This window comes from Notolepis coatsorum (genome assembly GCF_963971535.1).
Source record: "Notolepis coatsorum genome assembly, chromosome: 12".
Classification (NCBI taxonomy): domain Eukaryota; kingdom Metazoa; phylum Chordata; class Actinopteri; order Aulopiformes; family Paralepididae; genus Notolepis; species Notolepis coatsorum.
The window spans coordinates 50,703,033-50,847,211 of NC_140176.1; the positions used below are offsets into that span (position 1 = coordinate 50,703,033).

Sequence of the window (144,179 nt, forward strand, 5' to 3'; positions counted from 1 at the left end):
AGTCCCCCACTGTTGCTTGCTCCACCGAGTTCCCCCCCTGCTGTAGTCCAGCATGAGGACAGTGTTGTGTCCACACAACCAGGGCGTACTCCTGAGCTAATGAGTGTCAGTGTGCCTGGTCAGAGCCAGGGTCCACAGACCACTGAACACTACACGTCCAGGTTCGGTAGGGTCATCAAGCCAGTCTTTCGGCTGATAGAGACAATGGTCCAACTTGAGAGTATGATGGGCTTCGAGCCACAAGCCTCTATCAAACGTGTGTGAGGTTAGCTGCAGTGTTGTGTGTAGCGCTTACAGCCTGATACAGTGTCCTTTGTGGTGATAAGGAGTAACCGTTTTATTTATGTGTATGTGCCCTCGTCATGGTATGGTCAAGTGTAGCTGGATGGTGTATAAGGCACCGTCGTTATCCCTGGAGGTATGGTGGGAGTTGGCCACTCCTGGTGCCCTCCTGGCCTTTTATTAGGTGACAGGTATCGTTGGATTGTTCCGCAGTGTGTGGTTCTCATAGTAAGCTTGTGACTAGTGTGACACGAGGTAGGCACAGTTTTATTTTATTCGATGTAGGTGTAATTCTGTGGGGTGAATGTAACAAGTGCCTTGTTGCCTTGTATAGATAATTACACCCCATCACAAAATACACTTTAATACATAACACTAATACTCCTAAACGTTTTATTTTATTGATTTGAGTTGATTTCATTCCTTTCGTTTTGTTTTATTGCACTTTTGGGAGTTAAGGCTTTTATTTTGAAATCGACACCCTTACATTTCCGGTCCTCCGGGACACGCATCTTGCCTGCTTTCCGGTGGTGAGTTAGTTCCACCTGGAGGTCCGTGGAGTGAGTACTACTCCTTATGTTCAGTGAAAGACTTCGGTCTAAAAGTTGTTAAATATTGTATGTTACATTCCTAAAACTGTGAAACGAGTTTGTAATGTAACTACTGTTGTTAATATGTACCTGTGCAGTTGTTTTGTGGGAGGTTTGACTGGGTAAAATGCACTTTAATAGCATGTAGGAAGTTTGCACACACGTGCGCTGGTGACATGGTAGTTAATGGAATCACGTCTTTTCCCAATTGTAGCTCACGTGCTGCAGTGCAGATGACTATTCCTAATGCTGGTGCATTGTGTTGCATTGTAACCTAACAGGTATGTGTGTACAGTAGCTCCCATGTGTCCGTTTTGTATTCAATTGTGTATATTTTTCCAATGTAACTATGTATTAAAATGTGTCATTCTGGTGAGCCAGTTCCACCTGGAGGTCCGTGGACTCACGTGCTGCAGTGCAGATGACTAATCCTAATGCTGGTGCATTGTGTTGCATTGTAACCTAACAGGAGGGAAATAAAGTCCGTCAACAGTCATCCATGTCTGTCGTCCTTAACACAACGCCGTCAGAGAGTACACCCTACTACACCGGTCACATGGGCAACTGGGACACATTGTGGATAACTGTTTTCGTTTACACCCCGAGAAGCGCCCAAATGTTAGGCCGCCCAAACCAGTGTTGTTGATAGTGAGACCTGTTGCTCTGTCTCCACTAGGGGTCTCTGATGCAGTGGTTCATGACCTTTACACGCCCTTCAAGAGTAAGGGGTTTGTATCTCTGACAGAGGGAGGTCCTAAGGTGCCTGTGACTATTCTCCGTGATACTGGTGCGTCACAATCTTTTATCCGGAGTGGTGTCCTGCCCTTTACGAGCAGCTCTGAGTTGGATGCTGGGATTGTAGTTAAGGCTTTTGGAATGCACACAATGAGTGTCCCTCTGCATAATTTGTTTCTTGAATGTGCCCTTGTGTCAGGCCCGGTGACTATCGGGGTGGCGGCTGACAAGATCCCTATGGAAGGGGTAACGCTGCTCCTTGGTAACGACCTGGCTGGAGGGAAGGTGCTTGTGAGGCCCGAGGTGACATGTGTGCCAGATACACAAGTGGCAGGCGATGATCTGGTGAGGCAGTATCCTGGGGTTTTCACAACCTGTGCGGTAACTCGAGCTATGGCTATGAGAGAGTTGGATGAGGAGAATGTTGATTGTGATGTTAACCTGTGCGACACCATTCTTAATGGGGGGCAGGAGGTATCCAGGGTGGATCAGCATAGTGATGCTGTGTATTCTTCTGTGAGTGAGAATTGTGCTTTGCCTGAGCTGGTGATACCGGGGAAGGAGGGGGTTGACTCTGCGACGGTGCCAGGGAACACGGGCGTTCTTAGCTTCCCTGTTGGGTATCCTTCGGAGCGCAAGGTTCTTATCTCATGTCAACAGGAGGATTCCAGTTTGCAGCCTCTTATTAACAAATCTGTGTCTGTGGAAGAAAGCGTTGACCTGAAACAATGTTTTTTGATGCGTGATGATTTGTTGTTGCGTAAATGGAGTCCTAGGTCATACACATCGGCGGATGATGAGTGGGGTGTGATTGAGCAGGTAGTAGTCCCTAGGAAATACCGTCAAGATATTTTGGTTCTTGCACATGACATGTCGGGTCACTTGGGTATCTGCAAGACTCATGAGAGGGTTTTGCGGGATTTCTTTTGGCCGGGATTGAAAGGGGATGTGAAGAGTCACTGCCAGTCTTGTTCTGTGTGCCAGGTGGTGGGGAAACCGAATCAGGTGATTCCGCCGGCTCCACTCCATCCGATACCAGCGGTAGGAGAACCTTTCGAGAGGGTCATAGTCGACTGTGTAGGTCCGTTCCCGAGGACTAAGAAAGGTAACACAGGGCTGGTCACCATTATGTGTACTAACACACGTTTCCCAGAGGCGATACCTGTTGGGAACACGAAGGCCGAAACGGTGACTGAGGTTCTTTCAAATTTTTTTTCGTTGTTTGGTTTGCCCAGGGTCATACAGACTGACCAGGGTACCAATTTCACTTCGACTGTTTTTAAGCAGTGGTGCAACCATTGGAATATCACACACAGTCTGTCTTCTGCTTACCATGCTGAGTCACAAGGGGCCTTGGAGAGATTCCACTCCACTCTTAAGACTATGTTGAGGTGTTTCTGTGAAGAGACGGGACAGGAGTGGGATAGAGGGGTCCATTTGTTGTTGTTTGCAGCGAGAGGGGTAGTACAGGAGTCCACTGGTTTTAGCCCTGCGGAGTTAGTCTTTGCACACACTGTACGGGGGCCGCTCAAGCTCCTGCGGGAGGGGTGGCTGGGTGCTAGTGAGCCAAGAAACTTACTGGATTATATCTGCGGTGTCAGGGAGCGGTTGCACCGGGCGTGTGAAACAGCCCGGTCTAATCTAGAGGAGACACAAGGTAGAATGAAGGTGTGGTACGACCGTAGAGCACGGGATAGAGTGTTTACTCCAGGAGAGAAGGTGTTCATTCTATTGCCGGTACCGGGCCCGAGTCTGCATGCAAAGTTTAGTGGTCCCTACACTGTACTGCGGAAAGTCGGTGACCTGGATTATGTAATCAGTACGCCAGATCGTGGTAGGAAGACCAGGTTGTGCCATGTGAACATGATTAAGCCATGTCATGCCAGGGGGCCTTCAGAGCTCAAAGTGGCCGGCCCCAAAATTGTTCCAATTTTGAACCTGTCCCTGCCGGGTCAGTCTCGACCTGTGCAGTTGTGCAGACTGTTGGTGACGGTTTTTCCTGTCTTTCAGGGGATGAGTTGGAGCGGGAGGATGATGTCATCGTCCTGTCTAAGGAAGTGGTGGGAGGGCGCTTGAAGAACTCTGTGCTGCTGGGTGACCTGGATGCACATCTGGTTCACTTGCCTGCGGATCAGAGGGGTGATATAATTTGTTTGATTAGGGAGTGTTGTGACATTTTTGAGGATGTCCCTTCACGCACGACTGTGTTGCAGCACGATATCGATGTGGGTGATGCAGAGCCTATTAAACAGCATTTTTATCGGGTTAACCCTGCAAAGCGTGATCGGTTGCGTAAGGAGGTGGAGTATATGCTTTCGAATGACATCGCTGAGGACAGCAGTAGTTCGTGGAGCTCTCCGTGTCTACTGGTAGATAAGTCTGATGGTACAGATCGTTTTTGCACGGACTTCAGGAAAGTTAACAATGTAACCAAGCCAGACTGTTTTCCTTTGCCGAGGATGGAGGATTGTGTGGATCGGGTGGGTGGCGCTACCTTTGTTACCAAGTTGGACCTTTTGAAAGGCTATTGGCAGGTGCCTCTTACTGAGAGGGCAAAGCTCATCTCTGCTTTTGTGACGCCTGAGAGGTTCCTCCAGTATAAGGTCATGCCGTTTGGTATGAGGAATGCCCCTGCAACCTTTCAGAGGCTGGTCAATAAGGTTTTGGCTGGGGTTGTTGACTGTGAGGCTTACCTGGATGACCTGGTCGTCTATTCGGATTCGTGGGTACAGCATATGGTTAGTTTAAGGCTGGTGTTCAGCAGGCTTAAGCTTGCGAACCTCACGGTGAACCTGGCTAAGTGCGAGTTTGGGAGGGCTACGGTGACTTATCTGGGGAAGATAGTGGGGCGGGGTCAGGTTCGGCCTGTGGGCTCGAAGGTGGAAGCTATTGTGGCTTTTAAGCAGCCGGCTACTTGGCGTGACCTCCGTTGCTTCTTAGGTATGGCTGGGTACTACAGGGGATTCTGTAGGAACTTTTCGGCAGTTGCCGCACCTCTGACAGACCTGTTGAGCCCGAAGGTTCCCTTCGAGTGGGATGCCTGGTGCGCCTTTGCTTTTGGCCAGGTGAAGTCCATATTGATCAATGCCCCAGTTTTGGCTGCGCCCGTGTTTTCGAAGCCGTTTATGTTGGCGGTCGACGCCAGTGATCTCGGTGCGGGGGCTGTGTTGCTTCAGGAGGATGACATGGGTATTGAACACCCCATCTCGTACTTCTCGAAGAAATTTAATCGGCACCAACTGGTGTACTCGACGATTGAGAAGGAGTCATTGGCCATGATTTGGGCTCTCTCTCACTTCGAGGTGTACATTGGGTCGTCTAACATGCCTCTTAAGGTGTACACGGATCACAATCCGTTGGTCTTCATTAACAACATGCGGAACAAGAACCAACGTCTAATGCGCTGGAGTTTGTTCCTGCAGGCTTTTAATATTGAGATTTTTCATATTAAGGGTAAGGATAATGTGCTGGCTGACGCGTTATCCCGGCTGTGGTAGTGGCTCGCTTTGTGGGTCACAGTAATTTTTGGTGTACAGTTGAGTGTGACTCTTGACCGGGGCTCACACTCAACACAGTACAGGCGCTGCACATGTTAGAGTGTGTGGTTGCAATTTTTTTTGGTAAGGTTGGTAAGTATCCCCTTATTTATTTATGTTCGTTCTCTTGGTGTTGGTTTCTTTGGGCTATAGTTGGGAGAAGAACATAAATCTTCGGTGTGGGGGTGTTACGTATTACTTTCACATGGTGGAGGGATACTGTCTGTGGTGCATATTCACATTGTGGTTAAGTGTGCTGTCACTAATTGGTGGTTTAATTGACACACTGTTTCTTCCTGTTTTGCTTGTGTTTAAAATGGCCGTTTTTTAATTGATCACAGGTGTGGTGATGAGGCACCACGCCCTACAAATGCAGAGTGCAGGCAGGAGTCAAGTCTCCCCCACTTCACAGGAGATGTCTCAGCTCTCCAGCGTCTCACCTGCTCTCATTGTTTTGTTGTACATTCGGCTTGTTCTTTCTTTTTGCCTATAGTTTTGTTATTTAACTTTGGAGTCTGGAACACCCAGCTCCCACTATTTCTGTCCATTTAGTTAGTTGTAAATAAATAGTTATTTTTGATAAACTTTTGTCCAGTGTCCTGTGTCCACCACGTCGCATTCAAGGCCTTGACGAGCCATATGTTAGGCTTGAATGTAACAGCTGTAAAGGAATGTGAATCCCTGCCCACATTCAAAACCGCTCTTAAAGAGCACCTACGGGAGGCTGCAATTCGAAACTGGCCACCGTAAATGCCCAAAACCCCCACCACCTCCTAATAGACAGTCTCCTCCCCACCGCATGTATATATTCCCTCCCCGCCGTATGTATATTTCTCTCCCACCCACCCACCCCCTCCTAATGTACAGTCCCCTCCCCATCATATGTATATACTCTGTCAGGATCTAGGGGTAACAGTACTGTATATTTGAATACCGTTTATGTCACAAATGTATCAGTACTAAATACCTATATGTCCCTATGCCATAAATGTCATGTATGTTGTGTATGTCATAAATGTCTATATGAATTGAAAATGGGGGACCCTGATGGAAACAAGACAAACGTCTTTCTCAGGTCTGCATCCCCTTAACAATTGTATGTATTGAGCCGTACTGTATTGTACCCATTCTGCAATCTGTTAAATAAAGTTTTCATTAATTCATTCACTCATTTATCAATAATGCGTACACAGGTTGTGATGGATCACGGTTTATGTGGGTTTTATTTTAGTTGATTCTAGTGTGCTATGGCGGTATTTTGGGTTTTCTCTGGTGAGCTGTCAATCACCAGACACCAGTTAATGGACCTATCTCAAACCCTGCCCTCTTTTCTTGATCCTCCAATCACAACTGTCGCTTACCTCGGACAAACAAAGCTTGTCCGAGGTAAGTGACAGTTGTGATTGGAGGATCAAGAAAAGAGGGCAGGGTTTGAGATAGCCATGCGGCATGGCAGATGTATGGGCTTGATTGCCACCTGATTGCCTTTAATAGGCTTGGTTGACTGTGTTCGGATGCTTGTCCATTTCATGTTTTCCCTCAATAGTAGCGGAGTGTCTCAAGCTCGTGTTTTCTCTGTCTCTAGTGCTGTTTTTGTTGTTGTTGTTTTCAACTGCTATTTTATACTGGTGTTTTGTGTTTCCTACAGCTTTTATTTTTTATTTATTTTATTCTTGTGTTTCCCCCACCCTCTCATCGCTCAGCGATTCCAGGGGTAACTTTAAGATTCACCTTTTTGTGTGTGTCTGCATGTGTGTCCTACTCCTACACCACCCCCAATCCTGAGAGAATGGACAAGCCATCACAGGACACAGTAGATGCCCTTGCACTTGGTTCCCAAATATCAGCACAGGGACGTGCTATTAATGCACAGGGAACAATGTTAGGCGCTCATGTGCATATTCTTCGCACTATCACAGAACAACAGAACACACATGCTGAGATGTTGAAACAAATACTCAACCATATCCAGAATCCGCCAATAGTACAAACTCCTACTCTTACGGTTCCACAAGCACCTCTGGTCCCACTCCATAGTCCTAGTACCGAGCCGAGATGTTATGATGGGCATCCAGGGAGATGTAGGGGGTTTATCACCCAGTGCAGTCTGGTTTTTTAATTACAACCCTCTATATTCAGCACAGAGAGAGCCAGAGTAGCCTATATCATTTCTCGTCTCTAATGAAGCCCTCTCATGGGCTACAGCCATGTGGGATAAGCAGACTCTGGCCTGTGCCGATGCAAATAATTTCATAGCGGAGATGAAGACAGTTTTGGACCATGATAGTCAAGTCAAGTCAAGAGTTTTGATGATGTAAGCGGCCACGATGCGGCTAAGCGTCTGATGGGGGGTTACGTCAGGGTTCAGTCAGTGTGGCAGGAACGTCGAGTGCCGTTCCTTAGGGAGGGGGTCCTGTGATGGATCACGGTTTATGTGTGTTGACAGAATCTGGCTATGGGGCGACAATAATGTGGTCAAGAGGCATGTTTTCTATCTTTAGCCTTTGGCGTGGTTTATTAAACAGCAGCAGTACTAGAGTTCTCCTCTCTCTGAGAGGCAGGTGGGAAAGAGGTAGAGGGGGGGGAGACATCTCTTTATATACTCGCCACCTGGTGGTATCATGAGTGGCTCCGCCTAGAGCGCCCTCTAGTGGAAACAGTTATATATGCAGTTAGACAGTTACTTGCAATCCTACATAGAACCTCTAACTTTAACAATGTGGGTTTTATTTTAGTTTATTCTAGTGTGCTATGGAGGTATTTGGGGTTTTCTCTGGTGAGCTGTCAATCACCAGACACCAGTTAAGTGCCATGCGGCATGGCAGGTGTGTGGGCTTGATTGCCACCTTATTGGTGTCAGGTGTGCAGTGCCTTTAAGTAGTGCTAGGCAGTGGTGGTTACTTTGGGTGACTAGAGGGGTCCGACGGGGATGGCTGTCACAGCGGTGTGTATCAGACAACCAGGAAGCGGCAGGAGGCTTGTGGAGGGGGACACGAGTGGGAATCATGTTGCCTTGTGGCTTTTGGGGGGAGTCTGGTCCTGGTGTGCCGGAGCGGGGTTATCGAAAGCGAGAGAGACGTAAATTGACCAGTCGAGAGAACTGTTTACTGGGATACAGAGACATGAAGGCGGCACTAGCGTGGTGTAAGGGGGTGATAGTTGGGATACCGGTCGAGGTTAGCGTAGAGCAGCTGGTGGGAGATTTAAGGAGAAACATGCGTAATAGGAAAGTTAAGAGTGCAGAAAGGATGAAGAGAGGAGCTGATAAAGACGGAGACAGTAGTGATTCAGTTTGAGGGTGAGGTTGTTCCTAGTGAGGTGTTTATAGGGTTTATGGTGTTTAGGGTGTTATAGGTGTCAGGAGTTTGGGCATATAGCCTTTGCATGTAGGAAGAAACAGAGGTGTGCTAAGTGTGGCGGGGAACATGACGGGAAGTGTGGAGAGGGGGTGAAGCTGAAGTGTTGTAGTTGTGGTGGGGAGCATAGTTTAGGGGTTGTGAGGTGATGAAGAGGGAGGTTGAGGTTCAGAGAGTGAGAAGGGAGGGTAAGTTATCGTATGCAGAGGCGGCTAGGGTGGTAGGACGGGGGAGTCAAGATAGGGTGCAGGGGTTTAGAGAAGGGCATTTGGCAGAAAGGGTAGGACAGGAGGATAGAGAGAGGGTGTGGGAGGAGAAATTTAGTATTGTGGCCTTTGTGGCAGGGGTAGTTAATGCTACAGCAATGGTTAAGGGCAAAACAAAGAGGATAAAGACGATTGTTAGGGTAGCGGTTCAACATTTGGGCATGGAAGGTCTGAAATGGGAGGAGATGGTTAGGGAATATTCAGGAAGTCCAGAGTCAACCCTTAGGTGGCAAGGAGTGTGTCACAGAGGGGGGCTTAAGGCCCTCCCATAGTCGAGCAGACTGTACGCGGACTGGACTCAGCGGAGGTCCACTGGACTCTTTGAGCTTTCATAGTCAAGCGGACCTCCACGGACCAATTTCCTACATGTCACGCGCCAGTTTACACAATTGTCCCCACGCTGTTCAACTTCTGTCATGTCGTCGTCATCCGATGTCAAAATAAAGAGTATGTTATCCCCGTTTCCAATATTTCGATAATAAAACGGGCAGTTTTACGCACTTGAATAACAGGTATATAGGCTTGAGGTGGACAGCGCGTGGTGCTGAAATGACAAACACGCATTGCATGAAATAATAGCACCAGTTTTATTTCAAAATATTGGAAACGGAGATAACATTCTATGTTATCTCCGTTTCCAATATTTCGAAATAAAACTGGCAATTTTACACACATTTAGAAAAGCCATTCAAACATCTCTCTTGGCACGGAGCGAGTGGTCAGAGTAAAATGCAGATCGGTGTCACATTAAATGCAGTTCGATGTCAACCAAAACGCCGAGCAGCGTTTTGTGTGACACCAAGTCAGCGGATGTCCGCGCGTCAGAAAATAGGAGCTTCGCACTTGGACTCTGCTGTGGGTCTGCTGTCCGCTGAGATCAAAGCACAAAGAGTCCGCGCGGACCTCCGCGGAGTCTGCTCTGTGTACAGTCTGCTCGACTATGGGAGGGCCTTTAGTCAGAGATGAGCAGCATTAGTTGCACTTCGTGATGGGGGAGGGAAAATGGATACTGTAGGGCAGTGGTTCCCAAACTGTGGTGCGCGCACCCCTTGTGGTGTGCAAGCGCCCTCTAGGTGGTGCGTGACATGAAAAGGCTAATGGTGGTAAAAAAATAATATATATATATATATATATATATATATATATATATATATATATATATATATATATATATATATATATATATATATATATATATATATATATTTTTTTTTTTACATTAAAATTTCATACAAATCTTAGTCAAACCTTTAGTATTATGGATATTAAACATGCTGGCAGAGTACATGCATCCATGTTGTCGTGAACATTTTAATTAAATAAGGAAGAGATCAAATAAAAAAATAAAATCTGTGCACGGAGACCAGCAACAATTTTTTCTAACAGAAACCCATTGGGGGGTGCGTCAGCTAGGTCGGGAGGTGACAGGGGGTGCACGGCCAAAAAAGTATGGGAACCGCTGCTGTAGGGGATTAGGGATACCAGGAGATGGTGGTAATGCCCCAAACTTAGAGTCGGGGTTAGGGAGGGGAGACTGGTGACTGGCCCGATCCCCGGGTCGGTAGGTGGCGGTAAATGCCCCAATCATGGTGGCCGTCCGCCATAAAACTCCAATAATAAGAAGAAGAAGGTTACTTTGGGGTTTTTCCCCCAGTTATTTTATACTGGTGTTTTGTGTTTCCTACAGCTTTTATTTTCATTTATTTTATTCTTGTGTTTTCCCCCAACCTCTCTCATCGCTCAGCGATTCCAGTGGGTAACTTTAAGATTCCCCTTTTTGTGTGTGTCTGCGTGTGTGTCCTACACCTAAGCTTTGATTGTACAGCACTTTGGTTGGCTCTTGTGCTTTTAAACGTGCTATATAAATAAATTACTTGACTTGACTTGACACCACCCCCAATCCTGACACAGGTCTTATGCACACATGCTGTTGATGAATACCAATTGTTCTTACCGTCTATGCTTGTGCATGATTCTAAGTATTTGCATACAGAACTGCCCCTAATCAACCATATATGGTAATTAAACACCCCTATGGGAACATGCCTGTTTGTGGAATGTGGCTAAGCAAACGAAAATGAGAAACTTCACTGAGAGTGAGATTGATCACGGAGGTAATTTAACCAACAAATTGAAGGTATAAAGCATTTTCCGTTGTGATCAATCTTATTTGGAAACATGACACACAAAGTAATAGTATTTAGCTTTTAATTTTAAACAATATTTAAGCGTAGGATTATAGATGAATAAATCCAATGAAGGTGTCAATTTCACAGACAACTCTGCTCAGGAGGAGGGAGCGTCCAGACTATCTTCGGTTCGCCGGGAGTAGGGTGACCAGATCCCAATAAACCAAATGTGGGACAAAGGGTATGTTTGTGAGGGACAATGTGGGACCCCCCCCAGTGCAGCCCCCTCCCCATTTTTTGGTGGACTGTCCCTGTCCCTGTCGCCTCCTTCAAGGCGCATCCGCCACTGTCCTCATTAAAATGACCACAAGCCTAATATGTTTTGCCCTTATTCATTTTTATTTTCCTTTTGTCTCTAATGGGTGTTAAGTACTCAAAATAAATAAAATTACCACCCAGACTTACAATCACTTATGATTATAGGTCTGGACCCCCAGTCTTATCACACACACACACACACACACACACACACACACACACACACACACACACACACACACACACACACACACACACACACACACACACACACACACACACACACACACACACACACACACACACACACACACACACACACACACACACACACACACACACACACACACACACACACACACACACACACACACACACACACACACACACACACACACACCTCTCCCCATCTCTCTTCTGCCCCCCACAGACTCTGGACTAACCACTGACACACAAAGTAAAGTGGCAGTGTGTGTCTGTGTCACACACACAGACCTACACACTGCCACTTTAATTTGCTGCCATTAATTAGTTTATTTATTTAGTGTACATCATATTAGTTTACTGCCATATCCATCATCTCACTGCCACTTTACTGCCATTATTGTATTTTACTGCCATTATTTATTATTCATAATTACTATGTACCACTGCTGCTAAAAGTGTTGCACTAAGTTATATTTCGTATTGCATCGCGTCCCGCTCTGAGCCTTACGAGATACTCCTATCTCCTGTGATACCTAATGTATCTCCCACGAACAAAAACACATGCACCCCACCTGTATGGGGCCCCGCCCCTTATGGTGGCACCGCCCATATAACCATGACCCTGGTCATGAAACACCCTTCCTCTATTTTCGTCCCAGCGTATTGGATGCGTGCACCATACGAGCTAGCGGAATGAAAAGATTAAGGAAGATTAATAATGTTGGAAGCTTACCGGAGGTTGCTGGCCCCTGGCATCTTCGACGCATGTTTTCGGCGACACGACGGGCCTGTGATGTTCCTCGTTTGATGACTGCACATCGAGGTTCAGCTGTACTCAGGTAGGCCCTGTGTCTTCAGGCATGGGTATTAGTGTTAGTAATGCTGGTTTGTGTTGTTAACACAACCTTGTTGTGTGTTGGCGCCAGGGGCAAGATGGTTTGGTGAACGTTCTCTGCAGGGAACGGTTTCCAAGCTGTCTTGGGCGTGCTGCTAAAACATCTAAAGCTATGCTAACATGCTATCGCTACTGCCGCATGCTATCACTACTGCTAATTGCTATGCTGTTTTAATGTCTCCGCCGTGAGATGTTGTCACTCTCCCGCCTCTTGCCCGGTTCATCAATGAAGGTCAGTCGGTAGCTGTTGTGGGGTTTTGAGTTCTATTTACCTTTTTTGGGTAAATGGGTTGACAACGGGGTAGGTCGTGGCTAGGTTCTAGCCAGGTATTACCTTGTGTTCCGGCGGGGTTTGTTGAACGGTGTTCCCATCTGGGTTGGCGTCGGGTAGTGGGGCTATGGGTCCAGCCGACATGGTAAACATGTTGCGTGTCTGTGCACAGGCAATTGTTGTCTTGGGTTCCACATTGCCTGGCGTTAGGCTGCAGTAGTATAAGGGCAGGGCCGCTTGGGAGAAATGTGAGGCCCTGTGCGTTTTTAGACGCGAGGCCCCCCATCTCCTGGGGCGGCCCTGTGTAGGGGGCTATTGTTTCATTTGGTCACTCTGCTATGAGAAGGTCTGTCTTGCTACAGCTTTCTCTCCTCTCAAACCATTCATACTGACGGTCAATCGGTATACTGGGGGAGTAGTGCGGGGGGGGGGCTTTGTTTACCTTTTTTGGTAAATGGGCTAAACTAGGGCTGGTGTTCTGTTGTGAATATTTTGAATGAAGACGGGTCTGGTCCGTCTCCCCTTAAACTTTGTGTGTATGGGTTTGCTCATTCTACAGTTTTTGTGGTTTAGCTCTTTTATTCATTTAACCTTTTCATGGTCCACACCACAGTGGAGGGTGCTGTTTGCAATCACCACTGGTGCTCCATGTTAACGTCAGTCCTTTGTTTTTGATATATTGAAACAATGCCCCGCCCGGCCGACATCATGGGTCGGCCTGGCGAGTGGCTGGTGGGCTGTTAAGGCTTGTACCGCCACGGTATGGAATTGGCAACGATTAGAACTGTGTTCGAATTGGTGTTTTTTCTATTAAAGAAATGGTGTCTGGTGGAGGGGCCTTGAGGCCCGGCCGACGTCGACACATCGCGCAAGGTTGTTGACGTTATTAGCTTTGACCCAGCCGCAAGCTATAACCGCTCAGGGTTCCCCTCTCCGCAGGGGATTTTGGTCTTCTGCTGGAGCGCGGGCGGTATTGTCCTAGGCCCTACACCGCCTCACACCGCGCAGCCAGAAGAAGAGAGAGCACGGCCTTGTCAGCGGCGATGACGGGGCCCTCGACAGGCGGCCATGTTTCCCCCGCCAGTGGTGCCCTGGTTGGAGAATCGACAGGGTATCGCGAGGCCGACAGTCTTGGCGGCCGAGGGATCGGCCATTTTGGGTGATTTCGGTGTTGGTAAACCACTCCGTCGTCATTTTGCCGCGAGCAGCCCGCTCCCCGCTCAGTCCGCTTTCTGTTACCCTCAGAAGCGGGGCTCTGGGTGTGTTCCTTTGGCTGCGGGCCGCGAACCTTCTTGAAGCGTATGCGGCCCCATTCTTCGCTTCTCATGGAGACAGGGGCTGACACCCAGTTGATGGCTGAGCCTGGGTCTGTCCGTGAGAATGTTGTGCTGTCAAGCGGCTCCCACACCTTGAACTGTGTTGGTTGAGCCTGGTGTTACGTCTGTCAACTTAAGTGTTGTCAGCAGGGGGGCTCGAAACCTTTTGAGGCACACAGTGCGGGCTTCCCCGGCCTCGCCTTCGCCAGGCCAGGTATCATGTTGGTGCTCCCACTCCTGGAATATTGGCAAGTGGTCGCAGCTCACATGGTTTGGGGTGGTAGTGATATCACTGCAGGGCTACGGTGTGTAGGAACCCATGGGGGCCTTACACCTTGCATGTCCGGCTGCAGAACAACTCCTTCAGCATGTTCTGGAGGGGTGTTCAGTGGGGGGGCTTTTTTGATCGGAAGCCCCCCGTATCAGACAGGCCCTTTTCTGTCGGGGTTCCCCCTTGGGTGCGATTGCCTCGTGGGTGGTGTCAGGGTCAGGTGTTCCGACACGGAACGCGCTCCTCGCACGATTCCAGGGTTGTCTTCGCACAGCGGGGGGGACCGGGCCAACTATCTACAGTTCCTGGCGGACCTGCGCCACGTGACGGCGGGTGCGTTGGGAGTGTCGTCACATATGACTACGGCAGTACCATATGTCGAGGTAGATGGAGAGAATGGTGAGGCAGGGACTTGTGTTTACACAACCCCACCCGTTTTCTCCTCCATAGACCTGTAGGATGCGTATGCGCATCCCCGATCTTCCATCCTAGGGCTTACCTACGCTTCCTTTGCAGGGTTAGCGTATGAGTACCAGAGGCTGCCGTTCGGTTTTCTCTGGCTCCCCGCATCTTCACCAAGTGCGTGGAGGCCGCACTGGGGCCTCTGCGTCATCCGGGGTTACGGAGTGTTCTGCCCTGATGACGTTCTGGTCCTTCGCGGTCAAGGTGGATCGTCAGGTCTCGTACCAGGCAGGTCTCTACCAGCCTGGGGTTGCTGTAGACTGGATGTAGAGTATTCCTCTTCCCAGTCAACGGTTGGAGGGCTATGGGCATCCATCTCAGAGCGTGTTGTCAACACGCTCGGGAGGTTCCGTCCTAGGACGGTTACGGCGCTGTCTCACGTCGCGTTTTCACCGACGCCTCCCTCGCTGGTGATGCGTCGGGCCAACGCAGTAGGGGGCAGCTGGCAAACCATGCTGCCCGGTCTGCGCTACGTTCAATGTGTTGGTGTTGAAAGCGGTCCTTCTGGTCCACAAATGGTGTTGATCAGGACGGACGATACGACGTCAGTGTCGTGTATCGACAGACAGGGAGGAGTACGCTCCCCCTGTCTGCACCAGGCGGCGGGCGGCTGGCTATGGGCGTCCTCCATCTGCGCGGCCTAAGGGCTCCCCACATCCCCGGCAGGGAGAATGTGGGTGCAGGTGTACTGTCGCGGGGCGGCCCTCATCCTGACGGGTGAGGATTGCGTCTGGACATGGCCAGGCAGGTCTGGGACCGATGCCGTGCCGCCAGGGATTCTTCCCCATACATCTGTTAGGTCAGTTGTTGGGACGGGTACGTTGAGGGGCGCAGGTTCTTGATCCTGATGGTGTTACCATCTGGAATGCGCATGCTCCCTCCACTGTCGCGCTTACGCGGGCAGATGACGTATGTTCCAAGTGTGGTGTAAGGCGGGGGGCCAGGACTCAGTCTCCTGCCCCCTGGTTGCTGTCCTTAGTTACCTCCAGTCTCTCCTTGATAGACTGTCGGCTTCGACGGTGAGGGTATATGCAGCAGCTATATCCTCCTATCATGAGGGGTTTGAGGGGATGTCTTGTTCAGCCACCCTCTTGTGAAGCGTTTCCTGCTTGGCGCTCGACGCGTTAAGCCGGTGCAACGCTCCTTGGCTCCGACTTGGGATCTTCAATTGGTCCTCGGTCGGTTGTCCTTGGCCCCGTTTGAGCCGCTCGAGCGGGCGCCGTTGGGACAGCTGTCCTTCAGGACCGCGTTCCTTCTGGCTGTCACTTCCGCTAAACGCGTAGGTGAGCTCTGTGCTCTCTCGGTACATCCAGAGTGCCTGTCTTTTCGGACCGATTGCGGTGCCACTCTGCGACCTAATCCTGCTTTCGTGCCTAAGAATATCCGGAGTTCCTTCCGCTCCCGGGATATTGTGGTTCAGGCGTTTCGTCCTCCTCCTCACACTGGTGAGTTAGATGCGGGCCTTCACCTGTCATGTCCAGTCCGTGCTTGGGGATTTACCTCAGCCGTACTCAGGATTTCAGGGTTACCGACCAGCTTTTTGTCTGTTACGGTGGGGCTCGTGCTGGTAAGGCACTGTCGGAGCAGCGCCTGTCCCATTGGTTGTGCGAGGGTGTTACCCTCTGCTACACGCTGGCTGGGCAGGATCCCCCTGGGGGCGTCAGGGCGCACTCCACTCGTGGGGTGGCTGCCTCTGCCGCTCTCCTGGGTGGGGCCTCGGTGGAGGCCATCTGTGCTGCAGCTTCATGGTCCTCCCCGGGCTCCTTTGTAAGGTTTTTCCTCATGGACATGACCGGGGGTTCTGTCTCCCAGGCGGTTCTGGGGTCTGTGGCCTTTCCTGCTTCCCGTCCTTTGGTCGGGTAGCAGGAGTGTATGGGTATGGGCCGCAGTGTGTTGAGTCACACGTGGTTCCGCCTGTACGGTGTGTTCAAGGGGTTCTGGCTCCCTCTTGTTCGCATTCAGGTGGAGTTGACTGCGCCCCCCCTTCGTTAGGAAGGATGGGGTGACAGGGCTCCCCGCACCCCTTGATGTGGGCTTACGGGTCCTCAGGGGGTACATCTGTCGGGTCTCACGCCCGCTCTTCCCCATTATCTCGTAAGGCTCAGAGCGGGACGCGATGCAATACGAAATATAACGATAGGTTATGTAGATAACCTAGTTATATTAGTATTGGCTAAGCGTCCCGCTCTGCGCGCCCTGAGTTCCCTCTTGAGGGATCTTTTCCTGGGACGGGTTTTGGCGAGGAAGGGTGTTTCATGACCAGGGTCATTGTTATATGGGCGGTGCCACCATAAGGGGCGGGGCCCCATACAGGTGGGGTGCATGTGTTTTTGTTCGTGGGAGATACATTAGGTATCACAGGAGATAGGAGTATCTCGTAAGGCTCAGAGCGGGACGCTTAGCCAATACTAATATAACTAGGTTATCTACATAACCTATCGTTCTCGTTGACCTCTATTTACATTCACTCATACATTCACTTTTTTTTAGCTACTGTCTACATTGTATATAGTCCTGTATACTGTCCATATGTTACTTTATGTTTATAGTGTACTGTGTTACTTTATGTTTATAGTGTACTATATGTTACTTTATGTTTATATTAGATCTTGTTCTTTATATACACTGTGGGAAGGGGGAAATGCAATTTAATTTCTCTGTATGTCTTGCACATTATACGAGAGCTGACAATAAAGCTGACTTTGACTTTTGACTAACAAGTAACTCACCAAAACAACTCACAAGTCCAGGGATTCACACTGGCACTGCAGTGATGAGAGCAGGAACAGTAATGGCACAATAATAAAGTACAGAATACAATTATCTTCCACCTGCACTGATTTGTGCGGGGGGTGGTTACCTTACCGGTTACATGAACGGCTACTCGCATCTTATTTATTGTTATCATTAGTTTTCAATCTAAACCCTTTGGGATTGCTTTCCCCTTTTCAAACTTGTACCAAGCAGCGGAGAACTGTAACTGTAACAGCAGCGTGTGGAACTGATCTGATCCGTAGCGCGCGTGTAACGCCTGGGTTCGTTGCGCCAGGCTCGTGAAACGGATCCTCTGCGCACAACAGCGTTGGGACTTGTTGTCATGTCGCCTGGATGTCCAGGATGCGGTGTCACTCGCGGTCAGATACTGTACTAGTAACGTTACGCGACGCATAGAGGTTCTTCACATTCTAGGCGTGTTCGAGATGGATTTCGGTTCGCCTCGAGTCGTACTTGTATTGAAAAAATTATTTTATATGTCTGAGGAGAAGACTGGTACTCATCATCTTCGTCTCCACAAAAAGAAAAATGACATGTGAAGTATGTTGTGTGCCAGGTTCAAACAGTGCTGTATATGTACAGTTTATTCCTACTCCTATCCAAGCTCCGGGAGGGTCATCAAAGAGAAGTCGTCTGTGGAGGTGGCGTCTGTGTGTATATACACAAGGATACCAAATACATCAACCGTACTGACCTTAACCATGATGAAATTGAAACTGTTTGGATTGAAATCTTATTAGACAGGGCGAAACCAGTACTAGTAGGCACAATCTATAGACCACCAGAACAGAGTGGCTTTTATGACACACTTGATGGGTGTTTAGCTGGGGTGGAGGGGGTAGAAAAAATTCTTATTGGGGACTGGAACACGGATATGCTGCGTAAATCAGCACCCGTCTTCAAGGCCTTCAGTAGATTTTCTGATCTGCACGGTTTCAGCCAGCTAATCACCCAACCCACAAGGGTATGCGATTCGACACAAACCACCATTGACCTCATTTTGACCTCTGACAAGTCAATGATCTCCAGTAAAGGGGTGATAGCATGCGGGTTAAGTGATCATTATATGATTTTCTGTACCCGCAAAAAGCTAAAACAGAAGGCCGGCTGTCACAAAACAGTCACATCTAGAGACCTCAAAACTTACTCTAGAGAGGCCTTTAACCTAGAACTGGGGAGCTTGGACTGGTCAGATGAACTCAGTGGTACACAGGTTGAAGAAACATGGCTTGGATTCAAAACCAAATTCACAGCAATACTCAACAACATGGCACCCATAAGAACCACCAGGGTTAAAAATCGCGCTGAGGCATGGATGCACACTGAAATACTGACCGCTATGAAAACCAGAGACAAAAAATGCTCTGAACTTCATAAAAGTCAGACAAAGCTTTCCAAAAGCTCAAACAGTGAACTCCAAGCCCACGTGGTTGAACTAAAAATCCAAAGAAACAGACTAAGAAATGACGTAAACACCATGATCAGAACCGCAAAAAGAAATTTCATCAACGACAAAACGGAGGAAAACAAAAACAAACCCCGCGAACTTTGGAAATTACTCAATAATCAACTAGGCTGCAGTAAAAAACTTAAAACCAGATTCTCAAACATAAACATAAAGACGGACAACACGCTCATCACAGACAAGCTGGATGTAGCCAATTACTTAAACATCTTCTTCACAAACATAGCCACAACACTGGTAAACAAACTACCCTCCCACTCAGGGCATTATGGGGTAGAACACATAGTAGCATACTACAAAAACCTAGGGGTCCACAAAGACGACTTCAAACTCGAAATGGTAACTACAGATGAGGTACTCAAAAAATTGAGCGCCCTCCAACCTAACAAGGCCACTGGCCATGACAACATCCCCTCCAAATTCCTCAGAGACGCAGCAGCCGCCATCACCCCAGTCATCACACACATAATAAACCTCTCTATAAGACAGGGGCACGTCCCCAAGGACTTCAAAATTGCGAGAGTGACCCCTCTACACAAAAAGGGCAGCAAATTAGACCCAGGCAACTACCGCCCTGTTTCTATTCTTACCTCCATCTCGAAAGTCATGGAGAAAATAGTCTACGAACAGGTCGAAAAGTACCTGGCGGAAAAAAACCTAATCTACGAATTCTAATCTGGCTTCAGAACATCCCACTCCACTGACACATGCCTCCTCTATTTGAACGACCACATCAAACAAGAGGTGGACGCTGGCAAATACTGCGGCATGGTCATGCTGGACCTACAAAAGGCCTTCGACACTGTCAATCACTCCATTCTAATGGACAAGCTAAAAGCAATTGGTTTTGATAGCCTATCAGTGAGCTGGATGCAATCCTACCTGGAGGGGAGAGAACAGATGGTAGAGGTAAACGGTACTCTATCCCCCCCCCTCACAGTGAGCTGTGGTGTTCCACAAGGAAGCATACTAGGACCGCTACTCTTCCTAATTTATGCAAATGACATGTCGTCAGCCTGTGACTGCAACTTGTTCCTGTTTGCGGACGACTCAGCCCTGCTGGTCTCTGACAAGAACAAATTGCAGGTTGAAAAAACCCTCAGCACGGAACTAGGCAAAATCTGCATATGGCTCGCTGATAACAAACTATCATTACACATGGGCAAAACAGAGTCCATTCTCTTCGGTTCAAATAACAAACTCAGCAAGACCGACGGATTCTCAGTTACAGTGGGTGACAATATTGTCACAAGGAAAGACGAAATTACCTACCTGGGTTCCATCCTAGAGGCAAATCTTTCCTGTGACAAAATGGCATCCAATGTAATAAAAAAAGTCAACCAACGAACTAGATTCTTGTACCGGATCTCCTCTCTGGTAAACAAGAATACCCTGAAGACTCTGGCAGGAGCACTCATTCAAGGGTACTATGACTATGCGTGCACCTCATGGTACCAAAGCACCTCAAAGGCGCTTAAAACAAAATTACAAACATCACAAAACAAACTGGTCAGACTACTACTTGACCTGAACCCCAGAACCCACCTCACCCCTGCCCACTTTGCCAACCTAGGATGGCTTAGAGTAGACGACAGAGTACAGCAACTTGCAATGGGCCTGGTCTACAAGATACACTATACGACCGGGGTGCCCATGTACATGTCAAAATACTTCCCAAAGGTCAGTGAATACCACAACCACTACACCAGAGGAAGCTCAACAAATCATGTTAAACCCAGATTCGGCTCAAACAAGGGACTAAACACGTTTCGCAATTATGCCACAACAATGTGGAACGCCCTACCCAAAGCTGTAAAGGAATGTGAATCCCTGCCCACATTCAAAACCGCCCTTAAAGAGCACCTACGGGAGGCTGCAATTCGAAACTGGCCACCGTAAATGCCCAAAACCCCCACCACCTCCTAATAGACAGTCTCCTCCCCACCGCATGTATATATTCCCTCCCCGCCGTATGTATATTTCCCTCCCACCCACCCACCCCCTCCTAATGTACAGTCCCCTCCCCATCATATGTATATACTCTGTCAGGATCTAGGGGTAACAGTACTGTATATTTGAATACCGCCTATGTCACAAATGTATCAGTACTAAATACCTATATGTCCCTATGCCATAAATGTCATGTATGTTGTGTATGTCATAAATGTCTATATGAATTGAAAATGGGGGACCCTGATGGAAACAAGACAAACGTCTTTCTCAGGTCTGCATCCCCTTAACAATTGTATGTATTGAGCCGTACTGTATTGTACCCATTCTGCAATCTGTTAAATAAAGTTTTCATTCATTCATTCATTCATTCAAGTCGCCTATTCTCAGTCCTTGCCCCACAATGGTGGAATGAACTACCCACCCCAGTTAGGACAGCCGAAACCCGTCCAATCTTTCGCCGTCGACTAAAGACGCACTTCTTCAACCATTATCTGAATAAAAAAATAGAAAAAAAAAAATCTAACCCTAACTAACCTTACTGTCATGCACTTGTCCTAATAAACTAACCTACACTGTAGCACTCAACACTTTATGAACATTGTTACTCAGCTGATAGAGTTGTGCCCTTCCTGATGACTTGTCGTACAGAACTTGTAAGTCGCTTTGGATAAAAGCGTCAGCTAAATGACTAAATGTAAATGTATTCCCCCTCAAATGTATATACTCTATTATTACTATATTTTTGTATCACAAACAGTGCTGTATATTTGTAGATCTGGTATGTCATAAATGTCTAGATGTAACATTACTGTCTATGTAAACGAGACGAAAGTTAAGTTGAAATGGGGGACCCTGATGTAAACGAGACGAAAGTTAAGTTGTGTATTGTGTGTCGTAAACGAGAGAGGGAGCGAGCGAGAGAGCCCCCCCCCCCCCCTCATCCGTATGCGCAGTAGTGCAAATACTTGTCCAGGCCACTAATACTTGTCTACGCCACGAAGCCCCGCCTCAAACCCGTCCACGCCTCAATAGGGGGTATCTGCAGAGCCGCAGAGCCAGGCGTGGACGGGTTTGAGGCGGGGCTTCGTGGCGTAGACAAGTATTAGTGGCCTGGACAAGTATTTGCACTACTGCAGGGATGAGGGGGGGGGGGGGGGGGGGGCTCAGCTGATAGAATTGTGCCCTTCCTGATGGCTTGTCGTACAGAACTTGTAAGTCGCTTTGGATAAAAGCGTCAGCTAAATGACTAGATGTAAATGTATTCCCCCTCAAATGTATATACTCTATTATTACTAGATCTGGTATGTCATAAATGTCTAGATGTAACATTACTGTCTATGTACCTATAAGTCGCTTTGGATAAAAGCGTCAGCTAAATGACTAAATGTAAATGTATTCCCCCTCAAATGTATATACTCTATTATTACTAGATCTGGTATGTTATAAATATCTAGATGCAACATTACTGTCTATGTACCTATAAGTCGCTTTGGATAAAAGCGTCAGCTAAATGACTAAATGTAAATGTATTCCCCCTCAAATGTATATACTCTATTATTACTAGATCTGGTATGTCATAAATGTCTAGATGTAACATTACTGTCTATGTACCTATGTAAACAAGACGAAAGTTAAGTTGAAAATGGGGGGATCTATGTAAACGAGACGAAAGTGAAGTTGAAAATGGGGGACCCTGTGTCATAATCACAGCACGGGCCTACTTCACTCCCCCTCCTTTTCCCCTCACGTCCTCCACACGCTCTTCTTCATCCCCCTCTCTATCCACTGCGCACTCCTCATCATCCTCTCTTTCTTCAGTCACCCCTTCCTTCACCCTCATTCACCCAGCTGTATTCCATCCCCCTAATTCACACACAGGCAAACACCCCACTGTCCCCAGCTGCACCCTATCCTCCCCTGATGAGGGGACTATATCTGCACCTCGACGCTGACCAGAAGCTGTCGTGGTATTAATTACCACTGTCCAGGTACGACGTCTCTGCCGAAAGCTCTACTGCTAGACACCCTCCGTGTATTGGCTTACTCTAACCCGTTTCTCTCCTGTGCCCCAAAGGACCGCCGTCCCTGTCTGGACGTCACCTGTTCCCGAAGAGGAACACCTAATCTCCCGCTGCCACCCAGCAGCTCCAGCGTCCCTGTCTGGATGTCACCTGTTCCCGAAGAGGAACACCTAATCTCCCGCTGCCACCCAGCAGCTCCAGCGTCCCTGTCTGGACGTCACCTGTTCCCGAAGAGGAACACCTATTCACCCGCTGCCACCCAGCAGCTCCCCCGACAAGCACCAGGACCGCTTGCTCGCTCACTGCCGCCGTGGCAGCCACAGGACAGAACATTAACCCCGTTCTATTTCCCCCCAATTCCTGTGTTGCTCAATTTCCATTAAACACCCTTGAAACCGCTCCTTTCTCTTCTCGTGTATTCAGCAATTGGGCTGTGCTCCAGACTCCAGTTATCACAGTATACCACGACCAAGATGTCAGCACCAGCTGTACTCGAGACCGAGGAGGAGGATACACCTCCATCACGTAAGAGGACGTTTCAAGGGGAGCCTGTGAGTATTACCGACGACCAGAATGCTCGGGTAGACCAACTCGCTCACTCGTTGGATGACATCATTGCTCAGCTTACCGCTCTCGCACACGGCTCTGCGGAGCGAGAAACACAATATCGCCGTATTGAGGCACACCTGGCACAGCAGGCCCTACCAGCCGCTTCCCCCGCTGCACCAAGCCCCCCGCATACAGAACCCCCTGTCCCCGCACCAGAGCGTTACGATGGAAGCGTCTCCAAATGCCGTGCGTTTTTATTCCAGTGCTCGTTAGTGTTCGAACAACAACCCCACACGTTTCACAGCGATAGGTCTAAAGTAGCTTACCTGTCGGCGCTGCTCACAGGCGCGGCGTTGAGATGGGCCACCGCTCTCCACTTTAATAATTCCATCCTCTGTACTTCGTACTCCGAGTACGTCGACGACATGCGTAAAGTGTTTGACCACCCTCCAGATGGCTCAGAGGGGGCCTCCGGCCTGTTTTCAATCCGCCAGGGAAGCCGCAGCGTAAGCGAATACGCTATCGATTTCCACATCCTCGCCGCCAGCTCCGACTGGGGGGACACACCGCTGCGAGGCGCATTCCGCCAGGGCTTGAACGACGCTATTAAAGACGAGCTTGCGTCCAAAGAAAGACCCACCTCCCTGAGCGAGCTAATCCATTTGGCCAGGGAACTGGACCTGCGTCTTCGGGAACGTCGTCGAGATAAGGCTAGCACCGCTCGTTCGCCTATACCCGATCCGCCTCGTCGCGCCGCCCGCGCTGAAGAAAATAGTTCCTCCGAGCCCATGGATCTCGACCGCTCACGTCTTCACGCTGTGTCTGAATAACCAAACACTCCCGTTATCTGCCCTGGTGACTCAGGGGCCGACGAGAACCTCATCGACGCCAGAGTAGTCTCCCGTTACAACATCGCTACTGACGCCCTGCCGATACCCCGCGACGCCCGGGGGTTAAATGGGGAAACTACTTACGCGGATTACTCGCCACACCGTACCCCTTCGCCTTCTGCTATCCGGGAATCACAGCGAGAGTATTCGGTTTCACGTTACCAACTCTCCCCACAATCCCATTGTCCTTGGCATGCCTTGGCTCAAGTTACACAATCCCGTTATCAATTGGCCTACCGGCCTGGTGACCAGCTGGAGCGCCCACTGTCACGTCGCTTGTCTACAGTCGGCTCGGCCGCCACTAGAGGGCGCCGGTTCGTACCCCCCCAAAGAGAACATAGATCTGTCTGCTATTCCGCCGGCCTACCACGATTTGAAGGCAGTTTTCAGCAAACAACAGGCTCTCTCCCTGCCTCCCCATCGCCAATACGACTGCGCCATTGATTTACTCCCCGGGGCGCCACTCCCCGCTAGTCGCCTGTTCAACCTCTCGCGCCCAGAGAGAGAATCAATGGAGAAGTACGTTCACGAATCCCTGGCCTCGGGCATAATCACCCCCTCTTCCTCTCCTGTCGGCGCAGGATTCTTCTTCGTTTCCAAGAAGGATCGTTCCCTTCGCCCCTGTATCGATTACCGGGGTCTCAACAACACCACGGTAAAGAACAAATACCCCCTACCTTTAATTGACTCTGCTTTTGAGCCCCTGCAAGGTGCCACCATCTTCACAAAACTGGACCTCAGGAACGCCTACCACCTTGTCCACATGCGGGAAGAAGACGAGTGGAAGACGGCCTTCAAGACACCACTCGGCCACTTTGAGTACAAGGTAATGCCTTTCGGTCTGACCAACGCCCCTGCTGTCTTCCAGGCCCTCGTCAATGACGTTCTCCGTGACGTACTCCACCGCTCCGTATTCGTCTACCTAGATGACATCCTGATCTTCTCCCGCTCCATGGAGGAGCATGTCCAGCACGTCCGCCGGGTCCTCCAGCGTCTTCTAGAGAACAAGCTGTTTGTCAAGGCGGAGAAGTGTGAGTTCCACGTCTCCTCCATCGACTTCCTTGGCTACATCATAGAGGGCGGCAAGATCCGGGCGGACCCCGAGAAGATCAGAGCGGTGTCCGACTGGCCCCGTCCCACCAACGTTAAACAGCTCCAACGCTTCCTGGGATTCGCCAACATTTATCGGCGCTTCATCAGGGACTACAGCCTGGTCGCGGCGCCTCTCACCTAACTCACCTCGCCTTCGGTGCCCTTCGTCTGGTCCGACGCAGTGGACTCCGCCTTCGCCGAGCTGCGCCGGCGCTTCACCACTGCTCCCATCCTCGTCCAGCCGGACACGTCCCGCCAGTTCGTGGTGGAGGTGGACGCCTCCTGCACCGGAGTAGGGGCGGTTCTTTCCCAGCGCTCTGCCACCGACCAGAAGCTGCACCCCTGCGCCTTTTTCTCACGCCGCCTAACCCCAGCCGAGGTCAACTACGACATCGGGAACCTGGAGCTCCTGGCGGTCAAGCTAGCCCTGGAGGAATGGAGGCACTGGCTGGAGGGATCGGAGGTTCCCTTCCTGGTTTGGACGGACCACAAGAACCTCGCCTACGTCTCAACGGCCAAGCGCCTGAACTCCCGCCAGGCTCGCTGGGCGCTGTTCTTTGCTAGGTTTAACTTCACCCTGACCTACCGGCCTGGTTCCAAGAACACCAAGCCAGACGCCCTCTCCCGGCAGTTCGTCCCTGAGGAGGGGTCCACACACCCCGACACCATCCTCTCTACCTCATGTCTGGTGGCCACCGCCACCTGGGAGATCCAGTCCGTCGTCAGGGAGGCACAGCGTGCCCAGCCGGACCCAGGTAACGGTCCACCTAACCGGCTTTTTGTCCCTGACCTCGTCCGCTCCCAGGTGCTCGAGTGGGTTCACGCTTCCCGGTTTGCGTGCCACCCGGGGATCGACCGGACACTATCTCTGCTGAAGAGGCACTTCTGGTGGGTCACCATGAGAGAGGACACCCGCGCTTTCGTCCTGGCGTGCACCGTGTGTGCTCGTGCGAAGGCCTCCCACCGACCGCCCGCCGGACTCCTTCGTCCACTCCCAGTCCCCGGTCGGCCCTGGTCGCACGTCGCCCTGGACTTCGTCACCGGCCTTCCCCTCTCACACGGTAACACTGCCATCCTCACCATTGTTGACCGTTTCTCAAAGGCTGTGCACTTCGTTGCTCTCCCCAAACTGCCCTCTGCTGCAGAGACTGCTGACCTGATGGTACTCCACGTCTTCCGGCTCCATGGGATCCCAGCTGACATCGTCTCCGACAGAGGCCCTCAGTTCATATCCCAGGTCTGGAGGGCTTTCTGTCGGGCTCTGGGGGCCACGGTCAGCCTCTCCTCCGGGTTCCACCCTCAGACCAACGGCCAGTCGGAGCGGGCCAACCAGGACCTGGGATCCGCACTCCGCTGCGTGACAGCCCGGGACCCCTCCGGCTGGAGCGCCTTCCTGCCGTGGGTGGAATACGCCCACAATTCCCTCTCTTCGGCGGCCACAGGTCAGTCCCCCTTTGAGTCATCTTTGGGCTACCAACCCCCGCTGTTCCCTGCCCAGGAAGAGGAGATCGCCGTGCCGTCGGTGCAGGACCATCTCCATCGCTGCAGGACGATCTGGGAGGAGACGAGGGCTGCGCTGCTCCGGACTGCGGACCAGAACCGGCGCTTCGCCGACCGTCACCGGACCCTGGCTCCCGCCTATGTACCAGGTCAGATGGTATGGCTCTCGTCTCGGGACCTGCCACTCAAATCCGTCTCACGAAAGCTAACCCCCCGTTTCGTGGGGCCCTACAAGATCCTGTCCCTCATTAATCCCTCTGTTGTCAAGCTCCAGCTCCCTCCCCATATGCGCATTCACCCTTCCTTCCATGTCTCCCAGCTCAAACCGGTGGTCTCCAGCCCCCTGTCTCCCCCTGCTCCAGAGCCCCCTCCTCCGCTGGTGATAGACGACCACCCGGCCTACGTGGTCCGGGAGTTGCTGGACGTGCGGCGACGCGACCGCGGCTTCCAGTACCTGGTCGACTGGGAGGGCTACGGCCCGGAGGAGCGGAGCTGGATCTCCCGGCCAATGATCCTGGACCCAACTCTCGTCCAGGACTTTCATCGGGCTCACCCTGACAAGCCTGGGCCGCCGGGAGGCGCCCGTCGAGGGGGGGGTCCTGTCATAATCACAGCACGGGCCTACTTCACTCCCCCTCCTTTTCCCCTCACGTCCTCCACACGCTCTTCTTCATCCCCCTCTCTATCCACTGCGCACTCCTCATCATCCTCTCTTTCTTCAGTCACCCCTTCCTTCACCCTCATTCACCCAGCTGTATTCCATCCCCCTAATTCACACACGGGCAAACACCCCACTCTCCCCAGCTGCACCCTATCCTCCCCTGATGAGGGGACTATATCTGCACCTCGACGCTGACCAGAAGCTGTCGTGGTATTAATTACCACTGTCCAGGTACGACGTCTCTGCCGAAAGCTCTACTGCTAGACACCCTCCGTGTATTGGCTTACTCTAACCCGTTTCTCTCCTGTGCCCCAAAAGACCGCCGTCCCTGTCTGGACGTCACCTGTTCCCGAAGAGGAACACCTAATCTCCCGCTGCCACCCAGCAGCTCCAGCGTCCCTGTCTGGACGTCACCTGTTCCCGAAGAGGAACACCTATTCACCCGCTGCCACCCAGCAGCTCCCCCGACAAGCACCAGGACCGCTTGCTCGCTCACTGCCGCCGTGGCAGCCACAGGACAGAACATTAACCCCGTTCTATTTCCCCCCAATTCCTGTGTTGCTCAATTTCCATTAAACACCCTTGAAACCGCTCCTTTCTCTTCTCGTGTATTCAGCAATTGGGCTGTGCTCCAGACTCCAGTTCTCACACCCTGATGTAAACGAGACGAAAGTTAAGTTGTGTATGTGTGAGGTTTTCGCTCGGTTCCTTTAAGCCTGTTGCTCACCTACTCGCTCTGTTCCTTTAAGCCTACTGTTAATCATTGCATTCTCCTCACCTCACTAGCCCCCACCCTCGCGTTCGTTACTCTCGTTTGCTCTCAGCAGCTTCACCCTTGGACTACCTGTCATTATGTGTTTGATTGGTCTTGTGCCGAACACACACTCCTAGTTTCAAGTATCAATTACCTTCACGCACCTGAGGTGCATTCTAATTAGTTCCCCTGTGGGCTTTAAGTACCTCGCTCTCCCCTCAGTTCCTGTCGGGTCGTGCCGTAACATGCCGTATCATTCCGTATCATATTCTCTATCACCAAGACTCCTTCGGGAGGTCCACTGTCTGTTTATGCTGTTTTCATCTCCGGCGTGAGATGTGCTCCAGCCTTCGCCTCCTGTCGCCGTTGCCTGAGGGAGACACTGGACTGCGCTCTCTAAGACTTCCACGGGAGGTATCCCAGTGATCCACTTCAGACCTCCGCGCAGCAGACGTCCTGACGCACATCCAGACCTCCGCGCAGCAGACGCCCAGACGCACCATCCAGACCTCCGAGCCTGGCGCGCTCTTCCGCGCAGACGCACTCCAGATGCGTCCTCCGTACCGGCGCGCACTCCAAGCAGTCGCGCACCACTCAGACCTCCGTGCCAGATGCGCCCTCCGTACCGGCGCGTACTCTAAGCAAGTCGCGCACCACTCAGACCTCCGCTAGGACAACCCTTTCCCCGTGGCGACGCGCTCGCTCCGTTCTGTTCCAACGCTCTTTACGCACAGCGCCTGGGTGAGTTTTTATGACTGTCTTTGATCCTATCCGTTTTTCGTGTGTTTATTTAACACTGAAGATATCCAGCTTTTTATCAGACAGTCACTCACCCAGCGTTTAGCCCTTTTTGGATTGTTTCATTGGGATAATATTTTGGCCTATCATCGCCCACTGTGTGTTTACACACCGAAGATATTATCACCTGGATTTGTATTTTGGGACTTCGCTCACAGTGTTTATTATACACCGAAGATTCAGTCACTTGGATAACTCTGTTTTTGGTTACAAGTCACCTCTCCTGTCACCTGCTCTGTTCCAACTGCACTCTGAGCTAACCCACTCCCTCTCTCCCTCTCGGTTCCGTTTACCCACCTCGGAGATCTGCCGAGAGAAGTCTGCAGAGCGGCTCTGATGTTCCCACCTGCTTCCCCAGACTACCATCCCGGGAGAAGCTGCAGAGCAGCAACATCATTAATGCTTTTTCCAAGGCCTTACCCTGTTTTCTCTGTCCCAGTATGCAGCTCCAGCCCTCGCCCTGTTCCAAGGCCTTACCCTGTTTTTCCCTAGTCCTCCTAGTTCTCCCCTCTCTAGTTCCTCCTAGTCCTCCCTGTCCAGTCCTCCTAGTCCTCCCTGTTCCTGCCTTCCCTTGCCCCGGCCCTGTTTCCTTTAGCCTTCCCTTTGCCTTCCCCTTAGCCAGCTCGCCTCTTAAAGGCACTGGGCCTTTTCCCTTTCTTGTTTATCCAGTATTGGTGTTCTCCCTTAAAGGGACAGTGCCGTTTTTCCTAGTGTTTTCAATAAATGCCCGTTCTTGGCTTACTCTCATACCTGTCTTGTGTTGTGCGATTGGGGTCGGTTACAAACCATAACAGTACGACCCGACCAATCGACGACCCCAGCCAGCACAGACGGTGTGGTTGAGTTTGCCTTTTTTTTTGTTCCCTCTAGTTCCCCTTTTAGCTCCCCTGTTAGCCTGTTGACTCCCCTGTTTGCTTCCCTGTTAGCCTCGTTAGCTCCCCTGCAGCTTGTTAGGCCTCTACTACCAGCATGGCCCCTGTCTGCTAGCTTAGCCCCGGCTGCTAGCACAGCCTCTATGTTGATGCAGCCCTTGCTGCTGGCATAGGCCCTGTAGCTAGCCATGCCCTGGCAGCTAACCCAGTCCCTCTGCATGGCCCCAGTCTGCTAGCTTAGCCCCGGCTGTTAGCACAGCCTCTATGTTAATGCAGCCCTTGCAGCTGGCATAGGCCCTGTAGCTAGCCATGCCCAGGCAGCTAACCCGGTCTCTCTGCATGGCCTCCACTTTTTGTGTAGCTTTCCCACTGCTAGGACTGCCCTTTTAGCTAGCAAGGTCAGTTTTTCTCACACTGCTAGGACTGCCGCTTCAGCTAGCAGGGTCAGTTTTCCCACTGCTAGGACTGCCCTTTCGGCTAGCAAGGTCAGTTTCCCCACTGCTAGGACTGCCCTTTCAGCTAGCAAGGTCAATTTTCTCACACTGCTAGGACTGCCCTTTCAGCTAGCAAGGTCAGTTTCCCACTGCTAGGACTGCCCTTTCAGCTAGCAAGGTCAGTTTATCTCACACTGCTAGGACTGCCGCTTCAGCTAGCAAGGTCAGTTTCCCCACTGCTAGGACTGCCCTTTCAGCTAGCAAGGTCAGGTTTCTCCCACTGCTAGGACTGTCCTTCCAGCTAGCTTGTTCTCTCATGCTGGTCCAGCCCTGTCTGCCAGTCTAGCTCCGGCAGCTAGCGCAGCCTCTATGTTGATGTAGCAGTACAGCTAGCATAGGCCCTGTAGCTTTCAGTGCCCTTGGCTGTTACCCCTCAGCTACCATGGTTACCCCTCAGCTCCTCTGGTTGCCCCTCAGCTCCTCTGGTTACCCCTCAGCTCCTCCAGTTGCCCCTCAGCTACCATGGTTACCCCTCAGCTACCCTAGTTACCCCTCGGCTACCCTGTTCTTTTGCTAGCCCCACTTTTGTTGTGGTTTCCCTGCTGGCTTGGCCCAGTACTTTTTGTTTTGTTGCCTTGTTTTGTCCCCTGCCACTCTGTCTTTATTTTTGGGTCGCCGGGTGGCTCCCGTGGAGGGGGGGGTACTGTGAGGTTTTCGCTCGGTTCCTTTAAGCCTGTTGCTCACCTACTCGCTCTGTTCCTTTAAGCCTACTGTTAATCATTGCATTCTCCTCACCTCACTAGCCCCCACCCTCGCGTTCGTTACTCTCGTTTGCTCTCAGCAGCTTCACCCTTGGACTACCTGTCATTATGTGTTTGATTGGTCTTGTGCCGAACACACACTCCTAGTTTCAAGTATCAATTACCTTCACGCACCTGAGGTGCATTCTAATTAGTTCCCCTGTGGGCTTTAAGTACCTTGCTCTCCCCTCAGTTCCTGTCGGGTCGTGCCGTAACATGCCGTATCATTCCGTATCATATTCTCTATCACCAAGACTCCTTCGGGAGGTCCACTGTCTGTTTATGCTGTTTTCATCTCCGGCGTGAGATGTGCTCCAGCCTTCGCCTCCTGTCGCCGTTGCCTGAGGGAGACACTGGACTGCGCTCTCTAAGACTTCCACGGGAGGTATCCCAGTGATCCACTTCAGACCTCCGCGCAGCAGACGTCCTGACGCACATCCAGACCTCCGCGCAGCAGACGCCCAGACGCACCATCCAGACCTCCGAGCCTGGCGCGCTCTTCCGCGCAGACGCACTCCAGATGCATCCTCCGTACCGGCGCGCACTCCAAGCAGTCGCGCACCACTCAGACCTCCGCGCCAGATGCGCCCTCCGTACCGGCGCGTACTCTAAGCAAGTCGCGCACCACTCAGACCTCCGCTAGGACAACCCTTTCCCCGTGGCGACGCGCTCGCTCCGTTCTGTTCCAACGCTCTTTACGCACAGCGCCTGGGTGAGTTTTTATGACTGTCTTTGATCCTATCCGTTTTTCGTGTGTTTATTTAACACTGAAGATATCCAGCTTTTTATCAGACAGTCACTCACCCAGCGTTTAGCCCTTTTTGGATTGTTTCATTGGGATAATATTTTGGCCTATCATCGCCCACTGTGTGTTTACACACCGAAGATATTATCACCTGGATTTGTATTTTGGGACTTCGCTCACAGTGTTTATTATACACCGAAGATTCAGTCACTTGGATAACTCTGTTTTTGGTTACAAGTCACCTCTCCTGTCACCTGCTCTGTTCCAACTGCACTCTGAGCTAACCCACTCCCTCTCTCCCTCTCGGTTCCGTTTACCCACCTCGGAGATCTGCCGAGAGAAGTCTGCAGAGCGGCTCTGATGTTCCCACCTGCTTCCCCAGACTACCATCCCGGGAGAAGCTGCAGAGCAGCAACATCATTAATGCTTTTTCCAAGGCCTTACCCTGTTTTCTCTGTCCCAGTATGCAGATCCAGCCCTCGCCCTGTTCCAAGGCCTTACCCTGTTTTTCCCTAGTCCTCCTAGTTCTCCCCTCTCTAGTTCCTCCTAGTCCTCCCTGTCCAGTCCTCCTAGTCCTCCCTGTTCCTGCCTTCCCTTGCCCCGGCCCTGTTTCCTTTAGCCTTCCCTTTGCCTTCCCCTTAGCCAGCTCGCCTCTTAAAGGCACTGGGCCTTTTCCCTTTCTTGTTTATCCAGTATTGGTGTTCTCCCTTAAAGGGACAGTGCCGTTTTTCCTAGTGTTTTCAATAAATGCCCGTTCTTGGCTTACTCTCATACCTGTCTTGTGTTGTGCGATTGGGGTCGGTTACAAACCATAACAGTATGTGTCGTAAACGAGAGAGGGAGCGAGCGAGAGAGCCCCCCCCCCCCCCCCCCTCATCTGCGCAGTAGTGCAAATACTTGTCCAGGCCACTAATACTTGTCTACGCCATGAAGCCCCGCCTCAAACCCGTCCACGCCTGGCTCTGCGGCTCTGCAGATACCCCCTACTCCCACGCCTGGGCTCTGTGGCTCTGCAGATATCCCCTATTGGGCCCCTTGCGCTGCTCTGATCTCACTATGTGCGGAAGAGGGCTGGTTCTTCAGCAGTCAGCGGTGTGGTCTTCAGAATGTACCGGGAGAAACGTTTACTGTACCCCGCGGATAGAATAAGCAATAAGCAGTGCTTACTAACGTTATTAGTTACGCTATTTCTGACCGAATTAGTCATTCATTTGTAAATATAAAGACAGATTCTTTTTCACACAGACTTGGTGCACGCTGTAATATAGGGTTGAAAACGTGTATAAATATGAAATAAATGCAGATTTCTGCAGGGTTTTTTTTGTCAAAAGGGATTTACGATCAAACAAACGGGAAGATAAGTGGTTAAAATTCGGAAATAGTTGTAATCTTTTACAGATATATTGAGGTTATGCTCCTAGTGTTAAAAATTTGGAATTATATGGCCTTGTACTTGATGCAACACTTTCCTGCTTAGCATTATAACTCTGCTAACTCGTTAAGGGGGCATAAGTTAGATTAAAAGAGCCTTTGGGTTATGAATGTAGAAAAACAAAGCCAAATTAAGTGTGTTCTCCATGGATGCGGCGGGCCAGCTGGATGTCTTTGGGCATGATAAGTCACCCTCTTGGCGTGGATCGCGCATATGTTGGTGTCCTCAAACAGGCCGACCAGATAAGCCTCACTGGCCTCCTGAAGAGCCATGACAGCAGAGCTTTGGAAGCGCAGGTCGGTCTTGAAGTCCTGGGCGATTTCTCTGACCAGGCAACTTGCGGATCAGCAACTCGGTGGACTTCAGTGCAGCCAACAGGCTCTTGCAGCTTCGGCCTATCATGTTTATCCCGTTAGCTAAATCTATTTATACGGTGACCTGATGTTGGCTATCTTGTTAAGATCCATTTATAATACTATGGTGTATTGAACATATTATCTTTGATAGGCCTACGTGCGAATCTGTTGCACCATCTATCTACACCCTCACACAACTCTGTCGCTTTTTCGGGAGTAGCGGGGAACATAGGACCCTTTTTTAGTCGTGACGTGTATGTTTGAAAACACTACCGTAACGACAGAGAATGAAGCACAGCTGACATGGTCGGCCCTCACACAACTCTGTCGCTTTTTCTGGAGTGGGTAGCGGCAGCGGGGAACATAGAACCCGGGGAACATAGACATGTTCCCGTCCAAATGATGATGCAATGTGTGTTTCTTTGAGTGAGAATTCACTGAGTCCCAGAGAAGGTGATGACAGACCTGAGGCAGTACATCCTACACTGGAGAATCATGATTCACTGTCTCCTGAACTGGTGATACCAGGAAAGGAGGAGGTAAACTCTGATGGTACCAGGAAAGTTTTTTGCTTTTTGTTTTCCTGTTGGCTATCCTTCTGAGCGCAATGAGCTTATCTCTTGTCAAAAGAGTGATTCCAGTTTACTGCCTCTTTTAACAAATTTGTATCGGTAGACCTGAAGCAATGTTTTTTTAATATGGGATGAGTTGTTGATGCGTAAATGGAGTCCTAGGTCTTACGCGTCAGTGGAGGATACTGTGGCATGGTCATGCTGGACCTACAAAAGGCCTTCGACACTGTCAATCACACCATTCTGATTGACAAGCTAAAAGCAATTGGTTTTGATAGTTTATCAGTGAGCTGGATACAATCCTACCTGGAGGGGAGGGAACAGATGGTGGAGGTAAACGGTACCCTATCCCCCCCCCTCACAGTGAGCTGTGGTGTTCCACAAGGAAGCATACTAGGACCGCTACTATTCCTAATTTATGCAAATGACATGTCGTCAGCTTGTGACTGCAACTTGTTCCTGTTTGCGGACGACTCAGCCCTGCTGGTCTCTGACAAGAACAAGTTACAGGTTGAAAAAGCCCTCAGCTCGGAACTAGGCAAAATCTGCATATGGCTCGCCGACAACAAACTATCATTACACATGGGCAAAACAGAGTCCATTCTCTTCGGTTCAAATAACAAACTCAGCAAGACCGACGGCTTCTCGGTTACAGTGGGTGACAATATTATCACAAGGAAAGATGAAATTACCTACCTGGGTTCCATCCTAGAGGCTAATCTTTCCTGTGACAAAATGGCATCCAATGTAATAAAAAAAGTCAACCAACGAACGCGATTCTTGTACCGGATCTCCTCTCTGGTAAACAAGAATACCCTGAAGACTCTAGCAGGAGCACTCATTCAAGGGTACTACGACTATGCTTGCACCTCATGGTACCAAAGCACCTCAAAGGCACTAAAAAACAAATTACAAACATCTCAAAACAAGCTAGTCAGACTACTGCTTGACCTGACTCCTAGAACCCACCTCACCCCTGCCCACTTTGACAACCTAGGATGGCTTAGAGTAGACGACAGAGTACAGCAACTTGCAATGGGCCTGGTCTACAAGATACACTACGCGACCAAGGTACCCATGTACATGTCAAAATACTTCCCAAAGGTCAGTGAATACCACGATCACAACACCAGAGAGAGCTCCACAAATCATGTAAAACCCAGATTCGGCTCAAACAAGGGACTAAACACGTTTCGCAATTATGCCACATCAATGTGGAACGCCCTACCTAAAGCTGTAAAGGAATGTGAATCACTACCCACTTTCAAAAACACTCTCAAAAAACACCTACGTGAGACTGCAATTCGAAACTGGCCCCTACAAATGTCCTAACCTAGTTGTACAGTAAATGACCAAGTAAGGCTTTGTCAGTATTCCAATGTACAGTGTAAAATGTGTGTGTGTCCCCTACCCAACCCCCCCCCCCCCCCCCCCCACCTCCATTGTACAGCCCTCACCCACCCACCCAACCCCACCCCACCCACCCAACCTCCTCCAATGTACAGTTTCTACGCCAAATGTATATACACTCTTTTTCTGGACACTTTTGTATCACAAACAGTACTGTATTTGCAAATCTGATATGTCATAAATGTATAGATGTAGCAGTACTGTCTATCTGTATGTCATGTATGTCATATATGTTATGATGAATTGAAAATGGGGGACCCTGATGTAAACAAGACGAAAGTCTTTCTCTGGTCTGCATCCCCTTAACAATTGTATGTATTGAGCTGTACTGTACTGTACCCATTCTGCAATCTGTTAATAAACTTTTCAATCAATCAATCAATCAATCAATCAGGATGAGTGGGGTGTGATTGAACAGGTATAGCACAGTACATTTAGCAGAGTAAATTTTACTCAAACTGAGTCCATTTGAGCCCAAGTGAGTAAAATTGTACTCAGTTTGAGTAAAATGTACTCAGTTTGAGTAAAATGAACACAGCGGAATGTACTGTAGTAGTCCCTACAAAATACCGTCAGGACATTGCACATGACATGTCGGGTCACTTGGGTACTGTCCGCAAAACCTATGACAGGGTTTTGCGCGATTTCTTTTGGCCAGGGTTGAAGAGGGATGTGAAGTATCACTGTAGGTCTTGTCCTGTTTGCCAGGTGGTGGGGAAACCAAATCAGGTGATTCCGCCAGCTCCACTCCCTCCGATTCCAGCGGTAGGAGAACCTTTTGAGAGGGTCATAGTCGACTGTGTAGGTCCATTTCCAAGGACTAAGAAAGATAACACAGGGCTAGTCACCATCATGTGTACTAACACACGTTTCCCAGAGGCAATACCTATTAAGAACACCAAGGCTGAGACGGTGACGGAGGTTCTTTCTAATTTCTTTTCGATATTTGGATTGTCATACAGACTGACCAGGGTACCAATTTTACTTCGACTGTTTTTAAACAATGGTGCAAACATTGGAATATCACACACAGTCTGTCTTCTGCTTACCATGCTGAGTCACAAGGGGCCTTGGAGAGGTTCCATTCCACTCTTAAAACCATGTTAACACATTGAGTGCCAACGACGAGATATCTCGTTGTTGGCTGCCATGCGTTGAGTGCCAACAACGAGAAATCTCGTTATTTAATCGTTATTTCTTTTATTAGCGATATCCATTCGTTTTTTATCAATCCAGCCTCACGTTATCATTGAGACATTGCATTCATTGAGGGGACTGGAAGCAGCGTGGATTATGTGTTTCGAGGTTGGATCGTTGGAACAATAAACGCGATTGATATTTGGAATGGCGATCAGGAATTGGAATAATCTTTTTGCAGAACATCTGATGTGAGGTAAGGACTTTATTTTACCAGTCTCGGGGTAATCAGATGTTATTTTCACATATTTCACAACGTGTGTGTGGCTGTGTGTGCGTGTATGACGTTAGTGCTGACCAGGTCATGGATAATCGATTTTTCAGCCCGCTTCTCTAGCGTGCATAAGTACACATATACTATCGATAATCTAGCGTTTATTTGAAAACGATTCATAAATAGGCCAAAAAATTCCGTGTTTTGTGTATTCCAGTAAATGACTATTTCCGCAGATTTGTCTGGAATCACTAGAAATCTTCAAAACTATACTCATATCCAAAACGGTATAAAACGGAAATGTACTGATGAAAAAACTATCAGTTTCGTACATGTTGACTGCAAGCAAGTCATTGATAAGCGACGGGCGTATTAGACACAGCCATAATTTAAGATATAGTTTATGCGTTCGCAAATGTGCTCGCCCTCTCATTGACTAAAGCGCTGGCACTCAAGCGATAAATAGCGCATCCCATGCTGGCAATCAAAGTTTTAAGATGTTTCTGTGAGGGGACAGGAACGGGATAGAGGGGTCCATTTGTTGTTGTTTGCAGCAAGAGGTGTAGTGCAGGAGTCGACTGGTTTTAGCCCTGCAGAGTTAGTCTTTGCACACACTGTACAGGGTCCGCTCAAGCTCTTGCGAGAGGGGTGGCTGGGTGCTAGTGAGCAGAGAAACCTGCTAGATTATGTCTGTGGTGTCAGGGACCAGTTGCACCGGGCGTGTGAAACGGCCAGCCGTAATCTAGAGGAGACTCAGGGTCAAATGAAAGTGTGGTACGACCGTAAAGCATGGGAGTGTTTATTCTGTTACCGGTACCAGGCCCAAGTCTGCACGCTAAATTCAGTGGTCCCTATACGGTGCTCAGTAAAGTTGGTGACTTAGATTATGTAATCAGCACACTGGATCGTGGAAGGAAGACCAGGATGTCATGTGAACATGATTAAGCCTTATGACAGAAAGTCTTCAGAGCTCAAGTAGCCAGCTCCACTGTGGAAGAGGTTGTCTCCCTTGTTCCAATCTTGAACCTGTCCCTGCCAGGTCTGTCTCAATCTGTGCAGTTGCACAAACTGGTGGTGACAACTTTTCCTGTCTTTCAGAGGATGAGTCAGAGCGAGAGGATGACATTGTCATCCCGTCTAAGGAAGTGGTGGGAGGGCTCTTGAAAAATTCAGAGCTGCTGAGCAACCTGGATGCGCATCTGGTTCACTTGCACGCAGATCAGAGGAATGATATTTGTTTGATTAAACATTGTGATATATTCCAGGATGTCCCTTCACGCACAAGTGTTGCAGCATGATATTGATGTGGGCGATGCAGAGCCTAAGCAACATTTTTATCATGTTAACCCTGAAAAACGTTTGCGTAAGGAGGTGGAGTATATGCTTTTAAATGACATCGCTGAGGACAGCAGTAGTTCATGGAGCTCTCCGTGTCTACTTGTAGATAAGTCTGATGGTACAGATAGTTTTTGAAGGAGCATTTGGCAAGCTTGGAGATAGTGTTCAATAGGCTTAGCCATGCAAACCTCACAGTAAACCTGACCAAGTGTGAGTTTGGCAGGGCAACGGTAACGTATCTGGGTAAAATAGTGGGACGGATCAGGTTCGGCCTGTGGGCTTGAAAGTAGAAGCTATTGTAGCTTTTAAGCAGCCTGCTACTCGTCGTGACCTCCGCTGCTTCCTGGGTATGGCCGGGTAATACAGAGGCTTCTGTAGGAACTTTTCAGCAGTTGCCGCGCCTCTGACAGACCTGTTGAATCCGAAAGTTCCCTTTTGAGTGGAATGCCAGGTGCAACTATGCTTTTAACCAGGTTAAGTCCATACTGGTCGATGCCCCAGTTTTGACTGTGCCTGTGTATTCCAAACCTTTTAAGTTGGCGGTCGACGCGAGCAATCTCGGTGCGGGTGCCGTGTTGCTTCAGGCGGATGACGTAGCCCCCCACCATCCAATGTACAGCCCCCCCCCCCCCAATGTACAGTTTCTTCCCCCTCAAATGTATATACTTATTTTTAGACATTTTTGTATCACAAACAGTACTGTATTAGATCTGGTATGTCATGTCTAGATGTAGCAGTACTGTATCTGTATGTCATGTACAATTGTGTGTATTGAGGTGTACTGTATTGTACCCATTCTGCAATCTGTTAATAAAATGTTCAATCAATCAGGTATTGAACACCCCATTTCATACTTCTCATGTAAATTTAATAGACATCACATTGTCTATTCTACAATTGAGAAGGAGTCATTGGCCCCGATTTGGGCTTTCTCACTTCAAAGTGCACATTGGGTCTTCTAACATACCTCTCAAGGTATACACAGATCACAATAATCTTCATACCCAGTCTAATCACCTGTAGGCCTACATTGTATATTACTATTGCACTTTACGGTTAATCTGCATTCTGGTTGGATGCCAAACTTATTTTTGTTGTACTGTGCTTGTGCTGTATGATGACAATCAATTTTAATCTAATGTTATTCCTGTGATTCATAGCTTTTTTTTTGTCAACAGGTCTTCTAAAGCTAGAATCTTTAGACAATCCTCCACTTTGAGAATATCACCTGGATGTCAAATCTGGGGCTGCTTCAGACAGTGAATGTGTTGACTTCGCACACCCAGTTGAGATTCATATTCTATTATCGGATAACGGGTCTGGACTAGAATTTAAACTATCACCTAGGTAAGAGCTCACCCATACATTCTATAAACCCCCCAGGCAGGTCATTGTCTATGGAGCATATTTCACATTCTGGTCGCGTCACATATTGAAAGGTTCTCCCTCGTATTTCTAGCTCTAGGAAGGACTGACTGACTCTTGTTCACAAATATTGACTTACCTGTCCCTGTGCACAGGAATAATATATGTGAATTCTGTGGCAGGTGCATTCCCCCGGTAAGTGAACATTATTTGGCAGGGCAACAAATTGACAGGGCAACAAATTGACAACATAGGAACCTCTTTATTAACAATTTATGATACAAATTTTTACAGAAAGATGATCAGAAATTACTTCAGAGGCTGCTAGAGTTGGTCTAAGCATTGCAAGATGGGTATTAAACTGTGGGTATTAAGCAAGAAAGACTGTCAGGCTTTAAAACTGTAAGACCCAGGCCTAGAACCGCGCCCTGAGAGGGAACTGCACCCTGAGAGGGAGGTTCGAAGGGTCAAAGTGGGTGTCAGACAAGAGGGAAGACTGTCAGGTTTTAAACTGTGGATACCAGGTTTTAAACTGTGGATACAAAACAGAAGGTAAAGACGACTTTGAACTGTACAGTAACAGTAATCCAGAACTATTTTATTGCACTGTAAAGAAACAGATTTTATAGTATGTCTGCACTTATGTGCTCAATTCATCATTAATGTCTTTCACATTCTACTCAAACTGAATCAAACCATAAACAAGGTGGGATGTTAGATCCTAATGTAAAAAACTGTGATTTTATATGTCTGCTCATTTTACCATTGCTATTATTTTTACCTTTATCTTTACACCCCACTATCCGCTGGGTGCATACTATAACCTTTATCATGTTTTGTAACAGATTACAGAAATTCAAGAAGCCTATTGGAACGTGAGGTTCTGATATGATTTGATTAATATATCTGCATTATTTTGTCCCACTTTATGCTTTGCTCTTGCTGCTTGTTTTACACTGATTTGATGTCTTTCTTACTGATGTAAAGCACTTTGAACTGCAATCCCCTGTATGAAAGGTGCTGACACACCAGCCTCTGCAAATACTGTAGTTACTACATTTCAGTGGCACAACCCCCCCCCCCCCCCCCTAGAGGCGGAATCTATTGCTTACACTTACAGCGAATCATAGATCAAATAATGACAAACGGGGAATAAAAAGTGTAATATTTACAAGTCCTTAGCAAAGGTGTGCTGCAGAGATCAATCTTTGCATTAAGAAAAGTTGCCAATTTACATCAGTGATATTATTCTGCTAATTACATTACACATTGGAGCAATACAATAATACAGTCAGAATCCAGCTAAATCATTTATTCAAAATATATTTTTTAAATACACAATAATAAACAAAAACGCCATGGGGCGACAAATACACATCACCATCATTCTGCACATTCAGCTACCACTCTCGTGAAGTACAGTACTGCAGGCTCACGGTTCATGTTTTGGATGCTGTAGGCGTGTCCTGTGTGAACAGAGCAATACAATGAGGAACAGAACAGCATGGAATAAAGAGCCACATTTGTTTTCACTGCGATATGATATTTTGTACGGATCCATTGCTTATGCATCCAGTGTTTCCCCTACCATTGCCTTGAAGGCGCGGCCCGCCCCTCCTGAAAGCTTAAAATGTATATAAAAAAATAATTTAAAAAAGTATATAATTTAAATTTTTTTTTTTGTATTTTATTTTTTTATTATTTTTTAAACAAACATATAAACAAACATGACAACACACGATAAGATATACAAGCATAAAAATGTGCCGGAAAGTTTGGTTTCCTACATATCTCGATTTATCAAGAAATATCTACAGCAAGAATTCTGGGTCTCAATGAATCCAAAATGACAATGTGGTTAGAAGTGGTGGAGAGAATAAAAGCTAGCTTATAATGGTAGTGTCTGGTTAGGAGCGAGGGATAATGGAGGTACTATCCAAAGAGGGGTCCGGGAGGGGGGGGTTCGAGCTGGAGCATATGTGTGTAGGTTTTTAGATAACAGGTATTAGGGGTATATCCTGTATAAGACATTGGTATAAATGGTAATTTCGTTGGATATACACTGTGTATTAATGCTTGTGTATCTTATCGTGTGTTGTCATGTTTGTTTATATGTGTTTAAAAAATAATAAAAAAATAAAATACAAAAAAAAGATATACAAGCATTAATTAATGCTAGCTTTTATTCTCTCCACCACTTCTAACCACATTGTCATTTTGGATTCATTGAGACCCAAAATTCTTGCTGTAGATATTTCTTGATAAATCACATCGAGATATGTAAGAATCCAGACCTTCCGGCACATTCCCTCCGGTTGAAACCATCGTGATGCTATCAGCTTTTTAGCCACTGTGATACCAGATAAAACCAATCTCTTTAGCTGTGGATGTACTGCACACTCAAAGACATCATTCAGCAGTAATACAGAGGGGTGTACAGGTATATTCAGTTAAGAGATTTGATAATTGTTGAGTCACTTCTTTCCAGAACATCTTAACTGGTGGGCAATCCCAGTACATGTGCATAAATGTCCCCTCGTCCCCATTTGTACATAAGGAGCATTTGGGGTCTTGTTTAAGACCCATTTTGTTCAGTCTTATAGGAGTTAAGTATGTCCTGTGAATATAGTTAAGATTGATTTGTTGATGGTCCGGGTTCCTTGATGCAAGTCGAACATTTGCCCAGGCTTCTTGCCAGTCAAAATCTATTTAGTTTTATAAATTTTTTGCTTTGCTTTGTGCTTTAACACATTGGACGCCAACAACGTGATAACACGTTATTGTCCACCATGCGCAGGGATTAAAGCAAAAAAAAATCTCCTGACTGAACTTTTTTTCTGGCCAAGTCATATTCTTATTTTAACCTCTACTGTATTTTTTTTTTAATAGCGTTAGCGTTTTAAGGGAGCCTACTTGTAGAGCGAGCCTACTGTCATGACTGTGACTATAGAGACCCTACTGTTGTGTGCTGGAGAGCGTGAATGCAAGTCTTGTGGCTAGCTTCTGATTGATGGCGAGCTAGCACCCCTCCCCACTTTGAACCATGAACTAAATGGCTTGTTATCATACAAACAAGGGACTAAACACGTTTCGCAATTATGCCACAACAACAATGGACAGTCTCCTCCCCACCGTTTGTATATATTTATTTACCACCCACTCACTCACCCCCTCCTAATGTACAGTCTCCTCCTCATCATATGTATATATTTACTGTTAGGATCTCTGGGTAACAGTACTGTATATTTGCATATCGTATATGTGACAAATGTAACAGTACTATTACTATATACCTGTAAGGCATGTATGTCCCTATGTCATAAATGTCATGATGTCATGTGTATGTTGTGTATGTCATAAATGTCACTATTAATTGAAAATGGGGGACCCTGATGATGTAAACAAGACAAACGCCTTTCTCTGGTCTACATCCCCTTAACAATTGTGTGTATTGCTACTGGATTTACAAGATCCAGAGTGAATGAATGAATGAAAACTTTATTTAATACACGAGACCCTCTTCTTGGGACCAAGTAAGGTTTTGTCGATAATCCAATGTATAGTTACAACCCCCCCCCCATCCCACCCAACCACCTCCAATGTACAGTTTCTTCGTCAAATGTATATACTCTTTTTAGACTATTTTTGTATCACAAACAAACAATAGGCTACTGTATTTGTAAATCTGGTATGTCATAAATGTATAGATGTAGCAGTATTGTCTATCTGTATGTCATGTGTGTCATATATGTTATGATGAACTGAAAATGGGGGACCCTGATGTAAACAAGACGAAAGTCTTTCTCTGGTCTGCATCCCCTTAACAATTGTGTGTATTGAGCTGTACTGTACCCATTCTGCAATCTGTTAATAACAATCAATCAATATTTAACAGATTGCAGAATGGGTACAATACAGTACAGCTCAATACACACAATTGTTAAGGGGATGCAGACCAGAGAAAGACGTTCGTCTTGTTTACATCAGGGTCCCCCGTTTTCAATTCATAGTGACATACATGACATACAGGTATATAGTAATGTTACATTTGTGACATATATGATATGCAAATATACAGTACTGTTACCCAGAGATCTCCCGGACAAATGGGAGAAAGACGTTTATTGAGCTTAAAAACAATTGATACCGCAAATAACGTTCTGATTAACAAAGTCATTCGTTTTGTGGCATTAACGTTATCTAGATTTATCAACATTCATACATTTATCAGAAAGCGAGCGGCGCAAGCACACACACGAAACACCACCAACAACAACAACAACGACAACAACACACTGCTTGTCGCGTAAATAACGTTCTGATTAACAAAAGGCATTCGTTTTGTGGCATTCACGTTACCTAGATTTATCAATAGCAATAGTAATATATATGTTTCTTTAGACTAGAATAAGTCAAATGAACTTACGGTCTCGTAAAAAGTTGCCGCATGGTGTTGATGAGTCAAGTTTACTCGCGAGTAGAGCTAGACGCTAGAGAGTCTCAAAATGGGCGCTTCCCATTGGTGCTGAGCACAGCGGAGGCGGGTGAAAGGGCTGTAAACTCAGAACAATCTCGCCTTCTGGTTGGTTGCATTTGCCTGAGAATTTGCCGATGGCTCGCAAATGACTGTTTGGTGCGGCCGCGGTAGGGGAAAAAAGGATATTTGACGCCTCTGATTGGCTCAGGTTAAAATCCGTCACGACTCCAAATCAAATGACGGAATCTCCAAATCAAATGGACGGATATCCGTCCCAAGACGGAACGCTTTAATGCCTGCATGCGTTGTGCGCCAACAACATGTTAACACGTTTTTGGGATCAATATTTCATTTTTTCGCCATGGCATTCATAATTCATCCAGCCTCCCTCCGGATCGCAGCTGGACCTTGTTCTGATATTGCAACGCCTCAATACCGCCACCTGGTGGATGTCGGGCGAGTTACACTCCACGCCAAACCGGAAGTGGCAATCAGTGCATCGAGGAAATTCCTCCGCCAGAGATATATTGTAACGTGGATCAATATACACACTCGAGTGCATTTGGATCGCTTTCGAAACGCAATAATCAATATGATTTTGGCGTTTATTGCGCCCCAGCCCCACTCAACCCCATCACCATGTGTGACTCGTGGACACTGGAGTCCTTCCGCTTCCTGGGAACCATCATCTCCCATGACCTCAAGTGGGAGCTGAACATCAGCTCCCTCATCAAGAAAGCACATCAGAGGATGTACTCCCTTCCTGCGGCAGCTGAAGAAATTCAACCTGCCAAAGACGATGATGGTGCACTTTTACTGCCATCATTGAGTCCATCCTCACCTCCTCCATCACAGAATGGCATGATGCAGCCACGGCCAAGGACAAAGGCAGGCTGCAGCGTGTCAGGATCTTTGCTGATAAGGTGATCAGCTGCAATCTGCCATCCCTCCAGGACCTGTACGCTTCCAGAACCCTGAAGCATGCAGGTAAGATTGTGGCCGACCCCTACCACCCCGGTCACAACCTGTTTGAGACACTCTCCTCTGGCAGGCGGCTGCGGTCCATCAGGGCCAAAACCTCACGCCACAAGAACAGTTTCTTCCCCTCTGCAGTGAGCCTCATCGGGACCCTCGCTGACCCCCCCCCCCCTGGCCTATATAGCCCTGGCCTATATTTTATTTCATAATTATATTATTCTATTGTGCTTAACTTGGCTCATATTTTATTTTACTCCACCTCTTTATTGTATTATGTCTGTTAATGTCACACAGATAACATCCAAAGCAAATTCCTTGTATGTGAAAACTACTTGGCAAATAAAGACCTTTCTGATTCTTACCACATGGAGCCAAGAAGCACTGTCCCGGGTTGTAAAAGGACTTGTTGCAGTTGATGATCACACGCACATTGCCCGTCAGAATGTTGAAAACCTTTGAGATGGGGAAAAAACCTCTAGTTAATTAAGGGCTTGTTTACACCAATACGTTTTCATTATAAACCGCAGAAGATTTGCGCCTAGCATCCACACTGCTTCCAGAAACAAACAACGGTGTGTGCAGCACATGGAGAGGAAATATTGTTGAAGAATAATTCATTGACGTCCACTTGTATAAAAAAAAAAAAAAAAAGTATCCTCTTTTTCTCCGCCTGATTTTCTATTTTTCTCCCCATCCCAATTTAGTCGTTATGCCAATTCCCTCCCTCCCCTACCTGGTTGTTGTGCGCATGTTCATCCTACTGGTCGGTACAAGGGAACCCTGAAGTCTACCACACGCTTCCTCCGACACATGTTGTTACGGACGGTGTCCTTATGTATGTATATAGAGGGAGTAATGTATGTTATCTGTTGTGTGTGGGTATATAGGCATGTTTTGGTTGTTCTGTTTTTGTCTCCCTCCTGTGTAACATATCCCATTCTCAGGTGTCTCACAGTTGCAGCACCAGCAGCCAGCTGGTCAATCAGCAACTCACCCCAGTGCAATGGCAGGTGAAGCTGATTCTGCAATCAACATCCACTCTCCCTTCATATACCCATTTTGTGTGCAGTGTTAGTTAGCTCTTTTGGCTCAGTGTGGTGGTGGGTGTCTCTCTGTGTTTGGTGATAATTCTGTGTGTGCCTGCGTGGACCAAACCCTGTGTGGGGTATATATACTGTTGGCCCTGTTTTGCCATTTGCCACTGTATGTGGGGGGTATGTATATTTGAGCTAGTTAATGCTCTATTTGCTCATGTTTGGTGTGTGAGCTAGTTAATGCTCTATTGCTCTCATGTTTGGTGTGTGAGCTAGTTAATGCTCTATTGCTCTCATTGTTTTGTGTGAGCTAGTTAATGCTCTATTGCTCTCATGTTTGTGTGTAAAGATGTACAGGTAGAGATGTCCAGGTAGAGATGTCCAGGTAGAGATGTCCAGGTAGAGGTACATTTGGTAGAGCTGGCGAAAGCTCTGGTTCACTCCATTGTGTTTGTGTTTAGTTTGTTGTGTAGTGGGTGCTATGGACATAATTCACCATTAGATTGTTTTGATGTATTGATGGGGCACTGTCACTTTAATGGGGTTGGGCTTAGAGAAGACGCGCTGGTGGAATGTCATTCATAAAAGGTTTTGGTGACGAGGAGCTGTCAGAGTTTAGCACGGCATAGATCTGACAGCTGTCACTTGTGCTAAGAAGATAATAAATGACACACTACTTGGTGTTGTCGCAAGATAGAAATTGTGCGTCTCTCCTTTCCGACGATTTCTACAGTTGTACATTTCTGTTTACCCATAACCTGTTTGTGTATTTGTTTATTCCTTGTGTCACCCAGCCTATGGTGATTGCTTTGCTTTGTATTAACCTTTTGTTTCGCACACAGGGACATTGAGGGCAGGAAGATACCCTGGGTCTACATTTTGCATCACGTAGGTGACCTACTGTTAAAGACACCAGCTTTAGAGTGAGCACCACCACCTGTACTTTGGGGCGTCCGCGCCTGTAAGGGGGGGTGGGTTTTTATTTCTTTTTGATATTTAATTTGGTGCTCACTGGTAAGTCCTCCGTGCTCTCTGTGTTGCTGATCTTGACTTTGTAAAATAAATATTATTTTGCAAATTGTCTCATGCGTTTTAGTGTCACTGCACCCTCACCTACCCTGTCTGTGGCCTTGTGTTGCGTCTCCCCACAGGGGTACATAACATAAATGGGGGCTCGTTAGTGGGCAACAGACGGTTGGTGTTGGTGTGCAGTGGGCACGTTAGATAGGCTGGTGTTTGGTATGGTTGCGCTGGTTGCTCTTTAGTTATGCCATGTTTTGAGGTTTTTTAACGCCCGGCTATTTTTCAATGTAGTGTGTTGGCTCCAATGCTCCCTGAGGTGTTACGTCTTTGTGCAGTCTCCCGTGCTCAAGCACGTAGTTTGGGTGAGGTAGGGCACCTGTCAGAGGCCGTGATAAAGTTGTCTGACACGCCTGCTTCCCCACCAGTGTCTACTCAGCCTACTGTTGAGACGGGTGACCAAATGACACTTCAGCAGAGTACGCTTGCCTCTGAGGCGACGCAGCTACCCATGACTCGTGGTGAGCTGGTTCTTGCCCAGAATAAAGACGCTGGTCCCCAGTTCTGGCTTGGCCACATGCTTTGGTCCTGCCTTTGCTCCAGAGGAGACTGGAAGCAACAGGTGGTATGTTCTGTTGGACATAGGGTTCGCTCAATGAAAGGCTCTTTGAGGCTGTTAAGGAGGCAGCTGATGGGGGAGGCTCTTCACAACAAACCTCAGGTGTGAGGTGTGTTGTCTGTTGTGTGCAGGCTTAACAAGCGGCTGCATGGGACTGGTAAGTCCTCTTTGCTCTCTGTGTTGCCAAGTTTTGTGTTTGTAAAATAAATATTATTATTTTGCAAATTGTCTCATGCGTTTTAGTGTCACTGCACCCTCACCTACCCTGTCTGTGGCCTTGTGTTGCGTCTCCCTACGGGGGTACGTAACATAAATGGGAAGCGGCTGCATGGGGCTGATAGTGTCTCTATGGGGAGTCTCTCTGCTGCTCACCGTGTTGTGAAACGGCAGTTTGTACGGTGCTGTACAGACTTCAGGAGGTATTTTGTGTTCTTCTTTGTGAAAGAGAAAAGAGCTGCAATCTGATCATTGTGCATTTTTACCATGAACCGTCCCTCTGTTTTTTTTTGTGAGGTGCCTTTTCAGACAGATCCGTCTTAAAACAGGACATTGATGTTGGGAATGCTGTACCCCTAGACATGTAGTGTCAACGGCGCCCCTTGTCATGTCCATGCCAGTGGCTCTCTTTTCACCTGGCAGTGAGGACTCTCATTGGTGAAGCGTAACGCGTGGGAGGTCACGCTGCCTTCACCATTTCCTGTCTTTCGCTGAGCAGGCGCCCAGACCTGACCTGTAGGCGTCGCTGTCCACAACGCCAGATTGCCACCCTCGACTACCCTCCCCCTAAACCAGCCAAACGAGTTAGTATGACGATCGACCCAAGCCGCAGGTAATGCTGACTCTGGGAGTCGAGACCGCAGCCTCTTGCATTGGTGACGAGCGCAATCTCCGCTACGCCATCCGACCGGCAACTTGTAAACATTCTAAAACTGGGCCGAATAGCTTTCTACTGAATGGACAGAGGAAATTGATATCCATCTTCTTGTCCGACTCTAAGCGCATTTCCCATAATGTTGGCGTGTTCCTTTAATACACGGAAGAGAGAGAGAGGACGGGCCACAGTCTACTTACCGATGTGGCGCTGTGGTCCACCCAGAGAGGCTTCTTGGTGTAGGACCCCAGCAGGAGCTTGCCATTACTTAAGGAATCATTCTGCAAGTCCATCATGACACCCAGAACTCTGGTCCGGTAGGTGTACCAGTCAAACCGCTCCACGCTGACATGGGTCCCATCTGCAGAGGGGTCAGAAGACACAGACAAACAAAGATTACTTCACAGTATGGCTGGGAGGTAGTGTTGCACGATACACAGACACTAGAAAAGTGGGGGTGCTGTCTCGCCTTAAAGCAATTAAACAAGGTCTCCATTCAACGTCTTCAATCGGGAAAAATCCACAGCCCACGTTGTTTGTAGAGAAGAATATGCAGCCCAGTGCAGTCGTGTTCCTTATTTCAGTGCACAAGTGCTTGAGCCATAGCAATAATATTACTTCTATTCACTGTCGTTTCCACCTTCAACAGATGTGTGGCAGATGTCAAATAATTCTCAGACACATCCGCTACACTCCTAAGGCCTATGACAAAATGGACCTCTGAAAGCAAAACGTTACCCAACTGTAACTTCCCACTACAAGTCTACTTATGAGAGCCACCTCAGAAAACAGTGGAGATGGTAGTGGACTTCAGGCGGAAGGCAGCCCCCCACCACACCGATCATTCTGGGAGGCACCCTGGTGGCCTCTGTGGAGTCCTGCCGCTTCCTCGGCATGACACTCTCCCGGGACCTGAAATGGGAGCTGAACACCATCGCAACAAAAAGGCCCGGAAGAGGATGTTCTTCCTACGTCAGCTGAGGAAGTTCAGGCTGCCGAGGACTATGATGGTCCAGTTTCACACCGCCATCATCCAGTCCATCATCACCTGGTTCCCTGCAGCCACGGTCAGGGACAAGGCCAAGCTGCAGCGGGTGATGCGATCAGCGGAGAGGGTGATCGGCTGCCCCCTTCCCTCCCTCGAGTCCCTACATTCCACCAGGGCCTTGAGGAGGGTGAGGAAGATCATGACTGACCCCACCCACCCGGGTCACGGCCTCTTCACCATGCTCCCCCACGGCAGGTGGCTACAGCTGCCCAAGACATTAAAATCCCGCCATAGACTCAGCTTCTTCCCCTCAGCAGCTCGCCTGGTAAATGAGTCAGGTGTCCCCCTGCTCCCCCCCCTCCCCCCTCTATGGCGAGCTGCTAGGACTGGACCTCTGGACTTGAACTGTGCTGCACTGTATCCATGTCCACAACCACTTTACTGTCTTATTGTTGTCTCACTGTTGTGTCCTGTTTTGCACTTATTTATTTATTATTTTATTTATATTTGTGAAAAAATCATGCACTGTAATGTCGAATCACGTTCCATTTGTACCTGTACAATATGGTGAATAAAGTAATCTGAATCTGAAGACAGATCATTTTATTGTCACAGCTTTTTTTAATTGTACATACGGTACATTCAGAAAAATGTGAGATGCTTGTTTTTCCCGGCTCCTCAACAGTAGTAGATTTGTAAACAACAATACACAACGATCTATACAATACAAGGTGTTTTTTTTACCAGGTGAAAAATAGGTACAAAAATATAAAATATTATTCTACAGTGTAAGTAGCAGCAGTGTGTGCGTGTAATAAGTGTGCTCAAATTCACAAAAAATTTATAACAGATACATATGTGTTCCTTATGCTCTCAGCCAGCATAATGAAGGCACATTTTCTTTGTTGTTGCATTTAACCAAATGCTCTTGGAATTGGCAATGGTATTGATATGGTATTTTCTCTCCCCGCTGATCCGTAGTGAACCAAAAGCTGTAACCCCAAAACCGTGATGTGAGAAAGCCTGATAGCCCTGTGCGGCAGGCGGGGACGGCATGAGCCAATCCCACGCAGCACAATAATTGAGTGCAGAGACTGAATGCACCTCTTTCATTCTCCCTCTCTGCCCGCGCGTGAATGAGCACTAATAAATGTTTTGTGCTGGAACCACTTTATCCAGAATGGCAACTCCGGTCAGAGAGTGGACACAGACACAGAGAATAGTTCTTTGTATTCATAAACAAATTAAGGCTGGCATCAGTACAGGTGATTTTCCATCCTTATAAAAGTTATAAATAAATGAAAAGTATTGAATGATTGAGAATGGTTTATTCTTCACAAACACACTGATGTGACAGCCTTGTAACATGTCCTGGCAAGACATCACATGCATCTAACACCACACTAGGACCACTGGGCTGTCCAAAGAAGTGCCTGACTGGAAATAATAAAACCCAGCATAACATAATAATAATAATGGGGAATTTACAACACTACCAATCTACCATTGAACCCTCTTTGTCTGCAATTATCTTACCGGAATCACATTCATATCTGCCAACGCATATCTATGTAGTGTCATATTCTCCGGAGGTACCCGTCCTCCATTATATGCAATATGAACCGAGTTGTGAGTTTTGTGAAGCATTCCACCCGAGGTTGACTTGTCGTCAACAAGAAGCCAGTGACTATGAAGTAAAAATGCAGACTGCACTATGGAAGATTGGCCCCTGTTGGCTTGAGAAGTACCTGGTTTAAAGCCCTGTTGGCTTGAGAAGTACCTGGTTTAAAACCCTGTTGGCTTGAGATGTACCTGGTTTAAAACCCTGTTGGCTTGAAGTAGCTGGTTTAAAACACTGTTGGCTTGAAGTACCTGGTTTAAAACCCTGTTGGCTTGAGATGTACCTGGTTGTTAAGCCTTAAGGTCCCCATATAGGGGGACCCTGCTTTTCTTTATCATAAATCGATCAATAGAGACCGTATTAGATCCCCAATTATCATATCATGGGGTATCATTGGAAAGCCACACTCATTGGCTACAACCCTGTGCAAAGATTTTCGAGATCGCCAAATGATTGACGGAGCTAGAGCCCCGGGAGTCGGGGGTGGTAATGTGTACTTTTGCGTACTTTGGGGCACGCCTCACATATTGGCATGTAACTCGAGAACCGCTGAACGGATTTTGTCACCTGAAAGGGCAATCGACAGGCAACAAATAGGGCTTTAATTCTATCTATATATTGTATTAAAAGAAATGCACACCCGAGCCACTAGAGGTCGGCAAAGAATCGTCCACATGTGGGCCCTTGCATGTTAACACTTTCAGAGCCCAAGCTTAACCTTGATTTACCGGTTGAATGCCCACCATCCACTTCAATGTTAGCGTTAATAACGCCTAATCTATGTTTTAAATTATGGCTATGTGTCTAATCTGCCCGTCGCTTATCAATGACTCGTTTTCCAGTCAACATTGTCGAAGCGGATTGTTTTTTTATCTGTTCATTTTCGTTTTATAGCATTTTGAAAAGCCTTCGTTTTCAAGGGAAATAAAAAGATTCCATGATAAAAGACGTTTACTGGAATATTCTAGAATACACAAAAACGAAAAATGTTCTGCCTATTTATGAATAGTTTTCAAATAAACGCTAGATTATCGATAGTATAATTATGTGTACGTATGCACGCTGGGGCCGTGAGCTGAAAATCGATTATCTGAGTTCCTCATCAGCGATCGCGCACACACACACACACACATAGGGCAAACGCTGATATCTCAGCGAATACAACTCTGATTATCCCAAGACTGGTCAAATAGATTCCTTACCTCAGATCAGATGTTCTCCAAAAAGATCATTCCAATTCCTGATCGCCATTCCAAAAATCGATCACTATTGTCTACTATCGATTGGCTACTGTGAATATATATTCCAGGCTGATTCCCGTCCCGCGATGACTTCCATGTTGAGCAGACAGCTTGCCAGCTCAAGGAGCCAGCTGGCTCCGCCTCTACATATCGACTGATCCTAGGTCAGTCTAAGTGACTGACGTGCAGTTACTCAGGGATAAACGATAGGGGGCGCTTTTTTCCATTTTGAGCTGCTGGAGGAGCTGCTGTACCAACGGGAGACTCGGTTGATGAAATATGAAATCAGATCGCTAATAAAAAAAATAAACGCTAATACACGTCGTGGGCATTCAGGCATTGGGCTGATAAAACGTCATATGACGTCATGGGCACTGAAAGTGTTAAGAGGTTAATGTTTAAAAAATATATATATATTGTAGCCAAGAGTAAAGACCATAACCCTATCAAAAACAGTAGTCAAAGTGTATATTTTCATTTTTACCAATGTTTTATACGATTTATTGGAAATACGAATTTATTGGAAAATGCTAATTATCGTAAAAACTGCAAGGAAATGACTAAATCCAGATTCAACCCTGCCATTGGAAAGAGGAGCATTTTCCCTATCCATAGATGTATGATTTGGCCATAATAAGGTCAAGGTCAAGTTCAAGGTCAAATATGAATTTATAATTAAAATCGATTATCATTAATTACTGTATTAATCCTTCTGTTTAATCATCTTCCCTTTATTCATTTGCTTAGATTTTTTGTACACATGATCTCAATAAAGTGGTGAATGAGCTCAGTGAGCATTTTCTCGTACCCCGCAGATTTAACATGATCAAAGGTGCAAAAATCATAAATCATAATTTATATTCTCCTTTTCTTCATTACAATTTACCCAGCCTAGTAACAGACACAATATTTCTGACACTGGAAATACATACCCCCAGGTCCATAGATACCAAGAACATGCTAATTGACCTTGCAGAAGTGGAGCAATCTTCCATTTACTTAGGCATGTACCTTTAGGCAAAATATTCCTACAGCTTAACAGGTTAAAACCCTGTTGGCTTGAGAAGTACCTGGTTTAAAACCCTGTTGGCTTGAGAAGTACCTGGTTTAAAACCCTGTTGGCTGAAGTACCTGGTTTAAAACCCTGTTGGCTTGAGAAGTACCTGGTTTAAAACCCTGTTGGCTTGGGGGTCAAGGACTACAGCCCCCTCAGCATCGACGGGGCACCGGTTGAGAGAGTCAACAGCTTTAAGTACCTCGGAGCCTACATATCCGAGGACTTGACATGGACCACACACATTGACAGTGTTGTGAAGAAGGCACGACAACGCCTCTACTTCCTCAGGCGCCTAAGGAAGTTCCAAGTCAGTCAGAAGATCCTTAAGAACTTCTACTCATGTACAATAGAGCATCCTGACTGGCAACATCACCTCCTGGTTTGGGAATAGCACTGCACAAGACCGAAGCAGACTACAAAGAGTGACACGTTCAGCCGAACGCACAATTGGAGGGGGGCTCCCCACCCTCCAGAACATTTACAACAAGCGTTGCAGGGGCAAGGCTAAGAGAATCATTAAAGACTCCAGTCACCCGAACAACTGCCTCTTTGAACTGCTGCGGTCAGGCAAGCGATACCGGAGTCTCAAGGCGAGCACAGAAAGACTCAGAAGAAGCTTCTATCCCCAGGCCATCAGGCTGCTAAACGAACAATGAACACTACACAACAACCATCAAACGCACATAGCACACACATCCACACGCACACACTCACTTTAAACAAACACTGTAGCACCCACTCCACACACTTTATAGCACACACTCACTTTAAACAAACACACTGTAGCACCCACTCCCCACACTTTATATTTATTGATGAAGGATTGCACTACAACTCGTACACCTTACTGTAAATTGTACCTAAATTGTACCTCATCCCATTTCTGCTTTGCACTATATAGTACTGTACATTAGTACACTGCATAGTATTGTATATTATATGGTAACTCAGTTACGTCTATTCTGCATCGAACATTGTACATATGTCTATACTGAACACTGTGACCTCATTTTCTACTTCTAAATTACATGCTATACTATGTTATTTGATACTATCTTGTCTAGCACAGTCTCTGGAGCGTAACAGTAAGAAGCATTTTGTATGAAAGTATTCTGTACTTCTGTATGACAACTATTATAGAAACTTGAAACTTGAGAAGTACCTGGTTTAAAACCCTGTTGGCTTGAGAAGTACCTGGTTTAAAACCCTGTTGGCTTGAGAAGTACCTGGTTTAAAACCCTGTTGGCTTGAGAAGTAGTACCTGGTTTAAAACATGGCTGAGAAGAGAGAAAACCAAAAAAGTAATTTCTTCAAGCAAGGTAACTTCAGGCTTTTGTTTGCGTTGACATTTTATCCTCTACAAATGAAGACTGGAGCCTTTTACAGATTTCGCTGCCCTGGTTGGGCCTGACCGGAAGAGCTCATATTGGGAATTTCAGTGCAGTTCATACCTCGCCGGTTGGGAGGGTTTGCTCTTGTCCAGCCCACCCCCCTGATTTAACTCGCTGATATGATAAAAGTCCACAGTGAAAGTATAATTTAAGGGTTATTTTCAGCCATATATGATAAATAACTAAAGTACAAGAACGCTTTCGGTCAGTACATGGTCCCACTAAATTTAAGGTGCAAAGAATAGATTAAGATCTATTCTTAATCGATTAATAGATAGATTAAGATAGTACTCAATAGTAAGTATACAGTCAAATATTATACATGTGCTATGACTTCAAACAATATTCAACATATACGCAGGTGTGGGTTGAATAATCTCTACAACCATCAAGTTGCAGCCTACGCTTGGCTTAACCAATACAAGCAAAAACAACTCGGTCTCGTCTGTGATGATACTTGGAAAACCAACCTGGAGGTATCAACACTCTTGTATCGCATACAGAGTTGAGACATGGCAATACCGATTTCCCGAGTACAATATGAAATGATTTGCAGAAAGTTAAGCCCAATATTTCGTACTTGTGACATTGGCGGGCCAGATCGCCTTGAGCCACTTGGCCACTGTGGGCTGATCATCTGCCGGTAGCTCCATGGGTAGCAAAGGATGACTGCACAGCTCCGTCAGGACAGGGCGCATTTTGGATGGGAGACCTGGAAACCAAATCAAAATACATGAATGCTTTAGACGTACAGAGGGGTGGGGTTAGGGAGGAAAACACACTAGTCATGGGGCTCTGTGATATGCCCAAAATATCATACAGTTACAGTAGTACATCTAAACTTAACCACACTGACAAGCTAAAAGAAATGCGTAAGTTCATCTCAGTCAACATTCGTAGTGTAGAGTTACATTATTTATTACAACCAGCAATGTTTTACTCATATTTACAATTTAAAAAAAATTGTTTCACCTGGGTGTCCATTAGTTGAGTACAAGAATGGACCTGACCTCAGCCTTTCCCCACTGAATGCCATGCCCCTCTGTCTCTATTATACTGTATGCAAATGTAGTCAAGCAAATGTCTGATATTTGTGAGTCCGTAATTAAATTGATGTGTAAAAGGGTTTAAGACCTACTAGAGTCCTCATACTCCTCCAGTTCAAGCATGGAGACTGGCCCACTTCTGAAACCTTTTAACCTGGTAAAATAAAAGTAAAAGCAAAAATAAAAAACACAATTAATTTTCACGAAACAAAACATTACAAGAAAACTAAATTCATTCATTTTGAATGGGGAGGAAAACAAAGCTTTAAAAAATAAATGGTGACCGCTTTTAGGAAGGTCGCTTACGTGTTATCCGAAAGCTGTCTGCTCTCCTGGAGGTCATCGAGCCTAGAGGAGGAGGGCAAGATCATTGTGTTCCTGCATTCTCCGGCAGGCTCCATGAAAAAGAAGGGGCTTTCGGTCTCAGAGGCAGGCTCTGAAGAGGGGTCCGCGGTGAGTAAGTCACTCGCCCTGATAACCGGGGTACAATCCTCCTGCTCCTGGACAGGAAACAAATTTGTTTTCCGAGATCTGTTGACCACAACAGGAGTCTCTGTGAAAATCTCTTTAAAAGTGGCCAAGGATGTCCTGACGGACTTGGGAGCCGAGCGGGGCTGAGGTTTGGGCTGAGGGTTAGGAATTTTGAAGCCAGTTTGGGAGACTCCGAGCGAAAGAGATTTGTGCCGTTTGGTCTTGGGATTGGCTTGTGTGGAGGAGGTCCCACCTGGTTCACTTCTCCTCATCCTCTTCTGTGGTATTGGGCTCTTGCTGTGGTCTGGGGGCCTTTTGGGAGACGTAGGGGCAGCCGAACCGGGTACTATGTCAAAGGTCCTCTCCCCTGTAAAATATCACAAGGAGCGTCTTAGTTCATACATTTCTTCATCAAACTCCCTTCTTTATAAACATGTAGAGTGCACTACCAAATATTAAGAGATGGGAATTTTGACTAGTTAACACTGCGGATTAATCTAAAATTATGTAATCAACTAACGACTAGTCTAAAAGCACAAAACCGTTCAGTTCCACGGTGCACCTACACTCAATTTCTTCTGTTAAGTTGCAATTGTTTGCCACTAGATGGCAAAACGACACAAAGGCCCTCTAATATGCCTATGCTAGTCCCCTTCCATCCACGAGGGACCAGGACTTATGAGGGACAGCCTATATAAATCAGCGCCGTGGAGGAAAACAAGCGTAGTGACAAAGTACTATCAACAAATGCAACGCCTTCACAACTCGGACCACTGAGTCATCACAGTCTGCAGCCGTTGCTGTATTTTATTATTATTATAATAATTGTAGTTTTAGGTTTTTAATTCTAATTGGTTAAATGTTTATTACTCTTCTTGTTGTTGCACTTTTTATATATTGTGCGATATATTTTCTCTACATGATTTTCTCTACATAAATGAAAGCTTGCAAGTAAATCTCTTCCATCGAGATTTAATTTAAATATATTTACATTGTCATTTAGCTGACACTTTTATCAAAAGCAGGAGGGGTACATCTCTGGCAGCTAAGGGTCAGTGACATTGTTCATCAAATAGTGTCGAACTTGAGTGCATAGTAGTATAGATATATTAGCATGATAGGTGGTAGTAGTAGCATGATAGGTAGTAGTAATTTAATCTTTTCTCCTCCAGTTTCTTTTTAAGTTAACTAGGCCTATATACACATACAGTAGGGCTAAATACCGATATTAGCCTTCTACCGATATAGCTATCGTTAATATCATCTATTTGTGGGAGACAAAGAAAATTTTTATTGTGTGTTTAACGTTTAAACAATAAAAGGAACCTGAAGGTTCAAGTTCAGTGTTCACCAACTTTTCTAAATGAAAGAAATGTGGGATATTTACAAAGAAATTTCTATTTTCATAGTCTTGGGGAAAAAAGCTATATGGGCAAATGTATATTGGATATCAAAAATGTTTGCTCCCAAATATAGAAAATCATACGGTTCATTAACAGTAAATTAAGCAGTTATAGTTTGTTGTGAGAGGAACGTAATAATACTAGCAACCATTGGGCGTGGGCCAGTAACAAATATGTGAACCCTACCATACCATGCCAAAACACATAAACATTATGGAAAGTTATACCAAAATCAAACCACATTAAATCTTTAGAATTAGGGACCAAACTAAACAAAAAATAAGTGTTTATTATTCACCATATTTCACACCACCTACTTTTACCATTGTAGTTCTACCGTAAATAAAGCAAGAGTCCCATATAGACGCCGGTCCATTGTACTGGCCCAGGTGTGGCTAGGGTTGGGTACCGAACGGTGTAATTTTAAGGGTACCGACCAAATTACAATCTGTACCAAATTTCTGTACCCTTATATGTTTAGTATAAGAGTGTAATAATATTACACTCTTATACTAAACATATAAGGGTACAGAAATTTGTAATATATTTTTATATTTGTGGAAAAGGCTCCCTCTTGTCTAATATATTATACTAGACAAGAGGGAGCCTTTTCCACAAATATAAAAATATATTACCGTCACATCTCATGGGTCTTTGGAAAGACCAGACGAGGTCAGAGGAGTTTGATCAAATTTACTGAGGATGGCCAGATAATGTTGATATTTAAACATTTAAAAACATAATAAATGAACATGTGATTTATTTTGTGTGGTGTGTTACAACAATAAATAACAAAATTATTAGGGATGCTCGATATTGGATTTTTTACCGATATTCCGATATTGTCCAACTCTTAATTTCTGATACCGATATCAACCGATACCGATATATGCAGGGTTCCCCCCCTATAATTTCAGGTAACTAATAATTTCACTGGATATATATATAACAAATATTGTTATTTTTATTTTATATTTTTTAACCGATGCCGATATTTTCCGATATCACATTTTACTGCCGATATCGGCCGATAATATCGGTCGGCCGATAATATCGGACATCCCTAAAAATTATCTAAATAAATAACAATGTTGAAATTTTGGACTTCTTTTTTTACAACTGAAATCAAGTTGTTATTACAGAGAGTTAAGTACAGAAAAAAGGTACCGTTGGGCACAGATACCGAATTCCAGGAACTGGTATCGGTTCAACTGTGAATGGTTCCCAATCGTAGGCGTGACTACACGTTTTGACAAATAAAAGGCTGGTCTCAATTACCATGAGTTAGTCTTTTCTTGGTTCTCTTATTGGCCCTTTTCCCAGTCTCTGCTTTCTGCTCTGCGGTCTGACTGGATGAAGGCCTCCAATACCCCTCCTCTACGTCCCCGGCCTGCCCAGTCTTTACAGGGGAATGTACGGTTGCTTTGGAATTCCTATTCTTATGCCTTTCTTCACCGTCTGCTTCCTCCTCTATGCTCTCCGGCGGGGAGCACATCCACCAAAGGCCAGGTTTGTTCCTCCTCCTTTTCCCCTCCTCGGTCTGGACCTCCTGGGACGGGTCCCTGTCGCTGCCACTGGAGGGTTTGCTCTGCTTGGTCTGGACACTCGCAGGAGCTTTTGTTGTTGCTTTTCTCTGCTGCTTTGGCTTTGTGGTTTCTGGAGCTGAGAAACAATGGACAAAGGAAGACTAGCCTTATCAGGATCAGGAATTGGAATAATCCATTTGGATACCATCTGATCTCAGGTAAGGAATCTATTTTACCAGTCTTAGGATAATCAGACCTGTTTTCACGGAGATATAAGCTTTTCCCCTATATGTGATATGGCTGTTTGACTGTAAGAGCAATCAGGAACTAAGATACCGGTAATCGATTTTCAGCGTGCATACGTACACATATACTATCGATAATCTAGCGTTTATTTGAAAACTATTCATAAATAGGCCGAAAAATTACAACGTTCTAGAATATTACAGTACAGGGCGATTATCATGGAATCTTTTTTCCCCACTTGAAAACGAGGGCTTTTCAAAATGCTATAAAACGGAAATGAACCGATAAAAAAACAATCCGCTTCGACAATGTTGACTGGAAATGAGTCATTGATAAGCAACGGGCAGATTAGACACATAGCCATAATTTAAAACATAGATTAGGAGATATTAATGCTAACATTGAAGTGGATGGTGGGCATTCAAGCACTAAATGTGCGCCCCCTGCTGGGCACTGAAAGTGAGATGCCTAATGTAAGGCGCTATATAAAATAAATGTATTATTATTATTATTATTATCTTGTAGACCAGGCCCATTGCAAATTATATATTTCTTTTGTACATTTTAAAGTTAAATGCATCAATCTGGTGCACTTTGAGAGCAAAATAAAGAGGCTAGATCTATGATGAACTTTGTGCTCAAAACACAAAATTTACTAGACTAGTGCTTCCCAATCCTCTCCTCGAAGCACCCCAGACGTTCAATGTATTTGTTAAATTCCACCACCAGCACACCTGATTCAACTTAACTAGCCCTTTATTAGTTGAATCAAGGTGTGCTGGTGGAGGAATTTAACAAATACATGGAACGGCTGGGGTGTCTCGAGGAGAGGTTTGGGAACCACTGGACTAGACTAGAGCATACATTTGAGCCATCAAAGAAATGAAGCAAAAGTAGTTACCTGTGTTGAACTGGTTTATTTTTTAGAAAATAAAACAATATAGTGGCAAACTTTATATTTATAAAAAGTGTAAAAAAATGTATAGAAAATGTAAAAAAAAATATATATATTTTTTCTTTTAATTACGGTAAAAAAAATGTGTGTTCATTATACAACTGTGGCTAGGTAATTAATGGGAAACCCTGGTAGTGGTTACGTGATTGCTGTTTCCGGCCGGTCCACCATCTTGAAAACACAATGACATTTTCCCATTGCCCATTTCTAAATCGTCTCGTTTAAAACAAATAAAGCATCAACATTTGCATGGTGTACCTTTCTGTGCGTATTGATCCACAATCTATAGCTCAACATGAAAATATTCGCAATTAATTGTAAAAAAAGAAAACGCCGAATTTAATTTCAACCAAAAATGCTTAACAAATACTGTTAGTGATAGAATGGAACTCATTTTGTGCAAAAAAGGAAAGCTTTCCAGTGTTCATGAGGTAGAATTGTTACAATAGCCGATAATCCATTTTCCCAATGATAAATCCCTATACGCATGATTAAAAACGATGGTTCGAACATCCGTTCAAAAAACCCTGGCGAATGTTCGAATCCCAAAAACAGGCTTGGGGACAGCTCTAACTGGAGCTGAGCTGAATGTGTTAAAATAGACATAAAAAAGTGAAGGATTGGACTTTGTGAGCTAACTGTAATACAATGTTATTTTTTTACAATCATTTACATAACATCTTAAGAAATTACTAATGTGTATGGGAACTGACAAAAAAGGTAATGGTAAAGGTAACGCTTAAAATTATTATTTATTGCAGTGGCAAAAGGTGCGGTGAAAATGTTTGGGTGCACCTAAATTAAAAAGTTAGGCGCACTGGTGCAACCAATGTAAAAAGTTAGTCTGGAGCCCTGATAATGCTGTACAGATGGGGAAAGTCGGTGGCACTCAAAGAGTTAAGAACAAAAAATAAGGTTACGAACTAAAATATTAAGATAGAAAATTCTTCCATTACAGAGAATTTGAGATTACAGAGATTGAACATGTTTATGTGTGTCAGGAAATGCGGAAAATCAAGTCAGCTTTGATTTCTACCCTGTCACAGTGTCACACACAGCTCACAGTATTGAACTTTAAAGTATTTTGGAAACGATCCCAATACCTGTGCACTATTTTAGCCTGGTATCGTACAAATATCTATCCAATACCAGCAATGGTGCATCCCTTCCTATAAACGAACCAAGACTGGGTATCAGGATGAGATTTCAATGCGAGGAGGACATTTACCTGGAGTGGCCTTCTGCTCTGGAGGAGACGGGTCGTGGTCTTCACAGCTCGGCTCTGGGCTCCGCTCTGGGCTCCACTCCTTTGCGGCCTCCGTGGGTAACGGCTCCTCCGAGGCACCGGATCCCTGAATACGCGCTCTGCTCTTTTTAACCACCTTCACTCTCCTCTTCCAGAGATTCTCTTTGACGTCTTTTGATCTTCCCTTCTCTTTCTCTTCTGTGTTTTTCACGGAGTGCTCCGCTATGCTGGACTCTGCGGTTGCACTCTTCGGAGGTCGGGACTCCGCCTTGTCGGCAGCTCTGCCTTCGTCAGAGGACCCTGACTTTGGCTTCTTAATGTTCTGTTTGCCTCGTTTCATGCCATTATCTGCAGGGAGGTTCTCCTGACTGGAGAACACAGCCGCCTCCACGCCAGGATCAGGCTCCGACCCCTTCATCTTCACCCCAGGGGTCATCTTGGCTGTCGTGGAGACGGGGACACGTGAGACTACCGTCTGCTGTGCCGCTTTCCCCTTCCTCTTCCACTGGCCGGCCCGAGGCTCCTCCGTGCTTCCGATCTCAGCCTCTCCCGGCGCTGGAGGAGTTTCCGCCTTCCCGGATTGAGAGTCCTTCGCGCCCTTTTTCGTTGATCCTCCTTCATCAGTGCTTGAAGTTCTGCTCCGATTGTGCCTGGATTTTTTGGAGATGGAAAACCGAACAAGTGCGTCGTCCTCCAGAATCATAAAGTCGTCGTCTGGCTCAGGTGGAATGGGTACTTCTGGAGGCAACAGCTTCCTGGGGCATGAGAGGCATGTTGAGTTGATTATTAAACGTTTTTATAATGTTGAGGTGCATCGATGGAGTTTTTATTGACCTTTATCATAGCCATTATTTACAAAGGAGGACAATAAAAACCAGCATCAAATATATATATTAAAAAAAAAACGTACTTACCGTCTTTTTACTACTTATGTACCCTAATACTATGCTACTCTTGCTAATATGTATATACTGCTATGCACTCAGTGTAACACTCAAGCTTGACACTATTTGACAAACAATGCCACTGACCCTTGGCAGAGATGTAACGGAACGTAGGCCAAATGCGTCCACATTTTTATAGGATTCTATCACATTTTCATAACAATAGCACCCTGCGCCGTTTTCATTGAGGTTTCTTACAAATTAACAATTCTTTATCTTGTCCTTTATATGCCGATTATCATTAGAATCTTAAATTGTACCATATGTCCCCCTTTAGACAACATATGTAACGCTACCAGCGCACTTTTGTTAAGATAATTAGTTGGCCATTCTCGGTCGCTATACCGACGTCTTCGGCAACTTGAGCATGGCCGGGAATGACGTGTTTAAGCGTTTTCCGGCAGCCAAAGTGTTAAAGAGCATGGCGGCAGCAATAACAATACTGTTGGCAAAAACAAGCACTTTTAGTCGACGTACTTGGTAACCAAATTTTTTATTCTAGTTCAGTTGAAACGGCGAGTACTCGAGTACCGTAATCAATTACTCACGCCCATCCCTAATAACTAGAATCCCAACTCACCGTGCTGGTGTGGGCGGCCCAGGTTCTTTGAGTTTGAGCTTGTGTAGAAAGACAGCCTTGTTCGGCAGCTTGTCCACCGCTGCCCGTTTGCTCTCAACTTCGGAGCCTTGTGTGGGATGTTGAGGCTCCAGCATCTCTGCTGACACAGGCGGGACTGCGCTCTCCTGCCTGCTGATGGAGCAATAGTACCAAAACAACACAACAGACATGGGTAAACACATCTCTGGGTGACTAAGGCACGTATTGGAAGCATTGAGGTATAATCCATTTTCCTCCATTAGAGATCCAACATACTTCCATGTACCAAAAATGCAGAAAGTGGCTTTGCTTTGATTTCTGATATGTCATGGGCCTTGGTATTGGATTTCAGTATTGAGGAAATTCTGCGATACCAATTGAGTACCTCACGAAGAACCATACAAGTCTGTTATACATTTTTAGAGTCACAATGTTTTCAAACGTTAATATCTAAAGATGGTAAGTTAGAGTGTTGTGTTCACTCATAGTTAAAAGACAGTGGGGGTTGAGTACTTTACACTTTCATCAAACATTTTTAAATCAAGGGGTCAATCGGTGCATATTAGTGAACTGACCATTCCTTGTACTGTGGCCATTCACCAGTGACCAGTCGAATGGCCTCTGGAACAAAACCAAACTTCCTTCCGTTTGTTTGACAGGCAGGCTGTCTAAAGCGCTTTCCAGATGGCAGCAGGTCAAAACACACATGAAGGACATGTGTGGAGTCATTAATTATCGTATGTGCTTGAGCATGTGAGCACTGTTAAACTGTACTAGGGATCTTTGTGTTTTGACGATAATTATTTAGCTAAGGTTGACAACACCTTGCAGTTTGTTCTTGTCTCTTTGACAGAGGGATGTGAGCAACATACAAATGAAAAGGTTAGAATACTTTCAATAAAGAAAGAATAAAATGTTGCCAGAATTCTCTGGCCAAAGGAGTTTAGTTTACGAAGACAGTACAGACGCTGATGGGCCTTTTTATTATAACATCTGTATTGTCTCTAAATTTGAGTTTGTCATCAAACACAGTTCCTAAATATTTGTAGTTCTGGACAATTTCCACCTCAGCTCTGTGGATGGTTGTTGGAGCAACATCTGTGTTTTAGTGAGATAATAATTTGTTTGGTTTTGGATACATTTAAATCCAGAAAGCAGCCATCACACCAGTCTACAAAGTCTTGTATTATGGGTCCATGTGATTTATCTGACTGACTGAGAAGAGATAAGATAACACTAATTTTACAATATGGTGATTTATCTATTTGCTAAGACAGTCATTTGTGTATAAAACAAAAAGAGAGGAAAGAACACAGCCCTGCAGTGAGCCAGTGGAGATTATAATTGATTTGGAACTTTTTCCATTTATACTTACTGTCTGAGTTCTATTGGTAAGAAAACTGATAATCCATCTGATAAGTTGGTGATCCAAGTGAAAGTAATTTATAAGTTTTTCTACAAGTATGCAAAGCTGCATTGTATTGAAGGCTGACGAAAAGTAAACAGAGTAATCTTGCATACGTGTTATTTTCTTTCTAAATGCTCATGTACAGAGTTCAAAATAAATTACTTTGCATCATCGACACCTCTCTAAGGCTTATATGCCAATTGCATGGGGTCAAGAGCTGATCTGGTTGCATCAACAATTTAAAGACGGAGTAGAGGTTGAGTTATTTCTTGCGATATATCACATTCACACTCCAAGTGATTTAGATTAACTTTACAACTGCAAATAAACGGGCTGTCCAAAAATATACAAAAACAGACATATAAGGTTCTTCAGTGCAAGGGTTCAATTAATAGTCCAATATCCGATCATATCAGTGGATACATCAAGAGATGAGTTGCATTAAATGCAAAGTATGCAGAAACATTATAACAAGTCTAATTAACATCATCTGCTCTTACAATGGTGTTTTTCCTCTGGTCTCCAGTACTGGTGTTTGACACTTATAACTTCTGAAAGAAACAAACAATAGTGTTATAACTCAAAGAAAAGACCTCAACTAACCAGTCTTATAACACAGAGAAAAGACCGCAACTAACCATAGTGTTATAACTCAAAAGAAAATACCTCAACTAACCAGTGTTATAACTCAAAAGACTTCAACTAACCATAGTGTTATAACTTATAACTAAAAAGAAAAGACCTTAACTAACCAGTGTTATAACTCAAAGAAAATACCTCAACTAACCAGTTGGCCCTTAAAGGAAAATGCCAACATTTTGGGAAATTAGCTTATTTGCCATCTTCCCTGGAGTTAGACAAGAAGATACATACCCTTTTCTTCTCTGTGCGTGCATTAGGCTTAGGGAACAGCCGCTCCGTTAGCGTAGCTTAGCTTCATCACTGGAAGTAGGTCAGACTTGTACCCTGACATTCCCTACAGTGCCCTACAGTCACGAAATACACTCCAAATACAACTCCAAAACGTTCCTGTAAACATGTTGTGACCTGTGTATTTACCACGTGGAGAAATAAAAAAATTATTTAATTAGACAATTACGTTTTCTAAGCAAATATACTCTGAACTATTTTTTGCCGAACCACTCCTCTCGGGGCGCAGTCAGTGATTTCATGCAACGCAGTGATACTTACTAACGTGATGCCGTGTATGTTTACAACTTTACATTCTCATTTCATTCAAAGGATCTGAACCGATTGAAGTTTATGGATACCATGACTTAAAATCCTCTTACCTTGACGATTAAAAGCCTCCCCAATTTAGAAAACAGTATTCCCATGGCTGGTGTTGATATGCTGCACGCTAACGGAGCTAACCAACAACCGGACACTCAAGCAAATAACGAGGGTAATAACTTCCGGTCGGGGGGTTCCAAAATAAAAGAGCGACGTCTATAGCAGCGGAAATACGTTTATTTTGTACATTATCTAACGTTAACACGAACCTAAACTAACTTTAGGTTAGTTGTAACGTTAGTTTAGGTTCGTGTTAACGTTAGATAATGTACAAAATAAACATATTTCCGCTGCTATAGACGTCGCTCTTTTATTTTGGAACCCCCCGACCGGAAGGTATTACCCTCGTTATCTGCTTGAGTGTCCGGTTGTTGGTTTTCATTAGCTAGCAGGCTGCTAGTAGCAGCATATCAACACCAGCCATGGGAATACTGTTTTCTAAATTGGGGAGGCTTTTAATCGTCAAGGTAAGAGGATTTTAAGTCTGGCCTCATGACATCTCCTTCATGGGCTACAAACTTAACACCACTCCCAGAACTGTCACTCTCCTCTTTCGAATATCATGCAGTATCTGTCTCTAATCCTTTCAATCTCACCATTGTTACACTCTACCACCCTCCAGGTCCGCTCGATCACTTCACAGATGAGCTGGACATGCTTCTAAGCTCCTTACCGGAAGATGGTACCCCTCTCCTTCTATTGGGCGACTTCAACCTGCCTGACTCATCTCAGTCAGTCATAGTAGTCTCCCTCCTACAATCGTTTGACCCGACTCCCACTGCCATGCCTCCCACCCACAAAGCAGGCAACTCCTTGGATCTCATATTTTCCCGTAACTCCAGCATCATTAACACCACAGTAACTCCCCTACATGTATCTGACCATTCCTTCATATCCTTCTCACTAACTATCATGCTTAACCGAAAGGTCTTCACCCCAACTCAAACCGTCTCACTCAGACGCAACCTGGCCTCCCTATCCCCCTCCACCCTCTCCTCTGACATACTATCCGCTCTACCTTTGAGTGACACCTTCTCTGCTCTCTCCAGAGATGGCAACCTCCACCCTCCTCTCAGCCCTTACAACCTCCTTCGACAAGCTCTGTCCCCTCGTTCCCCACCCAGTCCATGGCTGACAGATCCAGTGAGAGAACAAAGACAGGTCCTGAGAGCAGCTGAAAGGAAGTATAGAAAGTCACGCCTCACTGCTGACATAGACACATATCACAACCTCTTGTTAACATTCTCCAAAACCATTACTAATGCCAAAACTTCTTTCTTTCACCATAGGATCGAGGCCTCTGCCAAGAATCTTCGCAAACTGCATGCTACCATGTCCTCCCTCCTCACTCCCCCCCCCCACCCCCCCCCTCCCTCATCTTTCTCTGCCGAAGACTTTGCGATCTTCTTTGAGGAAAAAGTGGAGAACATCCGCAGCGCCTTCTCCCAACCCCCACCCATTCCAAATGCTGAATCGAGAACCTCATCCTTCACTCTGTCATCTTTCTCTCCCATTACAGAAGCCGAGACCCTGACACTGGTAACGTCGAACCGTCCGACTACATGCCAGCTGGACCGGCTACCCTCCCCACTCCTCCAGACCATAGCACCAGACATCCTCCCATTCCTAACTGCAACCATCAACTCCTCACTCAACGCGGGGGTGGTCCCCACCTCCCTAAAACAAGCCAGAGTCACGCCCCTCATAAAAAAAACATCCCTGAACCCAACTACCGTCCTGTCTCTCTTCTCTCCTTCCTTTCTAAAACACTTGAACGTGCTGTATCTAACCAACTTACTGCTTATCTCTAACAGAATGACCTCCTAGACCCTAATCAGTCAGGCTTCAGGACTGGTCACTCCACAGAGACGGCCCTCATTGCGGTCACAGAGGCACTTCACTTAGCAAAAGCGAAAGGCCTCTCCTCTGTCCTGATTCTCCTAGATCTATCTGCAGCTTTCGACACAGTCAACCACCAGATCCTCCTCGCGGCCCTCGCAGGAATGGGAGTGGCTGGCTCTGCGCTGACATGGCTGTCATCATACATCAATGACCGCTCCTACCAAGTGTCATGGAGAGGGACCCTGTCGGCCACCCACCCCCTGCGGACGGGTGTCCCCCAGGGCTCGGTTTTAGGACCCCTTCTCTTCTCCCTCTACACTAAATCACTGGGTAACATTATCACGTCTCATGGCTTCTCCTACCATTGTTATGCCGACGATACTCAACTCTTCCTCTCCTTCCCTCCCTCAGATATCCACGTCTCTGAGCGGATCTCGGCCTGTCTGTCCGACATCTCCGCCTGGATGACGACCAACCACCTCAAACTGAACCTAAGCAAAACAGAATTGCTCCACCTGCCGGCCAAATCCTCCCCCCTGACCGACCTTTCCATCACAGTCGAGAATGCAGCTGTGACCGCGTCCCCGACCGCCAAGAACCTTGGTGTTGTCCTCGACGACCAGTTGAACTTCTCTGCTCACATCGCAGCGACAACCAGAACCTGCCGATTCCTCCTGAGCAACGTCAGAAGGATCCGCCCCTTCCTGACAAAAGAAGCCACCAAACTCCTCGTCCAATCAACAGTCATCTCCCGCCTCGACTACTGCAACGCACTGCTCGCTGGCCTACCGGCCACTGCCACTAAGCCTCTTCAATAGGGATGGGTACCTTTCACATTTGAACCGATACCGGTACCGGTACCTGTGAATCGATACCGGTACCCAACGGTACCTTTTTTCGGTACTTTAGTCTCAAGAAATTTAATTTACCTACCTCAGTCGTAAAAAAAAAATCCAAACTTCAAATAACTACAATTTCGACAGTTTTCGGCTTGTCATTGCTCCGACTGCTTTGTTGTTGAATCAAGTCAAATCCTAGGTAAGCATATAGTGTGCGTGTGAACGTTGACATGAAAAGAAAAAAGTAAAAAAAAAATAAATAAAATAAAAAAAGTTTTATTTTATTTATTTTTTTAATTCTTTTTTCGGTTTCTCACTTGATTCGATACTCGGTAGTACCGACGTGTTTCGGTTCGGTACCTCAAAAGTACCGAATTCGGTACCCATCCCTACTCTTCAATTCATTCAGAACGCAGCGGCCTGCCTGATCTCAAACCTACCGAAGTCGGCCCATGTCAGCCCACTTCTTAGGGACCTGCACTGGCTCCCCATTGCTGCACGAATCCGCTTCAAGGCCCTCGACCTAGCATACCGTGCGGCAAAGGGAACCGCTCCCGCCTACCTCCGGTCAATGGTCTCTAACTACACACCCTCAAGACCCCTACGCTCTGCATCTTCTGGCCGCCTCAGACCTACTCCTATCCAAGCTCCGGGAGGGTCATCAAAGAGAAGTCGCCTATTCTCAGTCCAGATATATATATATATATATATATATCTAACCGTACTGTCATGCACTTGTCCTAATAAACTAACCTACACTGTAGCACTCAACACTTTGATGAACATTGTTGCTCAGCTGATAAGAGTTGTGCCCTTCCTGATGGCTTGTCGTACAGAACTTGTAAGTCCCTTTGGATAAAAGCGTCAGCTAAATGACTAAATGTAAATGTAAGTCATGGTATCCATAAACTTCAATCGGTTCGGATCCTTTGAATGAAATGAGAATGTAAACAAACACGGCATCACGTTAGTAAGTATCACTGCGTTGCGTGAAATCACTGACTGCGCCCCGAGAGGAGTGGTTCGGCAAAAAAAATTCCGAGTATATTTGCTTAGAAAACGAAATTGTCTAATTCCATTATTTTTTTATTTCTCCACGTGGTAAATACACAGGTCACAACATGTTTACAGGAACGTTTTGGAGTTGTATTTGGAGTGTATTTCGTGACTGTAGGGCACTTTAGGGAACGTCAGGGTACAAGTCTGACCTACTTCCAGTGATGAAGCTAAGCTACGCTAACGGAGCGGCTGTTCCCTAAGCCTAATGCACGCACAGAGAAAAAAAGGGTATGCATCTTCTTGTCTAACTCCAGGGAAGATGGCAAATAAGCTAATTTCCCAAAATGTTGGCGTTTTCCTTTAAGTGTGCCAAGATGGCGGCGCGCACGGACGCAGCGGCTCTGAGCTCCCACAGAAACCGTAGTTTTGTTATTGTTTTTATTGTAATTACATGTATTCTGACCAGATATCACGCAACAGCCCTGTCCTACAGCCGAGACGAGCTTCTGAACATAAGAAAGGGGCTAACATGCCAACTTCCAGCGGAGATAAAAATCCCCCCCGAGTTGGCCAAGCCGGCAGAGGCAAGCGAGGCTCCTGCCGCGACATACAAGCGGAGAAGAAGACGCTGCGAACGGAAGCAGAAGCGAGGCAAGCGGGCTGGCATCAATGCTAGGCTAACGGCTAATTCATTCAAGCCACCGTTGCCGACACTCTTCCTAACAAACGCCCGCTCCATTCGGAACAAGATGGATGAAATCCGCTTGCGACTCACTACTCAGAGAAAGTTAGCAGACTGCTGCTGTATGATTTTCACAGAATCATGGATGGACTCTAGCATACCAGACTCGGCTATCACGCTAGCCGGCCGCAGCGTATACTGAGCAGACAGGACAGCTGCTTCTGGTAAGATCGGCGGAGGCTTGTATGTGTTTATCCATAACTCGTGGTGCACAGATACAACCATTGTGACCAGACATTGCTGCCCTAACCTAGAATTTATGATGCTTAAATGCAGACCGTTTTTTCTAGCTAGGGAACATACAGTTGTTTACATATGTGCTGTGTATATTCCACCTGATGCTAGCAGTAAGTTAGCACTAGCACTGCTTCAAGATAGCATACAGAAATGCCTGCGCACCCACCCAGACAGTGTTTTTATAACAGCCGGGGACTTCAATCATGCTAACCTCAAGTCTGTTCTCCCCAAATTCCATCGTAATGTTACCTGTGCGACAAGGGGGGATAAAACATTGGACCAAGTCTACACCAATGTTGCAAAGGCTTATAGAGCGCAACCAGACCCTCACCTAGACCCGTCTGATCACATCTCGCTCTTCCTTTACCCCCTGTAGGCAGAAAATCAAATCTGTCGGACCCACAACCAGGACCGTCAAGAGTCTGGCCTGAGGGGGCTGTATCCCAGCTCCAGGACTGCTTCGAGGTGACTGAATGGGACACCTTCAAGGACAGAGGGCCGCAGGTAGATCCTAGAGCGGCATTAGATAACTACACCACAGTCATGCATTACATTGTTTTCTGTATGGACATGGTGACTGTCACTAAAAGGGTTTGTTCATTCCCTAACCAGAAGCCGTGGCTGACCGCGGAGGTCAGGTCACTCCTCCGGGCCAGAGATGCAGCCTACAGGTCTGGGGACGCAGCTGCCTACAGCATCGCCAGGTCAGCTCTAAGGAGAGGCATCAAGGCAGCAAAACTTAAATACAAGGAATGGATCGAGACCCACTTCTCCAACTCCACCAACCCCTGCCGGGTGTGGGAGGGAATCAAAGCCATCACTGACTACAAGGGGACAACATCACCCATAAATAGCTCTGTCACATTAACCGAGGAGCTGAACCATTTCTATGCCCGGTTCGACAGAGAAAACAGGGACCAAGTAGTGCAGCCCCTCCCCCCCAGCGGCACAGCCCCCGTCCTGAGCCACCATGAAGTCAGGTGTTGCCTCTGGAATACCAACCCAAGGAAGGCAGCGGGACCTGATGGAGTGGTGGGCCGTATACTGAAGGAGTGTGCGGATAAGCTGACGGAGGTTTTTACAGATATATTTAATCTTTCCCTGCTATTATCATATGTCCCAGCATGCTTCAAAACATCCACAATTATACCAGTACCCAAGCAGTCAGTTGTCACGTGCCTGAACGACTACAGACCCGTGGCACTCACCCCCCTCACTGCTAAGTGTCTAGAGAGACTGGTCAGGAAACACATCACATCCATCATCCCGGCCTCCTTTGACCAATACCAGTTTGCTTATAGGCAGAACAGATCAACTGAAGATGCTATAGCCATTGTGCTTCATACCGCCCTAGAACACCTGGAGAAGAAAAACACCTACGTAAGAATGCTCTTTGTCGACTATAGCTCTGCCTTCAACACTATACTCCCCCGTAAACTCATCAGCAAACTCCAAACCCTGGGTCTGTGTAATATACTGTGTAACTGGGTGCTGGACTTCCTCACAAACCGCACACAAGCCGTCAGGCTGGGCAACTACACCTCGTCCACCCTGTCTCTCAGCACCGGCGCCCCGCAGGCAGGGAACAAACTTAACTTTTTGACTTACCAGCCATTTGGCTGGTAGATTTTAAAAACTGACGTTTTTAGCTTATCTTGTTAGCTTACGCTAACGTTGTAGTGATTGTAATGGTACATAAACGTTAATTTCGGGCGATGCGGGCATAAAGGAATGGCGACGGTGCAAAGCATGTAGATGCATTTGACCCGTTGTGAGAAGAAAAAAAAACACCACAGACTTATTTCGGGTCGTGTAGGCGCACTGCTGTGTAGCGCTGCTCTGCTTTCAGAAGCACGGACTGGGCGGATATATATGACTTGCTACAGGGGTTTTCAAAATAAGAGTATCATATGAACCGAACGTTGCTAGCTGCCGGAGCCATAGATATTATGACTGGAGCTGCGCTTGGGGCGGAAATGAGACCCGCACAGGATTTTCAAAATAAGAGTATCGATATGAACTACACGCCAGGTGGCGGGCAGACCTCTCATTTTTACTCGCCAAACCTTAAATCTACACGCATTTGGCGCTTGGCCATGCACCATGCACTTACCTGGACTTGATAACCACTATGTTACCGCTCATCATGCACTTTATTATTTAAAATATTCTGTTGTATGTACAGTGTTATGTGTTTCATGTATGTATATATATATTGTACTACGGTCTGTGGGAGCTCCCCTGAAATTTCGTTGTATACTTGTGTGCAATGACAATTAAAAGTCTATTCTATTCTAACTAACCATTATGTTATAACTCAAAAGAAAATACCTCAACTAACCATAGTCAGTGTTATAACTCAGAGAAAAGACCTCAACTAGCCATAGTCGTATAACTCGGGAGACAAGACCTCACCTTGATGGTATCACTGTCCTAAAAGTCTTGGATTTTCTCAGAGAAAAGTCCTTTGGAGGAGACTCCAGCCAAGCAGCACCATCACTCCTAAAAAGGACAGAATAAATATTTAGGGAACACAGTTTGTGGTCTTCATTCTTGCTGTTCTGAATAATTGGCAGCCTTGAGGAGCCTCACTCAATGCACACAAACCAACTAAATAAGTCAGACAAAAAAAATTAAATAGAAGCGGGGGGGGGGGGGGGGGGCTCTTTACTTTCACATAATGCAAATGAATAGCCAGGTGGGTCGCAGGATGATGATGTGTGTGTGTGTGTGTGTGTGTGTGTGTGTGTGTGTGTGTGTGTGTGTGTGTAATCAAGGCTGCATGTAGCCTTACATCCTTGTCCAAGTGAAGAATACATGGGTAATAAATACTACGTACTTTTTATTAATGTACTTGTGAATTTATTTAGTATTCTTGAGGTTAAATTAACCCAGACGTATGGAGGTTGATTCTCGACGGGTCCCACAAAAGATTACATCTCTTGTAGTGGATCCCACCATGAAAAGATTATGGAAGCCGTGGTCTGGCATTGGCAATGATAACAATATTTCCACTTCAGATACAAATCCTGAGCCCTAAAATTCAAGTGCCAATCGATACAGAATATCAATCCGGTCCATTACTCTTACCAAATGGTAGATGTGGACAATTAGTTTGAAGTCACTGACCAAAACTAATAAATTTGTCTCTGTGTCATAGTTGCAAAGCACACATCCTGTGAGCCACCACTAGGGGCAGAGCAGCTAATTTTGAGTGAGTGAATGAGTGGGTAACTGTATGGGTGAGTTGGTGACATCGCCGGGGCGGTCATATAGGTGCGCTTTGCATGTAAAATAAATCATAATAATAAAAAAAAAATGAAGTCAAATGAAAAAAGCACATTAACACTTTCAGTGCCATACATTAGACACGGCCCTCTGTAGCAAGGCCAACGCTAGATAGATAGGAATCCGTCACCTTGTCTGTAGAGCTATAACTATATTCTATATTATAGCTATGGATACAATACTATGGTCATTTGCCAGTGACTTTCTTCCGGTCAAGATGCAAAAAAGAGAAATTTTTTCCATGCATACATTCGCGCGTTATACCGTGGTGAATATAAGTATGTTTTAGATCGGTCTGGGGTCATTCCTGAAATGCTGAGGAATAGCCTTATAGCTGTATTATACTATAACCGTTGCCGTTTCTTGCCTGGACCCGCTATTATTCTCAAATCAAATATATATCATAGGTATTATGTTTCATCATGAATGCATGAATGCTTGGATCAACGCAAGATTGATATCATAGCCTAGGGCTGGGCGATATGACCAAAAACGTTATCGCGATAAAATTATAAAATTATTTTCATATAATTCGATATCGATAATTATCGTCGATATAATGTCTGTCAAGTTTAATTAACTTCTTATGCTGCTGCGAATGTCTCAAGTCGAGTTGATGTCGTCATCAGTCCGCGCACGTTAGCAGTTAGCCGACAAGCGGAGTATCTCATGACAATAAATATGACACTAAAATACTCTCTTCCGCCACAATATATTGAAACGAACTGTATACCCCACACTACTATAAACGTGGCCTCAGAATTCAAAACACACACATACTCGGCACGTAAATATATAAAACAGTGCCGTGCAAGCTAGTTATCCTAGCCAGCCTGTTGTATTTAAGCGGTGTATTCCATGACAATGTGCTAAATATGACACTAAGATACTCTCTTCCGCCACAATATATTGAAACGACGTCCACTGTATACCCCCACTACTATAAACGTGGCCTCAGAATTCACGCCACACACATACTCGGCACGTAAATATATAAAACATCGCCGTGCAAGCTAATTAGCCTAGCAAGCCTTGTTGTTGAGTGAGTCCTACCTCCTTCCGGGTCTACTTCGCTCTCGGCCATCTCCTTCACTGATTGGTTGTTAGCTGTTGTGCGTAAGCACGTCATCACGTAACGTTGGTTGTTGTTAGTGAGTGTGCTGAGCCGAGGCTGAACGGAGCCAAGCTTGGAAAATCGATATATCGAAACTTTGCGACCACGTTTCATGTTTATTTCGAGGAAATAATTTATCGCGATAGTTATCGTTATCGTTTTATCGCCCAGCCCTATCATAGCCCTTACATTGACTAGGATGTACCCCAAAAAGAATATTCCAATTATCTGATCACGATTCCAAGTATTGATGTCCATCGTGTCGCCAATATAATCCACCACACATCATGCGTCGGGAGCATTTGATTATTCTCAATCCGACCGCTATAACCGCTCAGCTTGAAGAAAAAAAACTGACCCATTAGATCGACGCACAGGCCAAGATACAAGGTTTCAAAGGGTGCTCAATACCGCTGTCTAGCTGGATGCGGCCAGTATTGCACTTTGGCGACCTCAGACTCATTCCCTATGGTAACAACAGGCTCCCTTGGGTGGATAATGAATAAAAATGTCGACCGAGAAACGTAAAAAGTCGTTTATGGCACTGAACGACATGGGCCCAGAAACGACTTAAGTCCCGACTTAGCCGCGCCCACAGGAAGCAGAGATGGAGGGTGTGACAGAAATAATCGTTAGATTAGTCGACTACCAAAATAATCGTTAGTTGCAGCCCTATTCATCATGAGTGCATGAAAGGGGGGGGGGGGGGGGGGGGGTAATTTTTTTATGCTTTGATGGCGGCCAGTAACGGCATTGGTGTTGAACACTACAGAAGCCGATCAGCTGGATGGATATGAAAACATTGTTGGATCAAGCTGAAATTGATGTCAGATAGTCCTTACCTGTGGTCGGTGGTATTCCAAAAAGAATATTCCAATTGTCTGATCGCGATTTCCAGTATTGGTGTCCATCTGGTCCCGGACTTAATTTGGCACAACTTATGGATAGAGTGTGCCTGATGTGTTTCCAAGTGGTCGGATGAAGCAATTACTCGGCTCCGTCTAAATATAGCGCCCGGAGACATTTGAGTGTAACACAGAGTTAGATATAAGGTTTCAAAGGGTGGGCGACACTGCCATCTGGCAGGATGCGGCCGGTATTGCACTTTGGCGATCTCAAAATTCCTTCATATGGCAACATACAGGTCCATGACATTGAATAGAATATCAAAATCGAAAAAAAGGAAAAACGATCAAACAACGAGTATACTCGTTGGCGTTCAAGCGATAACGAGTATAATCGTTGTTGGTGGGGAATGAGTTAAATGAAATATTTTTATTATTTACTTTGTTTTCATACACAAGTCTAGGTATCAGATTTTTTGCATCAGGTACATTTTCCCACTCGCATAATCTTTAGCCTAATTATATTAAATACCAGTACGAGGATTAGACAGTCACCTTTGTGTGGTTTTCCCATCGCACAGTGATGTCTGGGTAGGGGGAGGCTCCCTCTTCATCCCCTCCTGGACATCTTCATCACAGGCAAAGAGCAGTGGAGACACCTCCTGGACTAAACCTTCACCTCCCGAGTCTGGCTCCTCGACGTCCACCTCTGCCCCAATGGGACTGGATGTATGCATAGGTCCATGGTCTTTAAATGGGATGTCCATGTCTACCGCGAGGAAGAGCAGCATTCATTAGCAACAGACAAAACACAACTGGATTCACGGGACAGACAAGTTGAAGGACAAGTTTAGGACCGTTTTAATAACGTATTTTCCCCTTTATTATCCATCTATACACCCAGATCGTTTCAGTGGGATTTGTCTAGTTTTGTAGATATCTGCCGTAGAGATATGTGGATAGATAGCACTAGGCTTGGTCGGTATGACGGTATACCAGGGTATTTAGAAATCCCGTCGGTATGATTTTTAATAGTCAAAAATACAGATACGTTTCTTTCTAGATGGGATCGTCGTAGCGAGCGTGACGTCACAGACTGTGCGCCACGCGACGTTAGTGTGTTCCTGTGGGTCTCCCAGCTTGCATGTGTGTCAATCGGCATGACAAATATAGACTTATTCTTCTATAGAATGCGGTTATGGACCGGTGGCCGTCCGTTTATTAACACTTTGATTGCCAGCAGGGGGTGCCCTAGATACCCCGTTGAGTGCCAACGCTCTATTCAATGGCAGAGCGATCATATTTGTGAACGCATAAACTATATCTTAAATTATGGCTATGTGTCTAATACGACCATCGCTTATCAATGACTTGTTTGCAGTCAACATTGTCGAAAATAATTTTTTATTTAATCGCTTCATTTCCGTTTTATACCATTTTGAAAAACGCTTGTTCTTTGAAACGTTCAGAAAAAAATAAAGATTCCACATGAATCGCCCTTTACTGGAATACGCAAAACACGTTGTCATTTTTCGGCCTATTTATGAATCGTTTTCAAATAAACGCTAGATTATCGATAGTATATGTGTACTTATGCACGCTATAGAAGCGGGCTGAAAAATCGATAATCTCATTTCCTGATCAGCACACACACAGACACACATATGGCACACGCTGATATATAGGTGAAAATAGCTCTGATTATCCCAAGACTGGTAAAATAGATTCCTTACCTCAGATCAGATGTTCTCCAAAAAGATTATTCCAATTCCTGATCGCCATTCCAAATATCAATCACGTTTATTGATCCAACGCTGGGTGGTCGAAACACATATTCTCCGCTGTTCTGATGGACCACAAAGACTGCAATCTGCTCGGATTACATGCCTGACAAGTTAAATGTGGATTCCGGACTTTCTTTTCTCCATGCGTTTTCATTCAGTCCAATCCAAAGGTTGCAATACCATCCGGAGAGACGATATGGGGCTGTATTTTCCCAATTCGAGCTAAGAGAGAGTCCCAGTGGTAACGTGCGGCTAGATTGATGAAATATGAATGGAAATCGCGAATAAAAAAAAAGATAAAAAAACGACATTCCTTGTTTTTGGCACGGTCGGCATGAAATAACGACATATGTTGTGGCTGGCACTCAAAGTGTTAAGGTCGAATGGACCATGGGTCCACTTCCAGACATCGGATGATTGTGGATTCGGGTATCGGAGTGTTTTTCTAACGTTTTGGGAGTACGGATTTGTGCGTGAATGTGGACTCGGAACACGTTGTTTGGGTAAGTAAGTTATGTTATGGTTAAGCGTATGGAAGATGAACGTATGAGGGTCCGGATATCTTTTCTTAGAACACGGGACGTTTGTATGGATAATTGTCCGAGTTATGAATGCGGGGAGTGTATGCCGTTCCAGTTCGACTGATTGTGTGTGCGTATTGGCTTGGGTGATTCGGTACAGGGGTTTAACGGCTTCAGCTGGGTTTTGATTATCAGTTAATCAATGCAGATTCAATTTTGTGCGTCTGTATGTGTACTGCCGTGAGATTGTGAGTCACGTTGGTCTCATTTCAGCCTCCGTTATACGTTATTTGTTCCGTATGTCGTTTCCGTATATGGTGTCTCCGTACAGTCGACAGTGTACTGTCGTGAGTTTGTGAGTCACGTTGGTCTCATTTCAGCCTCCGTTATAGGTTATTTGTCTCCGTACAGTCGTTTCCGCATGTACAGTCTCCTCCCCATCATATGTATATATTTTCTGTTAGGATCTCTGGGTAACAGTACTGTATATTTGCATATCGTATATGTCACAAATGTAACAGTACTATATACCTGTATGTCATGTATGTCCCTATGTCATAAATGTCATGATGTCATGTATGTCATAAATGTCACTATGAATTGAAAATGGGGGACCCTGATGTAAACAAGACAAACGTCTTTCTCTGGTCTGCATCCCCTTAACAAATTGTGTGTATTGAGCCATACTGTACCCATTCTGCAATCTGTTAAATAAAGTTTTAATTCATTCATTCATATCTGTGTCTCGTATATGTACGCGCTGTGCAGTTTGTTTACGTTGGTAACACGGGTCGCTAAGGAATTTAGGTTCGAGGTTGAAGAAAGTGCAAGGCTGCGTCCCAATTCTCCCCTTGGCCCTACGGCTTGGCCCTACCCCTCGTCTTGGAGTGCCCTGGATGGGAGTCACCCTTCAGAGCGGAGCCACAAGGGGTGAATTGCACTACGAAATGGGACAGCACTAAGCACTCAGTTGCAGACTGCGTAATGACAGTGTTAATTTTGGCAGCTATTTTAGTTTTAGTCTTAGTGTCAAGTGCTCCTTTTTCGTTTTCATCATATTTAGTCATCTTCATTTATTTTTCGTTTAGTCAGTTTTAGTCAACTAAATGTCTGAGCATTTTAGTTTTAGTCAGTTTGTCTCAACTTTGTCTTTTTTGTTTTAGTCTAGATTTAGTCGACGAAAACGGATGACATTTTTGTCTATTTTTAGTTAATGAAAAAAACATACTGATCCGATACCAGTGCATACATTAAAAAATATATATTTATATTATATAAATGATAAAACTTTTCTTTTTCTTTTTTACAGCTACTGTTTTATATATACTGTTTTTTTTAGTAATAAATATAAAGTAATGGTATTTATTCAACAGGTGATTGTATAGATTAGTATTAGTATTAGGGATGTCCGATATTATCGGCCGATATTGGCATTAACCCATTCTCTGCCAGAGCTTATATCCATCCTTGTAGCCTCTCTGCCAGCACTATTTGTCTATGGAGATGTTCACCTTCTTTGCAGGGCTATAACTTTTTAAATTGTATTGCTAAATTGACATTACTATGGCCCATTCAACATCAATTATCTATCGTTCAGGATGTAGGAACGTTTTACTTTTTCATTCACACATTCATACTAAAATACCGTCCAGAGTATAAATATGTTTTTATCGTTTTCTGCTGTATTTCATAGAACGTGAGATATAGCCATAAATGCATATATTAGATGATCAAATGCAGTTTGATACCGATCAACGTTATATAAAAAATTTCAACTGTACATGATCCTAAACGTCATGACTGGTCATCTGCTGTTGACCGGAGGGGGGGGGGGGGGGGTCGTTTATAATTCAATGACCGACGTTAAATGATTCATGTAGTATGGGTGATATATAGATCAGAGCAGTTTGTATGGATAATAATAATCAAAAACGCTGAAACTCACGGCAGCTTCTTACCGTTGGGCGATCACACTGGCGCAAACAGATCCCAGTTATGTGATGTTGATCTAGGTGATCCAGTTCCGGTTCGTATAATACTAATATACGTCCAATCATGTTGTTTATTGAGTTATGGCAACGGATCGATATGCACGGTGTCTGGATAGAGTCCCGCGAGCGATAGCGAGTGGCCGGACGGAATAGGGGACGGACTAAGCACTTCCGGCCACTTCCGGTTTTGGCAACTCGCCGATCGGCCACCAGGTGGCGGTATTGAAGCGTTGCAGAGTTGAGCGGAGTCCTACAACACCAGCCAATACTCCGTGGGTGAAATGTGAATACCATGACGAAAATATGAAATATTGATCTCAAAGACGCCTTTATGCGTCATTGGCAGATTACACGTCATCGGCGGAGAATGGGTTAAAATGTGATATCGGAAAATATCGGTATCAGTTTAAAAAAAAATAAAAAAATTACATTTCTATAACCTTTATTTAGCCAGGCAAGCAAGTAAGAACAAATTCTGATTTTATTTATTGTCAAAAGTATGCATAATGTTGTGTTAATTCCACAACAAGACATGCAATTATTCCGTTTTGGGGGAGAGGGGGGGGGGGGGGGGGGGACCCTGCATATATCGGTATCGGTTGATTTCGGTTGATATCGGTATCGGCTATTAAGAGTTGGACAATATCGGTATATCTGTATCGGTAAAAAAGCCAATATCGAGCATCCCTAATTAGTATCATTAATTGACAACTATGCTCAATGAGTTCACCCACGGAACATGGCACATTGGTTCCGCACGGACGTTAAACGTTGTTGCACTTCCTATCCAGGCTGCTCCGTTCCAGTTAGCTAGTATTTTTTTTATTTCTCTTTCTCCAATTTTCTGTTTTTTTCTCCCCGTCCCAATTTAGTCGCTGTGCCAATTCCCCCCCTCCCCTACCTGGCTGCTGTATGCATGTTCTCCTACGAGTCGGTACAAGGGCGTCCCGAAGCCGACCGCACGCTTCCTCCGATACGTACCAAGTGACGTCTTTTCACTTGGCAGCGAGGACCCTCATTGGTGAAGTGTAACGCGTGGGAGGGCACGCTATCTCCACCAAGTCCTGCCCCCGCTGAGCAAGCGCCGAGACCTGACCTGTAGGCGTCGCTGTCCACAAAGCCAGATTCCCACCCACCAGCTTCCCACACCCTAATACTGCCAATTGTATTAGTATGAACGACCAGCCAAGCTGGTAGCAACGCCGAGAGCTGGGCTCGAACCCAGCATCTCCTGCGTTGGTGACGAGCGCTATCTCCGCTACGCCACCTGACCGCTATGTTGTGATTTTTAATGCAAAATAAATATTCAACATTCTCTTTTGAGACTCCGCCTCAGACTCTTATCATTTGGCACTAAAAGCTAAACATTGTCACCGGTATGGCTGTCCGCAACATGTCATTAACTCTTTCAGTGCCACTCACGAGATTTCTCGTGTTTTTTTATAGGTGGTTGCTAGCCACTCACGAGATTTCTCGGATTTTTTTTTATTTTTTTTTATTTTTTGCGATCTGAAAAATTATTGCATCACCCGAGCCTACCCGAGTATAGCCGAGGGGCGCCGACGATCACTGTGGAAAAAAGCGCCCCCTGTCGTCTCCCAGATGACATAAGTGATTTTGGAATGGACTCAATGAAAATGAATGGGGAAAAAAATCCGGTACTCCACATTTTCCAGTTCACTGATCCAGCCGGGGTTACCACAGTTCATTCTGGAGCCTCAGATCCCCGCGGATCATAGAGATCTACTGTGTCGCGTTGGATCCATACACTTATCGATTTTTTCGAATGGTGATCAGGAATTGGAATATACCAGTTGGATACCATCTGATGTCAGGTAAGGACTCTATGTTATCAGTGTTAGGATAATCGGAGTAAGTTTGATGAAGTTATAAGCTGTTTTGTGAAATATCTTCTTTCGGTTTCATTGTAAAAGTCCGAGAGGAAATCAACGGGGCGATTATCAGTGCGCGGCCGTAATGTGCGTGCGTGCACGTATAACGGGTACGTCCTTGTACCCGTCACGAAACTTCGACCATGCCTCGAGTGGGAGTCGAACCCCGAGCGTCTGCTCCGGGGCCAGTATAGCAAACCGCTGCGCCAAGAAGGGAATTCCCCCCTAAGCGCTCGGTTTATCTGCCTCTGGGGAGTGAGTTTTACACACTTCTATGTGCCGTAGTCACACTATCGCGGCACATATCCGTTACATTCACCCCCCCTAAACTCACACCACCCAAGGCATCCGGGTCAACGGCACCAGTATAACGGGTACGTCCTTGTACCCGTCACAAAACTTCGACCATGCCTCGAGTGGGAGACGAACCCCGAGCGTCTGCTCCGGGGCCAGTATAGCAAACCGCTGCGCCAAGAAGGGAATTCCCCCCTAAGCGCTCGGTTTATCTGCCTCTGGGGAGTGAGTTTTACACACTTCTATGTGCCGTAGTCACACTATCGCGGCACATATCCGTTACACACGTATAATATTGATCATCTAGCGTTTATTTGAAAACGATTCATAAAAAGGCAGACGAATATCAACGTTGTGGAATATTCCACTAAAAGACGATTTTCATAGAATGCTCCAGAATGAGCTGTTTTTTATATCAAAACGGGGGCTTTTCTAACTGCTCTGAAACGGAAACGACGCGATAAAAAAAGAATCTGCCTTCACAGCACTGACTGGAAAATAGTATTTGATAATGCGATGGGCAGATTAGACACATAGCCATAATTTAAAACAGATTAGGCGATATTAACGTTAACATTGGCGCGGATGGTGGCATTCAAGCGGTAAAACGGAAAACCAGGCATGGCATTGAAAGAGTTAATTGCGTGCATGTAGAGGTCGACCAGTTAGCCACATTAGCGTGAGCTAGGTTAGCCACTAGTTAACGCGAGCTAGATGGAAATACAAACAATGTAACGTTACTGGTGAAAAGGTGATTTACCTTGGAATACTCCTTTGCCAACTTGCTGTACTTTGCTTGCCGGTCTGCAGCTGGATTATGACTAGTCCCAACTTTAGCCAAGGTAACGTTAAGCTAAAACTAGCTCTTCAGATCAGATAGCTCTTCAGCTAATGCTAATAACACAGAGCTCCCCGTCAGCCGTCACACTGCTCTGTCGGGACGATGGCATTAAGAAAAGTTATAATTATTTTGTTTAGTCTTGTTTTAGTCAACAATATCAACATACATGAAGAGAAATTTCGTCCTGGTTTTTGTAAATTGCATTTGTGTCCTCAGTTGTGGTCAACGATATTTACTTAACTATTTAGTCACGTTAGCGTCACATGGTCTTCAATAACGTGACGTCGCGTCTCGTTGTCGTCATGAAAAAAACCTTTGTTGACGAAGATCTTTAGTCATAATTTTCGTTGACAAAATTAACACTGGTAATGACGCAACACACCCACACGCTGACTGTTTACATTACTTACAGGCAGCTTACATCAGAAGGACCATGAAACTGGCTCTGCATACCTACATTATAACGAATGTCTTCAGTGTTTATGCTTGTATATAAAAAGGTTTTTGGTATCAAACTCTTGACATTTTGTGTTGTTATTTTGTAGCACAAGTTTAATCAAATGTTAGTCAGGTTCTTTATATTCATACAGTATGTCAGTCAAATAGAAAATGAATGGGTGAGACTATAATAAAGCATATACAGTAGTACTACATGGTATTGCATGGTACTGCATGGCAGTATAGCGTACTACATGAGCTGCCGCGGTATTGATGTTTTCCTTACCGCACAAATTTGCGAAATATTTCCTACCGCCGCGGTTATCGCACACAAAAAAAGAAAAAGAAAAGTTTGAATGCATTTTTATTTTTTTTATTTTTTGTAGTCTACTCTTTATAGCATATAGCCTGCCTCTAGTCTAAATGTCTATCATTAGAGGCTGACTTTGCAGCATGAATATTGTTTGGGATTCGGCAAGCACGCATTTGTTATTGAAAGTGAAACACAGATTCGAAGTCTCCCCTCTGGTCGTGTGCCGTTCACTCGGTGTCGCGGGCAGCGCCCGGTGGTTACCCCGCCCCCCGACCCTTTCTTATTATTATTAATAATAAGCTGAGCTTCCCCAGCCGGACCTGAGAGCGCCGCTGGCTCTGCAGTTGCATACTTCTCGCAAATCTAGCTCCCGCTGCCAAACCGGCGGAGATATAATAGTCATCACACAACGTTTATATTTCATGATAATGTTGCCGTCTCTCTCTGCCAAATTTCTCAGTTCTTCGCTTGATATAATTAATACAAATGTCCAATATAACGAAATTCGTTAGCTCATAAAAATGTGAATATAACACACTGCTGTATTTAATTTCGGGCCGACTGCCGCGCATTGCTTTGGTTGAGAGTATTATTATAAAAAACAGCGGTGATGCGGTATTCAGCTAAACTCTGCGGTGGGCGTGATGTAACAGCGATACCGCGGTAATGCGGTAATCGCGGCAGCTCTAGGTACAACATGGTATTGCAGGTTAATACAGAGTACTGCAGTGTATTACATGCTACTGGTAGTACATATTAACTTTTTACTTCTAGGCTCTCTTAATATAAATTCTAGTAATTCACATGTATATGTAATTGCAAATATTATCAATAGTAGAAAATACATTTGAATACATTAATTTACCCCCCCCCCCCCCCCCCCCAATACAGTACCACTATTGTTCTGGCATTTTGTCAACCATGCGTTGAAACAGGACCAAGAAGCGATCTGCTTTCCTCCCCCTCAAATGTATACTCTTTTAGAAACTCTGTCTCTTAAACAGTACTGTAAATTTGTATATCTTGTATGTCATAAATATCTGGATGTAACAGTACTGTTTATCTGTATGTCATAAATGTTATGATGAATTGAAAATGGGGGACCCTGATGTAAACAAGACGAAAGTCTTTCTCTGGTCTGCATCCCAATTGTGTGTATTGAGCCATACTGTATTGTACCCATTCTGCAATCTGTTAATAAAATTTCCAATCAATCCCATAGACGCTTCGCCAGTAATCATATAACTAGGGTTATAGGATAACTACAAATTCACGATTTTTTATTGGTTTGTCATGACAAACCAATTACATAATCCAACATATGTGTAAGAAACTAACATATTCCAGTAGACTGTATATTTCTTTAATGATTCGTTACGTTCTAAATCAATACTTCCATTTGTCTAAATTACTGGTACCACTCAGCTATTTTCTTTAGATTTGTGAAAGGTTTGCAGTGCATTCTGGGAAATACCATCTCTCCCTTCTCTCCGAGCCTGCATCTCGGCACACTTCCCTTGAAGCCATATTTGGAGGGCTGGAACGTCACTACCCCTTGATCCAAAGAGAAATGGGACAGCCCTACACTTCGCGGGAGCGCGCAAAACGGAGCCGTAGGGCCAAGACATAGCGTGAAGGGGAGAATTGGGACGCAGCACAAGTTTAGGTTGAAAGAACGTCCCTAATGTCAAAACGTTTCAATATAAGCGTCTTGCATCATTCTTAACCCATTCAGTGCCAACCACGAGATTAGTCGGGTTAACTCACCATGCGTTGAGTGCCAAGACCCGAGAAAACTCGGGTTTTAATCGTTATTTCTTTTATTAGCAATATCCATTCATTTTTCATCCATCCAGCCTGACGTTATCATTGGGAATGGGTCTGAGCTCGAAAAGGGCAAATACCGCCGCCTATCGTCTCCCGGATGGTATTGCACATCATTGGATTGGATTGGGTGGGACTGTGCATCAGAAAAAAACTCCGGTCCCGGGGTTTCCCTTCTCGGGCAAGCAGTAGCTGTTACCACATTCACTGGGGAGGCTCGGAGCAGCGTCGATTATGTGTTTTGGTGCTATAACGTTGGATCAATAAACGCAATCAATATTTGGAATGGCGATCAGGAATTGGATTAATCTTTTTGCAGAACATCTGATGTGAGTTAAGGACTCTATTTTACCAGTCTTGGGTTAATCAGATGTTTTTTTCTCCGCCATCGCAGCATGTGTGTGTGTGTGTGTGTGTAACGTTAGCGATGACCACGGCATGGATAATCGATTTTTCAGCCCGCTTCTCTAGCGTGCATAAGTACATAACACATATACTATCGATAATCTAGCGTTTATTTGAAAACTATTCATAAATCAGCCGAAAAATGACAACGTGTTTTGTGTATTCCACTAAAGAGCTATTATCGCGGAATTTCTCTAGAATTACTAGACATCTCCAAAACTATACTCTTATTCAAAACGGTATAAAACGGAAATGTACCAATGGAAAAAACAATCCTTTTCGTACATGTTGACTGCAAGCAAGTCATTGATAAGCGGCAGGCTTAGGCAACTAACTTAAAGTTTATGGCAGCTTGATGGGAATCTGCCGTTCCTTACCGTTGTCCAGTATTGGGCTCTCCAACCTCACTGCTGGGCGCATGGCTTCCTTTTTGGGAACATAGAAAAGGTGAAAACAAACCAGTCAGCTACAGTATTTTGTTGGGGGGGGGGAGCGGCATCAACCCCACTGAGCAGTAAGAAGGAAGACCTTGGCTACGCTCACACTGCAAACCTCATTAGGGATGTCAGACCAAGTACAAGTACTTACAATTGGGTAGTTGCCGATACAGAGTATCGATACGAGTACTTAATAATACCATTATAGTTCCAACAATGACTTTGAAAACGTCTTTTATTCTCATCACTTTCTGACTAACAAATTAAATATACAACATGATGCTGTTCAAGTCAAAATAATATAAACATTACTAACATAGAGCTATTAGCTAACCAGACAGTTCTCAAGTAATCAGAGGTCAGCACCAGGGGGGGGGGGCAGACATTCACACTTCTGGCTCAGACTGACGAAAGGGCTAATATGGGAACTTGTGAAAAATAAGAGCATATGAGGGGACATTTCTTACCAGTCCATATTCAACTAAGAGTACATTTGCTTTTGCCAACTCCAAAACCATTCTGACAATTGGCTGGGTGTGCAGAGAGCTCACCTATGCAGGGCACAGGTTAACTCAGCCCTCAGGGTATAAACTGAGGCAGATAACCTCCAACGACTGATTCTGACCCGACAGCAACTGGCACACTTTGACCATTTATCAGCAGCAAGTTTGGAGGTATGTTTTGGTCTTTAGAGGAGAATAACAAGAACCGTTTTAGAGCTTGACCAATGCTGGATTTTCTTTAGGGCGATACTGATATTTGGAAGAGAAAATGTTTAGACATTTTTAGCAGACCAAAATAACCTATTTAAAAACACTGCCTGGTTTGGGCCTAATTATGCAACTATAGCATCAATGAGCTTGGGTGTAAAGAGTCTTGTGTGGTTCTATTGAGCCCATTTTCATTCAAATTATCTTGAAGTGAGAAGTCAACGGGACCTCTTTGAAAATGGCCATGCCCACTGCATTTTCCTCCCATCAAATTTAAGCTTGCTTAAAAGAACACACCAACATTTTGGGAAATTAGCTTATCATATTCTCCAGGGAGAGACAAGAAGATAGATACCAGTTTCCTCTCCGTGCGTTCAGTAGAAAGCTATCTAGCTGCACGTTAGCCTAGCTTAGCACAATGAATGGAAGCGGACATGGTCGGTTAGCCTAGGCATTGTCCAACTAACACCTCTCCCGAAGGCGGCACGGTGGTGTAGTAGTTAACACTGTCGCCTCACAGCAAGAAGGTCCAGGGTTCGATTCCCGCTTGGGGACCAGGTTTCCATGATGCCAGGTACCCAGGTGGGGTATCTCCCAGGCTTTTCTGTGTGGAGTTTGCATGTTCTCCCCGTACTCGCAAGGGTTTCCCCCCCGATAAGATAAACCCAATGGAAAAACATGCACAACAACAGATCGCTAACGCTGTGGCGTCCTTGACGAAGACGGGCAGGAGCACTTGGATTGGTCCCCGGCCCACGCCGCAGCCCGTGTCTGTTCCCGGCTGCCCTTGGGGGGGGGAAGGACGACGGGATGGGAAAAGTGCAGAGAGACATTTCATCGGCGACTCAGTGCATGTGTGTGTGTGTGTTCCTGTGGGTCGCCCAATCTCGCATGTGTGTGTTAATCTGCATGACAAATAAAGACTTCTCTCTTCTTAACCGACCACGTACCAACCGTGCCCGTATTGGATTATTTATGTTGACGAAACTGACTAGTTATATTCATTAACCCTTTCACTGCCACACGACAGCCGGTTAACCCTTTCACTGTGACAATACAGAAGGTTAGGATGCGGAGCTAATGATGGAGCATCGCCGTCGGTTGTGTGATAGTAAAGGGGTAACCTTCTGTTGTGTGGCAGTGAAAGGGTTAAAGAAAGTTGATTTTTTTTTTAAGATTAATTTAATCAGATGAATCACTTTATTCAAATTGAGGATTTAGTTTGAGGATATTAAATATTTATGATTACGTCATAAAATATGACGACAGACATTCGAAGCTTCGTTCGAATACTTCAATAGAAGCTTCTAATGTAAAAAGAATTTAATAAAAAATTACATTCGGTACATCCCTACAAGCCATGGTACCTTTTGAGAATGTGGCTGTTTTGCAGGCAGACAGAGCTGGAGGACTGGGGAAGTTGCCATCTCAGCCCGTCTTTTCTCTGAACTCTGGGCGCAGAGCACAGGAGACCGGGGGGGTAGGTCGTCGTCACTTGAGGCCGAATCTATAGGGGATGATGAAGCTGCAAGTCAATAGTGATCTCGAGGGGGGACATAAGGAAGGGAAAACAGTTTGAATTCTAAGTAGACAATTCATCGTGTTACTCACCCAAGTCATCAAACACCAAACATTTCCATCGCTTAGATGGCCTTAAAACACAGAAAGAGACAGTTCAAAATGCTGGTTAAAGTAATTTTGCAAATCCAATGTGTTTTGTTTGCTTAAACCTTGACTAAACCTTCTCAGTTGGCGATTGTTCCGTTAGAACAGTGGTCCCCAAACTACGGCCCCTAGAGCCCGGAGCTTAAATTAAAAAATTAAAAAATTAAGATGGCAGCATCCCCATTGTCTGTGCTGAATGTTTGTTAGTGTTTGATATTTTTTTTTGGTTTTTAGTACTTAAACATCCATTTTTAGTAAGTAGTAGTTTTCATTTGATCCTATAATTTTTTCATTCACCGATTTGTGGACTTTTTTTTTAGTGTCCTGAAAGGCGCCTTATAAATAAAATGCATTATTATTATTATTATTATTATTATTATTATTATTATTATTATTATTATTATTATTATTATTATTATTATTATCATCATCATCCAGGAGGGAAAAGACACTTTGGATAGTAGGGACTGCATCTCTGCCTGTCCTGGCCAGGAAACACTTTGCAACTGTGATCTCCTCTGGCAGTAGTTGGATATTGTAATGTGTGGCGAGGGGTTGCAGCAATTCCACTGAGAGAAACTGGTCTGAGGCTGGATAACATGCCTGTATGCCTCTCATAAGTTGTGAGAACCTGCTCTCAAGCTCTTGCAGCATTCTGTCGAGGACTGGATAGAACAGTCTCTGTCTCAGCTGATCTCCTGAGCTGAGGTCTGAGCTTGTGCCACAAGATGACTCACTCAACTACATACTCGTCCATCCTTTTCTGCTTCCTCCTTTGGCTGGTAGTATGTTCCTCAATCCCAAGGCCATTACATATGGCCTTTGTCCTGTCATACATGTCCACTGCCATCTCTGAGGTGCGATAACCTTTGAGTGTGTCCTGCACTGTGCTTTTAAATAGTACAGAGCTAGAGCTAGGTGGTCTGTAGGTAGTGGTACTGTATATTTATTTATTTCATAAATAGTGTTATTTATTTCATTAATAGTGTTATTATCTATTTCCTGACTTTTTTTCTGTGAAGATCCCGGAAAGGGTTATTAATATTTGGTTATGTGTGGCTTTCTGGAAAACAATAAATGTCTACGTTTAGGCACGCCTGCGATCGTCACACTTTTTCTGTTACAAACTGACCACGGCCCCCACCAGAGAAGGGAAAAGTTATGTGGCCCTCACAGGAAAAAGTTTGGGGACCCCTGCGTTAAAATATAGACTCCGTTGTTTGTGCCTTATGGAGTTGTTTGTGCATATGGTACCGTATCTTACGTTGCAGTTTGGAGAGCTAGGAGGGACTCAGAGTTCAGTGTAAAGGTAAAGAGCCGACATCTTTCCAAAGTTGTCTCCACTAGGTTAGGCTGCATGTCCATATTATATACAGGGTCAGAATGTAGGCTCACAAAATGTTACCTTTTTTAATAGACTACAACAATGTAGCGAGCCTATAAACAGGCGTTGCACACTTGAATATTGGTGTGATCAGGGACTTGTGGGGACCGTTATCGTCGTTGTGCGCACAACAACTAAACGATAATATCGCCCAAGCCTATCCGAACGGGCCCCATGTCATCCATGTGAAATATTTAGCCAGCATACCTTGCTATGTCCGGAAAGTAGGGGAGTTTCAGTGGTCTCTTCTGAGAATGGGTGAGAGTTAGTGGTACTGTGCTTTTTGACAGCAAGTGTCTAGTTAGCAAACTGGACTGGCTAGCGCATGGGGTCAGCCCTAGATAACTTCCATTTGCTCTATGATGCATCAAGTCAATACATAACTTAAATTTTTAACCAGAGATGTAATAGATCAGTGGTCACCAACCTTTTTAAGCCCAAGATCCCTGACCTCGGCCTTGGTGAAGGCAAGATCTACCTATTGAAGCGTTGAGAGAAAAAGACAGCCAATATTGTACTTTAACACTTTGAATGCCCAAAACGACATAACACGTGTTATCAGCCCGCCCCCTGAATGCCCACCACAACAATTAGCGTGTTATTTTTTTATTAGCGATCTGAATTCATATTTCATCAACCGAGTCACCCGTTGGTAAACCAGCCCCATCAGGAGCTCAGATGTGAAAAAACCGCCCCCTATCGTCTCCCAGATGGTAATGCACCCTTTTGGAATGGACTCAATGAAAATGGATGAGAAAAGAAAAATCCGGAATCCACATTTTACTTCTCAGGCATGTAACCCGAGCCGATCGGATTCATTGTGGACCATCAGAACAGCGTGGAATATGTAAATACAGTATGTAGCGTTGGATCAATAAAAGCGATCGATTTTTGGAATGGCGATCAGGAATTGGAATGATCTTTTTGGAGAACATCTGATCTGAGGTAAGGAATCTATTTTACAAGTATTGGGATAATCAGAGTTGTATTTGCTGAGATCTCAGCGTTCGCCCTATGTGTGTGGGCGATGGCTTTGAGGAAATCAGAGAATCGATTTTTCAGATCGCCTATATAGCGTGCATACGTACACATATACTATCGATAATCTAGCGTTTATTTGAAAACGATTCACAAATAGGCAGAAAAATGACAACGTTCTAGAATATTCCAGTACAGTTTATCATGGAATCTTTTTATTTTCCTTGAAAACGAGGGCTTTTCAAAATGCTATAAAACGGAAATGAACCGATAAAAAAACAATCCGCTTCGACAATGTTGACTGGAAAACGAGTCATTGATAAGCGACGGGCAGATTAGACACATTGCCATAATTTAAAACATAGATTAGGCGTTATTAACGCTAACATTGAAGTGGATGGTGGGTATTCAAGCACTAAATCGTGTTCAACTTAATGACTTTTATTTGCCTGTACATGCAATGCTTTGGTCCAACATTAAAACGTCAAAGTAGAACTGTAATATGTACTCTCAGTCAGTGCTAAGTGCAGTCATCTTATGCAGCATCACTTTTCACATCAAAACAAAAGTAGAACTGTAATGTGGACTCTCATATTATTAACATTATCAAATGCTAATTGTAAATATGTTTGTCAAAGTAGAACTGTAATATGTACTTTCTCAGTCAGTGCTAAGTGCAGTAAATTTATGCAGCATCACTTTTCACATCAAAACAAAAGTAGAACTGTAATGTGGACTCTCAGTTTTTTTATTTATTTTACATTTTTTCAGGGAAAGATCAAAGTCTCAAAGATCAACCAGTCGATCGCGATCGACGGGTTGGTGACCACTGTAATAGATGGTAAACCCACCTCAGTTTAGCCCACCTTTTTAAGCTGTAAATACTAGGGTGATTTTGAGGAACCAAAACAAAATAGCCTAAGGCTGCGGTTACACTAGGGCCAGTTTCGTTTTTCAGAACGCTACGTAATGGCAGGCAAGTTAGACATCGTTTTGTCTCCTGACCACCGAGTGATGTACATGTAGTACAATGCCAAAGCAGTAGGTGGATGTAGTTCAAACATGAAGGCCATTTTCAACCAATCAGAAATGTTGAACGAGTCACTCCACATCCTGCTCAAAATCTCAGAGAGCCACCATCTTTATACCTTGCATGAGCCATTTAGCTACATAGCATTTATACATGCTTTATACATTTATCGCCGATTTTGTTAGCTTACGTGCTAACGTGATTGGGATATGCCATTATAACAGTATAGCATTGTGGCTAGCAGCGTAGTAACGTTAATGCTAGCAGAATAAATTGATGTAAACGTTATTTAACAGATTGCAGAATGGGTACAATACAATACGGCTCAATACAAACAATTGTTAAGGGAATGCAGCCTGTTGTAGTACTGGGTTCCTTATAGGCTTGGGCGGTATGACGGTATTACGGTATACCAGGGTATTTAGAAATCCCGACGGTATTGAAAATCAATACCGTCAAAATCACAGATGCGTTTCAGTTTCTATTACAGTGAAACGGAGTTTTGACAGTGGTTGGTTGTAGTGCACACACGCGCCAGCAGAGGGCGAGACCAGTCCTCACTAGTGGAGCGAGCACACGCAGAGCTGGTTGTCTACACACAGGAGGAGGGGAAACCCCGCTTCAGTGGTGGAAATTAAATGAGACACGCTTACCGTTGCTGGTGCTGCAGCTGCGGGCTAACTGGCTATTCTGAGAGCTAACTGTTGTGTATGTGGATCACAACGGTGTTCACGTTTTACGGTCATGTTGCGACAGTGCTGTGAAAATACCGTAAAGCGTTGTGGTAACGAGAGTTGGTGTGTGTTGTTGTGCACTGGTGGAGCAAGCAAATAAACGGTAAAACGTTACGTCGCAGTCCGGTGCGTTTTTGAATACACAATACTAACGTACTAGTACTACGGTGCTGCAGGCTTCTGGCTACCTTCTGAGAGCTAACGATAGTAGCACCGTGATTTGTTTACTTGGTAACACGGGTTGAAAATGAAAGTCATACCGTCATATACCGTATACCGGGGTATTATGTCAGCAGAGTATGACGGTGTGAAAAAAAGATACCGCCCAAGCCTAGTTCCTTATAACAATAACTTGACAACCAGGGGAGGAAACTAACTTTTTGGCTTACCAGCCAACTGGCGAGTATCTGATTTTTTTTACCAGACAAACTGATTTTTTACCAGCCAAAAAAAATCGCTAATTGTGATAATTACTTCTTTGTATGTCTTCGTCTAAATTGATTTTCAATCATAGTAATAATCACACGTGTCTCTACTCTTTAAAATATTTATTAGCATAAAACATTAATAACAGTCTCTACTCTTCACAATATTAGCATAACACATATTAACATGAAAGAGGGATCTATTCTGGACTGGGTTGGGCTGAACTGGGCAGTGAAAGATGCTGGGTTGGACTGGGTTGGGCAGTGAAAGAAAAAAACCGAAGTATGTTGTGAAGTGTATAGATAGATAGATGTGAAATGTATAGATGTAGCAGTACTGTCTATCTGTATGTCGTGTATGTCATATGTTATGATGAATTGAAAATGGGGGACCCTGATGTAAACAAGACGAAAGTCTTTCTCTGGTCTGCATCCCCTTAACAATTGTGTGTATTGAGCCGTACTGTATTGTACCCATTCTGCAATCTGTTAATAAAGTTTTCAATCAGTCAATCAAGTTAACTTTGAACCTCGGTTGTCAAGCTGAAGCCACGTCAATGTTGTGTATGCATCCGAGTGTTCACTGTGCCTTTAAGACGGCACGGTGGCCTTACGACAGTGCTGTGAAGTACCGTCAAGTGTTGTGGTGACGTCAGTTGGGTTGGTCTGCTGTTGTGCACTGGTTGAGCTAGCTCCTTTCGTGACTGCGATGTGCAAGCCAGGGGCTTTTGAGCATGAAATAAAATGTCTAACCTTAGTCCGGTGCGCAATAGACTAACATACACCTCTGTAATTTAAATGTGTCCTTGCCTTGGACTCGAGAGTTGTACTAGGGTTGGATGCAGTTCCCCGTTGCTCAGTCTGTCTGTTTTCCATCTTCTGTGTTTAACGTTATCTGTTTGCGAGTGCTTCCTTGACTGATGGCCAGTACCACGGGACTTTTATTCAACATTCTATATTTCCGCGGGTTGGCCAGTACTGCAGGAACTTTTATTAAACATTATATATGTCCGCGGGTTGGCCAGTACTGCGGGAACTTTTATTAAACATTATATATGTCCGCGGGTTGGCCAGTACTGCAGGAACGTTTATTAAACATTATATATGTCCACGGGTCTTGTGCAGTGCTCTCGTGGCACTGTCAACTCGCCAGACTGGCGAGTGGTCTTCATGAATCACTCGCCAAACGTAAAAAATACTCGCATTTGGCGAGTAAAGTGGCCTAATTTCCTCCCCTGTTGACAACACGTTGGTAGCCGCAGCTACTTGGGACAGCTCTGCTGTAAACCAGCGTTTCCGTTAGCCGGTAATTACCGGTATTTGACCGGCAAAATCTGTTGAAGTCCGACATATTTAATCTCTCCGGTCTTAATGTCCGGTGAAAATAATTCCCTGAGTCTAAGCACAATTTGATTATTTGAATTGTATTAAAATAGGCTAAAATTAAATAGCATATGCGATGAACGAAACGATCATTACATTTGTTTCCTCGTTGCTTCTAATAATGACAACGACGTTGTCAGCGAGAGCTTAGTGCTGGGTGTGCGAACTTTTGTGAAGCTGCAGAGCCGGAGCAGCAGCAGCACAATGCAGTATTCCAGCAGTACTCCAATTCAGCCATTTTCAATTCAATGTTGGGTGGGGGGCGCTGCTGTGCGGTCCCCAGAAAAGAGCCAATAACAGCTGAATCAGCTGCTCTGCAGCGCCATACTCTTTGCAAATAAGTCGTTGCGAGGTGGAGAGAGTCGTCATTGCAAACCCACGATAATGTTGCCGTCTCTCTCTGCCAAATTTCTCAGTTCTTCTCTTAATATAATTAATACAAATGTCCAATATAACGGAATTCGTTAGCTCATAAAAATGTGATTATAACAGACTGTTTATTAATGTCGGGCGACTGCCCACAGACACCTATTTGATTTAAAGTCGGCAGCAGCACGAGTCTCTGGACTTATTTTATTTGGAATATAATGACTTTATACGCAAGAGTAGCCTAGTTTTAAGTAAAAATATTATAAATCTACATGCCTTGATGATGTCATTCTTTTGTTTTGTTGTCATTCTTTTGCCTATCAATTGTTTTTAAGCTCAATAAACTCTGACCGGAATTTCTGTCATTTGACCGGTAGATTGAAATCTACCGGACACTAGGGTTATAGGATAACCTTCGTTTTTAAGATTCGTTTTCTCTTTTGCGCCAGAGAAACATTTGGATGTAATTACCGCAGCGCGCAGGGAGAACTCAGGGGACAAGTTCAACTCGATTGGTTGTGTTGGAATATAGCCAGTTGGCGAACGTTTTAATTTGTTCTTGGGATGTATGTAGCTGGTTGGCGAAGTTTTGTTAACGGTGTTCAACTCGTTGCTGACGTTGTGGTGAGTGCTGTTTATTATTTGCTGGGTCGCTACCTGTTTTGTTGTGCTTTTCATAATGTTGCTCTGCTCGAAATCTGATTTCTGAGTAGGCTATTGTGTGTCGTGTGTGTGTGTGTCACAGTGTCAAAGAAGATTCTATAGCCTTCAATACGTTTTACGAGGCTGATGTGTGAGTCAGTCTATAAGGGCCTTTTCTCACTCACCCTATTCGTTTCTATTTCGTTCCGTTCTGCCCGTTCTGAGATCTGATGCGAACTCCCCCCCCCCCTCTCCCCCCTCTAGTTTGTGTACACACTTCAGTCTGGGTGCGCTCTGGGTTTTGTTTACGGTTTGCGTTTTGAGCTTGTAAGCTTGCCGTAGTCGATGATGTCACGCTCGAAATGTAAACACAGGAAGTGTTAACACGGAGACTGGAGAATGGATGTTGATATAAAGAAACAAATAACTAATAAATATGAAGTTATATTTGAACCTCTGTTGTCAAGCCTTGTCAATATAACCCACCCCCCTTTTCTCACGAATGGAACTCTGTTGTAGAGTCCGCTTTTGATAGTTTTGCAGCGTTAACAATAACGCTAAGCTAACGGCTACCGCTAGTTAGCTTTATAACCTTTTACTAGTAACATTGCTCGCATCGATTATATTGAATGTCATTGATCTACTGGTCGACCGAAAATGTAAACGGGAATGTCTTAACACGACTGCGGACTCTGGATGTTGATATAAAATGAACAAATTGCCAATAAATATGAAGTTATATTTGAACCTCTGTTGTCAAGCCTTGTCAATATAACCCACCCCATTTTATCACGAATGGATGGTGTTGTAGAGTCCGCTTTTGAGCGTTTTGAGCGATCTACTGGTCGACCACGGCCGACTGGTTGGGCACCACTGGTCTAATAGAAATAAATGCATTCGAACAATGTATAGACATAGCAATGGCAAACAAAATGTATGACGTTATGTCAGCACCAGGCGCCACGCCCGTGAAAAGGTACAAGCTCGCAAAGCCACACCCCCCGTTCTCCCGGGGCCGACCCCGAGACCACCTCTGCCAGCTGATCCCGTTCAGCGGGGGGTGAAACGATTCAGCGCCGTTTCGCACCCCAAAAGGGGTGAGTGAGAACACTCCCCCCCGTGCTCCGGGACGGTGATTCGATACAAAAGGCTGAGTGTGAAAGCCCCCTAAGAGAGCACTGGGAGAGACGGCATTCTAATAAGACCTAAGACCGAAACAGGCTATGTAAATGCTTCTTAGTTTTGTTTATTTATTACGTTCATATAAAACCGTGTTTCGAATATTTAAAACAAATACAAAAAAAATTATATTTTAATAATAATAATAATAATTTTTTTCGGGTTTTCACGCGGGCTAGGGCTTAAAATATTATTTACAGTCGGGCTTATTTTCGGGCAGGGCCTGAAGTTCACGGGCTCGGGCAGGGCTTTATTTCAAGGCCCTTGCAGACCACTAGTCTCTACTGCGCATGGGCATTGGTCAGAACGGCTCCTGTGTCGAGCGTGCGCACTGTTTTGTTTTTTTGTTTACTCTGGCGGCAACACGGGTTGCTAAGGAATTTAGGTTCGAGGTTGAAGAAAGTGCACTTTTAGGTTGAAAGAACGGCCCTAATGTCAACACAAATTTCAATATAAGCATTATGTATGGTGATAACGAGTATATTGTTAACTTAGCTCTTTATATTATTAATTATAAACGACCCCCCCCCCCTTTCATCCGCGCATGATGACGCATAACGTATAGGATCATATACAGTTGAATTTTTTAATATATCGTGTATCGGGAATAAACGGCAGTTGATAATCTATATATATGCGTTTATGCCTATAACTCACGTTCTATGAATTACTGCAGAAAACGATAAAAACATACTTATATTCTAGAAGGTATTTTTGGAAGAATCTATGAATGAAAAAGTATAACGTTCCTACATCCTGAACGATAGATAATCGATGTTGAATGGGCCATAGTAATGTCAATTTAGCAATACAATTTAAAAAGTTATATCCCTGCAAAGAAGGTGAACATCTCCATAGGCTTAGAGTGGTGGCAGTGAGGCTACATTGATGGATATAACCGTGGCAGGGAATGTGTTAAGGTCCCCGGAGTTTGCTCAAAACAGGGTAGCATTTAGCCCCTTTCGTGACTTTCGGTTTGCAAGCCTGGGGCTTTTGTGACCGGAGTCACTTGCTCACACGCCCCGATTACCCAGTAGAGAAACGACCAAGCGTCATCAAGGGGCTCGCGGTGTGTCAAGAATACATCAGATCTGAATTTCAAAGATACCCAGCGTACAATATGGGTCTAACACAGCTTCACGATGGGGTCTGGAAGCTCGGAGTTGCTGATAAACATTTTAAATCATTTTCATAAAACGAGTGTACTCACAGAGCGAACCTTGGCAAAATGGCGATCACTGCACTCCCTATCGGTCCCTGTTGGTCATTACAACAATACACAGGAGACGCGCTCAGCAGATTCTACCCTGTAATGGCCTATAGGTAATGACCAACAGGGACCGATAGGGAGCGCAGTGATTGCTAAACGCACCAGGCATGCGACAAGGAAAGTTGCAGAAGGAGAAGACGCCATCTTGCTGCCAGAGTTCGCTGTGAGTAGCACTTGTGTTTCCCAACAATGTTTTAAACTGTTTATTGGCAACTCCGAGCTTCCAGACCCCATCGTGAAGCTGTGTTAGACCCATATTGTACGCTGGGTATCTTTGAAATTCAGATCTGATGTATTCTTGACACACCGCGAGCCCCTTGATGACGCTTGGTCGTTTCTCTACTGGGTAATCGGGGCGTGTGAGCAAGTGACTCCGGTCACAAAAGCCCCAGGCTTGCAAACCGAAAGTCACGAAAGGGGCTAGGTAGCATTTCGCTATAATGCACCTAGCTCATGGAATGAACTCCAACAGTCCTTAAAGCTTGAGATTCTCTCCTCTGTTGTAGAGTTTAAGTCCTTGATCTCCAATCTTTGTCAATCAAGTTGTACAACGTGTTTTAATTTATTTGTTATTCTTGCTTTTGTCTAGCCTCGTTTTGTTGTTACGTTTTTATATGGTGTGTGATTTATATGCTTGCTTATTCTGTGTACACTATTTGTTTACAGTCACAATTTACGTGACTGTAAATTAGGGATATCTCAGTTGCCTTTCAAGTTTAAATAAAGGTTGGAAAATAGATTTCCCTCCATGAGTAATTAATAACTAATCGAGATCTGGGGGGCATTGAAATACCCATCCCTAGTGTGTGTGTTATTGGGTATTATTATCACACAGACCACATTATTTGAACGTGAATGCGATCAGTTGGGCAAAAGAGGCCTTGCACGGAATGTCTATGTAGTTATTTCTTCCATTATGGCTGCCTGTAGTTAACACAGCATCCATTGTTTTGTGTAAGAGACAACAGTTGCTATGTGCAAAACAACGGGTGCTATCTATGTGTTGATCTATGATAAATATATCAACAAAAACATAATAATTTGGTGTTATTGGATCTTGTAAATAATTCACAGTAGAATAATAATGTCACGCATTTCCAGTGTTTTACCTACTCTTACCACTGCATAGAAATTAGGCATTTTCTTTTTTCAAAGTGGTAACCTAACAGAGATAACTTAAGTTAGCTAAACTATCGTTACTCGTTAACGGTACGTTATGACGCTAACAGCTGCATCATCAAATATCTTCGGTGAACACTTACCAGAGTAGGGTGTTTGATATCCATTATGGGTCTCCCTTGTATACAATCGTTTTGAAAGTATGAAAAGCAAAGTGTTTATTGCTTGCTACCGTTAGAACAAAGATGTTGACAAACTACAAGAATAGTCCGCGCACATCCGCGTTTTTTTCAGTCTACTTCCGGCCGTCCGTCGCAAACCAACATGTAATAGGTGCACACCGCCACCTACTGTACCGGAGTGTGTAAACAAAAAGTCTCACCTAGAGTTTTGATTGATTGATTGATTGATTGAAAACTTTATTAACAGATTGCAGAATGGGTACAGACTAGTACAGTACAGCTCAATACATACAATTGTTATGGGGATGCAGACCAGAGAAAGACTTTCGTCTTGTTTACATCAGGGTCCCCCATTTCAATTCATCATAACATATATGACATACATGACATACAGATAGACAGTAGGCTACTGCTACATCTATACATTTATGACATACCAGATTTGCAAATACAGTACTGTTTGTGATACGAAAAGAGTCCAGAAAAGAGAGTATATACATTTGACGTGGAAACTGTACATTGGAGGAGGTTGGGTAGGTGGGGGGGGGAGGTTGGGTAGGAGGGGTGGGTGGGGGACACTGTACAACTGAACAAGCAAAACTGTACATTGGAATATTGACAAGACCATACTTGGTCATTTACTGTACATTGGGGGGGGGTTGTGTTAGGACATTTACAGGGGCCAGTTTCGAATTGCAGTCTCTCGTAGGTGTTTTTTGAGAGTGTTTTTGAAAGTGGGTAGTGATTCACATTCCTTTACAGCTTTGGGTAGGGCGTTCCACATTGATGTGGCATAATTGCGAAACGTGTTTAGTCCCTTGTTTGAGCCGAATCTGGGTTTAACATGATTTGTGGAGCTCCCTCTGGTGTTGTGATCGTGGTATTCACTGACCTTTGAGAAGTTGCTGTACTCTGTCGTCTACTCTAAGCCATCCTAGGTTGTCAAAGTGGGCAGGGGTGAGGTGGGTTCTAGGAGTAAGGTCAAGCAGTAGTCTGACCAGTTTGTTTTGAGATGTTTGTAATTTTGTTTTTAGCGCCTTTGAGGCTTTGGTACCATGAGGTGCAAGCATAGTCATAGTACCCTTGAATGAGTGCTCCTGCCAGAGTCTTCAGGGTATTCTTGTTTACCAGTGAGGAGATCCGGTACAAGAATCGTGTTCGTTGGTTGACTTTTTTTATTACATTGGATGCCATTTTGTCACAGGAAAGATTTGCCTCTAGGATGGAACCCAGGTAGGTAATATCTTCTTTCCTTGTGACAATATTGTCACCCACTGTAACTGAGAAGCCGTCGGTCTTGCTGAGTTTGTTATTTGAACCGAAGAGAATGGACTCTGTTTTGCCCATGTGTAATGATAGTTTGTTATCAGCGAGCCATATGCAGATTTTGCCTATAGTTCTGAGCTGAGGGTTTTTTCAACCTGTAACTTGTTCTTGTCAGAGACCAGCAGGGCTGAGTCGTCCGCAAACAGGAACAAGTTGCAGTCACAAGCTGACGACATGTCATTTGCATAAAGTGACTGTCTTCTAATCATATCAGGCATTTAAATCAGATTACATAAAAGAAAAAACTACTATATTTTATGATCTAATCCTGCATCTTTAAATAAAATGAAGAGTCCCGCAGCACTTATACCTTTTTATCACCCATCCCTAAAATTCCCTCCAAATCTCATCCCCGACCAAGCTCATTATATCTCATCACATAAAGATAAGATAAGATATTCCTTTATTGATCCCCTTGGGGAAATTCAGGCATCATAGCAGCATGGGGGAGGGGGAGGGGAGGTACAGGTAGTAAAAACAAGCAGTGTAAACAATATAACAAATCAATATAATTAACTAACTAACTGAAATATACAGTATTCACATACGGTGTAGTATGCATAAGGTATTATTATTGTCCTTTTAGGTTCCTAGTAGTTGTAGTTGGATGTCTGGCAGAAGTCCCTGCTAAAATGTTCCTCTCTGAATTATATTTACTACACCTCATTATGACATGGTTGGACAATGTGGAACGCCCTACCCAAAGCTGTAAAGGAATGTGAATCCCTGCCCACATTCAAAACCGCTCTTAAAGAGCATCTACGGGAGGCTGCAATTCGAAACTGGCCACCGTAAAATGCCCAAAACCCCCACCACCTCCTAATAGACAGTCTCCTCCCCACCGCATGTATATATTCCCTCCCCGCCGTATGTATATTTCCCTCCCACCCACCCACCCCCTCCTAATGTACAGCCCCCCCTCCCCATCATATGTATATACTCTGTCAGGATCTAGGGGTAACAGTACTGTATATTTGAATACCGCTTATGTCACAAATAGGGATGCTCGATATTGGCTTTTTTACCGATACCGATATTCCGATATTGTCCAACTCTTAATTTCCGATACCGATATCAACCGATATCAACCAATACCGATATATGCAGGGTTCCCCCCCCCCAAAAAACTGAATAATTTCAGGTAACTAATAATTTCACTGGATATATATATATAACAAATATTGTTATTGTTTTTTTTTTTTTTTTTAAACGATACCGATATTTTCCGATATCACATTTTACTGCCGATATCGGCCGATAATATTGGTCGGCCGATAATATCGGACATCCCTAGTCACAAATGTATCAGTACTAAATACCTATATGTCCCTATGCCATAAATGTCATCTATGTTGTGTATGTCATAAATGTCTATATGAATTGAAAATGGGGGACCCTGATGGAAACAAGACAAACGTCTTTCTCAGGTCTGCATCCCCTTAACAATTGTATGTATTGAGCCGTACTGTATTGTACCCATTCTGCAATCTGTTAAATAAAGTTTTCATTCATTCATTCATTCATTCATTCATTCATTCATTCATTCATTCATTCATTCATTCACATGCTTCACATCTTCAGGAAATATCACATTCGGACCAGCTAGCGTTTTCTAAGAATTCTAAGATAGGCTAGTGCCTATAGTGGTCTGTATCCGCTTCCGTTAATTTATGCTAAACTAGGTTAGATTGCAGCTGGATAACTTTCTACTGAACACACAGAGAGGAAATTGGTATCTACTGTATCTTCTTATATAAATTGCTTTTATTAGAATAATTTTGGTCTTTCTTTATGATGAGGGGATATAAATATGAATAATAATATCATACTTTGTATACAAATATCAAATCATAACTGATCTTTATACAATAGAGAAATTAATGGCAAGGGAGGGGTTAAACCATAAACCACTCCCTTGTGATTTATTATCTCAAGCCTACATAACCAATCAAACATCATAATGATGTAATCCTCAATGTTATCAATACAGTTGTTATTATTATTATACAACATTTTATAACAATTTTATCAATTCAAAAAATAATAATGATCACATATTAGGTTGTATCACTGGAGTGCTATATTAAATACTTGAACAAAAATACACATTTAACTAAATATTTTCTTCTGGTTCTCAGCGACATCCATCGGTGACATGGAGTCAGGGCTGGCGTCTCTGTAGAGTGGCTGTTTGTTGTGTTTCCAAATGACCAGGGCAATCCTTGTGACAAACAGGGTGCAGGCTAAAGCCAACAGTGCAGCTAAGAGAGGAAAGTGCACAACAGTTAAGCACAGCAGTTCAGCCAATAGCCTTTTTGTGGACAAAGATCTTCTGCTGTATGTCATTCAGTTGTGTTATATATACCTACTTGTACACCTATATACCTACTTATACATTTGCAGATATATATATATATTACCGTATATATATATATATAATATATATCCACATCTGTCTGTACATACCTGCACATACTCCTTTTGCTTCTTTTTTTTATCCACTTTTTCTCCTTATTTTCTATTTTTCTCCCATCCCAATTTTGCCTCGCCAATTCTCCCTTCAATTCTCCCCTCCCCTGTCTCGAACGTTGCTAGACTATGCTTCCCACTGGTCAGCTGCAGTGAGGACCAAGCCTTGCATCACGTGTCCCCTCCGGTACACAAGGAGGCAGCTATCGCATCTTTTCACCTGAACAGCGCAATCTCTCAGTGGCGAGGAGTAACGCGTGGGAGGCTCACGCTGCCCCCAATACTTCCTGATTCTGCTGTACAGGCGCACCAACCGACCTGTAGGAGTCGCTGTCCACAACGTCCAATCCCCACCCACTGGCTTTCCCACCCTCTAACACTGCCAATTGTGTTAGTATGAACGACCGGCCAAGCCGGTAGCAACGCCGAGAGCTGGGCTCGATACCAGCATCTCCTGCGTTAGTGGCGAGCGCCTTGCCCACTGCAACACCCACACTCCTTTAGCATATCTGTAGATAGTGGATACTAAATCTATATCTGTACATATCCCTTACCTTACTTTACCTACTCTTACTGGTTACGCTACTGGTCAGCGTGACTACTACTACCAAATTGTCTTTATACCTGTATCACTGTACATATTAATATTACAAATCTGTACATACATCTGATTAGCACTACACTTAGTAGTAATTCTATACACAGTTTAATCACCTGTACATTGTATATTACTAATGCACTTTACTGTTACATTTGCACTCTGGTTGGTGTGTCTTACCAATAAAGATGCCAACGCGGCTTGGAGACGCAGGATGGTAGTTTTTGATCATGTTCCCAGAGAGTGCCCAGATCACAACAGGATAGATGGTAAGGATGTACCTCATGTGCTTGTCGAGGACAGAGTTCTCCACAATGAACCTGTGGGAGATAAAAGACATACTCATTTTCAGTCATGCTCAGGTTGCGATTCCTCTCCACCCTGTTCCCACCCTGGTCGGTAGAAACAGGTCTCCGCAGTCTGTGTTTTTATAGTGTTGCTTTTATTCACAAACCTTTTCCCAGTTACAGTTTTTCTCAATTGCTTTGGTGCATTTGTCTGATCAGAATTAAAATTCTCATAACCTGCACAACATTTAGTCATTTGTGCACATCATAGTAGCAGTTTCTCATTCCTTCCAACATATTGCAAATGCTTTTGGACATGCATTAATTGCTTTCATACAATTCTCTGCTGTTTTATAACATTATCATTTGCTTATGTCATGTCAGTCAAAATTAACTATACGTATGAATGCTGAATAGTCATTCCCTATAAAACTAATAGTCCTCATTTCATTGCTTGAGTCATTACATACAAAAATGTTGAACTAGTTGTCAAAATCTGTCAAGCAAATGCTATACATTTCTTTATAATTTTTTCCTAAAAATGTCTCCCAAATTGAACAATTTCTCTCGGGTGAACCTCAGCTTTCACTGATGAGGAAGAGTGTGTGAAGCATTAGTTGTAACCAATGATAAGCCACTTTTCCACAGTCACTCAGAGCTGAATCCCCTCAATTGGCAAGCATATATGAATCGAGCAGAGCAGCAGGACATAGTGTGTACCATTTCGACAATACTGTGACACAGAAATGGAAGGTCAGCATCGTGGAAGAGGGGCGAGGATGCGGGAAGGAAGGGGAAGGGGACAAAACAGGGGAAGAGGAAGAGGAAGAAGAGGCCAAGTACATAGGCAGATTCCTGATGAATCTACGGCTACAATTGTGGACCATGTTGTCAATCACAGCCTCACAATGGCTGAGGCTGGTCAAAGGGTGCAGCCAAATGTTGGGAGAACCACTGTAAATTCAATTATTCAAACATTTCGTGGGGAGAACAGGTGTGTATATCGGACAGAAATTCACCACTAAACAATCTGCACGGCACTACTGCCATTGTGTCATACATGAAGCTTACAGTGGGACAAGAACTTATCACTTGCTACATTTTACATTGAGACTTACAGCTTTACTGCAGAACAGATTTACTGTATTGTAGTGTAAAGTAGTGTTACAGTAAAGATTTGCCATATTTACAGTATGGTACTGTACTGCAGCATTTTACAAGTGGGAAGCACTGTTATTGTACACTACAGTAATATGGGCAGTATATCTCATGTTTACTGTACATTACTGTAATTTTACTCTGCACCACATAGGATTGCAAGACAACCTTGCATAGGTGGAAGAGGGCCCCTTTTTAATCTGCAACAAGAGGAAGCCATGGTGTTAGCAAACAATGCCATAAGGTTGAGTTTGATTGATTGATTGAAAACTTTATTAACAGATTGCAGAATGGGTACAGTACAGTACAGCTCAATACATACAATTGTTAAGGGGATGCAGACCAGAGAAAGACTTTCGTCTTGTTTACATCAGGGTCCCCCATTTTCAATTCATCATAACATATATGACACACATGACATACAGATAGACAGTACTGCTACATCTATACATTTATGACATACCAGATTGGCAAATACAGTACTGTTTGTGATACAAAAAGAGTCCAGAAAAGAGAGTATATACATTTGACGTAGAAACTGTACATTGGAGGAGGTTGGGTAGGGGGGGGGGGGGGGGGGGGGGGGGGGGGGGGGGGGACTGTACATTGGAGGTGGTTGGGGTGGGTGGGGTGGGGGATTGGGTAGGGGGTGGGTGGGGGACACTGTACACTGTACATTGGAATATTGACAAAGCCATACTTGGTCATTTATTGTACATTGGAGGGGGTTGGGTTAGGACATTTGCAGGGGCCAGTTTCGAATTGCGGTCTCCCGTAGGTGTTCTTTGAGAGTGTTTTTGAAAGTGGGTAGTGATTCACATTCCTTTACAGCTTTGGGTAGAGAGAGATACAAAGCGCTGTAATAGAGGATGACAATATATTTGGCAATATTGAATCTGTTTTAATCGCTACAATTGACAGAGTGCTCAGGAGAAATTAAATGCGCATGAAACAATTGTACAATGTGCCATTTGACCGGAACAGCGACAGAGTGAACGAGATCCGTCACCAGTATGTACAGGTAAAACATTTATGTGTTCTATGTAGGGATGTCTGATATTTTTTTTAATTTATTGTCAAAAGTATGCATAATGTTGTGTTAATTCCACGACAAGAGATATGTAATGTTAATTACCTGAAATTCTTCCGTTTTGGGGGGGGGGGGGGGGGGGGGACCACGCATATATCGGTATCGGAAATTAAGAGTTGGACAATATCGGTAAAAAAGCCAATATTGAACATCCCTAGTTCTATGCATACTTTAATGTGCTGTAATTGATTGATTGATTGATTGAACATTTTATTAACAGATTGCAGAATGGGTACAATACAGTACGGCTCAATACACACAATTGTTAAGGGGATGCAGACCAGAGAAAGACTTTCATCTTGTTTACATCAGGGTCCCCCATTTTCAATTCATCATAACATTTATGACATACACGACATACAGATATGCAGTAATGTTACATCCAGACATTTATGAAATACAAATATACAGTACTGTTTATTTACAGACAGAGTTTCAAAAAGAGAATATATATTTATATATTTTCCCTATTGTTAGGTTTTAGTGAGTTTTTCCTTACCTTCGCGTGGGGTATGTCTGGGAGTGCTTGCATTCTTTCATTTATTTGCATTTATTTTAAATTTGTTTTACCTTATGGTGTTCTTGTTCTGTTCTTGACTTATTGTTATGTTTTCTTCTTGACTTGTTTAAAGAAGACATGTACGGCCCATGGGGACATTAACGTGTGTTGTCGGGCCTTATAAATAAATTTGATTTGAAAATTTGATTTGATATACATTTGAGGGGGAGGAAACTGTACATTGGGGGGGGGGGGGGGTTAGACATTTACCGGGGCCAGTCAATAGTATCCAGCTGCAGCCCGGCAGACCATACTGGGCTCCTCCCACTGCCACACTCTCAGACCCCACACTCTCAGACCCCACGCTTTCAGGCCCCTCTCTCCCAATGGCTGATTTGGGTCACGAGACCGTCACAGGCCCGCTCAGCAGCGGCACCCGCGTGTATACCAAACCAAGCCGCATTTCTCGGAGACGCTCTCTGATTGGCACTGACTGACGCTCTCTGATTGGCCACTGACGCGTTTGCCCAATCCGTGACGAGCTGTGTCTTTGCCCATTTCCACGCCAAACAGCCTGCAAACTACCTGGCGTTCTATCGCCATGCTCACATACGTGTCAAACTCATGGCCCGCGGGCCAAATGTGGCCCGCCACGTGATTTCATGTGGCCCGCGAGAGCTTGCTGGTTTGGCCGTCCGCTGACATAAAAAAAATAAAAATAAAAAGCAGCCATTTTGTTATGGTTTGTAACCGACCCCAATCGCACAACACAAGACAGGTGTTGCGGCAGTAAACTGTCATAGACAGGTAGTGCCGAGGGGCTGAGCGGAGGAGTTCAAACAATTGACGCGCGACATGAAATAACTCCGTTCCACGTCCAGGAAATACTTTTAAGGCATTTATTCTTTCGCTTCATCATGAGACAAACAAAATACGATTTGCACTTTGCGGTATTGCGTTATTGCGCAACTCTCACCCCCTCTCTCCGAGAACTGTCAAACCACTGTGAACTGTCAACGTGAAAAGGTGAATGAAATTCCATAAGACGCTCCCATTAGCGCCACACCCCCGTGAGCACGCCCACCACCTAAAGTGACAGTACAACTAATAATACAACAAAACTAGAATACTGAATCATAATAAAGAGACCTCCATTACGGCGCCTACATACCGGCCCCTAATTATTCAAATATAATAATTACACAATTGTAAAATATGTAGGTGCCTACAAGAAAAAACATTAAATTATTCAAACAATAGTTCTTTTTCGTTACCGGCCCCTAATTACTCGAACAATAGCTTCTTTCGTTACCGGCCCCTAATTATTCACATGTAATAACTACACAATTGTAAATTATGTAGGAGCATACTAGAAAAACATTAAATATAAGGCACAATTATTGACAAGTTTTTTCTTTTTTTTCGATTTTTTTCTATAATTTTCTCGCAAATGTCCTTTTCTTCTTTCTTAATCGTATCCTAGGGCCAGAGGTTACTAGCACATAGCCTTAAGGAGGGATCTTTATGATCGCTAGGTCAGTCAAGTCAGAAAAAACTAAAAACTGTAATCCAAAGTGGCAAAGTCAGTCTATGGGTGCACATCTCCATGTATCAGTCTATGGGTGTATATCTATGCATCAGTCTATGGGTGTATGTCTATGTATCAGTCTATGGGTGTATATCTATGTATCAGTCTATGGGTGTATGTCTATGTATCAGTCTATGGGTGTATATCTATGTATCAGTCTATGGGTGTATGTCTATGTGTCAGTCTATGGGTGTGTATCTATGTGTCAGTCTATGGGGTTCAATGAATATGAACATCTAATGTCCTCATGGTGGCTCTTCCGCTTCCTGATGAAGTTCATTTTCTGACATTCTCACGGCTCTCTTTTCTTTTCACCTCTCTTTCCTGTTGAAGGCAAACCTTTTGTCTTTGAGCCGGCACCGCTTCCTCTTCCTTGGACATCTCTTCGTTTTAATTTGGCTCTTATAGCCACGGGGCATTTCAGAAGTAGTGTCATCGTTTGCTTTGTCCCTAGAGTCAGTTGTGTATGAATCTTCAACTGGCCATTTCGATTTTGGACTCGCCAGTGCTTCCTTCTTTGATTCTCTTTTAGCTCTGAATTTCTTTCCTGTATCAATGTTGTCCTTCGATTTTTCCTGGGACACAGGCTTGAAATCCATGTGATGGTCCTCAGAATTGTTGCTTTCAAACTTAATGTTATTGTCTACGTTTCTGTCACGCCGCCTCGCTCTCTTGGAAGCAACAGAATCGTCTGTTCGCTTTTCTTTCTTTTCCAATTTTCGGTCCAAATCCTCTTGTAGCTCTTTCTCTGAAGTGGCAGCTTGTCTGTCCTCTGCTAGGTTTGATTTGTCTCTTGCCAAACTCCCGTTCTTTGGACGATTCTGGTTGTCCAATTTTCTTCCGAGAGGTCCGTTCACAGTCCAACCCAACACAGTTTTGACTGCGTATGGACCCTCGTCCACACTCCGTATAACTCGCCAAGGCTCCAATGCCTTGGGAACGTTGGCTCCTATCAACAGGTCAATCCCAGAGTCAATCTCAGAAATGTAAACATGTTCCAAGTGAGGCCATCTTTGAAGGTCTTTCTGTCTCGGAATGTTGCCTCTGTGGACTGGCATGCTTTCCTGTGTGTAAATGTCAGGGAGTTCATAAAACCAGTCACCATCTAACGCAGCCACTTCCAAGTCTGAAATAATGTGGCTTTCAACCACTTTCTCCTGGCCCATAGTCCTAAGGAGAATACTTGTTCTTCTTCCGGTGACGTTCAGCTTGCTCATCAGCCGCTCAGTGCAGAAAGATGCTGAGCTACCGGGATCCAGGAAGGCATAGGTAGTCATTGTAACATGTCCTTTATTAGATTTGACCTGTACTGGTACTATAGAGAGTGTACAGTCCTGCTCACCGGCCCCTGTAAGACCACTGGATTGTACAGAGATCGGAGCACTGCCCACTGCTGTCTCCGATTCTCTTTTGGCTGGCCTTTGATCTGTTCCCTCCTCCTTGTGGTACATGTGAAGTACGCTAGGGTGTCTGAGATTGCATATTTTGCAATAGAGGCGTTGCCTACATTCTTTACTCAAGTGCCCAATGCACAAACAGCCAAAACACACATTATGATTCTTCAAGAAGCCAATCTTCTCGCTATGCACCCTCCTTTCCAATAGAGAGCACATATCCAATGTGTGTCCACCTCCGCAAAACCAACAAGTCGTTGTACTAGATGAGCTTCTCTCCATCTTTGTTCCAGGTTCCTCTTTCCTTTCAATTGTTGCAGTGGTGGTAGCATAGCTACTTTCCTTTGCCCTTGTATATGGTTGATTGCTGGACTTCCTCACATCCTTAGGTGCTGCTGCTGATGGTGTGTCCTGTATATTGCCAAACACTGGATCACTTGCAATTTTCACCTGTCGTTCAACGAAGTCAACAATGTCAGGAAATCTAGCTCTATGGCCACGCCTTTCCTGCAGGTCACAGGCCACAGTTCTCCATATGTCCCTGTGCTTGTAAGGTAATTTTCTAATGATGGCTAGCATGTTGGCAGACATGTCCAACTCGTACATCATTTCCACTTCTTCCATGGCGTTGCAGCATCCTCTCAAAAAGAGACTGTATGCTTGCAGAGCTCTGACATCTTCTGATTTTATTGGTGGCCATGAAAGAGCCTTTCCCATGTAGGCAGAAGCAATTCTATGTCCATTCCCAAAGTGCTCATGTAGCAAAGCCTTAGCGGTCATGAGCCATATGCTGACAGCTTCTGACAAGCTCACGAGGCTGCCCCCTAGTGAACTGTTCAAGGAAGTACAGGCAGTCCATATGGTTGTCAGTCTTCTGTTCAATACTGTGCTCGAATGACCTTATGAAGGGTATGTAAAGGGTCACCATCGTAAATTTGAATGTCTCTTTTAGGCAAGAATGAAAGAGACTGTTGTTGGACTAGCAAGGCTGTTATTTCATTCTGTTTCTCTAAAACAGTGATTATGTTGCTGCTGCTGATTGCTTGTTGTGGTGCAGGGTGAACGCTTTGGTGCTGAATCCGTGGCTGTGCTTGAGGGCACTGTAACGTCCTTTGTCCCTTGACCCCTGTGTGTCTTGACAATTCGGGTTGTGGTTGTAGATTCTGATCTGTGGTTGTAGCGGTTTGTGCTTCAGTACTGAGTGTCTGAACATTCCTTTGTCCTCTTCGGAAATAAGAACTCATGCCATCAGATTCAACAGACATATTAGTTGAAATACGAGATCCTCCAGAGCCTCTTAGCACATTGACTTTAGCCGCTGCTGAAGCTATTTCCATGTCAAGTTCAAGTTGCTCCTTCTTCTTTCTTAGTTCCTCCTTTTTCTTCCTTAGCTGTTCCTCTTGCTCTTCTTCCTCTTTCCTTCGTTGCTCCTTTTGCTTCCTTAGCTGTTCCTCTTGCTCTTCTTCCTGCGTTCTTAATTGTACCCTTTTCTTCCTTAGCAGCTCCTCTTCTTCTTCTTCCTCTTGCTCTATTGCATGCTTATCTTTTAATAGCCTTTGTTTTGCAATTAGAGCGGCCATGTCAGATTCAGCTTTGCGTGCGGAAGACGTGGTTGAGATGTTAGACCTAGGCCCAGCAGAGCTTCGATAGGCTGAACCTCTGCTTCCAGAATTTGACACACTGTCACTTGGTTTGATTTCATCATCATCAGCTTTAATTACATCACAGTGTTCATCAGGTATTTCAACAGGAGTTACTTGCTGTGTTACAGGTATGGGGGAATCATGTACACAAACATTGGCACTTGTACTGTATTTTTGTCTCCCAGTTTCAGAAAGCCACTGCCTTACATCATCCATGAATCCCTTTTTGCATTTTAATATTGTTTCAAACCATTCGTTTTGTTTTTCATGTTCCTCTTCAGAAATTAAAGAGATTACGGATTTGTGTAACAGAGTGGTATCTTCAACCATTTGGTTCAAATTGTCCAATTCAGACTGCACCTGTGAAGCATTATCATTATCGTCCATAAGCTGCTTTAATACCTTCATAAGACCTTTCATTTTGCGAACATTTGCGTGACGTTCACTATGAAGTGTCTCCAATTTATAGGCCATGCCTTTGGCAGTGAGTCTTTTCTTCCCATCCGTTTTTGATGAGCCATTAGTATCAACAGTTGATCCTCCCGATGCCATTTTTCAATGTGCTCAGGTGCAATTATTCAATAATCCACAGTCCTCTTTAATGAACAATCAATCCATCAATCAATTAGCTGCCGCTTAGGCCGCGCAACGTCCATGAGCGCAAGACGACGCAGCCAGTCAACAAACCGATCCCCAATGGACAAGCAAAGTAACTAATTCACACTGTGTTCTTTAACACGAAAGGCTTCACAGTTGAATAAAACAATTTACTTAGCTTCTTATTGCTGGTCTGCGTGTCAGGCCTTCAGAAGTGATGGCGCGCTCCTCCAATGCAGCGATGATCCAAGCGTCTCAGTGATGCCCTCAAGATCAGCGCCCCGAGGCAACTCGAGGAATCCGTAATGTCAATATTGTTGATTTCCTTCTTATCAACGCTTTTGTTTGCTTGCTTAATTTTCTTTTGACTATGTTGCGGCAGTAAACTGTCATAGACAGGTAGTGCCGAGGGGCTGAGCGGAGGAGTTCAAACAATTGACCGCGACATGAAATAACTCCGTTCCACGTCCAGGAAATACTTTTAAGGCATTTATTCTTTCGCTTCATCATGAGACAAACAAAATACGATTTGCACTTTGCGGTATTGCGTTATTGCGGTCAAAAGAAAATATGCTCTCCTAACTCTCACCCCCTCTCTCCGAGAACTGTCAAACCTCTGTGAACTGTCAACATGAAAAGGTGAATGAAATTCCATAAGACGCTCCCATTAGCGCCACACCCCCGTGAGCACGCCCACCACCTAAAGTGACAGTACAACTAATAATACAACAAAACTAGAATACTGAATCATAATAAAGAGACCTCCATTACGGCGCCTACAACAGGTATGAGAGTTAGCCAAAACAGGGCAAATATTTATTATTGAACAAAAAGCGGCACATTCCCTTTAAGGGAGAACACAAAAACACTAGAGTCAAGGAAATATGGAAAATGCGGCACTGTGCCTTTAAGAGGCGAACAGGCTAAGGGACTAAGGCTAAGGGCCAGGGCTAAGGGCCAGGGCTAAGTGACAGGGACAGGACCAGGGGCACTGGAGAGGGGGACAGGGACAGAGGCCCGGAGAGGCGGGCTGGAGACAGGGACAGAGAACAGGGTTAAGGCCTTGGACAGGGCGTTTGCCAGAGCTGCTTACAGGGATGAGGACAGGGTTCCAACGGCGGAGGCCTGGCACGGGACAGGGGCCCGACGGCGGAGGCCTGGCACGGGGACAGGGGCCCGACAGCGGGGGCCAGGCACGGAGACAGGGGCCCGACGGCGGAGGCCTGTCATGGGGACAGGGGCCCGACGACGGAGGCCTGGTACGGAGACAGGGGCCCGACAGCGGAGGCCGGGGGGAAGAGGCGCCATCCTCCCGTGGAAATAGGGAGCGATGACACGCCGGCTTGACGTCTGGAGTGGGAACACTGGAAAACCTCCCGTAGAGAATTAGAGAGCGAAGACGGTGTCCCACTCCAGGCACGGATATCCTCTTCCTCCTCCTCGGGGGTGCTGCAGACGGGCAGCGCAGAACAAAGGGGTCCCAGGGGACCGGGGCGAAGAGACGCCATCCTCCCGTGGAAATAGGGAGCGATGCGCGCCGGCTTGACGTCTGGAGTGGGAACACCACTCCAGGCCTGGCACGGAGATCCTCCTTGGATGCTGCAGACGGGCAGCGCAGAACACAGGGGTCCCAGGGGACCGGGGCGAAGAGACGCATCCTCCCGTGGAAATAGGGAGCGATGCGCGCCGGCTTGACGTCTGGAGTGGGAACACTGGAAAACCTCCCGTAGAGAATTAGAGAGCGAAGACGGTGTCCCACTCCAGGCAAACGACGACAGGTGGTGATGGCTGGCGCGTCGTCTCACGCCGGAGACGCGGCAGGAGATGGTAACGTACAGGATGGTAACCGTACAGAACTCCATGAACACAGAGTGAACATAGATACAGAACGACCCGACAAGGACTGGAGGGGAGTCTGCAACCTATGTACTCTCCCGAGGTGATTGCAAACTCCCAACAGGTGCGTGAAGGTAGAGGAACAGAATGTCCAAGGGTGGGGGCTGGTGAAGAGTAGGAGGCAGGCAAAAGTTCTCACAAGGGTGGGGGCTGGTGAAGAGTAGGAGGCAGGGAAAATTCTCGCAAGGGTGGGGGCTGGTGAGGTGAGGAGACAGGGAATAAAGGTCCAGGGAACAGGCGAATCCTCACACATTTACCATTCATTAATTCAGAATCTAGTGGCGGGAAGCTGCCATTCCTTCAGTCGCGCGAGTCAGTCTGTTCACAAATGGGCGTGGTCACTCGTCCACAACGGCTTGTAACTCGAAACCCTGAAGCACTAGCGAAGTTGAGTGAGGTGACCTGCGAACGCGCACGCGGGGACGCCTATTCTCAGGCGGGACGGACAGGTCGAAAAATGTCCAGGAAAAGAAAGGTTGATGCAGATGGAAGGCAGTTTCAAGAAAAATGGGAAAATCAATACATGTTTGTGCTTCAAGGAGAAAGACCGGTATGTCTGTTGTGTCATGAAGCAGTGTCCGTCGTCAAAGAATATAATTTACGTCGGCATTTTGACACAAAACACCAAACACACGCCAGATTTAGCCTCCAAGAAAAGAAACGACTTGTCCAAGAATTAAAAGGCGGACTGAAATGGCAGCAAAACATGTTCACAAAAGCTACAGCTAAAAACAATGCGGCAGTGAAGGCAAGCTTTATCGTGGCTGATGCAGGGGTGCAGTCGTGCACACACGCGGTTACACAGCGTGTTATTAGTAGTAGGTCACTCAGGGCAGAAGTGCGCGCAATGATAAGTACCCGGCTGTTGTAGAAAGCTACCCGGCCGGCGGCCGGCACTTCTCACCTAGACTTTGCATAATAATAGGAACCTACGAGAAGGTGGGGGGCTGCTTGATCTCCATTGTTATGCATAATAATCATCTGTTCTGTGCGCAACTGAGGGAACATGTATGCGCGGGAGCGGGAGCGCACGTGGCGTGTAACCAGTTCCCATATTACGACTGCACTGCACCACTGGCTGAAGCAATAGCCAGGGCTTCAAAATCATTTTCAGATGGTGCGTTTTTGAAGCAGTGCATGGTGAAGGTGTGTGAGCAGGTGTGTCCCGACTCCCGACCAGGTACAAAGTTTTAAAAACGTCAGTTTGTCAAGAAACACCATCGTGGACAGAGTTAAGGAACTAGCAGGAAATCTGGCAACACAACTGGCCAAAGAGTCACGCAGTTATGAGGCTTTTTCATTAGCTGTTGATGAAAGCACAGACAACACGGATACAGCACAGCTATCCATCTTCATCAGAGGCGTTAAGTCGGACCTCTCTGACTGTCACAGAGGAGCTCTTGGATATAGCTGCCATGCTGTGGTGTCTCCATTAGGCCTGTAGGCGGAGCTCTAACCTAGAGCATGGGTTACACCGGGCTGGATGTGCCCCGGTGTGACACACCAGGTGGAGTGGATGACTGAGCAAGGTAGCTCTTGGTATGGAAGTGAATAAAGACAGACGCTGGTACTAAAGTGTCCATTACTCATTCTTACTACGACATAACATATTGGCGACGACGATGTCGATGTTGAACCTAAGCCAACCTGTTCCTGTTTGCTGACGACTCGGCACTGGTCTCTGACAGGGATAAGTCTAAAGTGGAAAGTGTCCTGAGCAGTGAATCTGGGAAAGATCTGGGAAAAACAGAGGCCATACTCTTTGGGTCAAACGCCAACCTAAAGAAATCTTAGGGTTTTAAAATTAGAGTAGGTGAAAACATTATTGAGGATAAAGAGGAGGTCACCACCAGGGGAGCTCCAGTAGCTCACCGCGTACCTCGAACGCTATTTCGGCGTCGGGGACAACCGTGCGCATCACGGATCTGGGGTAGCGAGTTCGACTCCCGGACAAGCCGTACTTTCTCAGAGTGTCTTTCCCCCCATCTATACCCCCATTCAACCTGTTTCTGTCGGTCATACTTGACCAGAAAAAGCGATAAACGCGAAAAGAACCAGCTGACTGGTAAAAGTTTAAAAAAAGAGGAGGTCACCTACCTGGGCTTTATTTTAAATAAAAAACTTTCTAACGAAAAAATGGCACAAAAAGTTATTACTAAGGTCAATCAAAAAAACTAATTTTTATTTAGAATTTCCTCGTTCATAAATAGAAACGCTCTGAGGACCCTAGCTGGAGCCCTCATCCAATGTCACTTTGACTATGCTTGCACTTCATGGTACAGCAACATATCAAAACAAATGAAGACAAAGCTCCAGACCTCCCAAAACAAACTAGTGAGACTCCTGCACAACCTTCACTTTAGGACTCACCTAACGCCAGCCCACTTTAGCAGTCTGGGATGGCTTAGGGTTGAAGATAGCTTAAAATGCTACTGGTTTTTAAAGTACTGAAAGAAACGGTCCCCAAGTACCTAGTAAATTATTTTAATAAAGTAGGAGATGTCCACAAACACGCCACAAGAGGAAGCCCCACGGACCTGGTCCCGCCGAGAGTCAGGACATGCATGGGGAAAGATGCATTTTTTTACTCGGCTACGGTAATGTGGAATGCCCTGCCAACATTCATAAAACTCCTGAACTCCCCTCTCGGATTTAAATCCGCCCTAAAAACATGGCTCAGCAGCAACTCAAATTGGTCTTAAAATGTTTTTTATCTATTTTATCATAACTTGGCTTTTATTTCTTTTATCATGAGTTGCTTTTAAGGGTTTGCGGATTTTCTTTTAACATTAGTTAACTGTATGAGTTCTTAGGTGTTTTTATACACATTTTTAGGATGTGTCCTGTCTAGTGTACATGTCCATTTGTGTTTCTGTGCCTTTTTATGTTCCATGTATGGACCACAATGGAAACAAGCCTTGGCTTTATTGTGTTTATCCATTTTTGACCAGCGTTGTTGACATTGTTATTGTCTTGTCTTTTAAAATGTTTTTGTCCTACGATTTGTGTCAAAATAAAGTATTCAATAAAAGTATTCAAACCGGCACCTTTTCTTCAAAACGGCGGAGAGCCAGCCATTCCATTCACGGCATGGATCCGCTCGTTCGAAAATTACCTACTAGCCATGTCCGAGAAGGAGCTACCTGACGCGCGCAAGCGTGCCCTGCTCGTCCATTGTTTGGGAGTGGAAGGACAAAGATTTTTCTATACAATGACGGTGGCAGATGATAAGTACGCCACAGCTTTATCAGTTATTAGAAAGTTCTTTACACGGAAAGTTAATGTAGTGGCGGAGCGCTACCGTTTTCGTCAACGTAGCCAACGCAATGGCGAGAGCACGGACCAGTACGTTGCCTCTCTAAAGGAGCTAGCTACAACTTGTGAGTTCGGGGGGATGGAAGAGGAAATGATCCGGGACCAGCTGGTCGAAAAGACCAACTCAGCACGCATCAGGGAGCGATTACTACTGGAAGTTCCACTGACACTGACCAAGGCTGTAATGATCGCTGCTCTGATTGAAACTGCGGTGTCGGAGGCAAAAGTCATGCTTCAGGGACAGCCGGAGAGCACGGTAGAGGCGGTCCAGTTTTCACGCTCGCGACAGTACAAGTCACAGCGGGGTAATTTTAATGCGTCACCGCAACCCTTGCCTACACAGTCTATGCAGGGTAAGACATGTTACAGATGTGGCTCTCCTCAACACATCGCCAGCTTTGATGGATGCCCTGCTAGGGATGCACTGTGCAACACATGTAAAAAGAAGGGACATTTTTCAAAAGTGTGTCGGGGGTCTAACAGAGTGAGTGAGGTAACCGAGTCTGAGACTGTACCTGAAGTGACTGTATTGTGCATGGTAGATGGTGCACGTTCGGTTGAAAAGATAGTGTACAGTGCAGGTTAGCACAGATGAACGAGACGGTCAGGACATTGAGCTCATGCTAGATACAGGTTCAGCTGTGTCTATTTTGCCCAGAGCGAGTTACATGCAATTATTCCCTAATGCATCTCTTACAACACCAAAGCTAAGTCTAGTCAGCTACGGAGGTAATGCAATCCCCATTCATGGATGCTTGAAGGCTAGTGTAGCTTTTGGTGACCGCTGCACTGACGCAGAAATTTACATTGTGCAGAATGGGTCTCCAGTGTTAGGGAGGGACCTGTTTACTGCGTTACAGATGCAGATACTAGACGGCAAGGTCACGTCAGCTCAGTGCAACCAGACAAATTCAATTGCGACCAGTGTTGAGAAAAATACACTTGGGTGTGCAAAGGCATTCACACATAGGGTGAAAATACGTCCAGAAGTCAGACCTGTACAACAACCACTACGTAGGCTGCCATTCTCAGTTAGAGCAGCTGTATCCCAGGAGATAAAGAGACTGGTAGAGCAGGACATAATCGAGCCTGTAGAGGCATCTGAATGGATCTCACCCATAGTTGTTACTACAAAGAAAAACGCAGAATTACGCCTCTGTGTGGACCTGAGGGAGCCAAATAAGGCAGTGGTCATAGATGGGTTTCCACTACCCCACATGGAGGAACTGTTTACAGAATTGAGGGGCGCGACACTGTTTTCGACATTAGACCTTCAGAGTGCTTATCACCAGGTTACACTACACGAGGACAGCCGTAGCTTGACGACATTCATTACTCATGATGGGCTGTTTCGCTTTAAGAGAGTGCCGTACGGACTGGCATCGGCACCCAGCTGTTTCCAACGGATGATGTCAATAATCCTTAAAGGTCTGTCGAGGGTCCAGTGCTATCTCGATGACATCATTGTCACAGGTACATCAGTGGAGGAGCACGACAGGAACCTGACGGCGGTGCTGCGACGCATAGACGACGCGGGGCTCAAGCTCAACTACTCCAAGTGTCACGTCACAGAGCTGACTTTCCTGGGGCACACAGTGTCAGCAAAAGGACTACAACCTGACGCATCTCACGCTGCTGCTGTGTCTGAGCTACCCCCACCTACAGATCTCATCAGGCTGAGGTCATTCCTGGGGCTCACAGGGTGGTATTCAAAATTCATCCCAGACTACGCCGTTGTCGTGGAGCCGCTGCGAGCGCTGCTCCGAGGGTCAGCAACATTCGACTGGACTCCTGAGGCTCAGCAGAGTTTTGAGGCAGTTAAAGGACTCATAGTTGATAGCCCTGCACTCTCACTCTTTGACCCTGAGCTGCCCACGGTCGTCACTACAGACGCATCGGACTACGGTCTGGGCGCCGTCCTCACCCAGATGCATCCGGACGCCTCAGAAAGGACTGTGGCGTTCGCCTCCTGCACGCTGTCCCAGGCAGAGAGAAAATATTCTACTGTGGAAAAAGAGGCGCTGGGCTGTGTGTGGGCAACGGAAAAGTGGAGGACATACCTGTGGGGAAGACACTTCACACTACGGACAGACCACAGTCCCCTGACGAACACTGCTCTCTTCAAAGGGTCAAGGTAGAGCGGGCATGCGCGTGGCCAGGTGGTCCGCTAGGCTAATGTCATTCTGCTATGACATTCAGTACAAGCCCGGCAGAGAAAACGTCACTGCGGACTGCCTGTCCCGTCTCCCACTACCCGGCTCAGAACCTAGCTGCATGCACTGCCTGCCCGGTGCAACTGAAACTACGTGAGATACTCACCTCCAGATGGCCTAAATCCGAAAAGGATCTAGACCCGGACCTACGGATGTTCTTCAAACTACAGAACGAACTCTCTCTACACAATGACTGTGTCGTGCGAGGCCCATATAGACTGCTCGTCCCAGAGAGTCTACAGCCCAAACTGATCTCCCTGGCTCACGACACTCACCAGGGAATCGTGAGGACAAAACAGAGACTCAGAGAAGTATACTGGTGGCCTGGCATGGATGCCCAGGTTGAGTCGGCTATCAAAGCATGCAACACATGCCAGTCACATGACAAGTCAGCAGTCACACGCACCTCTCCACTGCAGCCTGTGCCCTATCCTACTGGGGCTTGGGAGAAACTGGCAATTGACGTGGTGGGGCCCTTTGATAAAGCGCCCCTGGACTGTCGCTTTGCAATCACACTAATAGACTACTACAGTAAGTGGCCTGAGATAGCTTTTGTGCCACAGGTTACATCACGGACTGTGACAATATTCCTATCTACAGTTTTCAGCAGAGAGGGCAATCCGAAAGAGCTCGTCTCTGACAATGGCTCTCAGTTTGTGTCTCTGGAGTTTGAGGCGTTTCTCCAAGACAGGGGCATAGTGCACAGGAAGTCATCTGTGTATTATCCACGGGCAAATGGGGAAATAGAACGCTTTAACCGCAGTTTGAAAGACAGCTTGCAGACGGCCTCGCTGGAAGGCAAGCAATGGAAGGAGTTTACAACAGACTTCTTACAGGCCTACCGGTCTACTCCTCACTCTGCGACACAGCACTCACCAGCAGAACTGTTGCATGGTAAGCCTATGCGCACCAAACTCCATGTGGCTGGATTTCAGATTCCACAAGCCACACCACACTCGTCGGAGGACATAGCCGCCAAGTATCCGTGCAACAGGACAGAAGCAAGGCGTACACGGATCAAAGGCGAGGTGCGAAGAGTGTGTCATTCCCATGTGGCTCATACGTTCGGGTTAAGAAACCTGGCATTCTTCCTAAGACTCAGTGCAAGTTCTCCAAGCCACTCAAGGTGGTGGGACAGAAAGGGCCGCACACCTACATGCTGGCTGATGGACGCTGTTGGAATGCTTCCCATCTGGCACCGGTCTCTCTTTGGAGAGGAGAGGGGGACGGCGAGGGGTCGCCTTTGGACGGTGACATTACAGCAGGGCCACCTTCTGACACACACAGAACCTGTAAGACAGGCCAGGCCGAGACGACGTAGTTATTTGGAACTTTTTTTTGTGCTATTTTATTGAAATTTGTCTTTAGTTGACAACGAAAAATTGGTCTGGTTTGGACAGATATCCATTGAACCAGGGTGTGAAAATAACATCTTAAAACTCTTTCATTTTGGTGGTGTTCCCCTTTAAACATGTTATGCCTGATTTGATGTGGTAATAATATGTACATTTTATAATCGATACCAAACTTTATTTAAACATGTTATGCCTGCTTTGATGTGGTATGTATAACTTCTTCTATATAAAGTTCTATAATCAAACCATTGTGCAGACATTTGTTTTTGTAAAATGTTCTTAGCAGCTCACAATTGTTGGTGACAAAAAAGTTAATGTCATAGCTTGTATTTGATTATATTTTATTTATTTGAATAGTTTGACTATTGATTGATGGAGTAATATGGGGTTCTTAACCTGACATTAAAATGATTTATGTTAAAATAACAGAGAAACATATACCACGTAACAGTGTGGGACATCAGTACACAACAAGAGGTGCACCACATTTCAATACAAAACACAGAAACAATATGTTTAACAATAGGAGTAGTTACATTACATTACATTAATAAATTTGTCGGCCCTTTGAGGGCAACCATAATGCTGATGTGGCCCTTGGTGAAAATGAGTTTGACACGCCTGCTCTAAGACAAACTCTAACCTTAACCAACTTCGAAGAGTGCCTAAGCTTAACCAGTGTAGAAACAGGCGTCGGCCAATCAGAGAGCGTCTCCGAGAAATGCGGCTTGGTTTGGTATTCACGCGCGCCACCCACCCAATGGCTGAATTGCCAATGGCTGAATTGGAGTATTGCACTGTGCGGGATTGATTGATTGATTGAAAACTTTATTAACAGATTGCAGAATGGGAACAGTACAGTACAGCTCAGTGTAATAGTGTAATAGTGTAAGAGTGTAATAGTGTGTAATAGAGTGTAATAGTGTAATAGTGTAATCGTGTGTAATAGTGTAATAGTGTGTAATAGTGTAATAGTGTGCTAGTGTAATAGTGTGTAATAGTGTAATAGTGTAATAGTGTGTAATAGTGTAATAGTGTGCTAGTGTAATAGTGTGTAATAGTGTAATAGTGTGCTAGTGTAATAGTGTGTAATAGTGTGCTAGTGTAATAGGGTGTAATCATGTAATAGTGTGTAATCGTGTAATAGTGTAATAGTGTAATAGTGTGTAATAGTGTAATAGTGTGCTAGTGTAATAGTGTAATAGTGTGCTAGTGTAATAGTGTGTAATAGTGTGTAATAGTGTAATAGTGTGTAATAGTGTAATAGAGTGTAATAGTGTAATAGTGTGTAATAGTGTAATAGTATGTAATAGTGTGCTAGTGTAATAGTGTAATAGTGTGTAATAGTGTAATAGTGTGTAATAGTGTAATAGTGTGTAATAGTGTAATAGTGTGTAATAGTGTGCTATTACACTATTACACACTATTACACTATTACACTAGCACACTATTACACTATTACACACTATTACACACTATTACACACTATTACACTATTACACTAGCACACTATTACACTATTACACTATTACACACTATTACACACTATCACACACTATTACACTAGCACACTATTACACTATTACACTAGCACACTAGCACACTATTACACACTATTACACACTATTAAACTATTACACACTATTACACCATTACACTAGCACACTATTACACTATTACACTATTACACACTAGTACACTATTACACTATTACACTAGCACACTATTACACTATTACACTAGCACACTATTACACTATTACACACTATTACACACTATTACACTATTACACACTATTACACACTATTACACACTATTACACACTATTACACTAGCACACTATTACACACGATTACACACTATTACACTATTACACTATTACACACTATTACACACTATTACACTATTACACTAGCACACTATTACACTAGCACACTATTACACACTATTACACTATTACACACTATTACACGATTACACACTATTACACTATTACACACTATTACACACTATTACACTATTACACTGGCACACTATTACACACTATTACACACTATTACACTATTACACTGGCACACTATTACACACTATTACACTATTACACACTTTTACACACTATTACACACTATTACACTAGCACACTAGCACACTATTACACTATTACACACTATTACACACTATTACACTATTACACACTATTACACTAGCACCCTATTACACTATTACAGACTATTACACTATTACACTATTACACACTATTACACTATTACACTATTACACACTATTACACTATTACACTAGCACACTATTACACTAGCACACTATTACACTATTACACTATTACACACTATTACACACTATTACACTATTACACACTATTACACACTATTACACTATTACACTGAGCTGTACTGTACTGTACCCATTCTGAAATCTGTTAATAAAGTTTTCAATCAATCAATCAATCAATCAATCAATCAATCAATCAATCAATCAATCAATCAATCAATCCCGCACAGTACAATACTCCTATTCAGCCATTGGCAATTCAGCCATTGGGTGGGTGGCGCTGCTGAGCGGGCCTGTGACGGTCTCGTGACCCAAATCAGCCATTGGGAGAGAGGGGCCTGAAAGCGTGGGGTCTGAGAGTGTGGCAGTGGGAGGAGCCCAGTATTGTCTGCCGGGCTGCAGCTGGATGCTCCTCGGGCCAGTTTCGAATTGCTGCCTCCCGTAGGTGCTCTTTTAGAGCGGTTTTAAAGGTGGGTAGGGATTCACATTATTTTATGGCTGTGGGTAGGGCGTTCCACATTGTTGTGGCATAATTGCGAAGCGTGTTTAGTCCCTTGTTTGAGCCGAATCTGGGTTGAACATGATTTGTGGAACTCCCTCTGGTGTTGTGGTCATGGTATTCACTGACCTTTGGGAAGTATTTTGACATGTACATGGGTACCTTAGTGGTGTAGTCGTAGTGTATCTTGTAGACCAGGCCCATTGCAAGTTGCTGTACTCTGTCGTCTACTCTAAGCCATTCTAGGTTGTCAAAATGGGCAGGGGTGAGGTGGGTTTTAGGAGTAAGGTCAAGCAGTAGTCTGACCAGTTTGTTTTGTGATGTTTGTAGTCTTGTCTTTAGTGCCTTTGAGGTGCTTTGGTACCATGAGGTGCAAGTATAGTCGTAGTACCCTTGAATGAGTGCTCCTGTTAGAGTCTTCAGGGTATTCTTGTTTACCAGAGAGGAGATCCGGTACAAGAATCTTGTTCGTTGGTTGACTTTTTTTTATTACATTGGATGCCATTTTGTCACAGGAAAGATTTGCCTCTAGGATGGAACCCAGGGCCCCGTTCCCCGTACCTGGATAACTGAGTTAGCCGGATAACTTTCGGTTAAGTCTGACTTAAGCCGGACTTTCCGGCTCCCCGTACCTGGATTTTCCAAATCACCATGACAACAGATCCAAAAGTTTGAGCCTGGTCGAAAGCAGGGTTTAAGTTCAAGTTAGCCGGATCAACCATCGCCACGCCCCCGCAAAGGAGTGACAGCGCGTTTCCTGAAATTATTCCCACAGTCTAGGATGCGTGTAGCTTTATGCCAAGCAAGCAGTGCAAAAACTTACCGTAGTGGCATGCAGTAATGCGCCTTTCATTTTCCGCCGCCCAGCGCCCAGGTCGCGCGGAAATAGGCTGTCTATTGCCATTCTCTTTGACAAACTCTAACCTTAACCAGCTCCTTAACAACGCCTAAACTTAACCGTTCTAACCTTAACCAACTCCGAAACCATGCCTAACCTTAACCATAGAAATTATATTGCCATTCTCTTTGACAAACTCTAACCTTAACCAGCTCCTTAACAGCGCCTAAACTTAACCGTTCTAACCTTAACCAACTCCGAAACAATGCCTAACCTTAATCGGCGAAAGAATACACGTTAAAAAAAATCACGTTAAAAAATATTTTCGATGGGATTCGAACTCGCCAGCAAACAAGCCATAGGATCCACAGCCATGTGTCCTTGCCAATTGAGCTATTGCTAGATACTGAATTTAGGGGCGGTGACTTATATATATTGAGCTCCGCTCGTGTCGCATGCGCGGGCACCTCGCGCGAGCACGCCGGCGCACGCACGCACCTGAGCGAGCACGCCGCCGCCGGTGCACGCACGGTAGCATTTGTCTGAAAAGAAGGGCGCTTTACCGCACTAGCGTGCGGTGACGAATGCGGAAGCATTTTTGCACTGCTTGCTTGGCATTAACGTACAGGCGTCTAGGATCTGCTTTATACCATTCTGAATTACGTTTTTGTGCTCCATTCTTCCAGAGGGGGCTTTTGAAATGTAAAATAGACCCAAAATGCTGATACTAAATTCACTTTGTCCTAAATAATGCACGTTATATATACCGTGGCGCTCGCTCGGTGCGATGTACACATTATGTGGTTATTCTAACAACGCGCAGCATTGCAAATGTGAATCCCGCGGGGATATTTTTAATGATTGAAACCTATCGCTCGTTTGGCTCTGATTCCTTTCATATTCTCCGCTGTGGATGTTTAATGGAGCGCCTGGATTGTGTTTCATTCAAGCATAAAATTGAAGTGTCTATGCGTGGATTGTGGATCTTGTCTCGTTCATTAATGTATAAACAATGAATTTATCCCATCTGGCACAGTGGCTCAGCGGTAGTGCTCAATCCTGCCAACCCAGCGACCGGTGTTCGAAACCCCGTGTTTCTAATATAATTTTTTTGAATATAATATTAATGATTATACGCCAAAGTAGCCTAGTTTCAAGTTAAAATATTATAAATCTACATGCATTGAGGATGTCATTCTTTATATAGCTCTCAACGTGCACCAAATTGAATTATTCCTACATCGCGAAAAGAAGGGGGAGACTAGGGTTTCGAACCCCGGTCGTCTGCGTGAAAGTCAAAAGAAGAACCCGTTACACCACAGTGGAGATAAGTAAAAGATCGACTATACATCAATCAATGGGAAGAAAGCCGTATCGTTATTTTGTATAACAGTTTAACTAATTCTTTTCGCTAGCAAGATCTCATTTGATTATTCAATCCAGCAGGCAAGTTCAAAGAAATATAATCTGATTGATTGAGGTAATGAGGGACTTAAAATTAGCCTATAGATAACGCATTTAACTTGTCGGCGAGGCGATTGAGCCGTACTGCAATATGTTACTAAAGTTTTAAATCAATTAATCAATCAATGCCGCTAGAGAATCAGGATCTCTGCTCTCGACACTTGCTGCCTTCTCGGCTGAGGCGGGCACGCGCACTTAGCCTGGGTCTCAAGTCTGGCTTGAGTTAACGAGACTGAATCCACCTTCGAGGAACAGGAAAATCCCGGCTTCAAACATCGGGTTAACTGAATCTGGATAATGACATCTTGATCGACTTAGTTGAACCAGGTACGGGGAACGGGGCCCTGGTATATAATTTCATCTTTCCTTGTGACAATATTGTCACTCACTGTAACAGAGAAGCTGTTGGCCTTGCTGAGTTTGTTATTTGATCCAAATAGAATGGACTCTGTTTTACCCAGGTGTAATGCTAGTTTGTTATCAGTGAGCCAAGTGCAGATTCTGCCGAGTTCAGAGCTGAGGCTTTTTTCAACCTGCAACTTGTCCCTGTCAGAGACCAGCAGGGCTGAGTCGTCCGCGAACAGGAACAAGTTGCAGTCACAAGCTGATGACATGTAATTTGCATAAATTAGGAACAGTAACAGTCCTAGTATGCTTCCTTGTGGAACACCACAGCTCACTGGGAGGGGGGGGGGGATAGTGTACCGTTTACCTCCACCATCCTCCAGGTAGGATTGCATCCAGCTCACTGATGAACTATCAAAACCAATTCCTTTAACTTGTCAATCAGAATGTCGAAAGCCTTTTGGAGGTCCAGCATGACCATGCCGCAGTATTTGCCCGCGTCCACCTCTTGTTTGATGTGGTCGTTCAAATAGAGAAGGCATGTGTCAGTGGAGTTGGATGTTCTGAAGTCAGATTGGAATTCGTAGATTAGTTTTTTTTTGTAAACTGGTTACTTTGTGTAGTGCCATGACGTACACTTACATGACAGTTCATACTGTACAATATGTTGTCCAAAATGCATTATGTTACACAGGAAACGTTATTTTTTTTATCCACTTTTTCTCCTCCAGTTTTTATGTGTTTTTCTCCCATCCCAATTTAGTCGTGCCAATTCCCCCCTCCCCTTCCTGGTCGTTGCTCGCATGTGCCCCCGACTGGTCGGTCTAGGGAGGCTTGATAGATACTATCGCATGTCCCCTCCGATACATGCGGAGTCAGCCAGCCACTTCTTTTCACCTGCCAGCGCGGACTCTCATTGGTGAGGTGTAACGTGTGGGAGGCTCACACTACCCTCACCATCTCCCTTCCTCGCTGTGCAGGCGCCCTGACCGACCTGTAGGAGTCGCTGTTTACAACGACCAGATTACCACCCACCGGCTTCCCTCCCGCTGACTCTGCCAATTGAGCCAGTATGACGGCCGGCCAAGCCGGAGGCAACGCTGACAGCTGGATTCGATACCAGTGTCTCTCACATTGGTGACGAGCGCTTAGTCCGCTGCGCCACCCAGCCGCCCACAGGAAACATTCTTTATAGTTTTTCTCTCTCTCTCCTCTGGGATAAAGTGTGTACTGGAGCTGGAGGCCAGGGAACCGCTGCACACATTATACGTTGATGAGGCGGGTTTCAATCTAACAAAAGGTAGGAGGCATGGAAGAAATCGCATTGGACAGAAAGCAACCATTGATGTCCCAGGCCAACGAGGAGGGAATATTACAATGTGTGCAGCCATCTCAGAAAACGGCGTCCTCACCCATATACCACGTCTTGGTCCATAGAACACACAACATCTGCTGACTTTTTTAGACACTCTTTACAGCGACATAATCCCTGAGAATGAGAGGGGTTTAAATGGAGACCATCTGAACAAGTACAGTATGTTGTTGTATGGGATAATGTGCATTTTCACCACTCAGATCTGGTCAGACAGTGGTTTGCAACACATGAAAGGATGCTGGTGGAATATCTCCCTTCCTACTCCCCATTCCTGAATCCAATAGAGGAGTTTTTCTCTGCCTGGAGGTGGAAAGTATATGACCGGCATCCACATAGCCAAATGGCCCTGTTAGCGGCCATGGATGCAGCGTGTGATGACATCACAGCACAGTACAGAAATGTCTGGATGTGAATTCATGATTTACAGTACTAGGGGTGTAACGGTACACAAAAACCACGGTACGTACCTCGGTTTTTAAGTCAAGGTTCAGTACGGTTTTCGTTACAGTGGGGGATGTTCCACTCAGGGGTGATGTAGTGTGCAGTAACTAATTGTACTTGTAGGGCTGTCAATGAATATTCTATATTGAAATTAATAATCGACTTGTAAAAAATAAAATAAAATAATTATAATAATTATATTAGATTGTGAAAAAAACAGCCCCCGGTGGGCGGTCGTTAGTGGTTGACATACCGTTGTATTCGTTCGGTACACTACACAGCCGTTCGGTATGGTACGGTACACACTGAAACTTTTTTTTTTTTTTTTATCCACTTTTTCTCCCATTTTCTATATTTTCTCCCATCCCAATTTCGTATCATCCAATTCAACCCTCCCCTGTCACGAACGCTGTTTCTTGCCTCGCACAAGCCGGCTGCAATGTGGACTAAGTCATACATAGCACAAGTCCCCTCCGGTACTTGAGGTAACAGCAGTCGCATCTTTTCACCTGCGCAGCTCGATCTCTCAGTGGCGAGGAGTAACGCGTGGGAGGCTCACGCTGCCCCCGACACTTCCTGATTCTACTGCGCAGGCGCACCAACCGACCTGTAGGAGTCGCTGTCCACAACGCCCGATCCCCACCCATCAGTTTCCCACCCCCTAATACGGCCAATGTGTATTAGTATCAACAACCAGCTAAACTGAAAGCAATGTGGAGCGCTGGGCTCGAACAGGCAAGCCCAGCGCCCCCGTCATTCCTGGCAAGCGCCTTGCCCACTACGCCACGTAGCCGCCCTACACACTGAAACTTGTTCGGTTCGGTACGGATACGTGTACCTTTACACCCCTATGTATGTTGTATGTTCCAATTCAGTTCCAATATGTACTGCAATATTGTTTACAGTTGTGCACAGCTCTACCCAAAGGGTGTTTCTTATGTTTGTTGTAAATAAATTTGTATTTCAAAGAGCATATGCAGTAAAAATGTGAAACATATACGTGTCTTGTACTCATTTACCTCACTAAATACAGTAATATGTAACTTAACTGTAGATTTCAAATGGCTGTGCAAATAGTGTATAGTGCTGTCCAGGCCCGGACTGGCCATCGGGAGCACCGGGAGTTTTCCCGGTGGCCTGGCCTGCACAGATAAAAAAAAATATTATATAAAAAAAAAATATTATATATTTTTTTTATTATAATTTTATTTAAAAAATAAATTGCCAGGCCATTGTTTCTAGTTGTGGCGGCGGCGCGGCGCGATAGTTCTTAGATAACCAGGTGGGTGGGGAACAACCAGGATTTCACTGTCTGCTACAGAGTTGGAGAACTATCTGACTCTCTCTCCCTCACGCGGACACACACACACACAATGGAGCCGTGCTGCCGCTTGTGATTGGTGGAGGCGGGACCAGGCGATACAACTGATTGACCATGGAGGCGGCGAATGGAATGGCAGATGGCACACTCCCAAAAGGAGTTGTTAAATCTGACATTACAAAAAACAATATGTGGTGGTTATGATTGGGGCTGAAGTTGAATAAACAATTTATGAAAGAGAGAGTCAAAATAATTCCAAGATAATTCAAAGATTACACACCTTTGCCACATTGGCTACAAACATAATCACTGCAAAGTTATCAAAAAAATAAGAATCTGATCAGACACAAGGGTTAAGTTGTTGTTCCCTTTCTAATTTCCTCAAAAACATCTAGTCTAGTTAATGTGATCAATATTATTTGACAATTGATGCTTTTTGTTGGAAATTTCAGTCAGTGAGCTCATACTTTGAGCTCATTTTATAGTTAAAATGATTGAGACAACGCAATCTTCTGTCTTCGTTGTGCATGCATGCGTGTGCTCACCACACGTGATACATGTGTCACTATTCTGGCAGTGGCTACTGTTATTATAGTATTGTAATGAAAGGTCTGTTATTTAATGTTTGTGTAAAGGGCTATTTTAACTGTTGATGGGTAGTGCATCAGTAAAGTGAATATGGTATTGTGCTCTTGCCTTGTTTGAATAGGTGGAGAGAGTGGTTAACTGTATTATAATAGTAAATAGAAAAATATGTTGTGCTCTTGCTTTTTTCTTTTTGAAGGTGGAGAGAGTACCATTGCTAGTGCCACAACAGTTTTATTTGAGGTTCATAACAGTACATTGTACTAAGCAATTGTTGGCTCATTAGTTTGTGATTCACGTGTACTAAAATTCACCAGAATGCAGGAAATTAAGTCTTTGTAACAAAAAAAATCCGGGTGGGGGACCCCCAGACCCCCCACTTAAAAAGTGGCCTGATTGGGGCTATATTTCGCGCTATATCTCCCGGTATGAATTATTTCCCCAGTCCGGCCCTGGTGCTGTCTTGAGCATTTTCAGGTAGTGTCACCAAGATCTGACTTTTTAGTATCGGAAAACACTTACAGAGTGAACTGTCATAATGAAAACACAACAACGCCATTTGACTATCTTGTTCATAAACAATGGTGTCAGGACTTTTCATTTTGATGACACTTGACACTTTCATTGACATGAATACTTGCTTTTGAGGAATGAACTATCCAGTTTGAGCAAGTGAAATGCTTTTGCAGGTTATCAACTAGGTTTTGCAGTTTGTACTAATTGTTTTGAGAAATGCACTAACTGTGTTGTGCAAATGTTAATAATCATGTGAGAAATGCCCCAAAGCGACTGAGAAAAATTTGGAACTGCGTCTTGATTTCAGAATTCATACATGTTATTCCTCTGGTCTAAAACAGTACAAAGATATTATTGAAAATTAGCAACTCTCCCAAAAACTAGAATGCTAAAACTCAAACTTGTGATGTCATCAAGTATACAGTCTGAAGCTGCTCCATGGACAATCAATTGGGAAGGATTTTACAGATGACACTGAGAGCACCCAGGGGAATGTTCTGAGTTCATAGGTACATTTTCTGTTTCAGAACTGAGACAACTACTATAGAATAAAGCTCATTTTTGTCCAAAAAATCTGTCTCCTATTCATTGTCAGTGGAGCAGCTCCAGACTTTATACTTGTTGACATTTTTCTCTGGTGGTTGAAACTTTCTGGCTATGGGAGAGAGAGTAGCATACGTTCACAAATATTGATTGAACTGTCTCAGGACATGAAAATAACATTTAAATTTTTTTATAAATTTTTTGATCCACTTTTTCTCCCCATTTTCTATTTTTCTCCCATCCCAATTTCGTATATCCAATTCTTCCCTCCCCTGTCTTGAACGTAGCTAGACTATGCCTCCCACAGGTCGGTTGTAGTGAGGACAGAAGCCTTGCATCACGTGTCCCCTCCGCGTCTATGCTTTCCACAACAAATGTGTGTTTCCGCGTTCGAGTTTTGCGCTTTGATTGGCCACGCGCGTTTCTGGTCATGTGACATGTGCGCCAATTGTGGGACGGCAAGTTCTGCGCCTATTTCCGGGTCTAACAGCCTGCAAACTACCTAACGCCTAGTTTATCACTGGTTAAGCTTAGGCGACTCTTTCGCAGTTGGTTAAGGTTAGAGTTTGGAATCAGGGCAGGCGTTCTATCGCCATGCTCTAAGACAAACTCTAACCTTAACCAACTTCGAAAGAGTGCCTAAGCTTAACCATCCAAAAACTTGCGGTCCCACGATTGGGCGTATACATGTCACATGACCAGAAACGCACGTGGCCAATCAGAGACGCGGAAACACGAATTTGTTGTGGAAAGTATGCATTTTGTATCAAATATGTATTTTATTTGAGTGGTGTTCCCCTTTACGTAAGTGGAGCGTGGCCCTTTGAATCCTACTTACCACACAAGCAGCAATACAGACAAAATGGAGAGTGAGATGGTGGCAGCATCCATTGGAGCCATGTTCACATTATAGGTTAGTACAATGGTGAGGTTGATCAGAGTTGCAATCGTGGTCCATGTAGTGTACACACCTATAGCATTCTGAATCTGCAAATATATAACAGCAAAGGAACTCAGAGAATGATGCAACACTCACACTACACACATTGACCCGTAACTTGAATATTTAGGAGAATACCAAGTATTATAATATAGTGTAGTCTGAGTAGACCTCACATTACAGTAACCTCACTTGCATTCCATACATAGATAGATAGATAGATAGATAGATAGATAGATAGATAGATAGATAGATAGTTAGATAGATAGATAGATAGATAGATAGATAGATAGATAGATAGATAGATAGATAGATAGATAGATAGATAGATAGATAGATAGATAGATAGATAGATAGATAGATAGATAGATAGATAGACTCAATAAATTACAGTATCTTACACAATGCATGGTGCCTGTGAAAAATGTAAGAGACTTAAAATGTAATGCCACCCATTTTGAGAATTCACAAATCTGGGGGCTGCTCCATATAGCATTTGACTTCACAAATGTTGACTGAACTGTCCTGTGGAGGCATGCATTTACATGGCGGGACAACATGTGAATTCTTACAATGAGAGTATTTCCCTTTCACACAGCGAATATACCCCTTTATAGGTTATACTGTATATTAAATGTATCGAATACAGCTTTCATACTAACCAACACACGGAACAGCCAGAGTTCTACTCTGTGGTATTTGTTGAGCCAGGTGCCATAACTATGGAGCCCATGGCAGGTGAAGGCTATCATGGAATAGTTTGTTGTGATCACCAGGAGCAGAAAAACCAAGGCAATAATCATCATCCTTTGGTATAGATAGATAGATAGATAGATAGATAGATAGATAGATAGATAGATAGATAGATAGATAGATAGATAGATGGATGGATAGATGGATAGATGGATGGATGGATGGATGGATGGATGGATGGATGGATGAATGGATGGATGGATGGATGGATGGATGGATGGATGGATGGATGGATGGATGGATGGATGGATAGATAGATAGATAGATAGATAGATAGATAGATAGATAGATATGCACATACGTCAATTATGCTGTGGAGAATATTCTCTATCTATGGTATAACTATATACCATAATGTATATGGTAACGTATATGGCCTAGTTTAGCACAAATTAATGGAAGTGGATATGGATCAGCTAGCCAAAAACACCTCTTCCATTAATTTGTGTTAAGCTAAGTTACCTTGCAGCCGGATAGCTTTCTACAGAAAACACAGAGAGGAAATTGGTATCTATCTTCTTGTCTGACTGGAGAAGACAGTAAGCACATTTTCCATAATGTTGGCATGTTCCTTTAAAGTTCGTAGAGAAAAACATAGAATGACACTGTAAATTTAACACAACATGACAATGTATAAAAGGTTAGCTAAGTGTTGAAACATTAAGACTCTTACCCTCTGTCCCAAACAAACAGCCAGGCAATATTAAAACACAAGTTGAGGCACCAGTTGACAAAGAATCCATATGGCAGTATTGACGGGCTGCAGTAAACATAGCCATAGGCGTTCCTAGAAACACAGCAAGCACAGTGAATTACACATTTCATTCAACATAGCACAGAAGTGAGATTGCTGTAAACAATAACATTGCGTAAGTGTCAGAGAGAACGGTAAAAGATGTCAGTCAGTACTTTCTGCAAAGGCCTGTAAGGATGTAGGTAATCATTGCGATAAACCAGGTGTAAATGACAGCCCAGATGTTGAAGGTCAATCCAGCAGGAGTGATCAGGGTGTCGAACACAGCCGACGCGTTAGCTGTAGTGGTCAGGAATGGATCTATAGGGGGGAAAAAAAGAAAAAAAAGGAATCAAAGACCTAAATTGTTCTTTTTCACACGGCGGCAATTTTGCTCTTACATCATGCTCAGCCAAGTCAAGAATATGGTCAAGAATACTGGAATATTGACCATATTCACACAGCAGCCATTTTGCTCATATGTCACGCTCAGGTTGGGATTCTGAAATCCTGAAATGAGCTATCTCAAATACATTCCGAAATCCGAAATGACATGAGAGGAAAATGGCCTCCGTGTGAATATGGTCCATATTCTTTCGAGAATGACATGACAATGACAAATTTATGATTTGCTAATAACCTTTTCTGCATTTGAGATAGCTACCAAACAGACAAATCAGCAATCTCCCACATATGAAAATAAAGTATTTTTCAACCTACAAATGCCCGGTACCGCCAGTCCATTGAAGAGCAGACTAATAACAAAGAAGAAAACGGACACCAGAATAGCAGCCATACGTCCAGAATCATGTCCGCCCATTGTGGTAAACTATGGAGAACAAAAATAGTGTCAGTTCATTCATTCATTCAATCTTTATTTCATCTCGAAGGATAATTGAGAGAGTGAGCTCTCGTTTACAATGATGTTGAGAAATACAACACTTAATAAAGAAAAAAAGAAAAAGAAAACAATATAGAAACAGAAAGTCAATCAATTAAACATTAACAAATAATTAAAAACAACTGCAGACTGTGGTGAAGTGGTTTGCTATTAACGATTTTAACTGACCAATAGATACTAATGAATTGAGTTTTAAAGTGCATTGCAAATGTTCCATATTTCTGGGGCACAGAAGCTAAAAGCAGATTTTACTAATTCAGTGCAAACTCTAGGAACCTTACGTGTAAAAGCCAATCACCAGAACGAGTATGATAAGGCCCAGAGCTCCAATCCAGCAATGTAATAATGTAGGGTGGGAGATCACCAATAATGCCTTTATACAGAAACAGATGCCAATGCAAGTCACATCTCTCTACCAGAGAGGACCACCCAACCTTAGCATATAGGATACAATGATGGGTACCATAACTGTCACCAGTGACAAATCTAAGGACAGAATGATATGCAGAGTCCAGAAGCTTTAGAGTGGTTTTGCTAACCGTTACATTGAGAATGCTTTGGCACCTTGTTCCAGAAATTGAACCAGAGAAATACAAGGGATAGACAGGACCTATGTTTCCCATGAATCTCTCTTTGTGAGGATTCGCCTGTCCCTGGACCTTTTTCCTGTGTTTTCCCTGTCTACTCTCCTCAACAGCCCCCACCCTTGCGATGATTTACTCTCCTCTACTCTTCACCAGCCCCCACCCTTGGACATCCTTGATCCTCTACCTTCACGCACCTGTTGGGAGTTTGCAATCACCTCGGGAGAGTACATAGGTTGCAGACTCCCCTCCAGTCCTTGTCGGGTCGTTCTGTGTTCTGGATTCTGTGTTCTGGATTCTGTGTTCTGGACTCTGTATCTATGTTCACTCTGTGTTCATGGAGTTCTGTACGTTACCATCCTGTACGTTACCATCACCTGCCGCGTCTCCGGCGTGAGACGACGTGCCAGCCATCACCACCTGTCGCCGTTTGCCTGGAGTGGGACACCGTCTTCGCTCTCTAATGCTCTACGGGAGGTTTTCCAGTGTTCCCACTCCAGACGTCAAGCCGGCTCGTCATTGCTCCCGATTCCACGGGAGGAAGGCGTCTCTTCGTGATCCTCGTTCCTGGGGTGAGGCTCGTCGTCGCTCCCTAGTATTCCACGGGAGGACGGCGTGTGCCCATCCCGTTCCCCTTGGACCCAGGCTCGTCGTCGCTCCCTAGTATTCCACGGGAGGACGGCGTGTTCCCATCCCGGTCCCCTGGGACCCCCTTTGTTCTGCGCTGCCCGTCTGCAGCATCCGAGTAGGGACGAAGAGGATCTCCGTGCCAGGCCCCCGCTGTCGGGCCCCTGTTCCCGTGCCAGGCCTCCGCCGTCGGAACCCTGTCCTCATCCCTGTAAGCAGCTCTGGCCCTCGCCCTGTCCAAGGCCTTAACCCTGTTCTCTGTCCCCGTCTCCAGCCCGCCTCTCCGGGCCTCTGTCCCTGTCCCCCTCTCCAGTGCCCCTGGTCCTGGCCCTGACACTTAGCCCTGGTCCTTAGCCCTGGCCCTTAGCTTTAGTCCCTTAGCCTGTTCGCCTCTTAAAGGCACAGTGCCGCATTTTCCATATTTCCTTTACTCTAGTGTTTTTGTGTTCTCCCTTAAAGGGACTGTGCCGCTTTTTGTTATGTAAGAAATAAATGCCCTGTTTTGGCTTACTCTCATACCTGTCTTGTGTTGTGCGATTGGGGTCGGTTACAAACCATAACACTCTTGCAATATTTTAAATTATGCTTAACTCATATTATTTTCCCTTAACATATTGAATAAATAATATGATATTATTGTTCCTCCATATTCTAGTCTTTTTTATAAATGAGAAATGTGTTGAAAAAGTTTTAAAATTTTTATTTCACTGCCTTGTTTATTCGCTGTGTCCATGGAAACGACAATGAACACAGCCATAAAGGTATGGTTTCCTTACGCAGAAAATACATAACTATAGTCTGTTTACTTTTCTGATCACTGCATAACTTATAAATGTTTTTTTCTTTTTCTTTTTTTCTACTTTTTCTCCTCATTTTCTATTTTTCTCCCTTCCCCAATTTCGTATTGTCCAATTCTACCCTCCCCTGTCTCGAACGTTGTTAGGCTATGCCTCCCACAAGCCGGCTGCAATGTGGACGAAGCCTTGCATCACGTGTCCCCTCCGGTACACGAGGAGGCAGCCGTCTCATCTTTTCACCTGCACAGCGCGATCTCTCAGCGGCGAGGGTCTTCGTGGGAGGGACACGCCGCCCCACTCGCTTCGTGATTCTACTGCGCAGGCGCACCAACCGACCTGTAGGAGTCGCTGTCCACAACGTCCGATCCCCACCCTTCAGCTTCCCACCCCCTAATACTGCCAATTGTATTAGTATGAACGACCAGCCAAGCTGGTAGCAACGCAGAGAGCTGGGCTCGAACCCAGCATCTCCTGCGTTGGTGGCGAGCGCCTTGCCCACTGCGCCACCTAGCCGCCAGAACTTATAAATGTTCAGACTTATTATTTGGTCGCGGATGTCCCTATTTGGTAAAAATGTTTGCTCTCTTGGGAAGACATGTTTAGCAGACTCTGAAGTATAGGCATAGAGACAAAAAGGACATTGATGTTGACTGCTAATATTGTCAACTGGTTCCAGAAGACTTATGTCATTTATTTTTCTACTGTCACCATGTATGCATATGCTCACTACGTGTATTTATTGCTCCATCTCCGCCCACTACAAACATGGGAACTCTCTAACCCCTGTCCCCAATCCCCCTTCCCCATCTCCCCATCTCTCTGAGTGGTTGTCTCGTAGTGTTGACCAAGGTGGATATCTCGGGGTCTTGGCCAAGATTGCAGTGACTGTTCTACAGTACGTGCACCACCGAGGCCATGGATCAGCTTCTTACCGTCTTCTGTCCGTGGACTGTCAATGTGGTTTAGACGTTGAGTTCATTGCTGGGTTAAGTACTTCTATTCTATTCACATAATATGCTTACTACATATATCTATTCTATTCACATATATGCTTACCACATGTATCTATTGCTATGTCCGCCCATCACAATCACGCGAACTGTCTAACGCCTGTCCTGTTTCCCTGTCTCCCTGTGAGTGGCTGTCTCATGGTGATGACTGGAGTGGTGGACGTCCCTGATGATGACCGGGAGGATGCGACCCTCTCTGCGCTGCCCCCTTGCCTCAAATAGATCCGCCATCAGCTCTATTTTTCAATCTTTCAAAATGTTCAGTTGCTATTGCATGCACTTATCTGCAGTTTCATTACACATTTGTGTGCATGCTTACCAACTGTCTCGTCTGTTTTATTGCAACACTACTATCACCGACATCTAAGAAGGGAGATCCCCCCTTGAACGGCCCTTCTAAGGTTTCTCTCCCCCACGTTGCCTGTGGTGCATTTTTTCCTATTGCTAGGTTTTAGTGAGTTTTTCCTTACCTTCGGTGGGGTATGTCTGGGAGTGTTGCATTCATTTATTTTTTGGACTTCATGGTGTTTTTGTTTTGTTCTTGATTTATTGTGATGTTTCTTCTTGACTTGTTTAACTTAATGGACGCCATACCCAAATAAAGTCGGGTTAACTCGCCGACACTTGAGCGCCAAACCAGAGAAAAGTCGGGTTTTCATCGTTATTTCTTTTATTCGATATTTCCATTCATTATCCATCCAGGGAGCCTGGTGTTATCATAGGGAATGAGTCTGAGATCCCAAAAGTGCAATACCGGCCGCATCCTACCAGGCGGCGGTATCGAGCACCCTTTGAAACTCTGTGTCTTGGGCTGTGCGTCGATTATATGTGTCCGGGCGGACTTTTCCATGTCGGGCATGGCTTGAGGAGCGTCAAATGTTCCAGATGGATGATGTGTGGCGGATTATGTTGGCGACACGATCGACACCAATACTGGGACTCACGATCAGATAATTGGAATATTCTTTTTGAGGCACATCCTAGTCAAGGTAAGGGCTATATGATATCAATCTTGCGTTGATCAAAGCATGCCTTCATTGCTATCGGAGCATATGTGTGTAACACTAGTCCATAACATATTCCGTTGGTGACGATCAAAGCATAAAAAAACGACCCCCCCCCCCCCCACCCTTTCATGCATTCATGATGGAACATAATACCTATCATATGCATTTGATTTTTTAATTGTAGCGTGTGTAGGGACGGAACGCCAATGCATTTAGTATAATACACGTTGGGGGCTATTACCAGCCTCCCATGAATTAACCTAGACCGCTCTAAAACCATACTTATATTCACCACGGTATAAAACGGGAATGTATGGATGAAAAAATTATTTCTTTTTCACATATTGAACGATAGATACTCAATGTCAAATGGGCCATAGTACTGTATCCATAGCTATAATATATAATATAGTTATAGCCAGGGGTGTAAAGTACTTGAGTAATTGTACTTCATTACAATACTTAAGTACTGTTTTGGGGAATTTGTACTTTACTCAAGTATTATTAGGTTTGTATACTTGTACTTTTACTCAATTACATTTCAGAGAAAAAAAAACATACTTTTTACTCCTTACATTTAAAATGCAGACCTAAAAACTATTTTAGTTATTTGTTTCTCTGGCCGAACTAACATTAACGTTATTAATCCTGCGGCCGCTCTTTATTTAAAAACAGCCAATCAATGCAAAATGAACCCGCCCACATTGGCTGTCGAATTGATTGATTGATTGATTGAAAACTTTATTAACAGATTGCAGAATGGGTACAGTACAGCTCAATACATACAATTGTTAAGGGAATGCAGACCAGAGAAAGACTTTCGTCTTGTTTACATCAGGGTCCCCCATTTTCAATTAATCTACGTTCCATTACTTGTAAATCAAGTTGGGAGGACAATTTCCCTCTTTACTGTCTGGATATGATGAAACACTGATATTGATTCACAATGATACATTTTGTTTTAATTTCTGATCCAGACTCTGCAGACTCCTCTACTAGCTTATATAGACTGTGGTACTGCCTGTGATCTCATCCACTCGTATCTGGACGTCTATTCTTTGCCCTTCTGTCTAATTTGCTGACACAGCTGTCGGAGGCTGTACCGTGCTCATTTTGAACCCATAAGGACCCACAGTGACACAGGTGTCACATGTACTTTACATGTTCTGGAAATTTCCTTTATCCTTGATTTTACCTCATGAAGTCCCAAAGGGACACAGGTGGAACATCCTGGTGGGTCATGTGACAGATAGAGTAGCCTCCAGCTGCAACAGCGGAGCGAGCCCCTCACTAGACGCTGTGGGAGGCGCGCGCTGATTGGCGGAGAGTACGGAAGTTAGCGCGAGCGTCACTCCACATTGGGCCTAGCCCCTCCCCCTTGACCAAGCTCGGTGTGTGTGTGTGTGTGTGTGTATCTCAGGCGTGCTGGGCCAATTATTTAAAAACCCATGCTGATTGGTCCTTGTGCAAGACTAGAACACAGGGATCTTTGATTAAACACCTGCTATTAGAAGAATAGACAGTCATAAAAAAAGTTTTTACTTTTACTTTTGAGTACTTAAGTACATTTACAAGTAGAAACTTTTTTACTTTTACTCAAGTGTGTTTTTAGCCAGATACTCTGACTTTTACTTGAGTAAAATGTTTAGACGGTACCCACACTTTCACTTAAGTATAATTTCTGAGTACTTTTTACACCCCTGGCCCTGCAAACACCACCACGTATTCCTATACTTTAGAATGCTGGCCTTTTAACCACACATTAGACATATCCCTCTGGCGCTGATCGAAGATGTGTCCGGCCCATGGGGACATTAACGTGTGTTGTCGGGCCTTACAAATAAATTTGATTTGATTTATTGTCCCCACTCATGTCTGTAATATCTGTACATTAATTTCCTAACACATTGATTCAGATTTTTCCCTTTCATATGAAATTTTCTTTTGTACTTTTTTGTACTTATACTTCTACCAAAGCAAATCAGTGCTATATTGTACTATCAATTAGATTTGATTACTTACATAAACCTTCCTTTTTAATTTGTGAAAATTAAATCAAACAATATTTAACAACCCTGTACTCTAATAATAGGAACGCTATTAAAACCATGGATTAATGTATCCTGTATAAAATCTTTTGTTAGCTAATTTATGATTTCTGTCAGTGTTATGATCCCCTGGCTTTATCTTTATTTGTTTATGCTTTATTGATATGTGTAATATACTGTTTGTTATGAAAATATAAATACATATTATAATCATGCTAATAAAAAACAAAAAGGAGTGTGAGCTCTGCGTGGAGTGTGGAGGTCTAGGGGGCGTGATTTTTTAACGTAGCCTCTGTGAGCGAAGACGCTCTTTGATTGCAGCGAAGAAGAAAAAGACGCTCTCCGATTGGCTAACCCTAACTCTAACTCTAAGCATAACCACTTCGAAAGAATGCCTAAGCATAACCACTTCGAAAGAATGCCTAAGCATAACTACTTCGAAAGAATGCCTAAGCATAACCACTTCGAAAGAATGCCTAAGCATAACAGAGAATATATGTACAAGGCGGAAGAGACCCTTCGGAGCTAAACCAATCAGAGAGGGTATTTTCTTCTTCGCTGTACGCGGCCTAGCCAATCAGAGAGCGTCGTCGGAAACAGAGGCTACGTTAAAAAATCACGCGTCTAGGGGCGGGTTATGAGTCCTGGTCGTTGCAACAGCGACTCCCACTGGTCAGTCAGGGCGCAATGGTGCCAAGTGTGGAAACTTTAAGTTTGTCTGACATTGAGTTGAATAAATCTCCTCGTTTATGACATGTAATTTAAACAGGTTATTACCTCAGATATCAGAATCATGGACCATTTGTTGCTTAAGCTTTTCTTTATCATAAATCGATCAATAGAGACCGTATTAGATCCCCAATTATCATATCATGGAGTATCATTGGAAAGCCACACTCATTGGCTACAACCCTGTGCAAAGATTTTCGAGATCGCCAAATGATTGACGGAGCTAGAGCCCCGGGAGTCGGGGGTGGTAATGTGTACTTTTGCGTACTTTGGGGCACGCCTCACATATCAGCATGTAACTCGAGAACCGCTGAACGGATTTTGTCACCTGAAAGGGCAATCGACAGGCAACAAATAGGGCTTTAATTCTATCTATATATTGTATTAAAAGTAATGCACACCCGAGCCACTAGAGGTCGGCAAAGAATCGTCCACATGTGGGCCCTTGGATGTTAAGAGGTCAATGTTTTTAAATATTTTTTTTTGTAGCCAAGAGTAAAGACCATAACCATATCAAAAACAGTAGTCAAAGTGTATATTTTCATTTTTACCGATGTTTTATACGATTTATCGGAAATACAAATTTATTGGAAAATGCTAATTATCGTAAAAACCGCAAGAAATGACTAAATCCAGATTCAACCCTGCCATTGGAAAGAGGAGCATTTTCCCTATCCATAGATGTATTATTTGGCCATAATAGGGTCAAGGTCAAGTTCAAGGTCAAATATGAATTTATAATTAAAGTCGATTATCATTAATTACTGTATCTACAAATCCTTCTGTTTAATCATCTTCCCGCGGTTCATTTGCTTAGATTTTTTGTACACATGATCTCAATAAGGTGGTGAATGAGCTCAGTGAGCATTTTCTCCTACCCGTATCAATTCTTGATCATCATCATCAAAATCATAAATCATAATTAATCATAATTAATTTATTCATTACAATTTACTCAGCCTAGTAACAGACACAATATTTCTGACACTGGAAATACATACCCCCAGGTCCCTAGATGTTCCTAGATACCAAGAACATGCAAATTGACCTTGCAGAAGTGGAGCAATCTTCCATTTACTTAGGCATGTACCTTTAGGCGAAAACGGTCTACAGATTAACAGGTTAACTAGCAAACGTTTGATATATTGGTTGATGTATATTTCCTCAGATAGCTATTCTTTATTTTAATACAGGCTTCAATAGAACTGGCACCAAAGTCTGGCACCAAGCAGAGCATAGAACGCTGGTGTTCTGACCTGATGACCCTTCCTTCTTTTATAGTTTCCTTGCCACTAATTAGGATGTTCGGCCAAATTATACCTCTGCCATGATAACTAATCAACCTTCTGAATCACATACACACCCTAATGCTTTTCCCTCACAACATCAAATTGGATGTGTACATTTCACAGTATGTGTACCAGTCAAAATTACCTCAAGATGTCTCCCATAGTGTCTTCATACCTGTATCACTGTATATGAATAATACAACTCTGTACATACATCTGATTAGCACTATTACCCAGTAGTACTAATTGATATATTTCATACCCAGTTTAATCACATGTACATTCTATATTACTATTGCACTTTACTGTTACATTTGCATGGTTGGATGCCAAACTTATTTTTGTTGTTCTGTGCTTTATAATGACAATACATTTGAATCTAATCTAATCTAGTCAAGTCTAATCTAATCTAATCTAATCTAATTGTTTATTAGAACGGGAAATTCCATTTCTGTCATTCCAGTTCTGAAAGCTTCAACCAAGTATGATGTGCAAAGTAAAGTTACTAAGTTAGTAAGAAACTGGTATACTTTCACTGTTCTGTATGTTTCTTGAGAGTGACTAAGATTCAATATATGGCAACAAAAGTAAATGTTAGACATACCTTCACCTGCCCTTTCCTGTGTCAGTATAGTGAATAGTATAGAGAACAACAACAGAGAGTCAGACGTTCACCTTATTATATAGAAAAAGCTAGTTGTGTAAGTGCAAGGTTTATGACCACTCTGTTCAACACGTGCATAGATCTCTTATCTGGGCTACAGTATGTCAAGCAAGGTGATTTATAAATGTATGTAAAAGTAATAGACCCCCCCCCCCCCCCCATATACAAAATAAAAAAGACATCACCATTCTTTACTTTCTGAATTACTGACTTTATATAGTTGTCCAGGTTTATGTGTAAAAAACGTGTTGTAACCACCGACCTATTATATGAGGTTGTAACACCATGACAGAGTAAACAGATGGGCCGCGCCTTCCAGGGGATGACATTTCATTACCATCTCCTGTAAGGTGAAATACAGCTGTGTAGTCACTCTCTTTTCCTATACTGTCTGAAGGTTATTAATAAGAATAAAAGAAATTTAATTGAAGGCTGCGATACTGGAGAGTTTGCCCCAATCAGTTTGAACTATATGGC

The 144,179-nt window shown here is 44.8% G+C and overlaps 1 protein-coding gene across 9 annotated transcripts; it reads right to left on the reverse strand.

The window, feature by feature from the left end:
* Positions 1-40,926: 40,926 nt before the first annotated feature.
* LOC311237644 (uncharacterized protein) lies at positions 40,927-100,070 on the reverse strand. Of its 9 annotated transcripts, none has more exons than XM_084325591.1 (18): positions 99,938-100,069; positions 91,093-91,143; positions 90,873-90,913; positions 89,228-89,268; positions 88,984-89,123; positions 86,847-86,895; positions 76,722-76,935; positions 73,335-73,421; positions 65,468-65,515; positions 63,542-63,712; positions 62,000-62,772; positions 59,323-59,706; positions 56,477-57,008; positions 56,263-56,324; positions 55,705-55,836; positions 49,027-49,187; positions 45,645-45,735; positions 40,927-41,293 (listed from the first exon to the last, which is right to left on the reverse strand). In XM_084325591.1, exons 1-18 carry the CDS (start codon positions 99,959-99,961, stop codon positions 41,211-41,213), a joined length of 3,084 nt encoding a protein of 1,027 aa, XP_084181717.1. In that variant the 5' UTR covers positions 99,962-100,069; the 3' UTR covers positions 40,927-41,210. The 9 variants fall into 9 exon arrangements, with proteins under 9 accessions (XP_084181717.1, XP_084181716.1, XP_084181715.1 ...); XM_084325590.1 differs by having other exon boundaries at positions 63,542-63,709; positions 65,468-65,518; XM_084325589.1 differs by having other exon boundaries at positions 65,468-65,518.
* Positions 100,071-144,179: the final 44,109 nt, after the last annotated feature.

Coding starts and splice junctions, on each gene's coding strand:
- LOC311237644 (XM_084325589.1), bottom strand. CDS start 99,961: ATGGATATCAAACACCCTACTCTG. Junction 90,914..91,092: donor GGGATCTTGGGCTTAAAAAG/GTTGGTGACCAC, acceptor ACCCATTCTCAG/AAGAGACCACTGAAACTCCC. Junction 57,009..59,322: donor CAAGAAAAGACTAACTCATG/GTAATTGAGACC, acceptor GATATTTTACAG/GGGAGAGGACCTTTGACATA.